At 42.4% G+C, this 143276-nt stretch overlaps 8 protein-coding genes and 1 pseudogene across 17 annotated transcripts in view; 5 read left to right on the forward strand and 4 right to left on the reverse strand.

Annotated features, from left to right (window-relative positions):
- LOC121921071 (zinc finger protein RFP-like) overlaps positions 1 to 427 on the reverse strand; it is a 25440-nt gene extending 25013 nt beyond the window's left edge. Inside the window, exon 1 of the mRNA XM_042448553.1 lies at positions 288 to 427. The gene's annotated coding sequence lies outside the window, so the exon portion shown is untranslated. The remainder of the gene's footprint in view (positions 1 to 287) is intronic.
- Positions 428 to 23796: 23369 nt separating this feature from the next.
- LOC121923850 (zinc finger protein RFP-like) lies at positions 23797 to 34234 on the forward strand. Its single transcript, XM_042454698.1, has 7 exons — positions 23797 to 24228; positions 27263 to 27358; positions 29345 to 29575; positions 31102 to 31124; positions 32992 to 33110; positions 33326 to 33358; positions 33463 to 34234. Exons 1-7 carry the CDS (start codon positions 23797 to 23799, stop codon positions 33465 to 33467), a joined length of 939 nt encoding a protein of 312 aa, XP_042310632.1. The 3' UTR covers positions 33468 to 34234.
- Positions 34235 to 45882: 11648 nt separating this feature from the next.
- Positions 45883 to 63817, forward strand: LOC121921067. Of its 2 annotated transcripts, none has more exons than XM_042448545.1 (6): positions 45883 to 46766; positions 49046 to 49543; positions 55612 to 56119; positions 57687 to 57797; positions 58067 to 58132; positions 59848 to 63817. In XM_042448545.1, exons 2-6 carry the CDS (start codon positions 49148 to 49150, stop codon positions 60393 to 60395), a joined length of 1629 nt encoding a protein of 542 aa, XP_042304479.1. In that variant the 5' UTR covers positions 45883 to 46766; positions 49046 to 49147; the 3' UTR covers positions 60396 to 63817. The 2 variants fall into 2 exon arrangements, with proteins under 2 accessions (XP_042304479.1, XP_042304480.1); XM_042448546.1 differs by having other exon boundaries at positions 49052 to 49543.
- A 4023-nt stretch (positions 63818 to 67840) lies between these two features.
- LOC121921076 (tripartite motif-containing protein 26-like) lies at positions 67841 to 69050 on the forward strand. The gene has a single exon (XM_042448567.1). It carries the CDS (start codon positions 68138 to 68140, stop codon positions 68756 to 68758), a length of 621 nt encoding a protein of 206 aa, XP_042304501.1. The 5' UTR covers positions 67841 to 68137; the 3' UTR covers positions 68759 to 69050.
- A 1764-nt stretch (positions 69051 to 70814) lies between these two features.
- LOC121921064 (tripartite motif-containing protein 5-like) lies at positions 70815 to 77288 on the forward strand. 2 transcript variants are annotated; one of them, XM_042448539.1, is made up of 4 exons: positions 70815 to 70844; positions 71779 to 71862; positions 72808 to 73236; positions 75700 to 77288. In XM_042448539.1, the coding sequence occupies exons 3-4, from the start codon at positions 72817 to 72819 to the stop codon at positions 77188 to 77190; spliced, it is 1911 nt and encodes a 636-aa protein (XP_042304473.1). In that variant the 5' UTR covers positions 70815 to 70844; positions 71779 to 71862; positions 72808 to 72816; the 3' UTR covers positions 77191 to 77288. The 2 variants fall into 2 exon arrangements, with proteins under 2 accessions (XP_042304473.1, XP_042304474.1); XM_042448540.1 differs by lacking the exon at positions 70815 to 70844 and having other exon boundaries at positions 71708 to 71862; positions 72808 to 73089.
- Positions 77289 to 80881: 3593 nt separating this feature from the next.
- On the reverse strand, positions 80882 to 92632 carry LOC121921077 (galectin-1-like). 4 transcript variants are annotated; one of them, XM_042448570.1, is made up of 5 exons: positions 92439 to 92632; positions 90224 to 90610; positions 83839 to 83918; positions 82843 to 83014; positions 80882 to 81113 (listed from the first exon to the last, which is right to left on the reverse strand). In XM_042448570.1, exons 3-5 carry the CDS (start codon positions 83913 to 83915, stop codon positions 80967 to 80969), a joined length of 396 nt encoding a protein of 131 aa, XP_042304504.1. In that variant the 5' UTR covers positions 83916 to 83918; positions 90224 to 90610; positions 92439 to 92632; the 3' UTR covers positions 80882 to 80966. The 4 variants fall into 4 exon arrangements, with proteins under 4 accessions (XP_042304504.1, XP_042304503.1, XP_042304505.1 ...); XM_042448569.1 differs by lacking the exon at positions 92439 to 92632 and adding an exon at positions 92280 to 92335; XM_042448571.1 differs by lacking the exon at positions 92439 to 92632 and having other exon boundaries at positions 90224 to 90918.
- Positions 92633 to 94005: 1373 nt separating this feature from the next.
- LOC121921065 lies at positions 94006 to 105361 on the forward strand (annotated as a pseudogene).
- Positions 105362 to 108942: 3581 nt separating this feature from the next.
- LOC121921075 (butyrophilin subfamily 1 member A1-like) lies at positions 108943 to 118403 on the reverse strand. Of its 2 annotated transcripts, none has more exons than XM_042448566.1 (5): positions 118308 to 118403; positions 116783 to 116919; positions 114441 to 114530; positions 112280 to 112363; positions 108943 to 110432 (listed from the first exon to the last, which is right to left on the reverse strand). In XM_042448566.1, the coding sequence occupies exons 2-5, from the start codon at positions 116862 to 116864 to the stop codon at positions 109909 to 109911; spliced, it is 780 nt and encodes a 259-aa protein (XP_042304500.1). In that variant the 5' UTR covers positions 116865 to 116919; positions 118308 to 118403; the 3' UTR covers positions 108943 to 109908. The 2 variants fall into 2 exon arrangements, with proteins under 2 accessions (XP_042304500.1, XP_042304499.1); XM_042448565.1 differs by having other exon boundaries at positions 116783 to 117148; positions 118308 to 118395.
- A 7315-nt stretch (positions 118404 to 125718) lies between these two features.
- LOC121921062 (serine/arginine repetitive matrix protein 2-like) overlaps positions 125719 to 143276 on the reverse strand; it is a 148693-nt gene continuing 131135 nt past the window's right edge. For 3 of the 4 annotated variants that reach the window (XM_042448537.1, XM_042448535.1, XM_042448536.1), the window contains exons 3-7: positions 139653 to 139779; positions 138625 to 138735; positions 133454 to 133537; positions 130515 to 132773; positions 125719 to 129342 (exon numbers count right to left, since the gene is read on the reverse strand). In XM_042448537.1, coding sequence (XP_042304471.1) covers positions 128906 to 129342; positions 130515 to 132773; positions 133454 to 133537; positions 138625 to 138735; positions 139653 to 139779 — 3018 coding nt within the window. In that variant the 3' untranslated portion in view covers positions 125719 to 128905. Of the gene's footprint in view, positions 129343 to 130514; positions 132774 to 133453; positions 133538 to 138624; positions 138736 to 139652; positions 139780 to 142415; positions 142545 to 143276 lie in introns of those variants that run through there. The other variant, XM_042448538.1, reaches the window with a different exon arrangement.

A 143276-nucleotide genomic window follows, 5' to 3' on the forward strand; every position in this document is an offset into this window, starting at 1 on the left:
TCTCCCTCTTTTACTTCGACTTCTACAGGATGGGGCTGTTGAGCTAAAAATAATTAGAATAGAAAGTTTTACTTTTTTTTGTGCACAACTGTTTCAATTAATAAAATAATGATCATCAGCAGCAGCTCAAGCATAACTGGCACTCCTGGGCTGCTTCCTCCTGGAGAACCACCTGGTGGCTCCAGCGTTCCTTGGCCCGGTTGCAAGCCATGCAAAGGGTGACAGAAGAGCTTGAGGGGCTCCTGGTGCTCATGGCAGACCCTCCAACCTCCCTCTAGACCGTCTACCTGGGTGCAAAGCTCATGGGCAATGTTGGGCTCCATGTTGAACAGTTGGCAGTTGGCCTCGAGGCTCTTCCGGGGCACCTTCTAGCAACGCTGTGGGCAGGAGGTGGCCTCTGGGGCAGCTAGGTTACCCCCCTCCAGGCATCCTTGGAAGAAGTTGTGCCCAAAGCCCAGGGACACTGACGGTTACCAGAAAAAGTAATTGTAGATGGAGCTGGCGGCTTCCTCCTGGAGCCTCTTCCTGGGGCTCTGTGCTGCCATGGCTCTAGTCTAAGGAGTTTATCACACTGTGGCTAATTTTAGCATTAAAGAGAGATTAAAGTGCATTTAAAGGATCCTGCAAATAATAATAATAAAATTTATTTTTATTCCACCCTCCTGCACAATGCAACCGGGGCGGCTTACAACATTAAAACAATCCATAACCCACGACTCCCCCATAAAATACAATTAAACAATTTACAACATAAAACATGGCTTAAAATAATAAAGCAAAAATGGTGAGTAATTGCGTGAATGATTACCACATGCAATTGCGCAAATAAAGTTATACCGGAAATGCAATGTCACTGAAATCCCGGAAGTATAAAAAGATGCGTGTTAATGCTTCTTTGTGACCACTTTAATGGTGGGGTTTGTGTAACGTTGTGTGAAATCATTTCACGTAATTATGGCCTGTTACAGACTGCCAAAAATAAAGCTGCTTCTGGTCTCTTTGGAGGTATGCTGTTTAAATGATGCATGCATCCTAAGAATCCGGAAGCTGCACCAAAGCTGCACTCCAGGAATGGAGTGCGGCTTTGGTGCGACCTCTGGACTCTTAGGACCCATGCATCATTTAAATAGCATACCTCCAAAGAGACTCGAAGCAGCTTTATTTTGGCAGTCTGTAACAGGCCTATGTGACTTTTCTGGGATATTCACGGGATAAACTCCCAATCTTCTTCGTGTGATAAACTCCTTTAAAACTGCACCAAGGAGAAGGAAAGAGGGTGCAAACACCTTCCTTGGGGTTCCTTTTTCCTCTCCTAAAACTCCTCCCTTGCATCTAGGAGGACGCCCTCTTTCTATATTGGCAAAGGGAAAGTAGTAATGTGCCCTGCTTTCTACCACAGGCATGGCTTGAGTTGGGTTTGGAGGCTGAAAAACTGTGACTTGCCCAACGTGGTTTCCCAATTTACAATCAATGGGGTTTTCTGGGCCAGATTTGCTACCCACGACAATTCCCAGAATTCCATAGCATGGCGCTGTGGTGATTGAAGTGGCGTCATACTCAGGGTTGACCAGATGCCCTAACCCTAAAGGAGGCTAAGGCAATGGAAAATGGAGGAGATTATGAAAAGAAGAAAAAACCCACTCATATCAATGTCAAATTATGCTTCTTAGCATGTATTTTTTTAATGTGTTGTAAGCCGCTCTGAGTCCCAGCCCTGGGAGAAGGGCAGGGGATATATATGTATGTATGTATGTATGTATGTATATTCCCAAATATCCTCCTTTTGCAGCATAACTAATAGTGTGTGTGTGTGTGTGTGTGTGTGTGTGTGGTCTTAGTTATGCTGCAAAAGAGGCTATTTGGGAATCTCCTCCTGGGCAGAAGGTTGAAATGGAGGATGGGTCCTGCAAAAGGAGGACCTCTGGTCACCCTGGTTCGAGCTGTTCCCTCAGCCTTCCCCTGAGGCTGAGAGAGTGTGACCTGCCTAGTGGGTTTCCCAATTTAGGGAAGCCCTAAGGCATCATGGGGTTTTCTTGAGCCAGATTTCTTCAGAAGAGGTTTGCCGTTGCCATCCTCTGAGGCTGAGAGAGTGTGACCTCTTGCTCAAGGCCACCCAGCGGGTTTCCATGGCTGAGCAGGAATTTGAACTCTGGCCTCCAGAGTCATAGTCCAACACTCAGACCACAACACCACACTGGGTCCCTTTAAGGTTTTGGTAAGATCCTAAACAGAAATAAAATCCCTTTGAGTTACAAGGGACTGACTCCACAGAAAATATGGCTGCCTGAGGCCTCACCCTTTTGCCATGAGACATTTGATTTTAGGCCATTAATTTAACGACCAACTGACTAACTGCCATACTGGCCTCTCCCAAAACTAAAATGTCTGAGGGAGTCCGTCATTGCAGTATACATACAAAGGTTTTGAAAATTAAAGCACACAAAACCCAAGCGCCGGTGTAACACTCAAGCCAGAGCAAAACCAGGGTGGCTACATGTCCTCCTTTTCCAGGACATGCCCTACATTTCAAGTTCCTTTTGTCCAGGAAGAATTCCACAATGTCCTCCATTTTGAGCATGACCAAGAAGTGTGAATTTACATTTATGTGAGTGTTTTTAGCCTTTGTTTGGGAATGCCCTAAATGTTTCTTGAATATCCTACATTTCACAGTCCCTTGTCCTCCTTTTGAGGTTATGACATCTGGTCACCCAGAGCGAAACCCATGCTTAGGGTGTGTATCCACACAGCAGAGTTAAAGTGGTTTGACACCACATTAACTACCATTACTCTATCCTACAGAATCCTAAGATTAGTAGTTTGGTGAGGTATTCTGCCTTATCTGTCAAAGAATCCTGGTGCCTCACAAACTAAAAATCCCAGGATTATGTAGGATGGAGCCATAGTAGGCGTGTCAAACTGCATTATTTCTGCAGTGCAGATGCACCCAATTTGGTCATTAACTGGTTTAGGGGTGCAACACAAAGCATGTCTCCTCCTTGCAGCACTTTTTGCTGCAATTCCCAAAGGCTTGGGCAAGTTCCTTTTTTAAAAAATTGTGACTCAAAATTCAGTTTTGAGAGTTTGTTTCATTTATATGCTGCCTCTCTCCTCCCCAAGTTGGCTCACAAAAAGAAGCCGCGGCTAAAAGAATCTAACACTGAAATTTACACACGGTAAAAATGTAGTTTATAATCAGTATAGAAATGTTGAAAAACAACACAAAGTTCTTTTTTAAAAATTAAAGCACACACTACAAAATAAAACCCAAATACTGGTGTAACATTTAAGCCAGCAAAATTCATGTTAGGGGTCTTTCCGCACTGCAGAATTAAAGCAGTTTGACACCACTTTAATTGCCATGACTCTATCCCACTGGATCCTGGGATTTGTAGTTTTGTGAGATATTCAGCCTGCTTTGCCAGAGAGCTCTGGTGCTTCCCCAAACTATGGAATCCTGGGAGTTGTAGTTGTACAAGGTCCTTAACCTTCTCCACCAAAGGGTGCCATGCCCTGTTGTTGTTGTTGTTGTTGTTGTTGTTGTTGTGTGCCTTCAAGTCATTTCCAATTTATGGCGACTCTAAGGCAACCATATAGTGAGGTTTTCTCAGCACGTTTCTTCAGAGGCTTTGCCATTGCCATCCTTGGAGGCTGAGAGAGTGTGACTTTGCGCAAGGTCACCTAGTTTGTTTCCATGGCTGAGCCAGGATTCGAACCCTGGTCTCCAACGCTCAAACCACTAAACGAAACTACAAATTCCCACAATACCATAGGATAAAGTCCTGGCAGTTAAACATACTCGGATCTTTCATTGCTGGCTATGTATGTATGATTGTTTCATTGTTTTATTGTTTTACTGATATTTTAATGATATGTTGCCAGTCTTAAATTTTTCCTCTTGTTCTTAGATTGTGCACCCTAGGCAGGCTTTTATTTGTATCTTGCTATTTGCTATACCGTGTAATTTACATGTAGTGCTTTATAAATAATAATAATAATAATAATAATAATAATAATAAATGAAACTGGTCCAAACAACTGCAATCAGGTCTTATTAACTGGGTCTGGTTGCAACAGTTCTCCTGGCTGCAAGCATCTTCATAGACTGAATTCAAAGGGCTGGCTACAAAGTTCTGTTTTGTTCTGGTCCTATTTAAAGAAGATCTTGAGATCTTCCAAGGTTGCCCAGAGGTCCTCCTTTCCCAGGACATAGCCTACATTTCTGTCCTGGAGGAATTTCAAGAAGTCCTCTATCTTGAGCATGATTAAGAAGCATAAATTTACATTTTATAGGGTGTTTTTAGCTTTTATTTTGCATGAGGGAGAACACTGGAGAAGGCCTTCTTGGTGGCTGCCCTCAGGATTTGCAAATCCCTTCCTTTAGAGAGGTTAGGCTAGCCTTCCATTTGCAAATGGGGACTTTGTTCATGTTGTCAGCCTCTGAGGGGTGATTTCTCAGGAGAAATGTGCCTTGCAGAATGTGCTCTACAGCTTATTGTTTCTTTTTTGTCATGTTTTTAACTCTTTTAAATTCTATTCTTACTTTAATTTTATAGGACTTGGGTAGGATGTTAGCTTTTTCACACATTCTCAGCCCCAGAACACCTGTCTTAGGGTCCCCATAAATCAGAAATGGTTGGAAAGCACACAGCAACAACAAAAGCTGCCTTGAACCCAGACAGGGGGAAAGAAGGGATATAAATTAATGCAATAACAGCAATCATAATTTAACTCACTGGTTGACTTTGCTGAGTTTAATGTACGTTACAGGTTTATTATTAAGCATTATTTATAAAGCACTGTAAATTTAGTCAGCGCTACACTTACAATCAGTTAAACATAAAATAAAATAAACCTGCCTAAGGCATACATTCTACTAAAATAAATTAACAAAATACATATTAATACATACAGGATTGTTGTAAGAATAAAATGGGGGTGGAGGAGGGAATTGTATGCTGTATTGATGTCACTGAAAGAAATATACAATGTAAATGCAATAAATAAACAAAACAATAGTAAATCAATGAAGTAATTACAATAAGTAAGTAAATAAACCAAATAAAGCCATTGTTGTTCTGTGCCTCCAAGTCATGTTTGCCCTATGGTGACCCTATGCAAATCTATCATAGGGGTTTCTTGGCAAGTTTCTTCAGAGGGGGTTTGTCATTGCCATTCTCTGAGGCTGAGAGAGTGTGACTTGCCCAAGGACGCCCAGTGGGTTTTTGTGCTCGAATTGAACCCTGATCTCCAGAGTCATAGTCCAATGTCCAAACCATCACACCATGCTGGCTCAATATAGCAATTAGCACTACATTAATAATTTATTAATAAATAACAGGTTTGACTAGTTTAAACCAAATGACTTAAAAATATTCTTGGTTTTCTAAATTGATTATATATAAATATAAATATGACTATTGTTACTATTTTCCGACAACAATGGCTGAATTGTAAAAAATTAACATTAACAGTTTATTGTTAGTTGTTAGACCAGTATCCATGTCAGTTGCTTGTTTTCAATCACTTTATTTTACAGTGCAAGAAATGCCATTCAGAAACAGATCCTCCAATTCACGCTTAACCAAAGCAACTTGTTTTTAAAAAGTACTTTTTAAAGAACAGTTATTGTTTAAGCTGCTGGCCATAACATCTGAACTGCATTTCACTGTTTAATTTTCTGATTTAGTCCTAGATTCGTATAGCCCTACTACACATTAATGCAAAAAACTAGTTAAAAACAAACAAGCAAAACAGTTTAACACACACACACCCCAAATCCCTGGCCTTTGGATTTTTATACAAATTTCCAACCCTGATAAATAATATAATGAATAATAAAATCTATTTCTTGATTGGGGATGGGAGCCACTTTAGTCAGCTACTGACAAGACAAAGTATCCTTGCAACATCTTAAAGGCTTCACAATGTTTATTTGCCTTAGGTTTCCTGAACAGATGTGTTTCTGGGAGTTGCTTCACTGAACCTAACCCAAAGTCAGACAAATCAGCCGAAAGGACTATATAACCCATCATCTTGTTTCCCACAGGAGCCAGTCAGAAGCCTCTGAAAAAACCACAAGCAGGACACAAATGCAACAGAAACAGCACAGACTTGGACTTGCATTCCCAAACATGTTGCCTCTGATTGCTGAAGGTAATATACAGCCATCCATCATGACTAGTAGTATCTATTTTTGGTAGCCACTGATAGCCTTAACCTCCAGCAATTTGTCTATTGTTGTTGCATGCCATCAAATCATTTCCAATTTATGGCAGTCTGAAAGCAATCCTATTTACGGGGTTTTCTTGGCAAGATTTGTTCAGAAGAGGTTTGTCATAGCTTTCCTCTGAGGCTGAGAGAGTGTGACTTGGCCAAGGCCACCTGGAAATTTCAAAGTTTCAGCAAGAATTCAAACTCCGGTTTCCAAAAAAACATCCTGATATCCATAACAATCCATTTGAATTCCACAGCAGGGTGATATGCAAGTGGGCCCTCCACATTCATTGGGGTTAGGGATGCAGAACCCACCGTGAAAGTGGAAAAGGCGCAAATTAAGAAAACGTGATATTTTAACCTGAGAGGACACCTATCTAGGAATTTCTATGTCCTCCAGCACAACTCTATGGTCAACATCTGCCATAGTCATTGAATTGTGCTAGAGGACCAATAAATACCTAGAGAAAGGTTCTCTCTAGGAATTTTTAGGTCTTCCAGCTCAACTTCTGGCAAAACATGGTCACAGAGTCATACTGGAGGACATAGAAATTCATAGAGAGAACATATTAATAAAATCTGCAAATAAACAAATCTGTAAAAGTCAAAGCTGCAAATGTGGAGGGTCAATTTTAATTCCTTTTCTCTCTCCTGACTCTCCACCATCCAATGGGTGACTCTGGGTTTTAGTATTATGTGAGTGATGAAGAAAAGCTTTTCCATATCTATTTGATATGGCCCAGACAGAATTTTTTATTCACCTTGATCATGTCAGATTTTTTCCCTAAGCAAATTCATCTAGTTGCTTGTGATTCATTCATTCATTCATAGTTTTTATACACTACTCTTCTGCCAGAGTGGCTTACAAATAGTTTCTGTCTTGTGCATCTTTCCCAGCTCAATTCTCTCCCTCTCTCCCTCTCTCTCTCTCTACTTGTGTGCCTTCAAGTAACTTCTGACTTATGGTGGCCCTATCACAGGGTTTTCTTGGCATGATTTTTTTTCTAATTTGTTTTTTATTGAGTTTTTACAATAAAACAAAGTTGGTAGAACCATGACAAATTCTTGGCAAGATTTGTTCAGAGAAGGTTTGCCATGCCATTGTCTTCTCCTGAGGCTGAGAGTGTGTGACTTGCTCAAGATCACCCCATGGTTTTCATGGCTGAGCTGGGAATTGAAGCCTGGTCTCCAGAATCATAGTCCAATACTCAAACCACTATGACACTCTGGTTCTTCTTCTTTCTGTACTCTTCCTTTTTTCTGAGTCCAAGCCTGCTTTTCTTACAATATGATCTGCATATAAGTTGAACATGTAGGGTGAGAGCATACAACCTTGCCCAACCTCTTTGCCAACTGGAAACCATCCTGTTTTTCCATGTTCTGTTCTAACAGTTGCCCCTTGTCCTGAGTATAGATTCCTTATGAGGACTACCAGATATGGTCACCCTTCCATGCTGTTAAGTGAACAGATCAAACCTGAACTCTCCCTGTAAGCCAAGAGGATCATAGAATCATAGAGTCATAGAGTTGGAAGAGACCACAAGGGCCATCCAGTCCAACCCCCTGCCATGCAGGAAATCACAATCAAAGCATCCCCGACATGACCATCCAGCCTCTGCTTGAAGACCTCCAAAGAAGGAAACTCCACTACACTCCGGGGGAGTTTGTTCCACTGTCGAACAGCCCTTACTGTCAGGCATTCCTCCTAATGTTGAGGCGGAATCTCTTTTCCTGCAGCTTGCATCCATTGCTCCGGGTCCTAGTCTCTGGAGCAGCAGAAAACAAGCTTTCTCCCTCCTCAATATGACATCCCTTCAAATATTTAAACAGGGCTATCATATCACCTCTTAATCTTCTTTTCTCCAGGCTAAACATCCCCAGCTCCCTAAGTCGTTCCTCATAGGGCATGGTTTCCAGACCCTTCACCATTTTTGTCGTCCTCCTTTGGACACGCTCCAGTTTCTCAATGTCCTTTTTGAATTGTGGTGCCCAGAACTGGACACAATATTCCAGGTGGGGCCTGACCAGAGCCCCTGGTCTAGATCAACTTCCCTTGATCTAGACCAGGGGTAGGCAACCTGCGGCCCGCGGGCCGGATGCGGCCCAGTGAGGCCTTGGGACTGACCCCAGCCTGGTCCTGCCACCGATTGCCGCCGGGGCCTTTGGGGGGCAATTGTCTATAGAAGCCTCAGAAACATGCATTTATATTAACATTTAAAAAAAAAAAACAAATTTTTTCGCGTGTCCTCCATTTTTTTTTTAAAGTGTCTTCCATTTGAAAATTTTGTCCTACATTTGTCCTGGTTTATTTATATATTTAATTTTGTAAAAAAATATTTAATTATTTATTTTTTGGCTTTGGCCCCCCAGTTGTCTGAGGGACAGCAAGCCGGCCCCCGGCTCAAAAAGGTTGCCTACCGCTGATCTAGACACTATACTTCTATTGATGCAGCCTAAAATCACATTGGCCTTGTTAGCTGCCGCATCACATTGTTGACTCATGTTCAACTTATGGTCTACTTGGACTCCTAGATCCTTTTCACATGTAGTTTCATTCAGCCAGGTGTCCTCCATCCTATATCTGTGCTTTTCATTTTTCCGCCCTAAGTGCAGTACCTTACATTTCTCTGTGTTGAATTTCATTTTGTTAGCTATGGCCCAGTTTTCTAGTCTGTTCAGGTCATTTTGAATCTTGATCCTGTCCTCTGGGGTATTAGCTACTCCCCCTAATTTGGTGTCATCTGCAAATTTGATAAGTATTCCCCCAATTTTTTCCTCCAAGTCATTGATAAAGATGTTGAATAGCACTGGGCCCAGGACAGAGCCCTGTGGGACCCCACTGGTCACTTCTCTCCAGGATGAAAAGGAGCCGCTGTTGAGCAGCACCCTTTGGCTTCGGCCAGTCAACCAATTACAAATCCATGTAATAGTTGCCTTGTCTAGCCCACATTTTACAAGCTTGTTTGCAAGAATATGATGGGGAACTTTGTCAAAGACCTTACTGAAATCAAGATATACTATATCCACAGCATTCCTTTGGTCATATAATGAAAAACATGACTCACTAGAAAAAATCATAATGCTTGGTAAAGTATAAGGCAAGAGGCAGTGTGGTATAGTGGTCTGAGTGTTGGACTACAACTCTGGAGACCAGGGTCCGAATCCCCACTCAGCCATGAAACCTATTGTGTGACCTTGGGAAGTCACACTCTCTCAGACTCAAGTGAAGGCAATGCCAAACCTCCCCAGAACAAATCTTGCCAAGAAAACCCCATGATAGGATCTCCATAAATCGAGAAGGGCTTGAAGGCACACAACAACAAGAATGCATAAGGCAATAGGAAAAGAGGAAGACCTCATTCCAGATTAATAGACTCAGTCAAGGAAGCCACAGCCCTGAGTTTGCAAGACCTGAGCAGGGCTGGATCCTGTTAATAACTCAGGGCCCGAACACACAGGCCAAAACAAAGCTGCTTTGGGTCACTTTGAAGATATGCTGTTTAAATGATACACACATCTTAAGAGGCCAGAAGCTTGTCAGTGCCAAGCTCCAGTCCTTAGGACTGGAGCGTGGCTTTGGTGCAGCTTTGGGCCTCTTAAGACGCATGCGTCATTTAAACAGAACGCTTCCAAATTTAAACAGCATACTTTGGGCCCGAAGCAGCTTTATTTTGGCCTGTCTGTTCCGGCACAAAGTGACCTGGAAGAGGTCTCTCATTTGTAGGATCACTATAAGTGGAAATCAACTTGACATCAGTTAGCAACAAAGTAGGCACAGATCTAAACTGAGTCTCCCACACTCTTCCAACAGTTTATAGTTTACAAAGCAGAAAGTGCTACAACACCAGAAAGCTCTTATACTTGAATGATTAGTACTTCCTACTCAGGGCTAGGAAAGGAAACTCAACCCAGATGCTTCCCCTATTAGTTAATTTCAATTTGAATAGACTGTTAAATGGTGTGTTTACCCATAGGCAACTCCCACTGATTCAATAGAGTCTCTATTCTATTTGCTTCTTATGATGCAATTCTGGCTAGGATGTTTGAATGGAAGTGTGTTTGAAATAGTGTTTTCTAAAGCAGAGGAGAAACTTTTCTGAAATTATATTCTTAACATCTTTCTTTTACATTTTATTTTCCTTTGGGTTTTTTCCCCCTCACATGGAATTTTCAAGTATTTCTACAACTTTCAGAGGACTGCCTGATTGTATAAATACAAAGAAATGTCTAGTTTCAGTAATGTGTGTTGTGTGTCTTCATGTTCCAATTTAAATAGTTTTTAAAAATGCAATTAAGTTGTCCTCTTGACAAATTTAGAACAAGTTTCAACACTTAATTGAAATTAAATAATTAGTTCTTCTCACTGATATCATATTACTATATAAAAAAAGATTTGGTCAAGAGGAGATGAGTCAGTATGGTGTAGAGGTTTGAGTGTTGGACTATGACTCTGGAGACTGTGGCTCGGTACATACTGCCAATAAGCAGCATTCCAGGGCCGATTCTAGGGTTAGGGTCTGCGGGGCAACCGCACGGTCCCTAACCCTAGAACATTAATGTCGGCGTAACAATGGTGGTGCCCTGTATACATGGGCACTGGCATTGTTACGTAAGTGCTGCACGCCATCCGCACAACACTTACGTAATGAGTTTGCCAGTGGCGCAGTTGTTACGCTGCCCCTGCAGCTTTAAAAGAACCCACTTTTTGTGGGTTCTTTTTCTGCTGGAGGAAAGTCGTAAAATTTGGCAGCTGCGGCTTTCCTTCGGAGGAAAAACAGGCACTGGAAGGCCACCATTTTTTGGTGATCTGTACTGCGCCTATGACTCCGAATCCCCACTGGCCAGGGAAACCCACCTACTCATTACACTCCTTCCTCCAGCTTGTACCTACTCAAATAATCTGCCAGTTCACTCACTGTATTACACCAAATAAATAAGCTTATGCTAAATAAGATCAGATAGTCTTTAAGATGCCACAAGACTTGTTTCTTTACAGAGGTAAAAATGTCCTGTGAAGCTATTGAGATGGAATTTGCAGATTTGATATTAATCAGTCTCCGGAGCAAAAGAGGCTGAGACTGGATAGATCACAACAGACAATAAAATCCATCTATCAGTCTAGTACCTATGCAGAATGGATTATATCAGGCTGATTGTATAATCTCTTCTTGTTGTTGTGTGCCTTCCGTTGTTTCTGACATATGGTGATCCTACAAATCAACCTTTCATGGGGGTTTCTTGCCAAGATATATGCAGAAAAGGTTTGCCATTGCCTTCCTCTGAAGCTGAGAGAGTGTGACTTACCCAAGGTCACCCAGTAGGCAGAGCAGGGATTTGAGAGAGAGTAGGAATAATTTTCTAAAAATCAATGCAATCAGTGTATTTGACTTGAAAACATTAATATAAGAATGTATCTCAGCACTAATACCCTTCTTTTTCCAAAAGTTTGTTCACACACATTATAACAAAGAATAAATATATAGGCTTTTTTACGTTATTTGAAAACTGGCTCCGCTTAATTTATAGCAACAAATCAACTTTAATAAAACAATTAAGTAACAGACTTTAGCATCACAGAATGCAAACCTTGCAGTACAATCACAGAGTTCAATATCTGCAACCAACAGACAGCCAGTGAAAGTCAAGGAATTGGTAATTATTAATTTAAGTGAAAACTATTCTGCAAACGAGAGATGATTATAATATAATATGACATTGAAATCAATACAAATGGACAAATCAAAGGAGTAACTTAACTGTTGATTCATTCAAGAGTTTGCTGCTGGTTAACTACAATATTAAGCCGTTGTCTTGCTCAGAGTTCTGTAAATATATTGCAAGCCAAGAAGGCCTTTTAAGTTCATCAGAAAAATACAGCTCAGTGCAGAATAACAAAAGTAATTTATATTAGTGTTATTAGCTATTATTTTGTAATGTCCTACCTTTTTCTTGAACATCCTACATTTTGTGGTGCCTTGTCCACCTTCACGGTTAGGACATCTGGTCACCCTGGCTGGTGGGGGCGAAATCATGCTTGAACACATTTTGGTAGATGTTTTTATGCTTCTAGACGGTTCAAAATGTTGCTTTCTTATACAAGGCACACCTGGCTGCGTATTTCACTTCACATGTGCTCATAGTGAGTTTTTAATTTTAAAAAATGTGTTGAAACATAATGTTGTTGTTGTTGAGTTGGTTTCCTGCTTTGTTTTGTTTTTGATGTTACAATGGCTGCTGCCACACTTCAGAATTAAATAGTTTGATATCACTTCAAGACTCCTGGGATCTGTAGTTTGTTGTGGTACCAGAGCTCTCTGACACAGAAGGCTATCTCACAAAACTACAAACCCAGAATTCCATAGCATTGGGCTGCACGGCAGTTAAAGCAATGACAAATGGCATTAATTCTGCAGTGAGAGTGCTGCCACTGCCCAGCTCTTCTTCTGGTATGCCTTCAAATCGTTTCTGATCTATAGTGAGCCTATCATGGGGGTTTCTTGGCAATATTTGTTCAGAGGGGTGTTCATAGAATCATAGAGTGGAAGAGACACCAAGGGCCATCCAGTCCAACCCCTGCCATGCAGGAACTCTCAACCAAAGCATACCCAACAGATAGCCATCCAGCCTCTGTTTAAAATACCTCCAAGGAGGGAGACTCCACTACCCTCTGAGGGAGTGTGTTACACTGTTGAACAGCCCTCACTGTCAAGAAGTTCCTCCTAATGTTGAGGTGGAATCTCTTTTCCTGGAGCTTGCATCCATTGCTCCGGGTCCTGTTCCCTGGAGCAGCAGAAAACAAGCTTTCTCCCTCCTCAATATGACATCCCTTCAAATATTTAAACAGGGCTATCATATCACCTTTTAACCTTCTCTTCTCCAGGCTAAGCATCCCCAGCTCCCTAAGTCATTCCTCATAGGACATGGTTTCCAGACCTTTCACCATTTTAGTTGCCCTTCTTTGGACACGCTCCAGTTTCTCAATATCCTTTTTGAATTGTGGTGCCCAGAACTGGACACAGTATTCCAGGTGAGGCCTGACCAAAGCAGAATACAGTTGCACTATTGCTTCCCTTGATCTAGACATTATAGTTCTATTGATGCAGCCTAAAATTGCATTGGCCTTGTTAGCTGCCGCATTACATTGTTGACTCATGTTCATCTTGTGGTCTACTTGAACTCCCAGATCCCTTTCACATGTAGTCTCATTCAGCCAGGTATCCTCCATCCTGTATCTATGCATTTCATTTTTCTGTCCTAAGTGCAGTACCTTACATTTCTCCTTGTTGGATTTCATTTTGTTAGCTTTGGCCCAGCTTTCTAGTCTATTCATTTTGAATTCTGATCCTGTCCTCTGGGGTATTAGCTTCTCTTCCTAATTTGGGTTTGCATTTGCCTTCTCTGTCAGAGAGCTTTGTTGACACAACAAAGTCCAAATCCCTGGATTCTCTCTTGGCTGACATGGCTCTAAAGTGAGGACTGGTGCAAATATGTTCCTTGGGTTTGTTTTCCTCTTCTAACTTTTCCTGCTCTTGCTCTCCCTTGCAACCAGGATGCTCTTCTTCCCTATTAGCACAAGGAATATGGGGAGGGGGGTTGACACTGCTTTCTGTCAGAGACATGGCAGTCCCCTAAAAATGTCCAAGGTAGAGCATGTGGACCTTTCCTGAGGGTGCATCTGCACTGTAGAAATAATGCAGTTTGGCACCACTTTAAGTGCTGTAGCTCCATCCTACGGAATCCTAGGGTTTGTATTTGGCGGTGGTGGTGGGCATTTAGAGTTCTCAGGGTGCATCTACACTGCATCTACACTGTAGAAATAATGCACTTTGATATCACTTTAAGTGCTGTAGCTTCATCCCATGAAATCTTGGTACAGTATCTGTAGTTTTGGAAGGTCTTTAGCCTTCTCTACCAAAGGATGCTGGTGCCCCACAAAACTACAGCACTTAAAGTAGTGACAGTGTGGGATGGAGCAATGGCAATTAAAGTGATATCAAACTGTATTATTTCTACAGTATAGACGCACCTCTATATACAGTATAGCTATAACCTGACAGTAAAAGTCTGTGTTGCCCTCTTTCTAAGGGTGAGGCTGTGAAAATAAAACATCCAGCTAGACAGAGACTGAGGAGGAAAAAAGAGGGCTGGTTGGGCTTAAGAAGACCTTGTAAAAAGGCTCCTCAGAAGCTTTTTGAAAATGAGACATGCCTGTAATGCAGAGTGTTTAGAGGAGGCTTGTTCTTAAATGGTCAGTTAGGATCCATTAGCATTATTTGAAAAACATGTTCTTGGTGGAAGAGAAAACTGCTAGAACTGGTTTCCAGAACTGGTTTGTCAATATCAACACAGCTTCATGCCTTCCAGCATTTCATACATGAAAATAGGGATTTGTTATTACCTGCCACATATGGCAACCCTACGTTCTCAACCACCCTGTCTGGTTTTTTTGTGCCTCCAAGTCATTTTTGACTTATGGTAACCCTAAGGTGAACCTATTATGTTTCTCTAGAGGGGATTTGCCAATGCCACCCTCTGAGGCTGAGAGAGTGTGACTTGCCCAAAGTGGTTTTGCCAGTTCCTTCCTTTGAAATACATCCACATAAACCCACCGGATGACCTTGGGCAAGTCACAACCTCTCAGTCTCAGAGGATGGCAATGGCAAACCCTGATTGAAAAAACTTGACAAGAAAACCTCATAATAGGTTTGCAGCCAGCATGGTGTAGTGGTTTGAGCATTGGACTGTGACTCTGGAGACTAGAGTTCAAATACTGTCTCGGCCGTGGAAACCCACTGGGCAACCTTGAGCATGTCACACTCTCTCAGCCTCAGAGGATGGAAGTGGCACACCCCCTCTGAAAAGACTTGCCAAGAAAACCCCATGATAGGTTGCCTTTGGGTTGCCATAGTTGGAAGTTGGAAACAGTTGGACATGACTTGAAGGCACACAACAAGAAAAGTTTGTGTTAGGATTGCCATAAATTGGAAATGACTTGAAGGCATACATCAACAAAAGATTGCCATCATAGGGCTCTTTCCTACACTCACCCATCATTCACCAAATGAACATCTTATATCTGTGTGGGGTGGTGTTTCCAATGGTCCAGAAAGCAGGGCCAACACATTCAGTCTGCAGCATGAGTGGGGACTGTGAGGCCCACCAGATGTGGATGCAGCTCCCAGCATCCCTTAGCCCTGGTTATAATAGCAAAGGCTTCTGGGAGGTGCAATGCAACAACATCTAGAGGGCCTCACATTTACCATCCCCAGCAAACTTGAATATTGTTTAAAAGCTTTGTATTGAGATTACAATTTAAAAGAAAACTATTGGGGGCAATGAGTTTTTGGGGAAATAGCTACAGTGTTAAAAGGTTTGTTTGTTTTAAGAAGAGCAAAATCCTTGTCATTTGTTGCAAGTTTTAAAAAGAGTGTTAATGGGGAATATGATTCTATGGGAGGCATTCTGTACATGCTTAGAGGCCCTCTGCTAATCCCCCCCTCCACATATTAAGAAAAGGCTTTTTATCCCCACCTAACACCTATATTAGAAGTCAGCCCTGCCATTCTGGAGCAAGAAAATAAAATTGCCTTTGTTTTTGTTGTTGCTGTGTGCCTTCAAATTGTTTCCAATTTATGGTGACCCAAAGGCAACCTTATCAAGGAGTGTTGTTCGCAAGATTTGGCCAAGATCTTTTGCAATACTTAAAACCAGTGAAGAGATATCAAAATTACATCCTTGATTTTGAATTATGTTCTAAGAGGGGTGTTCAAATGAAAGATTCTTGACAAAACATTTTTATGCTGGAATAATTGCCATGTTGTTCAAAAACTGATTTAAGAATTGGTAAGTTTCAGAACCACCTCTTGGGTATTCCTTGCCTAAGAAAACCCTATGAAATTTGTGGGTTTACCACAAGTTAGCAGGCAGCTTGAAGGGACATAATACACATGTAAGTTTCAAAAGGGTTCTTAAGAAATAAAAGGGCCCGAAGAGACAGGCCAAAATAAAGCTGCTTTGGGCCACTTTGGAAGTGTGCTGTTTAAATGCCGCATGTGTCCAAAGAGGCTGGAAGCCGTGCCAAAGCCACAGTCCAGTTCTAATGACTGGAGCGTAGCTTTGGCACAGCTTCTGTGGTCTTAAGACATGTGTGTCATTAAAACAGCATACCTTCAAGGGCGTGTTACAGACCGCTGAGAAGCAGCGGTCTGGCTCCGCCTCCGCTTGCAGCATCCGGGAACCACAGCCTTTAAACGGCGTGGCTCCCAGACGCTGCAGAGAAGGAGTGCGGAAATTGTGCTCCTTCTCAGGCGCCGCGAATGCCAAAGAGGCGCCGCGAATGCCAAAGGGCGCACTCGCAGCATCACTTCTGGTGCACCACGTGTGGATGCAGAGTGTCCGCTAAGTCAAAATGGCAGCGCCCGTATGAACAGGGCGCCGCCATTTTGTATGGACTGAGTCCATGATAGGGTAAGGGGCATCTAGAAGAGACGCCCCTTTTTCAAACTGTTTGTAACCCGCCTAAGTGATCCAAAGCAGCTTTATTTTGGCATGTCTATTCAGGCCCAAAAGTGTATCAAGTGCATACAGTTGGCCCTCCACCTCCACAGATTCTTTATCTGCGGATTCAACTATCCCCGATTTGAAAATATTTCAAAAATATATCAATTTCAAATAGCAAACCTTGTTTTCCATTTTATATAAGGGACACCATTTTACTCTACCATTGTATGTAACAGGACTTGAGCATCCATGGATTATGGTATCCAGGGATGGTCCTGGAACCAAACCCCAGCAGGTACCAAGAGCCCACTGTATAAATGGATTACAATGTCTGTATGATTAGTAGTAATGTATTGAATATGTTCCCTTGGCCTATCTATTGTCTCTGGAGAGGCTCTAATTAAATGGCAAAAAGGAATTTAGGAAAAGTACACCCTTGTCCTTGTACCTCTTTTCAATGGAAAGATTAATGAATTAATTAATTTGAAAAATTGAGTCAATCTTATTTGTGTGAATATAGGCATTTGCAGCCAGTGGTTTGAGCCTTGGGCATGACCCTGGAGACTAGGGTTCAAATCCCAGCTCAGCCATGGAAACCCACTGGATCTGTCCTGACAGTGGCTTCTCCCATTATTCCTTTATGAAAATGCAAGGATTTAGTGTGATAGTGTGAGAGAGCCAGCATGATGTAGTGGTTTGAGTGTTGGACTATGACCCTGGAGACCAGGGTACAAATCCCAACTCAGCCATGGAAATCCACTGGGTGACCTTGGGCAAGTCACACTCTTTCAGCCTCAGAGGATGGCAATGGCAAACCCCTCTCTGAAGAAATCTGGCCCAAGAAAACCCCATGATACCTTAGGGTTGCCTTAACTTGGGAATCCCACTGGGCAAATCACACTCTCTCAGCCTCAGGGGAAGGCGAAGAGAACAGGTTGAACCTTTTCCAGGACCTATCCTCCATTTCAACCTTCTGTCCAGGAGGAGATTCCATGATTGCTCATGGCAATACCATGAAGGCTTATGGCAAGCCTTAGGATTGTCATAAATTGGAAATTACTTGGACAACAACAAAAGGCATTAGAGGACAGGGAGTCCTGGAGATGTCTTATTCATAGGGTTGCCATGGGTCAGTGATGTCTGGAGGGCAGTTAACAACAACAACAACAACAAAACAACAAATGCATTCATGATTCCTTTATGCTATCTAAATCCAGGTGTTAGTAAAAGAAGAATAGACCTGTTAAATTGTAAATCAAACATACGTAAATCTAAATGCATGTAAGGAAGTATACTATAGTCTATGAAAGCTCATGCTGCCAACTTCTTTCTTTCAGTGAGTCTCAAAGGTGCTATAAGATCTCTCCACATATGTAAATCTTATTAATTCAGCTGGCCTGCTCCAGATGGGATTAACAGCTACGCCCAAAAAGTGTAGGCTGCAAATCAGTTCAAATGATGTGGGGCTGTGGACCATGAAGGCTAAAGCTCAGATGTTCCTGTTTTCCCTTAGAGTGCCACAAGGTTCTTTCTTTTTGACTTCTTGTGTGCTTCCATGTTCCCTAAGGGAAAATACAGTTGTCCCTCCACATTTGCTGCTTTGACTTTAGCATATTTGATTATTTGTGGTTTTGCTTAATATGTATTCTCTAGGAATCTCTAAATCCTCTAGTGCAACTCTGCTGGAAGTTGACCATTTGTGCTGGAGAACCTAGAGGTTTCTAGATAAAACACTTCTCTAGGCATTTGCAGGTCCTCCAACATGATCCTATGGTCAGTTTCTGGCAGATAATGACTTTGAGTTGCACTATAGGACCTAGAAATTCCTAGAGTGGTTTTCTCTCAGGTAAACAGAATAGCGCTTTGTAGTTTTTTCACATTCACAGGGGTCCTTCAAGCCTAATCCCAGTGGAGGGGCCACTGTAAATAACCTTTTGCATATGTGAATGGTATGTTCTCTGTAGTCCAGAGAACAGGGCCAATACAAATCATGCATATATTTCTTAAGCATTAGGAGAGATAAGGGAGCCAGCATGGTGTAGTGGTTTGAGCAGTGAACCAGGACTCTGGAGACCAGGGTTCAAATACCAGCTCAGCCTTCTAAGCCCACTGGGTGACCATGGTTAAGTCATAATCTCTCATCCTCAGAGGACAGCAATGGTAAACCCCTTCTGAAGAAAGTTGTCAAGAAAACCCCATGATAGGCTGAACATAGGTCACGACCTAAAGGCAATGTGAAGTTGAAGGCTTTAACGGCTGCACTCCATAGTTTTTTTTTGGTGGGATTTTGGGGCTATGTGGCCATGCTCTGGAAGAAACATCAGGAATAAACTCTTCCAGAACATGGCCACATAGCCCAAAACCCCCACAAAAGTCATACAACAACAGCAAAGAAGAGATAAACTCCATATAGGCTGCATCTGCATTGCAGAATTATTGCAGTTTTGTTTTGTTTTGTTTTTTGTACACCACTTTAACTGCTGTGACTCAAGGCTATGAAATTCTGGGGGTTGTAATTTGTGAGATAGTTTAAAATATGGCAGCCAGGTTGATTGCTGGTACATCTAGGTGTGCATGTATCACACCAGTATTAAAATCACACAAATGGCTGCCAGTTAGTTTCTGGGCAAAGTGCAAAGTGTTGGTTATTACCTTTAAAACCCTACTTAGTTTGTGTCCAGGTTACCTACAGGATCACCTCCTCCCATATAATCCACAGTGTACACTCAGGTTCTCTGGGGGACATTAACTTCAGTAGTTTCCAAAGTTTGGTCCTCCAGATGTTTTGGACGTCCAGCTCCCAAAAGCGCCAGCCAGCTTGATGAACAGTCTGGAATTCTGGGATCTGAAATCCAAAACATCAGGAGGACCAAACCTTGGAAACTACTGAAGTTAATCTCCCCCATAGTTTCAGAATATGTGGAGGACCAAAGTTTGGGGCCCACTGATTTACTTCAGCCAACCAAGACTAGAATGGCAACAGTCACCAGAGGACATTTTCGTCGGCCGCCCCCAGACTGTGGAACAACCTGCTGCTTGTACAGCTAAATATACTGTCTGAATTTAAAGCAGTATTAAAGTCCTATCTCTTCTAGCAAGCTTACCCTGTCAGTTTTAAACTATGAATTTTAAACTGGAATATTTTAAATGTTATGTTGGCTTATTTTAAAGTGCCCTATGTTTATGTGTTTTAACTAGATGTATTTATATGGTCTTTGGCCTTTTAATCTATGTTATACCCTGCCTCAAACTTTGGGGACACGCGAGTAAAAAAATATATTATATTATTTAACCTTCTCTGTCAGAGAGCTCTGGTGCTACAACAAAATTCAAAGTATTCCATAGGATGGAGCTAGGAAAGATTTTAAAATGTTTTTATCTGAGAACAGCCTTGGGTTTTAAATAAATAAATAAATAAATAAATAACTGATAAAGCATTATGTAGTGCAGATGCAGCCATACAGGTTGTTAGCAACAAAAGCTTGTTCATGAAATCCCTGGGCAAATCACATGTTCTCAGCCTCAGGGGAAATAAATGGCAAACCTCCTCTGAAGAAATCTTGCCAAGAAAACCCCATGATAGGGTCTCCTACTTGAGGGCACAAAACAACATCAACATATTGAAGGGCAATTCACACCACACAAGTCACTGCACTATGGTTCCATTTTAACTGCTGTAGCTGCATACTATGGAATCCTAGGATTTGTAGTTTGGAGAAGAATTAGAATTCACTGGTTGAGAATTCTAGGTATCCCTCTCTAAATCCTACTATTTCCTAGGATGGAATCATAGCAGATAAATAAAAACATAGTGCTGTAGTCTACAGTAAGAAAGCTCTAGATCAAGGGAAGTGATAGTACCACTCTGTTCTGCTTTGGTAAGCCCCCACCTAGAATATTGTGTCCAGTTCTGGGCACCACAATTCGAAAAAGACATTGTGAAACTGGAACATGTCCAAAGGAGGGCGACTAAAATGGCGAAGGGTCTGGAAACCATGCCCTATGAGGAACGACTTAGGGAGCTGGGGATGTTTAGTCTGGAGAAGAGAAGGTTAAAAGGTGATATGATAGCCCTGTTTAAATATTTGAAGGGATGTCATATTGAGGAGGGAGAAAGCTTGGTTTCTGCTGCTCCAGGGAACAGGGCCCAGAACTATGGATGCAAGCTGCAGGAAAAGAGATTTCACTTCAACATTAGGAAGAACTTCCTGATAGTAAGGGCTGTTCAACAGTGGAACAAACTCCCTCGGAGTGTAGTAGAATCTCCTTCCTTGGAGGTCTTTAAACAGAGGCTGGATGGCCATCTATCAGAGATGCTTTGATTGAAAGTTCCTGCATGGCAGAATGGGGTTGGATTGGATTCCCTTGTGGTCTCTTCCAACTCTATGATTCTATGATTGTAGATTGCTAAGGCTGCATGCAATCTATCCTGTGCACACTAACCATATGGAAGTGACTTTGTGCATATTAGGAGTGTTCATAGTCAAGGCTGGCTGACTGACTGACTGACACACAATGAATGGGATAAGTTATTTTCTCTAAAGACAGCTGTCCTGATGATCCACTTGGAGATTTCAGATCACAGCATAAATTAAAATAAATAGTAAATCAAGGATATACATGAAATAAACTTAGGCAGTGTTATGTGTCAGAATGTAAAAGTTCCTTTCTGGAAACAAAAATGCCTACTCAAAATGTATGTACTGAGGGCCTTGAGTGTTGTTATCTACTGTTAAAACAACTTTCACTTATTGCAACACCTCCAAGTCACTCAGGGTTATCAATAACCCTGCTGAGGTGTTGCAGATTCAGGGCCCTGGCTTCCTTGATTGAATCTATCAATCTGCAATATAGTCTTCCTCTTTTCCTACTGCCTTCTACCTTACCAAGCATTGTTGTCTTTTATAGTGAATCATGCATTCTAATGATATGGCCTAAATATGACAGTCTCATCTTGGCTTCTAAGGAGGGATCAGGCTTGATTTTGCTCTAGCAACCATTTATTGGCCTTTTTAGCAGTCCATGGTATCCTTAGTACTCTTGTCCAGCAACACATTTCAAATGAATTGTTTTTCTTCCCATCAGCTTTATTAATTGTCCAGCTTTATGATGGCATGGACAATCCAAAAAATATGATGGCACGGACAATCCAAACTTTAATACAGTAGTCCCTCCACATTTGCTAGTCTTAGACACAAAGGACTCCCGTGCGTGTGAAAAAAGCGCACATTAAAATAAACACTATTCTTTTTGCCTGAGAGAACCCTTCTCTAAGAATCTCCAGGTTCTCCAGTGCAACTCTGTGGTCAACATCTGCCAGACGTTGATCATAGAATCATGCTGGAGGGCCTACAAATGCCTGGACAAATGTTTTCTCTAGGCACTTCTAGATTCTCCGGTACAACTCTATGGTTAACGTCTGGCAGAGTTTTGCTGGAGGACCTAGAGATTCATAGAAAGAATATATTAATCAAACCCATAAATAATCAAATCTGCAAAAGTCAAAACCACAAATGTGGAGATCTAACTGTATTCAATTATATAGCTTTACATTTCCTTCATAGTTCCCCATCCTATTCTTCTGATTTCTTCACTGAAGTCCTATTTTCATTAATGACTAGTCAAAGTATGGAAAATCTTTAATTATTTCAATGTCTTCATTGTCTACTTTAAAGTTATGTAAATCTTCCAACTATGGTAATTACTTTTGTTTTCTTAGCACTCAGCTGTAAACCTGCCCTTGCACTTTTGCCTTGAATTTCTTAAATATTTCTTCCAAGTCTATATCCCGCTAGAAGTATGATGTTGTGAGCTAGTGTGGGATAGTAGTTTGAGTGCTGGACTATGACTCTGGAGACCAGGGTTCAAATCTCGTCTAGGAAACCCACTGGGTGATCTTGGGGAAGTCACACTCTCTCAGCCTCAAGAGGATAGCAAATGGCAAAACCCCCTCTCAACAAATCTTGCCAAGAAGGGAAATGTCTTTTCTCCCTCAATAATAATAATATATATTGTTGTGCAAAAGGATATTGCAGCAGCTTTGAGACTAACTGTGAGAAATAAATTGTAGCATAAGCTTTCCAATACTTGGTCTTTTTGTTTAGACAGGCGTTTAAAACAGAAAGTTTTAAAAGAACGTCCTGGGGTGGTTTAAATATGTATGCTTTTAAATGCTTGTATCTTTTTTAATTGTATTCTATTTTAAACAGATTATCAATTTTAATATTGCAATAGTTTAATTCAATTTGAATTGTCACTTTTGTTACGTTTTTAATTGTACTCTGTTTTTAGACTGTAAGCCGCTTTGGGTCCCAATTCTGGGAGAACAGTGGGATACAAATTAATATAATAAATAAAGAATAAATAAATATTTCCTCAGATGCAAGAAACTTCCTAAAATATTTCCTCAGATGCATCTGGGGAAGCAGACCAACTCTGCAAAACATTTCTTTCCCCCAGTTAGTCTCAAAGCTGCTATAATATTCCTTTGCACAATAATATCTATTGTGATTCCAGAGGGGAAAAGACATTTCCTCTTTTCCTATTGTCGGGATTGAAATCCAATTCAGAGGAAGACACAGGAGCCTAAGGGTAGAGCAACCTAGAAGATAATCCCTTCATTTCAATTGACCATGCAGGCCCAGAGGAAGAGAACCCCATAGTCTAAAAGGGCTACTTCTCCTTTTTATGGATCAAGATAAATCATACTCCCATCTTGCTACACCTTTTAAGCCTAACAATGGCCTTTATCATTGCTCCCATTAGAGACATTTTTGGGAAGGAGGGGAATAAAGACTATATAAAGGAGTTCTGTAGCCTCTTGGAGCCTATCTCAGGAGCAAGACATTTCTCAGCTTTTGGAGACTTTTGCAGACTTCTTTTCTCTCTCTCTCTCTAGAGAAGACAGTGGGCCTTTCCTTCTTGTCCTTTTTGGGCCTTCATAATACTCTTGAGAGGCAAATCCTTTCCCTGAAAGCTAAAGGGAAAGAGCCAGAGACTATTGACCCCTTTCTTGCTTCCTTCCTTCTCTCTTTTTTTAATTCTTATTACCTTTTCTTGCCCTTTGGCTTTGAGGTGTCCCCCATGGCTTTTGTCCTGTTGTCCCAGAAGAAGCTGAAAGGGGAGACCACTTGCTCGGTTTGTCTGGACTATTTCACCACCCCAGTCACCCTGGACTGTGGGCACAACCTCTGCCAGGGCTGCCTGGAGCAGTGTTGGGGGGTCCCTGGCACCACAGAGAAACCCACCACCTGCCCACAGTGCCGCCAGACAGTCTGGCGAAGGCACCAGAAGCCCAACTGGCAACTGGGCAACTTAGCCGGGCTGGCCAAAGAGGCTACCATAGTGGAGAAGCATGGAGGAGAAGAAAGTGCTACCATGTGCCAAAGTCACCCTGGGGAACCCCTGCTCGAGATCTTCTGCCAAGAGGACCAAGTCCCACTCTGCCTGGCCTGCCTCAGGGCCCATCGGGGCCACGAGATCATCCCCCTCCAGGAGACTGCCCAGGAAGCCAAGGTGAGGCTCCTTAGCCATCTCTGCCAAGGAGTGCTGGTGCCCCATAAAGTTACACATCCCAGGATTCTGGAGGATGGGCACAAGGGTCCCAAACACACTGCAGAAATAATCCAGTTTGACACTGCTTTAACTGCCCTGGCTCAATGCTAGGGAATTTTGGCAATTCGTTGTAGGTTTGGGAGACATTTAGCCCTCTCTGTCAGAACTACAATTCCCAAGATTCCCTAGCACTGAGTTAAGGTAACTTAAGCAGTCCACAAACTGGATTATTTCTGCAGTGTGTTTCATACGCCTGTGGTGAAAGTGGTGTCTAATTGCAAATTGCATTTCTGGGTAAGGTGCAAATTGTTGGTTATTACTTTTCAAGCCCTACATGGTTTGAGTCCAGGTTACATATAGGATCTCCTTCTCCCATGTAATCTGCCCCATACATTCAGGTCCTCTTGCGGGCATTTTCTCCAGTCAGCCAAGACTAAGTTGGGAACTGTTAACCAGAGGACTTTTTCTTTAGCCACCCCTAAACTGTAGAATGACCTTCCAGAAGAGATTCAACAGCAGAATACACAGTCTGAACTTAAAGAGCATTAAAGGCCAGTCTCTTCCAGCAGGCTTGTCCACATGATTCTTAAATTGTGAATTTTAAATATGGATGTGTATATCTTTTGTCCTTTTAAATTCATGTGTGTTTTACCTGATGTCTTTATAATTGTTTTTGTTCCCCATCTGGGTCCATGGGGAGAGGCATGTAAGAAATAATAAATAACAATTATTATATTATGCATCTACATTGTAGGAATAAGGCAGTTTAACACTGCTTTAACTGCTTTACTGCTGTTCCTCCACAAAGCTGCAGATCCAGGATTGTGTAGGATGGAGCCATGGCTGATAGTGGTGTGAAAGTGCATTATTGTTCATCTACACTGTAGGAATAAGGCAGCTTGGCCTTAAGTGCTGTAGCTCCATCCTATGAAACCCTGGGATCTGTAGTTTTTACAAGGCCCTTAGCCTTATCTGCCCAAGTGGGTTGGTGTCTCACAAAGCTATGCACCCCAGGACAAGGATCCATGTTAATTAAAGTGGCATCAAACTGTGTTATTATTCTGCCATCTACAGGAATAAGGCAGTATGGCACCTCTTTTAAGTGCTGCAGCTCCATCCTATGAATCCTGGGATTTGTACTTTTACAATGTTAGCCTTCTCTGTCAAGGAGTGCTGGTGCCTCACAAAGCTACAAATCCTAGGATTCTATAGGATGGAGCCGTGGCAGTCAAAGTGGCATCAAACTGCATTATTAATAAGGCAGTTTGGCTGGCACTACTTTTAAGTGCTGCATTTCCATTTTATGAACTGTGGGATTTGTAGTTTTACAAGGCCCCTTGCCTTCTCAGCCCTAGAGGGATGGTGAGCTACAAAATGCACAGTTCTGGAGAAAGGAGCCATAGCAGTTAAAGAGATGTGAAATTGTTATTTTTGAGAGAGGAGATAGGGGTGTGTGATCTTCCAATGTCGTCCCCTGGCCTTCCACAATTGTGCAAATCCCTAATTTAGCAGAAATAGAAGTGTCATTTTAAAATGACACTTCAGTATACTTGCAGTATCAATTCTTGTTGACCAAATGTAGTTTTCTGGTTGTGTGCCTTCAGGTCATAAGTCTTAACTTATGGTAAACCTAAGGCAAACCTAACATGGGGTTTTTCTGGGGCTGATTTGTCCAAGGTCACCCAGTGGGTTTCATGGCTGAGCAAGGAATCGAACCCTAGTCTCCAGAGTAATCCAACACTCAAACCACTATGCCATGCTGCCTCTTTAAAGTAGTTTTGTTGCAGTGTGCCTTCAAGTCTTTTTCAACTTACCATGACCAACATCACTGGGTTTTCTTGGCATGTTTCTTAAAAGGGTGTTTGCCACTGCCATCCTCTGAGGCTGAGAGTGTGTGACTTCCCAGGGTCACCCAGTGGGTTTCCATGGCCAAATCAGAATTCGAATCCTGGTCTTCAGAGTCAATAGTCCAAAGCTCAAACCACTACAACATGGTCATAATGTAGTTTTAGGTTAAAATACTTTAGGCACTGAATATGGGCCGTTTTCCATAGGCCTCTTCTTATGGCTGATCCTTCTCTAGAAGCCCTGAGTTTTAATTATTGTTAGGACACGGATGGAATAGGGAGAGAGCCATTCAAAGGGAAGGTGCCAATTGACAAGGGTTGCCTAATTGTCCACTAAAACCCGGGACAAAATGTAGGACAAATCTAGACCAAACTGTAGGACAACTGCAGGACAAAACTCAGCCCAAAATGTAGGACATTTAAGATTTTCTTAAATGTCCTACATTGGGGCTGACATTCTGGTTTGTCCTGCAGTTGTCCTACAGTTTGGTCTAGATTTTGTCCTACATTTTGTCCCAGGTTTTAGTGGACAATTATGGCAACTCGCCATCCCCCAGTAAAAATTTTCCTTCATTCCCCAAATTTCTAGGATTGCAGTAATTTAAATCTAGAAATAGTTTAGGCATCTGAAGAAAAAGGGCAGGCAAAGTTATCAAGGGAATGCAAACACAATAAAAAAGTTGTGGGTGTGAATTATTTTCAGTGTCTAGAAATTTAATGGGGAGACAGAATTCTTAGTAGGGCAAATACTTCAAACCCCCCCCCCCAAAAAAAAACACCTTGGCACAACATAACAAGTACAGGAGAATTTAATAATCTGTTTAGTCTGCTTGTATGGTGTTGTGTGCCTTCAAACTGTACCTGATTTATGGCAACCCTATGACCAACCTATCACAGGGTTTCTTTGGCAGAATTTATTCAGAGGGGGTTTCCCATTGCCTTCACCTGAGGCTGAGAGTGTGTGACTATCACACTCCAAAATGAAAGGTCTGTCTCGCTTCCCACTCACTCCTGTTCTCCCAAAAGTTCTACAATTTCCACTATTTGTACTGTTCAAATGGTCTGCATGTTGCCCTCTTAGTGACTCTAATCTAATATTCATTAAACTTCCCAAAGTGCCACCAAGTGAACTTCTGTGTTTTCTACAGGAGAAGATCTTTTGCTGCATGGAGGAGCTTATGAAGAGGAGGGAGAAAATCTCAATGCTTGAAATATGCACACTAAATGAGAGCGAACAGTTGCTTGTAAGTGCTACATTTCCAGAACATGAACACATATTTTGATAAGCTTGCTGTTTATTGTCAGTTGTTTGGGGGGGGAGGAGCACATTAGATAAGCTAATTAATTGTGCTCATTTACAGGAGGTATAACAATACATATAGGTGGGTGGAAATGCAAGGTGACTAGATATCCTAACTGTAAAATATAAGATATTAAAGAAAAATGTAGGACAAAACAAAAGATAAAAACATTAATAAAAATTCATGCTTCTTAATCATGTTCAAAATGGAAGAGATTTTGGAATTCCTCTTAGATAGAAGGTTGAAATGTAGGACATGTCCTGGGGAATGAGGGCATCTGGTCACCCTTGGAAGTGGCACATTTGCAGTACAGTCATAGAACAGGGGTAGGTAAAATAGTATAGTGTTCAAAGATAGGCAGTTACCTTTAAATTTTGGAAGGAATGTCATATAGAAGATGGAGAAATTTATTTTTCGCTGCTTCAGAGAAGAGAACCTGATCCAGTGGATTCAAATTACAGGAAAAGAGGTTCCACTGAATCATGAGCTGTTTTGTTTTGTTTGACTGCAATTGCTGTTTAATTGTGGAACAGACAGCTTCAAAAGGTAGTGGATTTTCTTTCTTGGGAGGACTTTAAATTGAAGTTGGATGTCCATCTTCAAGAGTACTTTAGTTGTATGTCTTCCTTTATGGCAAGGGGTTGGATTAAATGGTCCTTATGCTTCCTTCCAACTCTCGGAATCTATGATCCTATGATTCCACTTTAATTGCTTGACAATAACCTGTGGAATCCTGAGATTTGCAGTTTAGGGATGGACATTTAGATTTTTTTTAGTCTCTAGCATCTCTCCAAACTACAAAGCATGGGGTTTCATAGGATCCAGTCAGTCATTGCACTTAAAGTGGAATCCATGTGTGATAATGGTAGTATTGCCAGATGCCCCTTATTATAAGGGATGTTCTTTATTTTAAAGTCAGAAAACTTGTCCCTTACAGGCCTGACAGGTGTCCTTCAGTATAAGGCATGTCTCCTATCTAAAGGATGGAGAGCTTTTCCTTTCATATAGGTTGAATTTTGGATATCAGCCCTCCATAAAAACAAAAATATGGGTATCCTGGTAATTTGTGAATACACCTCTCCCTCCATATTCCCTGGGGTTAGGGGCACAGGACCCCAATGAATGTGGAAAAAGCACAAATAACAAAAACACTGTTTTTACCTGAGAGAACACCTCTCTAGGAATCTCTAGGTCCTCCAGTGCAACTCTGGTCAACACTTGACCATAGAATTGCGTTGGAGGAGCTACAAAAATACCTAGTGGAGTGTTCCCTCTAGGAATCTCTAGGTCCTTCAGTGCGACCTTTGGTTAAGGTTGACCATAGAGTTGTGCTGGAGGATCTAGATATTTGTAAAAAGAACATATGAATAAAATCATGACTAATCAAATCTGCAAAAGCCAAAGCCGCAAATGTGGAGGGACGAGTGTATATATTAATTTTACAGAATACCTGGCTAAATTAACTGAAATCAATATGTTTATTTTGGTAAATACAAACATAGTGGTTGTCACACTTACTGATTGTCAACCCTATGTTACAAATTTTGGCTGCCCCTAAGGTGACACTATCTGGCATTGGCAGTATTTGTTCAGACAGGGTTCCTCAGAGGCTGAGAGTGTGAAACGTGCCCAAGTTGAGGATTCAAACCCTGGTCTGTACAATCCTAATCCAATACCCAGAGCACTACACCATGCTAGTTTTGCACATGGAACAAGCTAAAGCCTGCAAATTTCCTTGTTACAGATCAAATTTGAAAAACTCAGGGTTATATCTGTTATATTCTAATGCTCTGGTGCAAAGGCCAGTTTGAAGAATACTGTATATATTCATGTATAAGTGCAGAAAGTTTAGTAAAAAAACTGACCCCAAAAACCTAGGTAATCTAATCCATGGATCGATGTAATCCTCTTTCCATTCCCTTACTGTAGCAGCAAACAAAAACGGCAAAGCAAAGGACAGCAGACCAGTTAAAGAATCTACGCCATTTTCTACGAAAACTTGAGAGACAGCTACAAGACCAGGCGGCAGAAGTGGAGAAAGAGATTGTAACCAGAAGGGATGCGAAACTGGGCAAACTCTCTGAGGAGCGCGCCTCTCTCAACAGCACCATCTCAGAACTGGCAAAGAAGAGTCAACAAACAGAGAGCAAACTTGTGCAAGTAAGAGTGTGGCAAAAGCAGCCCAGTCTCCTCTCTGGGCCAAGGTTGGATGTAACTTTTTGTGTATGTAAGCAAAGGGAAGGGTCTCAGCTTGTGGTGGAAGCCAGGGTATCAAGGCTTGATTCTTCTCACTACATCATACCTGTAGGATTGCCTCCTCCAATATAATCTTCCTGGACGCTCGGGTCCTCTGGAGGACAATTATTCCAAAGCCCTACATCATGGTTTGGGTCCAGGTTACCTACAGGATCACCACCCATGGAATCCGCCATGTATGTTCAAGTCCCCGGCAGACATTTACTCCAGTCCATAGCCTGTGGAATGATCTGCCAGAAGAGATTCAACAGCTGAATAATGTGAGATATAGTTTCTTAAGTACCAAAGTACCAAATCAAATTTAATCAGTACAAAACAAGTGAAGCAACAACATCCAATTTTTTAATTACAGTCTTACAAGAAAGTGTGTCCTAGGCAAGTAGGCACACCCAAACTTCTGTCGGCATTTTTCCACCCCTGTGACTTTATTGGCTGAAGTCATCAAAATATACAACAGATTATGAATGCCTAAAATGAATAAATTATCTCCACCCCTGTTTACACCTCCCACCTACTCAAATTCCAAATCCCCTCACCATATTTACAGATCTCTTCTTAGGATATGCCTTTGGCTTGATTTTTAGCAAAAGTGAAATCTATGCAACTAACCAAAGCGTGAACTGTGATTTCATCCCAAAGTCTCATTAACTATTCATTCTCTTTTCCAGTGGGGCTCTGAGCCCTGAGGTCCAAAAACTTATTTTACAGGATGTGTGCATGTGTGGTGTGTATTTTAAAAACCACTTCTGTCTTTTTAAATTAGAGGTCCTTCTAAAGGTGAAACACTTAATTATATTTCTATTAGCTTCTCATATATATAGAATATATATATTCTTACAGAAGATGCTCCCAGTCCCTTCCCTTGTTTCCCCATAAGATGAATTTAGCTTTCCCCCAATACTATAGATTTACCCTACCCTCGGACTAATCACTTCCTCCAATACATTTTATCTGTAGAACTACAGTATGGGATTAATTTTATGGGTTACCTGGAGAACTTGATGCCATGGACTGAGGACCCTTTGCTCTGTAGGGTGCTTCCCAAACTCTGTCCCCAGCCTTCCCTGGCAAAAGCGATTTGATTCCTCAGCTGTTGATTCAGCTGGAACCCCCCTCACCAAAAAAACCCAATAAATATTTTGAGTTACTTTGCAGTGGTTGCAAACTCTCCTTCTTTGGATGAGAATCCCACATGCACTCATCATGCTGGCCAGAGCATTATGGGAGGTGTTGCCCAAAAGTGTAATGTTTCCAATCTCTGTTCTTTGGTTCATTGATTCTGAAGTCAGGTATGCACACAAGGATGTTGCTCAGTCCTTTGTTGCATTAAAGTGGCTCAACTGGCATACTATTGTCATTGCATCAAAAAGATTTTCTGATCACTGTAGCAAGCACTCAATTTCCTTCCCTCTCTCTTTCCCTATCCCTAGGATGTTGGAACTCTTTTACAGAGGTAAGTGGATCCTGGTTACTTTTTCCTTTACGATGCTTAGAGAAAGTCTGGAAGTGTCTGTTATGCTGGAGTCCCATCATTCACTGCTAAATATTTGGATACTCATTTATTATTTGTTCTTGTTGTTGTGTGCCTTCAAGTTGTCTCTAATTTACGACAACCCTAAGGCAAACTTATCATGTTTTTTTTGTGGCAAGATTTGTTCAGAGGAGATTTGCTATTGCCTTCCTTGAGGCTGAGAGCATGTGACTTGCCCAAGATGGGTTTGATGGCCAAGCTGGGAATTGAACCCTGGTCTCCAGTCATAGTCCAACACTCAAATCAGCACACCATGCTGGCTCTCAAATATATTATTATTTAAATTTTATTACAATATTTATAGCTTGCCCTCTATCAAAAGATCTTAGGGCGGCATAGAAATTGAACCAATATCAACACGTGAAAACAATTTTAAACAATAAAAATAATTTAAGTAGGCTAAAAACATATTAATGAGTTGAAAGATATTAAAACAAGTTTTAAAACCCTATGGACAGCAAAGGCTTTAATAAATAGCTGTGTACAGTATTTGTTTGGTGCCTTCATGAAACCAACAATGGTGCCAATCAAATTTCTAATTGGAATTTGTCCCACTATGTACTTGAATTTTCTTCTCAGAAAGTTACTTTTTAAAAGCTGGTTGCAGCTTACAGGCCCAAATTATAGTTAAAACTTTAAAACAGAAACTCTTTTATTTCTTGTTTTATAAAAGTAACTAATCTAGACATTTGAATATACTAGCCAATATAGTGCAAAAGGCATTCTTCTGTCTAGCCCATTTTTGTATCTACACTCACAAAATAGCACAAGCTAGCACTTTAACTATATAATATTCTACCTCCACCATTTAGTGTGGCCCCATCTCCATCACTATAAAATTAATTTACACATTACAACTGTACCACAAAAGCAGTGACATTATCTGCCATTAAGATGCAGTTGTAAAGTAATGTTGTTGTTCTTTAGTCCTTGAAATACATGGAATTAATTATTGGTAATCATTACATTTTTTTCGCAACTAATTTCACCAATTATTTTCTCATTCCCAATAGAATAATCTGAAAAAATAAAGAAGTGTTAGTCCTTAATAGAGTGAAACTACTGAACTCAAAGGGATTTAAGTTGGCTCTGTGACTAACATGTCCCAATAATTTCAATAGATCTACTTTAGATAGGCCTGACATTAGATTCAACCCCAAAATGTCATCTCTTGCATCATTTATTTTCAAAATCCCTTATTCTTACCATCCTTATTTTATACTATTCTCACTTGTTATGAGTCTACCATCTAATCTGCTGCTTACTTTGTCTTTATTGTATACTAGTTAATATTATTTTAGATATAATAATAATAATAATAATAATAATAATAATAATAAATATAATTACGGTATTTATACCCTGCCCTTCAGCCCTAAAGGCTCTCGGAGCAGCTTACAATTATTATTATTATTATTATTAATTAGATATTTCCCTGCCCTCAGGCTTACAGTCTAAAATATATTTTAATCTAGATATTTTAATCATGTAATGTTGTTTTAGATTGTATGCTGCTTGGCCCTGATTTGACCCTTAGTGTGTAAAGCGCTGTGCAAACTTTACATGTGCAAATGTTAATAATAATAATAATAATAATAATAATAATAATAATAATAATAGCATCCCAAATATTTCTCTCTGCAAAGGCTATAGCATTCATTTACTAGCAATCAACTGGAGCGCACCTACCATGTTTAAAAAAGATGTGTCTATTTGATTTAATATTATGGAGAAGAAGAGGATTTCCCCCAAAATTGTTGAAGGATTAACATTGGTTTCTCTCCATCAGGTGTGAAAACACTGCGGTTGCTACAGATCCCTTGACTTTTCCTGTGGAGTTGAAGTGGAGGAACTGGGACTTATTTGATTTCGTTCCCTTTCTGGAAAACGTCACAACTAAATTCAAAGGTAATGAGAAATAGCTGCAAATTCCATTTGTTTTTTCTATATGCGGGCATTGGAAGGCAGTTAATAAGCATAAATCATCACTTTCTGTCATTTTCCTGGTTCCATTATGAACCCAGTAAGATTATCCCCTTCTCTTCCATTGATGTATTGCTTTGTTTCATAACAGGACTTGTTATGTTGGCACATTCTTACCTGTTTTCCCTTTTCTTCCTCAGACACTCTAATATCTGGACTCCATCTGAAGAAAGGTAAAATGCAGGATCTCATGAAAAAAGACCAAATTTGAAGGAAGGGTGGGAGTAGGATGGGGGGGAAAGATTTTGTCAGAAAATGACATGTTTGTTTTTTGCAGGATAAGTGTGACTCCAAAGTTTGCTATGGCTTATGCATATAACATAGTATGATCATGCACCTGTAGTGCAGTGGCAACATTTTGATGTGCAAGCCCTCACTCCAAGGAGAGACAAAAATGCAAGTAGTTGTGTCGATCCACATCTATATACGTGTATACACACAGACACACACACATCATAGTATGTGGCTGGGAAAATCCTTTTCCCTTCCAGAATTGCAGGTAAGCTCAGAGGGAACAGGGGAGTTTGAGTGGGAAGGAAAGCGATTTATCTTATCGTTTTGGCTAATCCTACAGTCCCAGTCCTTCATCCCTGTGATTGCTGACTTCACTGCAAGCCTGGTATGTAACAACAGGATCCCTAGTAGCAGAAAATGCTTCTGATGGTGGGAGTTTGGGAGGGGAACTACATCTTGCCTGCTGCCTTTCCTCCTCTAGACATGTAAGCCTAAGCTGAACATTTTGGGATGAAGACAGATGTATACTTCTTCATAGTAATCAAAACAGGCATGTGTGATGTAATCCATCTGAGAACACAACAAGAGACTTTGGTGCATTGAACCAAAGTCTCCAGTAGTCCAACATTATGTTTCCATATTGGCCAACCAGTTGAAATCTACAAGCAGGACATGTGGCCACTAACATCTGCCCATTCAAATTCCCTAGCAACTGGTATTCAGGGGTAGATTTGACAGCTTACTTAACACATACATATTTTTGGAAATCAAATGTTGGATCAAGTATTTGTCTACTTTCTTCCCTCATGACCTCAGAGTGCTAAGTATATGTTTTATATAGATATAGATATGTATATATAATATAAAGATAAATATATAAAATACCATAGTTTTTGGCTTACAAGATGACTTTTATATTTATATTTATATATATAAAAATGTCAATGTGTGTATAAAATAGAAGTATTTTGTTTAAACGTGAGTACAAGATATTTGTATCTGTGTATAAACTCTGTATGTATAAAATAGCATGTCTGTCTTTCTCCACCTGTACATTTCTTCTTGTTGTTCTTAACTTGCCCTTGAGTCTGCCTCAACTCATGTCAACCCTGCTATCCTCCACCGCTCTGCTCAGGTCCTGTGGCCTCCTTGACTGAGTCTATCCTTCTGGTATGCGGTCCTTCTCTTTCTACTGCCCTCCACCTTTCCTAGCATGCTTGTCTTTTCTCATGAGTCATCTTTTTTCATGATGTGGCCAAAATATGACGGCCTCAATTTAGTCAGCTTGGCTTCCAAGGAGATTTCAAGCTTGATATGCTCTAGGAGCTATTTGTCTATCTTTTTGGTCATCCATGGTATCTTTAGCACTCTTCTCCAGCACCATATTTCAAGTTAATTACACACATCCTTCCACATTCGCTGGGGTTAGGGGTGAAGGGATCCCATGAATGTGGAAAAACTGCAAATAACAAAAACACTGTTTTTATGTGAGAATACCTCTTTGGGAATCTCTAGGTCCTCCAGTGCAACTCTGTGGTCAACATCTGCCAGACATTCACCATAGAATTGTGCTGGAGGAGTTACAAATGTCTAGAGAAGTGTTATCTCTAGGAATCTCTAGGTGCTTCAGTGTGATTTTTGGGTAAATTGACCAATGTATTCCTAAAGAGAAAATATTAATAAATTCCATGAATAATCAAAGCTGCAAATGTGGAGGGAAGAGTGTAATTTTCTTTCTATCTGCTTTCTTCATTGTACCTTTGTCATATCCATACACGCTGGTGGAAAATATCATGGCTTGGGTGATTCTCACTTTGGTATTCAGTTTAATATCATTGCGCTTGTCACAGTTCTTTCATCGCTGCACTTCCCATTCCTAGTCTTCTTCTGATTTCTTGACTGCAATCCCTGTTTTGATCAATGGCTGATCCAAGGTATGGAGAAAACTTCACTGTTTCAATCAACTTTTTTACCATTTTGAATAAGTTTCTCCTTGTTACCTTGTTAAATAAGGTTGTCATTCCGGTTGTGTAGCAGTTGTGTATGAAATGGTTTGCTGTGCTGTATTTCTTATCTTTTCTTACTAATTATGTTTTAAACACTTTATTCAACTGTTTTAACCATGGATTTTATTTAACTGTTTTAACAATGAGTTTTTTAACAATACTTTTAATAATAATACTAAAAATAATTCTTACCCACCTCTCTCCATCGGTTGAGGCAGATAACAACAAATCAACAATGAACATAAATTAAAACAAATTAAAACATGAAACAGTTTAAAAGGGCAAATAAGGCATACATATTTTAAACAGTCCACAATTAAAATTAATCATCTAATTTCACAATTTAAAAATCACCTCTCAGCTTCTTCCCTCCTTACTTTCTCATGTAACACAGCCTAATGACTGATTTATTGGTATCTTTTTGGCTTTGCATCGTCTAATGCTCTTTGAAATGTAGAATGTAAATTTTATAATAAATAAAAGCATGGTATTTTTATGAAAAGTCTCTCCTCCCCCCCAGCAACATTTTATGAAACTTTCAAAAATAAATTAGTCCCCATCCCATCTATCATAACACTCTACTCCTTAATCAATTTAGATTTATAAAGCATGAATTATACAATCTATTTCAAATATACAGAAATTTGAAAAAAGTAGTAATCATGAGAAAAGGAAAATTAAATATTTAGGTATTAATTGTAAAATAAGTATCCCATTTTGAGAGAAAGGTAGAATATAAGTACAATTAACGAAGTAACTAAATAAAAATAAACATAGTACACAATGAGATAGATATATATTCCATTATTGTCTTCAAAATATAATCTTGTCTTGACTTCTGCTCAAAATGGTACAATGACTTGGTGTGACTATTAAAGGTCCTCAACATCTTTCCCCCTAATGTTTTACAAGCTCAGGATGGGACTTCTAATGTTATTTTTGTTGAAGAATGTGTAGTAAAATCAGAAAACTAGCAAGTAGTCCTCTAATCACCAAAGGAGTCCATGAGAGATCTGCTGGTTTTAGAAGGAATATGAATCTTCTGCTGCATTTAGGTCTGGAGAAAGGTGAACATGAGAAACTGAATGCCCCACCTGATTCTTCTTTTTTTGCCTTTTCTGACTCAACAGCCACCATCACTCTGGATCCGAACACTGCAAATCCCCAGCTCGTCCTGTCCGAGGACCTTAAGGGTGCCTATGCCGGAGAGGACATTCAAGATCTGCCTAATCACCCTGACAGATTTGACACATTGCCATATGTGTTAGGACGTGAGAGATTTAAAACCGGCAGGCATTTCTGGGATGTGCATGTGGGAGGTGAAGGAGACTGGTCTGTGGGGCTAGCCAGGCAGTCAGTAAGGCGAAAGGGTGCCAATGATGCCAATGGATGCACTCCTGAGGCAGGAATCTGGGATGTAGGGAAGTGGGGTAGAACGTACTGTTCTGCCCACTCTTTTCTTAACCCTCTGCCTCGGGGTGCGGTGCTGAAGAGGATCCGGGTGTGCCTGAACTGCACTGGGGAGCAGCTAACTTTCCATGATGCTGACACAGGAACCCTCCTCTGTGCATATTCAGCAGTCCCATTCTCTGAGGACACCCTTCTCCCTTACTTTTCGTTGGCAGAAAAAGCCCACGTGGCAGTCTGTCCTTAAGGCTGTCACGTGTAGGTTTGCCACACGCCCTGGCATGCCCCCTGCAATTGCCCTTCCATTAATTTAATGGAGGCCAGATTTGATCATTATGGCTTGGCTACAATTTTGGGATACCCTGTAAAGGGGAGCACCCCTGTAATGACCCTGCAAGGGCTCTCAGCCTAGGTTCTAGGAAGAGTTAACACAGGGAAGATGGTTCATGCTGGCCAGTGGGAGGTATGGAAATGGAAAGACGAAACTCCCATTTGGTTCTGTGAGCCAAGAGAAGCTTCTGTGGGGGTTAGGAAAGAAAGACCTGTAGTGTAAGCAGGTGCTAATTGCTTTGGACTGAGCAAGGGAAAAGTTCTGAGAAGGATAATAGGAAGACAGGTAGGTTAATGGGTTAGGTTCCTAAGTCTTTGGAAAAGGGAATGGACTACACTGTTGGCAACAGGAGGAGTTGGACATTTTTAAAATATATATAGAAACGCTTTACCTGTGGTTATTTATTTATTTACTTATTTACCTTTTTAGCAACCGGGGGAGGGGGATAATTGAAAAATCTGTTTTTTAAACTATTGGACTTTCTTGTTATATATTACAGTTTTTTACCATGTAATTTCCCTATTTATTTATTTATTTATTAAAGCATTCACTTTTCTTAATTGCCTGATTGATTTCTTAAGGGAGAGTGAAGGGGAAGCTCTGGTCACATTCCTCTATGGCCAGGACTACCAGAAACCCAACAAATGTTTGTATTCCCAATAGACATGAGAGAGAGGGGGAGGATGTTGAGGTCTGACACCCTCCGAAACCCGAGGAGGATTAAATATCAAAAGTAGGGCTTGGTGGCAGCACCAAGCCCAAATACTAATACAGCCAACATAACTCTGGATCCGAACACTGTGAATCCCCAGCTTGTCCTGTCTGAGGACCTTAAGGGTGCCTATGCCGGAGAGGACGTTCAAGATCTGCCTAATCACCCTGACAGATTTGACACATTGCCATATGTGTTAGGACGTGAGAGATTTACAACCGGCAGGCATTTCTGGGATGTGCATGTGGGAGGTGAAGGGGACTGGTCTGTGGGGCTAGCCAGGCAGTCAGTAAGGAGAAAGGGTGCCAATGATGCCAGTGAATGTACTCCTGAGGCAGGGATCTGGGATGTAGCGAAGTGGGGTAGAACGTACTGTTCTGCCTACTCTTTTCTTAACCCCAAATACTAAATAACACATTGAATGGATAATCTGGCCAAGTGCAAAAAGAGCAGGCCTTGTAAAGCAGAAAGCATGCCTGTTGTCCTTTCTCCCATTTCAGAGGGTAGCTCAATTCCTATAACAAATAACATTTCTACCCAATCCTGTTTCTTTATATATCCTCTCTAGCCTTCACTAGGGCTTTGCACGAGCCAAAAGACCCATCCCCTCCACTAGTTCTGGCATCAACCTGTTTGGATGATACATTTCCAAAACCCTTGATTCTGGTGCAAGCTGCCTGTGTAGCATATGGCCTATGCTGCACCAGAACTAGGATAAAGCAAGTTTACAAGTGATTTTCTGCTGTTCCCATTCCATGCCATGATGGCTTTGTGCATGTATGTCCTACCAGGCCACCCAACATATCTGCTGGTAGCTCATTGTGAGGACAGAATGAAGGACCCAGCATGTCACCATTACTGGGCACCTCATTCTTACCTCTGAAGTGAAGGAACCTGCTTTTACCAGGCAGTATTCCTTAACAGACAGTGGCCCATTCATAGCCTTAGAACTGTTATCTGCTGTTCTAAGCCAGGAATGAGCAAAGTTGTCGGGACTGCAAATCTCAGTAACGGGAATAGCAATCAAATAATATTACATTGGAACATTAAATATTTTTGTGACCAATTATTATGTGTGTGTGCCTATGACCCACAGTAACATTTTAACAATATAAATACAACTAACATTTTTAATATTATAAATGTAACATTATCACTACAGCAAAAAACAACAACAACAAAACAACCTTATAACTGAATGACAACCATAATGTCTTTTATATCTATAATGCTTGTGCCAATGTCTGTATATGACTATAGCACCATCCTTCCATCAGTGACTATGTTTGTGGAAGTCTTGTAAACAGTCTTTTAACCAATAATCATTGGTTAAAGCATCCACAGAGGTAAATGACTCAAGGAGTGGTACAATGGATCAAGTGGAAATCAATAAATCCTCCTATTGTAAAAGTCTTTCAAGTAGCACATAAACCAAAACAGCATGCTGAAGCATCCAAAAGCAGCAAGGTGAGCAGCTTGCTAGTGGAACATTGCAGTTAGTCAAGTAGATGTTTGTGGTTGTTGTTTCATGGCTGAGCAAGAAATCGAATCCTGGTCTCCAGAGTCACAGTCCAACACTTAAACCACTATGCTACGCTGGTTCTCTTAATGGAGTACAGTAGTAAATCATTGGTGAAGTAGTTCTTCCCCAGGTAGTTATTGAACTGTTTCATTCTCATGGATGACTTCCGCAGTTCATGGCAAAAGCATTCAACATTCTGTTTAAACAATAACACCACACAATCATAAGAAATCATGCTAATACCTATGACCAAATCAACATCTGTAATTCCATTTGCTTACCAATAAGGTGCTATTGCTCTGATGTTTTTCTCCCTTGTAGAACACTTACAGATAGTTCAGGTAACATTACAAAAACTAGGAAGGTTTTATATTCCTGTCCTAATTGCTAATCAGGGTTCAGGCTCTAGGCACATGTAGGCAATCATACTTCAAATTTTAAAGCTAGTCCTCCTTAAAGTGAAATGACTCCCCTCACTGACTTTTCTATAGGAAATGCTGATACTGGACATTTGTATTCAAACCATAGTTGTTTTTTTAAAACGGATCCAAAAGGCCTCATGATGAAGCAGCCATAAGTGATTATCTCTGTGTGTGTTGTGGCACTACATCTGACACACATGCGCACACGCACGCAAACACACAAAGATAATCTGATAGTACCCAAGGTGATGCAATGTTCCCCTAAAGTTGAATTCAAAGTTTTATTTCGGATTCTACTCGTGTTCACTAGTTCTTACCCATACCTCTCTCCAATTTTGACCCACATACAGTAGATGACAAGGGCATATAGTTACATATATCACATTGGCCATCTGACAGCTTGAGTAATTTCTTAGTTTAATAGACTTATTCAAAGTTGAATGTTGAAATGTCTTTATTGTAAGTGACTGAGCACAACATTTATACCTGCCACAGCAGAAGTGGCCACTAAGAGTAGGAACCAATTTTGTAATATGTTGAAATTGCTGTGTACTAAAAGATCTTTCAGGAGCCAATGTGGCATAGCAGTTTGAGTGCTGGACTAAGACTCTGGAGACCAGGGGCCAAATCCCAATTTGGACATGTAAATCCACTGGGTGACCATGGGCAAGTCACACTTTCTTAACCCCAGGATAGAGTCACCATAAGTCAGAAAAGACTTGACGGCACATAACAACAAAAGTTCATTTAAGCTAGAGGTCCTATGCTGAGCTGTAATCAGGAGTTGCAAACATCCTGGTATCCCACTCAAAATATGCCAGTATTTCAAACTAATCTTCCTAATTCAATGTACTGTACTGTATAAGGGGCCAAATGATTATTTCCTTATTATTGTTGTTAAATGGAATGAATAAACCAATCCTGGATCTTAAAAGGGCTCTATGAAAACTAAAAGACTGTGTGATCATTTGTCTGGGATATCCCCTTTTAGTTAGTTTGGTATCCAATAATCTTGAGCTTGTCTGTGAGCTTGTGATAAGTTCTGATCTACAAATGTTGACCATTAACAAATCATGATACCCAAAAATGGAATTTTTCAATTACTAAACTGAGTGGCAAACTTGGTGTGTAGGTAAAAACCATTTATCCACTCCATGCGGGAAGGGAAGGCAAGGAAGCCCCATTCCATTAGTAACACAAAAATATACTTTTTGATATACTTTTTTGTGTTGGTAATAGAATACCTTCTGAACTGACAACAACACAACTCTAGACAAAATGTCGGCCTGTGACTAACATTGTTACCCTTCCCCTGTAAGGTTTTTAAAGACCTTTATATAATGTACATTTTGGTTGGTCCAATAAAGGTATCACTGATTCGTGGCTTTGGGGTGTTATTATGCTTTGCTACGTGGCCAAAACAGCAACACCTGGATGTAATTTCTATGAGTGTAAGGGTTGCCAGGTGAAATAAAATGCACAACCAGGCAATAACCAACAGCTACTGAAATTCCTTTTTACACAGCCATTAAATGGATGGAAGCCCTGCTCCTAGCAACCTTAATGAGTATATCCTCACTAAACAGTTATAGCACTTTGATCCCCTTTTCACTTATTAAACAAAGTATCTTTATTATAATTTATACCATATACATGGTAACCCACAATACAACACAATGTGTTTAACATGCTTAAAAGCATGCAAGCGAACAAAATTTTATTATATACTACTGCTTCTTTGTGATCTCTGTGTATCTCACAATTGGCTTTACTTGAGAATAGAAAACTATTTTAACTGACAATTGCAACAACTTGATAAAATGTAGGCCTGTGGTCATATTTTTTTTTCCTGCTATATGATTTTGAACATTTTTGCCTGATGCAAATGCTACATTTTGGGGCCAGAAGAGGCAGTCCCATCTAATTCTGTTTATCCTCTTTCCTCTCCCCACAGCAGCCAATGTGACTCAAACACAGCTCATCCCCAGCTTGCCCTGTCTTGCTCAGCCATCCTGAAAGATTTGACCCATGGCCTTGCATGTAGGGATGTGAGGGATTCACAACAGATATTTCTGGGAGGTCTTTGCAAAAGGTGTGAGAGAATGGTCCATGAGGGGTGGCAAGAAAGTTGAAAAGGCAAGTTCCCCTTAAGCCCAAAGGAAGGGATCTGGGAAAGAGGTAAGTGGACTGGAGGGTGCCATGCCTCAGACTCCCTTGTTGACACTCCTTTGGCTCAGAGGGAGATCATGAGGATCTGAGTGTTCTCAGTGGCCATCATCTTCCCCTGCCTTTACATGATGGAAAATGACCACCTGACACTCTCTTCTTCAGGCCTGGGGAATTAGACATATGTGCTATGATCATCCTAAACTAGGAGGGATTACACCATAGAAATAATGCTGTTTGACACCGCTTTAACTGCCATGGCTCCATCCTACAGAATCCTGGGATTTTTATTTTTGTGAGGCACCAGCATTCTTTGGCAGAGGAAGCTAAAGATCTTGTAAAACTACAAGTCCTAAGATGCCATAGGATAGAGCTACAGCACTTAAAGCGGTGTACACTTGTCCCTCCACATTTGCTGCTTTGGATTTTGCAGATTTGTTTATTCATGGATTTTATTAATATGTTATCTCTAGGAATATCTAGGTTTTCCAGCACAACTCTAAGGTCAATGTTAACCTAAAGTCACACTGAAGGACCTAGAGATTCCTAGACAGAACACTCCACTAGGCCTTTGTAGCTCCTCCGGCACAATTCTATGGTCAATGTCTGGAGGACCTAGAGATTCCTAGAGAGGTGTCCTCTCAGGTAAAAACATAGTGTTTTTGTTATTTGTGGTTTTCCCCACATTCATCAGGGTCCTGTGCCCCTAAACCCAGCGAAGATGGAGGGACGAGTGTATTATTTCTACAGTACAGATGCACCACTTGCCCACTGTCCTGGATGTGACTACCCAAACTGTCTTCTCAGTTGCATTTCAGTTTAAGTACAGCTGTCAGTCTACAAGAATTTTATATACCCAAAATTAAACCCAGGTTCTCTTTGGTAACTGTGGGCCGGAACAGACAGCCCAAAATAAAGCTGCTTTGGGTCACTTTGGAGGTAAGCTGTTTAAATGAAACACGCATCTTAAGAGGCAGAAGCTGCACCAATGAGAGAGAGAGAGAGAGAGAGAGAGAGAGCATAGTCTAGTGGTTTGAATGCTGGACTACAACTCTGGAAACCAGGGTTTAATTCCCAGTTTGACCATGAAACCTACTGCGTGATCTTAGGCAAGAAGTCACACTCTCTCAGCCTATGGGGAAGGCAATGACAAATCTCTTCTGAACATATCTTGCCAGGAAAACCCCATGGTAGGGTTGCTTTAGGGTTGCCATAAATTGGAAACAACTTGAACGCACACAACAACACCAAGAACAAGCATAAAAAAAGGTTTGTGTGCATTGAACCATCAGAAAGCAAAGGTGTAACTGTCAAACCCTGTATTGTATTTGAACCTTAGATTCGAACCTTGGTCTCCATGGTCAAACTGTTACACAACCAGGGTGACCAGACATCCTCCTTTTCCAGAACATGTCCTACATTTCAGCCTTCTGTCCAGAAGGAATTCCAAAACGTCCTCCATTTTGAGCATCACTAAGAAGCAGGAATTTATATTTGCATGTTTTTAGCTTTTACTGTACTTTGTTATGTCTTACATTTTTCTTGAGTGCCCTACACTTTGCAACGCCTTGTTCGCCTTTGCATTTATGACACCTGTTCACCCTGAGCGGCCCAACAAACTACACATTCCAGAATTCTACAGCATGGCACCACCGCTGTCAAAGTGGTATCAAACCGGATTATTTTTGCAGGGCGGTTGCAGCCTCAATCTAGGATGACTAGAGATACTCCTAACCACAACAAAGGATAAGCAAAGCACCACAAAACGGAGGACATTAAAGAAAAATGTAGGCAGAAGCAGAGTGGGAGATCTAGATTCCCCTCCTTCCCCAAGTACGCCTTAAGATGTATTTATTTAGAAGGTGAAGGGGTGGCGGTTTCTTCGTGGGAGCTCCTTCCTAGGCAAAAGGGGGAAACGAGACACCCGGGCTGCCTCTGCACTGCAGAAATAATCCGGTTTGACACCACTTTAACTACCATAGCTCCATGCGATGGAATTACAATTTTAAAGAACATCATTAAAGACCAGTCTCTTCTGCTAGGCTTATCCAGACAATTTTTTGGATTGTGATTTAGCTTTAATATGTGTATACTGTACAGTACATTCCCCTTTTAAAAAAACTGATGCGTATTTTAACTGATGTGTCTGTTAATTGTGGTTTGTGGGAAGAAGTTATTGTTATGGTAACTGTGGTAAGAAACAATAACAACAGCAATTCCATAACAATTACTATTATTATATACCATAACAACTATTTATTATTATTATTATTATTATTATTATTATTATTATTATTATTATTACTATATAGTGCCATTGATGTACATGGTGCAGTGTTACATGGTAACTGTGGTAAGCAACAATAACAACTACTATTATTATTTACAATAACAAATATTACTTACAATAGCTATTATTATTATTATTATTATTATTATTATTATTATTTAGTGCTGTTGATGTACATGGTGCTTTACGACAGAATAAAACACTTAGAACTTTACCAATAAATACAAAAATACAGTGCTAAAAATGCAGCAGTAAAATACAATAGAAATCCTGGGAATTGTAGTTTCTTGTGGCCCCAGAGCTGTTTTTCTGACATAGAGGGCTCACAGAACTACAGTTCCCAGGATTCTCCTAGCACTGAGCCAGGGGCAGTTAAAGCGGTCTCAAACTGGGTTGTTTCTGCAGTGTGGATGCATTGTTTGCATTATGAAAAGGGAGGCGGGGAGGGAGGAGAAGGAGATACAAGGCAGCGCCCCTCTTTGTTGCAACTGTTCCGTCTACAGGAGACATTTATCACGGAATAATAATAATAATAATAATAATAATAATAAATGATTTATCACTAGGAATCCGGGCGGATTACAACAGTAAAAATGCATTAAAAATATATTTCCCCCAGCAATTGTTAACCCTGGCCTATGTTTGCTCCGAATTGGTGCAAAGCCTAATAAGAACAGCTTTAATAATAATAATAATAATAATAATAATAGGATTTATTTATATGCTGCCCAGTCACTGGGAATCCGGGCGGCTTACAACAGAGGGGATAATATAATAGATAATAGTCAATAAAAAAATACTTTTGCGCCATTCTTTATTAATCAACCTACATGTGTGTCTATATATTTATGTATATGTGTATATATGTGTGTGTGTATGTATATATATATATATAGGCTGTCTATATATTTATGTGTATTTGTGTGTGTATATATATATATATATATATATATACACACACAGCCTATACACACACACACACACACACACATATATATATATATATATACATGCATATGTGTGTGTATATATAGATTAGCATGTGTGTGTACATATGTGTATGTGTATATAGCTGTGTATCTGTATATATGTGTGTGTGTGTGTGTAAAATACTATCATCATCATCATCATCATCATCATCATTTCTTGCTCACTTCTCCCTATGGAAGGGAGACAAAACAAAATGGACGCCATCGATTCAAAACACACGATTAGGCATTAACAGAGAGAAGAGTGATGATGGTCACATAACGCGAACGGCGAACAACGACGACGCTGTGACTGCGGCGCCTGAGGGAGGGAGGGAAGGGGCGCGTCACGTGACTTTCTTTTCCAAATCATCATCATCATAACAATGTGCAATAAAATGGCGGCTGCCTCTCTTGTGTAACGCTCCCGTCTTTTGTGTGTGTGTGAAGTGTTTTATAATCCCCTTCCTTCTCTCTGTGTGACACACACTGTGCTTATCATTATTATTAAGGAGGCCTGGTGGAGCTGTGTATGCCCGCTTCCTGCCTCCTTTCAGACGAAGCGCCCTTAAGGCGGGATGGCTCTGGATAGGGAGCGCTTCCAGGTCTGGAAGCAGCACTATAGGGCCCCTGTCTCTTGGTCCTCCTCCTCCTCCTCCTCAGTCAGGGCTCCATTTGGCAGGCTGCCTTTGAGAGGGAAAGAGACAGAGACCTCTGAGGCTGAGGAGGAGGAGGAGGCTGGCCATCCCTACCCCTGGAAGAAGAGAGAGAGATACATATAGATATAGATATACTGTATGTGGTAAGAAGGAGAAGGAGGAGAGCAGCAATGCAGGAACACAGCAGCAGCGACAAAGGAAGAAGAGGGAGGAGGGTTCAGCTTCAGAGAAAATGGCGACTGGGGGAATAAAATGAGGCAGGACGTTTGCACAATAAAAATAGGTCTGTCTGGAAGGAGCTCAGGGCACAGAGGGAAAGGTCTTTGAGGAAAGAAGCAGCTCTTCTGTGTTATTCCTTTAAAATGTAGATCATTTTGGTTTGGGAAGGAGGTTATTTGTCTTGGGAAACAAGGAGAAAGAGTGGGATTGAAAAAATATGAAGCAGGACGTTTGCACAATAAAAAGTATGTCTGTCTGGAAGCAGCTCTGGATATAGCAAAATATCTTTGAGGAAAGAAGCAGCTCTTGTGTATTATTCTTTAAAATAGATATCACTGGTTTGGATTATTTGGTTTTGGGAACGGGAAAGGAGAGAGTGATATCAAAAAATATGAAGCAGGACGTTTGCACAATAAAATATGTCCGTCTGGAAAGAGCGCTGGGCACAAAAATAAAACAGAATTGAGGAAAGAAGCAGCCCTTGTTTCTTATTCTTTTAAAAATGTAATAACTGGGTTGGAGTATTTAGTTTAGGGATGGGAAAAGGGGGGTGCTATGAATAAAAAAGGGGCAGGACGTTTGCACAATAAAAATGTCTGTCTGGAAGGACCTCTGTCCACAAATGGGGAAACATTGAGCAAAAAGGCAAGTGCCATTTCTTATTCTTTGAAAGGGGCTCTCACTCTGGTTTGTATGTTTTGGTTTAGGGATGGGGAAGAAGAGGGTGGTATCTATGGAGGGAAACAATAATGAGGCAGGATGTTTGCACAATAAAAAATGTCAGTCTGGAAGGAGCTCTGGGCACAGAGGAAAACCTCTTTCAGGAAAGAAGCAGCTCTTGATGCTTCTTTTTTCCCCCCCAAAATAAATCACTTGGTTGGATTTTTGGATTTTCTTGGGATGGGAAAGAAGAAGGTGGTGTGGAAAAAAATGTGGCAGGAGGTTTGCAGAGTAAAATATGTCCATCTGGAAGGAGCTCTGTGAACAGGAGGGAAATACTTGAGACAATAAAAAGGCAAGTCCTATTTCTTATTCTTTAAAAAGGACCAACCTGGCTTGGATTGTTTGGTTTGAGGATGGCAAAGGAGAGAGGTATGTATGGGGAAAAATAATGAGGCAGGATGTTTGCACAATATAAAATGGCCGTCTGGAAGCCCCTCTGTGCCCAGAGAGAGAAACATCACTGAGAAAAGAAAAAGGTCCTGTTTCTTATTTGTTTTTTAAAAATCACTTTTTTGGAGGGGGATTTGATCTGGGGATGGGAAAGGAAAGGGACTGTGGGGAAAATAATGAGGCAGGACGTTTGCACAATAAAAATAGCTGTATGGACAAAGGAAAAAAAGCATAATTGAGGAAAGGAGATGCTCTTGTTTATTATCCTTTACAAATATATCACTCTGGCTTGGATTCTTTTGGCTTGGGGAGGGGAAGGAAAAATGATGCAGGACGTTTGCACAATAAAAAAATGTCCATCTGGAGGGAGGTCTGCACAGAAAAAAAAATATCCATGAGAAAATAGGAAGCTCTTTTTGCTTATTTTGTAAAAAAATTACTCTGGGTTGGATTTTTAGTTTGGAAATGGGAAAGGAGAGAGCGCTATGGAAAAATAATGAGGCTGGACGTTTGCACAATAAAAATCTCCGTCTGGAAGGAGCTATGCAAACAGAGAAAACATGGTTCAGGAAAGAAGGAGCTCCTGTTTTTTGTTTTTAATTTGGCTTGGGGATGGGAAGGAGAGGGTACCTCTTCTTTGTTAAAAACATACATGGCTTGGATTTTTAGCTTGGGGATAGGTACTGTGGGGGGAAATGAGGCAGGGTGTTTGCATGGTAAAAGTCTCCATCTGGAAGAATCTCTGCATAGAAAAGCCTATCATTTCTCTTGTTAAAAATATCACTTTGACTCAGATTTTCATCTTGGGATTGGGAAGGAGAGGGGAGCCTTGACAGCCCCCATACGGGTTGCCTTCAGCTGTGAGGCAAAAGCTGCCACCCCCTGCCCAGTTACCAAGGAGAAGGCCTATACAGTATAAAATTGCCAGAGATTGAGAAACTTTGGGATTACACTTCCCAGAATCCACAGCCATTATGGCATTTGGCTGGGGATGGCCTAAGAAAGTTAGGTTTCCCAAATGGTAAGCTGGACCATTGTTGATGAGACTGCAAGGTTGTTTTGGATGTAACTGATGAACCTTTCTTGAGGGCCTTCTGCAGTAAATTTGCTTGTTTTCGGTAAATGAAATGTTTACTTGAGTGTGGTTAAATTGGCTCATCCAGGCAGGACTGTCGAAACCTTGGGAATTCTGCATGCAAATGTATGGGATCTCTCTCTCTCTCTCTTACTTAAATCCACGCACACACAGCCACTGAGTGCCATGAAGATAGGTAAACTTGTACTTTCCAGTTATACTGGAGTACAGTCCCTTAAATGCTTTATAATTAGATGGAGCTTATAGGAGATGTGCGGATTCTTCACTGTGGTTTTTAAATTGTAAGCATTAGCCAAGAGAGCACCAACAGAACACCAGCAAGCAAGTCTGTTGCTTCAGCTGGATATGACAATGGAGGCAGCAAAAATAGACAAGGACGGCCGTTTGGGTTTTATGCTGAGCTCAGTGATAAAACCTGATAAAAGGTGTATGGGGGGATGTTGGTACCAGGTTGTTTCCCACATTCTGAAGTACACTCTGTATCCACAAGGAATTTTTTTTTTAAGTCATTTGATTTAAAAAAAAAGCTGGTTTAAACCACCCAACCCTGGGGGCTATACACCTATCATTTACTCTCCTGAAAACCTGGGAACACTTGTCTGAGACAAGGCACCATCTCTGTAGAATTGAACCGGTACAAACACACTCATGTTGTTGATAATGGTGTGCAAGCGATGTCACAATTAGTGTGGTCCTGACTTTGTCGTCTTTTCAATTGCAGGTCAACACATGTCTCACCCTCCGCTGAAGCTGTTCCAAGAAAGGAAACAACTAGCCACCATTTGAAACTAGAGAAAAAATTAAGGCTGTAGTTCTCATGCTTCAAGGAGAGGTCGCCATGGCATCTGGGGTTCCTGTCAAGGAGCTGAGTCGGGAAGCCACTTGTCTCATTTGCTTAGAGTACTTCAAAGACACGGTCATAATTGAAGCTTGTGGGCACCATTTCTGCAAAGCTTGCCTCACTCGATACAATGGGGAATGCAGTACGAAGGCTACCTGCCCACAGTGCAGTGGAAGAATTCAGCAAAGCAACTTCAAGCTAAGCTGGCAGCTGTCAAATATAAATGTTGTTAAACTTGAGGAGGCAGAGAAAACAGATGGGATGGTTGTGTGCAAAGAGGAGGAGATTCCCATTGCCTTGGGGTATGACAGGCCGAGGGAGTTTCCGGATCTTGGCGAGTTTCCTATGGATGAGACCTCCCAAGAGCTTAAGGTAAGAGCACTGTATATTCCATACAGTTATTCTCACCATATTCTAGTGAGCAATCTTCCTCCAGTCAAGTATTTTCCAAATATACTGGAGTACAGTTCTTCTGAGATACTGAACTGTCAGTACTAATCAAGAAATGTGTGCATGGATGACCTCCTCTGCCCTAGTACCTAGACAATGATAGGCAGGGTGGGTCTATACTGAAAATACTCCGGATTGCTCCTGGAGTATTTCTGGTCGCTGGAGTTGTCCAAATTCTCGCTCCCTCCCCTTAACGTCTGCACCTGATGACTCTGGAGTAGTTTTCCTCGTGTGCTCCCCGCACTGGCGCATGAGTTACTCACTCTGAGATTGAAACACGTGGTCACTAGCTGGGGGGGGGGGAAGAAAGGAAAGGGGGGGGGGGGGGGGGGGGAGGGAAGGGGGGGGGGGGGGGGGGGGGGGGGGGGGGGGGGGGGGGGGGGGGGGGGGGGGGGGGGGGGGGGGGGGGGGGGGGGGGGGAGGGGAATGGGGGGGGGGGGGGGGGGAGGGGGGGGCACCTTGTGGTGACCTCAGAGGAAGTGACTTATTTTATTTGTTGTGGCAGTGGTGCCATGCTGCACAGCAGGATGCTGTGTAAACAACTGCAAAGCTTGCCTCACTCGATATCATTCATTGAAGTTCTGGATTTTTCTGGAAGATCCAAAGCAAAAGGTAAGTTAATTCAAACTGGTTTTAGGGAGGAATGGCCTGGATTTGATGTAGAACTGACCTTCCCTTGTAAGACAGTCCACAATAGAACCAGGGCTTTGGCCCTGCCCTTGAGGACAAGTCATGGCGAGGCCAAGGGGAAACAGGTTTATGGCCGTATAGACATACCTACATGGTGTAGTGGCTTATGCATTGGCCTGTGACTTTGGACACATAGTTTGAATCCCAGCTCAGCTATGGAAACTTGCTGGGTGACCTGGGCAAGTCACACTCCCTCAGACTCAGGATGGCAGGGGCAAACCCCCTCTGAAGATGTAAGATAATGATTGAGTTCTGGCGCAAACCCAGAGCTGAAGAACCAAGAACCAAGGAATGTGCTTTAAACATAGCTAAATGACCAAACAAGATGGGCCGCGCAGGCATGATGTGACGAAGGTATTTGGCAACCGAGGCAAGGAAAGTCTGAAAACTTGGAAGCTGAAGCGGGGTGCCGTCCAGGTGTGACGAACTATGACCGGGAAGAACTTTATCTCCTGAGTTCGCCATATGAGGAACTGACAGGACAATGGAGGACTTTGAACAGAACGGTGTGCTTTGAACACGGATTGATCTGAACAACCTGTCTGTCCTCCCAAAAGAAGAAGTTGAGTAAGGGCTGCAATATTGCAAGACTTCAGCACCAAAAGCCGAGAGAAGAAAAAGTATAAAGACCCTGCTTTCATCTTCATTTGTTGGACCAACCGCGGCAACGGTGTCATCCCAGCCTTCGAGAACAACGATCAGTGTTCGGTGAAAGGAAAGTGTGTGTGAGTATGTGTATGAATGGTGTGAGTGAAAGAGCTCTTGATAATCAATGTTGTGTTTTACTTGTGTGATTCAATAATGTTACATGTATGGTGTTTAACCAAATTTGGTGTCTCAATGTCTTTCTCAGCCTGCTGTGAATGGTCCACGGAGGGAGAGGTTCTCATCACACGCTCTCAGGATAAACAGGTTGCCCTTACAATCTTGGCATAACAAAGAAACTTGCCAAGAGAACCCCATGATAGTTTTGCCTTATGGTTGCCATAATCAGAAAGACGTGTGCACACAACAAAATATCCTGTAGATTCATGAACTTATATACCTACCAAAGGAAACCTATGGGGTATGCCTTAAGGCTGTTGTGTTTTAATGATTAATGTTAATGCATTTTCATCTTCTGTAACCTGTAGTACCATCTTAATTCACTAGATGGAAGACGGCTTTAAGTGGGGAAGAGAACTGCAATCAAGAGTAAGCGTTTTCATTTTGCAATTAGGCAGCTGCGCTTATGCAAGAGATATTAGTGGATGAACAATAGGTAGGTGCTTTCTGCACCGCATTGGGACGTCCCCGCGTACCCATTTAAAAAAGGGGCGTCTCTTATAGACGCCCCTGGGCCTAGTACGGACTCCGTCCGTACAAGATGGCGCCGGCCTTCACATGGCCGGCTCCTCTTTGAGTATCGGACGCTGAGCGTCCGTACGCGTCGCGCGCTTGTGACGTGCGAGCGCGCCCCTGGGCCTCGCTACGTCGCAAACGCGACAGAAAAAGAAGTCCATTTTGGAGCTTCTTTTTCGGTCCGCGCGGGAGTCGGGCCTTGTGAAGGTCCGGCTCCCCCTCACTACTGCGGCGGCGCAGACCGCGCAAAGCGGCGGTCTGTACACCCTCGAGGGTGACTACCTTTGCCTAGTGAAAGAAGAGGACGGGTGGGTGAAGAAGGAAGAGCCCAGATTATTACCTGAAGTGTAAAGCGAAAAAAGACCAGGAAGGGGTGACAGTTTAGGATTAACATAGGTAAGCCCTAAAAAGTTGGTTACTCTCTGTTAGCATGATTGATAGAATATGAAGATACAATGTTGTAATAGCAAAGTACAAAACCACTATAAATATGGACCCTTTAAATTCATAGGCAAAGTATGTTACATGAACAGAAGAAGGGGGTTGCTGTCATATAATTATAGCAACAATGCCTCTAGATTGTTTCTCATTGAAAGCAGTTGAAAAGACTTCTTCCTCTTGCATGTCTTCTAGAACCTGGTATTTGGTACAAAATGAAAGTTTAAGAGATGTCTAAAATATTCTTGCAAGTTCAGCCTAGATATTCAACAGTTTTAAAAACCACCACAACAGTTTAAATGTCTGTTATAAATCAGCATGAATATCTTAAACAAGAGGAGGTGCCCAATGATCTATCAGTTCCCAGAAACAGTGAGTATACAATAAATGGGTACACTGCAACTAATGATCAGCTAAAAGACAGAAACTTGAAGTTACTGATTTCATTGTAGAAATCACCAGAAGTAGTGAATTCTCCAAGACAAAAATCAGAAAGCATTTAGGCTTGATGTTCATAAAGCATCAGTGGGTTAGAAATAGAGGTGAAGGACATTCTGTCAGGTTTGGGAGAATCAGGCCAGGAGAGGTTACTTTTTAAAGCATTGTGACAAGAGTGGCTAGGCAGATCCTAGGGTCAAAACTCGCTACAGAAATAATCCAGTTTGAGACAGCTGTAACTAACTGTCTGGCTCAATGCGATGGAATCCTGGGAACTGTAGATTTGGTGAGACATTTAACCTTCTCTGCAAGAGCTCTAGTGCCACAAAACTACAGTTCCCAGGATTCCGGGCACTGAGCCAGGATAGTTAAGAAGTCTCTAACTGAATTATTTCTGCAGTGTGTTTGGGCCCAAAGAGTTGGAAGAGACTACAGGGTCATCCAGTCCGAACTCATCTGCCATGGAGGAAGACACAATGAAAGCACCCCCAACAGAAGCCATCCAGCCTGTTAAAAACCTCTAAAGAAGGACGCCACCATTCCTCCAGGCAGTGTCTTCCACTTGTTGAAAACCTACTGGCCTGTACTGTCGGCGGATACACACCGCCATTTAGTACATATAGGATACGTATGGTTGGAAGGGGCGTTGCTTCCGCACCCCTAACCCTAGTACGTATCCTATACGTACAAGATGGCGGCGCCCCTTCTACTGGGCGCCGCCATCTTTAGTACTGGACGCACCACACGTCCAGACGTGTCCGGCGCTATGATGTCGCGAGTCGCGCCAGGCGCCTTGCGACTCCATGGTGGCGCCGCAAAAAGAAGCTCGAAAATGGACTCTTTTTTTCTGCTCCTGGCGGGGAGCCGCGCGGTTTGGCTGCTGCGGCTCCTGCGGAGCAACAGCGCGACGGGGGACCGCCCAAAGCGGCGTTGTATCCCGCCACAGACGCCAAGATAAAGCTGCTTCGAGTCTCTTTGGAGTATGCTGTTTTAAATGATGTGCATTCTAAGATCCGAAGCCTGCACCAAAGCGCACTCAGTCTTAGGAATGGAGTGGTGTGGCATGACCTCCGACTCTTAATCCCATGACATTAAAAGCATACTCCAAAGAGCTCGAAGCATTTTATTTTGGCAGTCTGTAACAGCCACTGTCATGAAGTTTTGTTCATGTCTAGTTTTTCTGGAGTTCAAAACAGCTTTCCCTCCCACCCACAACATGATATTCCATTCAATATTAAACACGGTATCATGTCTTCCTTAACCTTCTCTTTCCAGCCTAAACATACCCAGCTCCCTAGCCTCTCCTCATAGGGCATGGTTTCGAGACTTCAGGGCAGCTAATCAAGTCACAGAAGCCAGAAGGGGCCTGTGGAGGATCAGAAAGTAATAAAAGTAGAAGTAGTGTCTGAGGAAATTCAGATAAGAGACAGACCCGATTTATGGGCCTTTTTTGCCACCCTGTCACTGCTAGGGGTTCGCGTCATACCGGCCTCACCCTAGCACGTGACTGGGGGGCGTCAAAATGGGGCACCTGTACATATGGGCGCCGCCATTTTACGTGATGGACGCGTACGTCTGCACTTCCCGCACCTTTGTGATGCTGCACAGTATGCCATTGGCGCCTTGCGGCGTCACAACCGTGCCGCAGAAAGCATCTGCTTTTTGCGTGTTCTTTTTCTGTGCGAGGGAGCTGTGCAGTTTGTCTTCTGTGGCTCCCTCGCACAGCAAACCAGGGCAGCTGGAGACCCACCTTTTGTTGGGGGTCTATATCCTGCCAGAGTTAACGGAGATCCCACAGAGAGAGGTTTAAGTGTGAGATCCTAGCAGGCCCTTAAGAGGAATGTTGTTGTGTGTGGTGGTGATGTGATACAAGACTCGAGAAGGTGTATCTGAAGGGGAACTATTTGTTACATATTGGCTATGAGCTGACACTATATTAACTAAGTATTATTGAGTTGGAAAATAAATACGACACTTATACCGTTATTTGTTTTCATATAAGCACTAAGACAATCTGTGTGCTTATTATTCAGAAGCGGCTACCATTACACTAACCTATTTAGATCTGGAGTAAGCCGTTGGGGTTCTTGAGACCTCTGACACAAAAGTGGGTGTCTGACAAGGTTAAGTAGAAGAAAGTGTTGAGGAAAGGACAGGGGCAGAGCTTTCTTTCAAGGTGAAACTGAGAGCCACTCTAAGAAGGGTCTATCCCTGACTGTCACAGGCATACTTAACTAAGGGCCGGTACACATTGGCGGCGAAATGCCACCCCTATTTGCTGCGCAGTGTTGCTGCAGCAATCAAACCGCAGGGCAAAAATGCGCAGCAAAAAAGAAGCTGCCTAAGAGCGGAAGGGGTGCTGCCATGACACCACTTCCTGCCACGATATCTAGTCACTGTACGGCAGCATTGTCATCATGGCGGCCCCCATGTGGACGGGAGGCTGCCATGATGCCAGTGTCCATACAGACTAAGGTTCCAGAGCGTGCGGTTGCTGTACACTCCTGAACCCTGGAATTGGCACCACCACGCTGCTTCCTGCCCGTGTGTGCCAACTAAATATGTAAAGGGATCTTGTAACACCTTTAATACTAACTGAAAGAAAGACATCGGTAGCATGAGCTTTTGTAGACGTGAGCCTACTTCCTCAGATACATGTAGCCTCATGTCCATGAAAGCTCATGCTACCAACTTCCTTCTTTCATTGAAGTTTCAAAGATGCTACAAGATCTCTTTGCGTACTGATTTTCCAGACTAACATGGCTATGTCTTTGAATTATACTTAATTAAGAGCTGATACAGCATTCTGGTCTATATTTTTATTCTCTGTATGATGTGAACTTTTAGCTATATGTGTTTCGGCGAATCGGACTGAACATGGTGGAAAACGACATTTGGAGGCAAAATTAATTACTTATTTATCGGTTTTATACCTCACCATTTTTCCATCCATTAAACTACCCCTGTGAGGTGTGATTCAACCTTCTTTTGACCTGACATCTGCTCAGTATAATTGCCACATCCATGTTTGTATTATTATCATTGCATTTGATTTCAATACCTCCCCCCTCTTGTTTTAATAGATGATTGAAAATGGAATGGGAGCCACCATAAGCCGCAAGGGCCGTGGAATTTCGTGGCGGCACAAAGAAACCTTGGATCTCCTGGACATTTGGGGGGAGCAGAAAATCCAGGACCAGCTCCGCAGCAGCCACCGAAATATCGATTTCTTCGAGTACATTGCCCAGGAGATGGCAGTTCGAGGTCATCGCCGTACTGCCATAGAATGCCGTTCCAAGACCAAAGTAATGCGACTGGAATATAAACGTGTGATTGATCACAATTCCAGGCCAGGAAGCAATAAAGTGACCTGCCCTTTTTACAAGCAGCTGCACCGCATCCTTCGCGGGGATGCCAGTGTAACACCCAAGCGGGTTTCACGAAGCCTAAATCCCAAACATCAACCAAATCAGGGGGTTATACCAGATCCCCCCACTCTAGAGGAGCACTTCTTACCTGAAGAGCTCAGCATTATTAACATTGGAGAATATTTCAAAGACGAAAGCACTGGAAGGTTACTGGAAAGCACAGGTAAGCATGACTGTGGCTGACTTTGAAGTAATTGTCCTGTTGTGTAATTCTAATAGTTCACTGTAACCGTATTAAGAAAAAATGATTGAGTGGGATTGTTTTTGAGAGCCTAGTTTCATGGGTTTCATGCCATTTATGGAGAAAGTTCCAATAAGTACCAGTGATTTAGACTTGAGTTGATTGACCCATACTCAAGTCCTAGGAAAAGCTTTAGAAGACTTCTCCGGTGTATAGTGGGGACAGGCTGCTGAGTAGACCTCAAACCCCTGTCTCAAGCCCAGACCTCAGGGCATGTTTCTCGGAGGGGGATGGCAAATAGTGATAGCAATAACACTTATATTTTTATATCGTTTTAAGTGCTAAGACTTTCTAATCAGTTTACAATGTGTATGCCAATTGCCCCAACAAGCTGGGTACTCATTTTACTAACCTACAAAAGGATGGAAGGCCAAGTCAACCTTGGAACCCTGGGATTGAACTCACAACATTTTGGCTGCTTTACCAGCATTTAACCACTATGCCACCAGGGTTCCAGATGCATTAGGCAATGGGCTTAAGGCAGGGCTTGAGGTCTACTCAACAGCCTTTCCCTGATGTGCATTGAAGGAGCCTTCTAAAACTTTTCAAAAGCTTTAGAAGGATCTTTATGCCTCAACAACCCCCCCCCCCGCTTTATTTCTGTTAAAGTTGGCTCCCAGATTTGAGACCTAACAAGACTTGTCTTGAAAGTATCTTGTAACGATTTGAGACTTGGAGTAAAAAACTTGAATACATCACTGATAAGAACAGAATTAAATGTTGGTCTTTAACCAGTATTACTGTATATACTTGACTGTAAGTAAAGGACAGGTTTGGGGCCCAGAATTATGGATTTTGATGTGACCTGTGGATAAGTCGATGATAAAACTTCGGAACATGTTAAAAAGGAATGCTAAAAAAATGTTTAAAAAATGAAGCAAGGGAACATTATGAAAAAGAATGTACAAAATTACAACAGGTATAACTGCTTGTGCTTACGCTAAAGGCTGGGTGTTATGAAGAGGGAACGATGGTAAAAGGTAGCTGTGCAATATGGGCAGAGAGACAACCAGTTGTGGGCAGGGCTAAGAAAATGCACACATATCAGAAAGAATGAAAAGGAAAAGCAAAGGAAATTAGCAGTGATTATAGCCTTTAATTTTGAGTTGGTGCTTCTTTTAGGTGTTCCCAGGACAGACCAAGCTCTCACCTTCCATAACTCTACTTAGAGAAGGGGGTGGAACCTTTTTGGTAAGAGTTACAGTACTTATATTGACCCATGGATAAGTCAACCCAGGATTTTTGGGTCAATGTTTGGACTGAAATTTCTAGACTTCTACCAAATAACAATTTTAATTCATTATTGTACAGTAATTAGTGCCAATTCTACCTTGGTATTTGGGTGCAAAATAGAGCTTCAGAACTCCCACTGAAGATTTTTAGCTTACACAAGGGATGATTCAGGCTTTGGGGAGATTGATGGTTGGTATGACAGTTCATTTTAATTTAGGCTGGATGCTTCTGGCTATGTGCTTGATTTTTTCTTCAGAAAATACAAGAGATGGAATTATGTCTGTTAATGGCACTGAGGAGGAAATGGTGGATGCAGGTGATAACAATGTTGTACAGACTGAGGAAGAAGGCAGCAATGGAGTCAGTGGTAAGAGTTCAATCACTAGCTATTGTACTGAAGGGTGAATTGAGGAGGGTCTTGCTTTGCAGTGGATTGTCAAAAAAATCACAACATTCCATGTGCTAATGTTATTGTGATTCTTTAATTTGTTTTACTTTGTTGTGCAATGCATTTTTCTTCTGTAGTGGATGAGCAGCTCAAATTTATGACATTTCTCTTGTTCAAAATGGAATTGTTTGGCCCATTTTAATTTATCCTAAATCTCTTCCTTTGTTTTCCTCTGAATTTTGTCTCAGGAAAAGAGATGGAATCTCAGAGGCCACAAGTAAGCCCTGAGCCTCAGGAACTACCAAACAATGTGGGTATGTATTATGTGTGAATAATTTATCTCACTCTCTGTAACATTATTGATATTCAAGAACAGGACCTTCCTAACTCCTTGAAACAGGACTCAATACAGATAGCTTTGTGCTTCACCTTTTCTACCTCCTGGCCCTTTACCACAGACATGGAATAAAAAAATTAGTAAACAACTTTGGTCCAAAACATACTGCAGAAATAATCCAGTTTGAGACAGCTTTAACTGCCTTGGCTCAGTGCTAGGGAATCCTGGGAATTATGGCACAGAGCTCTCTGACAGAAGGCTAAATGTCTCACCAAAGTACAGTTCCCAGGATTTCCTAGCATTGAGCCACGGCAGTTAAGGTAGTCTCAAAATGGATTATTTCTGCAGTGTGTTTTACATCTCTATTAGTGCAGTAACAAAAATTGAATACTATTGTGAAATTAGATTTTCCTGTTGCAATTTCAGAGTTAAATGTGTGTAGGTGAGCATAACAAGCTGGAAGACATTTTTTTTTTTTTTTGCCTGTTTATGGCCGCAGTACTGCATCAGGAGAACTAGCTACTCCCACTCAGTTGCCTCACTCCATTTTACTCAACTGCAGGCAGCCCCCTGAGCCTGGCCATTTCTTGATTGGTGAAGAGAGGAGCAGCATTCAAACATTTAGCTGTTTGCCTACAGGTGGACACACATAGAATAATAGACCTGGAAGAGAATCTCAAGGGCCACGGTCCAGTCTCCTTCTGTCAAGAATATGAAATCAAAGCATCCCCAACAGATGGCCACCCAGGCTCTGTTTAAAAACCTCCAAAGATGGAGACTCCACCACACTAGAAGGCAGTGTCTTCCACTGTCAAGAAATCCTTTCAAATGTTTAGGTGGAACCTCTTTTCCTATAGTTTGAACCCGTTGTGCCAAGTCCTATTTTCTGGAGATGCAGAAAGTAAATTTGCTCCATCTTCAGTATGATATCCTTTGAAATATTTAAATAGAGCTATCATGTCACCTATTAACCTTCTCTTTTCCAGGCTAAACATATCCAACTCTTTAAGCTTCTTCTCATAGGGCATTGTTTCTCCTCATAGACCTTTCACCATTTTGATTGCCCTCCTCTGGGCACAACGGGGACAGGGAGAGGCATTTGCAGAAACATCCAGGAGTCCACTGGAGATCCCTGCAGATGATGCCATTACTCTGTCCAGTTGTAGAGAAATAGCTGGACGCTTTTCTGTTTCTTCAGCTCTCCACTGATCATGAAATAACTTGAATTGGAGCTAAGAAAAAAAGATGAGGTGGGAGGGCGGTTAGTTGTGCAATTGGTAAAGAATTTCATCCTCTGCAGCAGCCAAATAACAGTGAGTTGCTGTGGCTTAAGTGCAAGTTATGCCATCATAATTAACCAACAGAATGCCAGCCTATGTGCCTTGCATCAAGAGTTCATGGGGCCTTTGAAGTTGAAAGACTTCATGAACTTCTTCGCCAGGTTTCAGAAGGCAGGACCTCCCCTCTCACACCCACTTTTTCTCCACACCCAAATTGATTTACAAGGAGAGTGTGGTTGGTCAAGTTTGCTAGGTTTTGGCCCCTCCAGAGTTGCTTTAGGTCTGGGATGGGATCTTTCTTTTCACAAGTGGAAGTGAATAGAAGAAGGATGTTGGAATGAGGGGCTGTACCAGGGAGGCAGGGACTGCACTTTGACCACTCCTGCCCTATGTAATTGTTTTTATTTTGCAGAACCTCCTGCCACCAGTTCAAAGCCAACACCACCTCCTCCGGCCCGGCTATCTTTGTTGAGGAACAAGAAGAAGCGGGAAAGGGCCGAGAACATGTTTAATCTCTTTCTGGAGCAAGCCAGAGAAGACTCCACCAAAGAGCAAGAGGAGATGGTGCGTGACAGAGTGATGTTGGCAAGATTTTTGAGGGCCTTTGAACAAGATGCTGCAGATAGCAGAGAGGAGAGGAGACAGTGCTTGGAGGCTCTGCGTGCAAACTGTGAAGTCCTGCAAGGCATCGTCAGTGGCTTGAACAAGCTGACCGATGCTATTGCCAGCCAACAACTGGCTGGCCCGGGAAACCAGTCGGCATCTCGGCACCCACTGCTTTCTGCCACGCATAAGGAGAATTTGCCGCTCAGTCCCACTCTGGTAGTACGGAGTAGTTTGCCGCAAGAAGCATTGCCATCCCACCCTACCAGTTCTACCAGTACTGTACCAAAAAGTGTCCCCCGTAAGCCTCCACCTGTGACTCATGTTCCGCCTCGTGTTATGTGTAATCTTGGGTAACAGATGGGAGGGAAAACGTCTCCTTTGTACTCTTTTAAAAAGTACTGAAATGTAGGCTGGGATAAGAAGCTGAAGAAAAGGAAAGACTTTTGACAGCTGAGTTTTAATATAGCAGGGGCCTGGGATCATAAGAGAACTACTTCTAGGAGTGGTAGCCTTTGCAAAGAAACAGTTCTGAAGCATAAGCGTGCCCATGGTGCTAGGACACAAATCCCATTTCACTTAAAATTGTCTCCTCTCTTTGCATGCACTGACTATCAATGATTCTCAGTAGATCCTTCTCTGTTGCTATTGTTGCAGTAAAGAGGACCAACATAATAAGGGATGATAGTTCTGAAGGTGGAAGACAAAATGTGTTGTCCTCCTGAGTGATGCTGGAATTTGCCTCCCATCACCCTAAGCAAACACAGTGATGAGAAATAATGGAAGCTGCAGTCCAGCATCCAGAAGTAAACAAGTTAACCTAATTCCTGTTCTAAATGCCCCCTCACACTCCCAGAAGCAGCTCCCATGATGATCACCGGTCATTCTCCCCTGTGCACTGTATGTAAGTGACTGATTATGTATCTCATACACACATACATACTATGTTTGACAAAGGTATACAAATTGCAAGAAAGACAATTCCCACTAAAATTCCTCATGGTAATAGCTACTTGCCAGTGGAATGAGCTACCTCAGGAAGTGGTTAACTATCCTTCATGGGGTGTTTCCATGCTGGTTAGGAAGGCATCTGTTAAATGCTTTAGCTATGAATTTCCTGAGCTGGAAGAACTTTGGGCCTGATGGCCCTTTGGTGTCCTTGGCAACCAGTGATATCATTTAACTGGTTCACAACTGGTTGTTAAAATTGTTAGAAGACTCCAAGGCTTAGAGAAGTTTAAAAGGGGAGCCAAGTGAAGTAGAGGAAGAGGAAGAGATAAGTGGATACAGGGGATACAGAGAGGTTAGAGCATAAGAGGGAGGGAAAGACAATTCTCTGGAGACATGGAGAAGACCTAGGGATGGGGACTGTTTTTTAATTATTTTGAATGGCACTGCTGCTTACAGCTCTACAATTCCAGGCTTCTATGGAAGTGGGTAGGATTTAGCCTTCTAAATGTTGGGTCCATTAGGACTATTTTCACAACTATGGTTGTGATATCCTTCTGGAAGCTTTTCCATAAAGAGAATTAAAATTGAGAATTTGCAGGGCTGTTGTGGTACTCCACCTAATGTTGGACCCACAGTTCCCATCTTTCCTGTCTATTGGTCATGTTAGCTTAAGCAGATGGGAACAGGAATCCACCCACATTGGGGAGGGGGATGGTGGTTACAGGTTCCCCACCCTGCCATGTAGTGTTCTTCCTTAAAAATTGTGGCTTCATGAATGGAGGTACCAAAAAAGGATGATTTTTCCAGAAAAGACCAATTGCATCTGTAGCATATAGTAAGGTTTTGTGGACCACGTAAGGGTCCACAGCAAAAAGAGTAGAGCATAGGTGGGCAACATGTATGTGGCTATTGGACATACACTTGGACCACCATTATTGTTTCATTCCTTGCCGCTGGCAGCATAACAGTAATGAAGCTTTTCTTGTCTTGTTCTGCCAAAGATATATGCCATGACTGGCTTTCACCAACCTGGTACTCTGGCTGCGTTGGACTACAGTCATCAATCATCCCCGGTGTGGGTGATAGGAATTGCTGTCTTAACAGATTTAGAGTGAGCTGTGTGGTAGACGACTATTAATTTGTGGCAGTGGGCCAACTTCATAATGAAGGTGATCTTCAAATTGAGGTGTCCCCTTTCCAGTAAGGTTTCATGAGCCACTTCTGCATAGAATAAGGAATCACCTGCACATAAGTGATGGTTGTCATGTGAGTGCCAGGAAAAAAGCACCTACTTCCATGAATTGACCCTGGCCAGAAGTAACTTTCATGTCAGTAAATAAGCAAATGTAATCAGTTATCTGTTGAAGCAGGATGGAGTAAACATTCTGGCAAGCCTGCCCACTAAAGAACACTTAATAAGATGTGTACTATCCACAACTTAACACTGTGCATCTGATGAACTGCACCTAGGGCCAAAACAGATGGCCCAGTAAAGCAAGTTCTGGGCAGCGTGGTGTTTAGACACTGAATGCCCCCAAGACATCTTGAAGCTGCCCAGCTGTTTAGATGTGGGTGGCTTCAAGATGCTCTGGTGGCATGGCGTTTATACACTGCATGCTGCCAGAGTGCCTTGCAGCTGGCTTCAAGATGTTGCGGGGCGGTAAAAGCTGGCTTTTTGCCAGCTGAGAAAGGAGCAGATCTTTGCCACTCCTTTTTTGGACAGTTTCAAAGCGGATTGGGGCTGTGATGTGTGCTTGCTGTGGCCCCAATCCGGCTTTGGTGGTGAGTTGAAGCCACCCCTTTGGAGTGGTTTGTTTCACCCCTTAGTCTATGAAGGCTTATTCTACCAACTTCTTTCTCAGTCTCAAAGGTGCTACAAGATCTATTTGAACAACGGCTCAGTAAGGAAACCATGGTTGAGAGCAGAGAGAAGAGAATTAGTTAATAGTAACTTAGGGAATACCATGGTTGTGTCCCCAGGTGAAAGGCATTTCATAGGTAAATATGCAAGATTGAACTGGCTTTCCCAATTAAATCTGATGCTAGGAACTACTTTTCAAAATTCACAGTAAGTGCTACAATGGCAGACAGAGGGTTATTGTTTTGTAACCAAAAATTGCAACATTTTTCTTTATATTTTAATTTTGAAACCTACTTTTTGATAGTGATCCAAGTGAAATATCCAGTGTACATGTAGATGGAAAGCAACAAAGCCCAGATCTAGCTTTATCTCTCAACTCCAAACATGGGGCTTTGTGGTAATGTTGCAGATGAGGATGACACTGTAGAGTTATAGCTAAACATTGCCGTAGTATAAGGTGTTCAGACCTGATAGTTCTGTGTCTCTGAAGTCAGAGGATCTTCACAGTTTTGAACAAGATGTCTCTTTGTCTGAACTTGTCATTCTTTTGGAGTATGACATATTCCTAGAAATAATTATAGGAGCGTAAGACCCATCAGCAGTCTGGTATTATGGCTGTGTGGCTGGTAAGAGTATATAGCACTTAAGACGTTAACACCAAGCATCTAAATAACTGAAACGGAGCATTTGGAACATTGTGGGAGGACCAAGAGTTTGTCCTAGTTTAGTGCACTAGTGCTCTGAAAACTAGTTTGAGGGAATCGATTCTGTATTAGTAATAACAACTCTAGATACTAAAACAACCATGTATTACTTATTTGTTGATCCTGCCTACTTTTTCTCTCATTTCTCTTTGGTTGACGTTTAGATTGTAGGAGGCAGAGACCTGTACACTTCATATTCTGTAATGTGCCACACGCCCTGATGGCGTGATGATAATATTAAATAAATACTGCAAATGAACATACATCAGAATTCTGTTGATCCCGTTGTGATCTCTGTGGGCACGGCTGCATCCATAGGGTGCCCATTGTTCATTTCTCCAACTCTGCTTATCTGGACACACTCACCCGAGCCAACAGTTGCAATAGGGCTGCTGTAAGAGGGCCTCAAGCTGCCTGCTTGGGTGAGGATGTGAGCCAAGGTGAGAAGGTGGCTCAAGAGATGGGTGGTGAGATTGAGCAAAAGGGGCAACATGGGATAGTGGAAGAAGGTGGGAATGAAGAGGTTGTGGGGGTAAAAGGAAAAAAATATCTGGTTGGTTGTGTGCCTTCAAGCTGTTTCTGACTTAGCGCAACCCTAGGAGGCAAATCTGTCATGGGGTTTTCTTGACAAGATTTGTCTAGAGGTTTGCCATGGCCTTTCCCTGAAGCTGAGAGCATGTAAGATGCCCAAGATCACCCAACAGTTTTCAGGGCTGAGCTGGGAATTGAACCCTGTTCTCCAGAGTCATAGTCCAATGCTCAAACCACTACGCCAAGTTGAGGCACTGGGAAAAACAGGGAACGTAAAAACGGGAAAAACAGGAAACTGAAAAAAAGGCCAGGGGGGAAAAAAAACAAAGTTTGGAGATACTGGATTGTCAGAATGAAAACAGGGCTGCTGTTCCTTTAATGATTGTGTAGAAGTGGGGAATGCCATCATGTGTTGCTTTTACACTAAAGGGCCCACAGTTTGTATAATTTGGGCCTCCAAGTACCCCTTTCAAAGTAGTATCACAAAGGTCCCCTAAGAGTGTTAAGTGTATTTTCTCAGAAAGTAAGTACAAAGAGAGACTATCATTTTATGACTCCGTGGTTCCCACAACAACCATTTTGTGACTGCATCCACATTCAACCTTCTGTGACTACTGAATATACTCAGTACTTGGGCTGTGGGGGCGTTTTTTTGGGAGGGTGATGGTGGTGGATAAAGTATAGTCTTTGGTGTTTTTTAAAATGTGAAAATGGGGGTGAAATGTGAAAATGCTGATACCTATTTCTTTGCCCCAGTGGTCCTGGTTTGACTTCATATGTGTGGCAACTTGGGCTGGCTATTAGAAAGACAGGTATATACTGAATGTCATTCTGCAAGTGTCTCCTTCTCTAAAGCTGCATGCAGTGGATGTTTCTTTGAGGGGAGTATTTCAAAAATGAGAAGCCATGAATAGAAAAAGATACTGTCGTTATATAGACTAGGTAACACTGATCCTAATTCTGTAGGGAAGTTGAAGCTGAAGCAACAAGTTTCTTGTTACTGTTGTCTTAGGCCACTTTCACCTTACACAAAGGTCTGTGATGCCACTGTTCACTGCCATAGCTACATCCCCTGGAATCCTGGGATTTGTAGTTTGGTGAGGCAGTAGGACGTTGGTTCCCAAACTTTTGGGTCTCCAGATATTTTGTACTTCAACACCCAGAATTCCTGACTGTTGATCAATCTGGCTAAGGCTCTGGCAGCTGAAGTCCAAATCACCTGGAGGACCAAAGTTTGGGAACTGCCGCAGTAGGGCTTTTTGGGCAAAGAATTCTAAATATCTCATAAAATTACAAATCCCAAGACTCCATAGGATGGAGCCATAGTAGTTAGGGTTGCCAGGTTGGATCTGGGACAGGGTTTGTGTAACTTTGTTCCTGGACAGATTGTGGACTAGGACAAGGTACCATACGGTTCCATCAAGCCAAACAAAGGTAGCTGCTCTTTCTTAACCTGTCGGGTCAAACTTTCATCCCTTACAACATGACTGTAGCCTCCTCAGTGGAGAATGGTGGGGAAGGGGCACAGAGGAGCTCTTTTTCTTCTAATGGTTGCATGAGTTTGATGGAATCAAATGCCACAAACACATGGGCTTTATTAATGTCTAGTATGACTTAACTGGAAAGTTACACGTTTAAGATAGCAATATTTTGAACTGACAGATCCCAGTTTAATGTCAATGAAGTCTGTAAACTAGGGAAGCCCTAAAAGAACAGGGGAAGTGCCTGGTGTGGTATTTTAAATCAAAGTGCGGATAGGAAAATGTCTGAAAAAGAAAAGAATTAATAAAGTTAGAATATTAAAGAAATACATCAGGGTTATTGTGTGTACCTCTGGTGATTGCTTTGGCAACAGCAACATTGTGGTATGTTATACCACACAGCTGCTGCCACACTGCAGAAATAAAACTGTTTGATACCATTTCATGGCTCAGTGCTAGTTTGATTTGTAGTTTGGTGGAAGAAAGGTAGTGTTGTTTAGTGGTTTCAGTGTTGGATTATGATTCTTGAGACCACATTTTGATTCCCCACTTAACCATGGAAACCCTCTGGTTGACCTTGGGCAAATCAAGTCTCTCAGCCTTAAGAGAAGGCAATGATAAACTTCTTCTGAACAAATATTTCCTAGGAAACCCCATGATTGCCTAAGTCAGAAATGACTTGGAAGGCGCACAACATATATGCATGGGGCACCAGAGCACTCTTGACAGGGAAGGCTAAATATCTCACAACACCACAAATCCCAGAATTCCATAGCTTTGAGTCATGGCAGTTATAGTGTAAAGTTTGACATGGCAGTCTCAAACTGCATTAATTCTGCAGTGTAGATGCAGCCATAGAGGACTGTGATTCATTCTCAACCCCTGCAGCATCACTCACCTCACTGCCTGATCTTTCACATAAAGGATACAAGACCGAATTGGAATGTGAGACTCCTGTAGTATTTAAATAGTTAATGATCAGCAATTTGGTCAGCATTCTGAAGTTCATACAGAAAACCTGGATGCCTCACCACAGCAGCTGGTGCCTAAGGGGACTGGTAGGTTGGAGGGTCTGGTCACCTGAAGCGGTGTTAACTGCAGTATATACTTGACTAGAATCTTATATATAAATTGAGGGCCAAAATCATGGATTTTGATATGACCCATGGATAAGTTGAGGGCAAAACCTAGGCTCTAAAAGATGAAGCAAACAAAGGATCTAAACTTGCAGCAATTTCCAAACTTTGTTCCAGGTGTTTTGGACTTCAGTTCCCAGAAGCCCTAGACAGCTTTGACAGCAGTCAGAAACTGGGAGCTGAAATCCAAAACATGGAAGACCGAAGTTTGGGAAACACTGAAAGGAAAGCAATGCCAAAGAACATAAAAAATTACAGCAGGCATAACTGTGTTCATACTAAAGGCAGGTTGGATGAGAGAGTAGAGGGGGATCAGTGCTTCCAGGACAGACTTTGCTTTTCACTGCAGGATGGTTCCTTTTTTAATAAAGGTGAAAGTACATACTTAAATTGACCTGTGGATAAGTCGACTCTTGGGGTCCATTTTATGACTAACATTTCTAAACTTATACATGAGTGTATACAGCACATATAGTTTGTGAAGGTACATCCTTTATAAGGTCCAAGTACATCTTGCATTCAAGAGTTAGGTAGGCGGTGCCTCATCTGCCTAAACAGTAGAATCTCTCCTGGCCATATTCGTCATGTTTAGATGGACCCATGCAACGCAACTGGGTGCACTTTAATATAATTGTATTGGAGTTGAAAAATAGCTCTGTTCCTACACCAGACCTTTAGTGGGTGACTTCCAAGTTTTCATCCCTGCTGACTCCAGAGGATTGTGTTGCATTAAGTTCCCAAGTACAGTCAGCTTTCCCTATCCATGGATATTTTTATCCTCAGATTGAATCATCCATGGATTAAAAATATTTCTGAAATATATAAATTCCAAAAAACAAACCCTGTTTTTGCCATTTTATATAAAGGAAACTATTCTACTGTGCCACTTATTTTAATGAGACTTGAGCATCCATGGATTTTGGTATCCACGGGGGGTTCTGGTACCAAACCACAGCAGATACCAAGGGCCCACTGTATCTTTAAAAACCTAATATTCCTTATTATCCTTGATATTTATCTTATGTTCAGACTCCTTTTTATCTCTTTCACAAACTGGTCCAACTGTCAACCTTAACAGACATATTCCAAAGTTCTATCTCTTCCTCTCCCATTCAGAAGAAAAAGAATATTCAGAGAAATGGACACAGACACCTTACAGATGTCAGAAAGATTATTTTCTTCCATCAAAGCCTGTGTACAATGTGAAATTTCCAAGGGGCTCTCTTCCATGTCCCACACAATTTCTATCTGACTCGGGGAGGTACGTTCTTTCCCCTTTGGTGGGTTTACTGGCCAGATTCGGGCAAAGCTTGTGGAGCAAATAAAAAACGTGGAGCCTCCTCTTGACCCACCCACCATCCAGCCTCTTTCCTCTTTCTCTTTCTGTCCTGTGGCGAACGTGACTCTGGATCCAGACACGGCACATCCCAACCTCATGCTGTCTGATGATCTCAAGAGGGTGAGATGGGGAAGCAGGAAGCAGGACTTGTTCGATAACCCTGAGAGATTTGACTGGGAGCCCTTTGTGCTGGGCCATGAACGATTCTCTTCCGGAAGACATTGGTGGGTGGTGGAGGTGGAGGAGATGGAAAGTGGACCATCGGCAATGGAGACCACGCAAGAGTCGGTCAGGAGGAAGATTGAGACGGGCTTAAATCCAGAAGAAGGAAGGGACAGGGAGACAGAAGAGAAGATGGCTGCAAAGTGGGCAATGTGGGCAGTGGGAGTTGCCAGAGAGTCTGTCGTAAGGAAAGGAAAAGTCAACCTTAATCCGAATGGGGGAATTTGGGCTCTGGGGAAGGCCCCGCTGGACTCTCTGAGGACCCCACTCTCCTCTTATCAGGTCACGGCTTTCACTTCCCCAGAGAGGACCCCTGTGGGCCTGAGACATGAGATCCAGAAGATCCAGGTATCCCTGGACTATGAAAAAGGCCATGTGGAATTTTTTGATGCTGACACGAATGACTCCATTGCCACTTTCTCTCCAGCCTCCTTCTCCGGGGAGAGGATCCGTCCCTTTTTCTGGGTGTATTGGGGCGTGAGGTTGAGTTGTTGAACCTGAAAAAAGTCTTGGTGACTGTCTCTTCCTTCCACCATCATGAGAAAGAAAAAGGATCTGTTATGTAAGCAGCTTCCCCAAACTTGGCACCCTTCATGCTGCTGGACTATCATCTCCTCCCCAAAGCAGGAGGACTGTATTGTGTGGGGATAGTGAGAACTAAAATCCAATATATCTGGAGGGTACACAGTTGAAGAAAACAAGTTTTTAGCTTCATGAGAGGCAACATCCAAACTGTGATTTCTGAACTAGGCTATCAGACCCTGCAAAGAAGAAACGTGACAGAAAATAATAAATATGGAATCTTAAATAAACAGGTCCCAAGGTTTCTGTTCATTTCAGTACATTTCATTTTTGAAAAGATCTTAATGTTGGGCCACTTACAGATAAATCGGTGTGCGATCTGAATCAATGGATCAATTCAACAGCGGAGCATGGTTCCCACTACATTTGCTCCGGTCGCATTCCCCCCCCTCCAAAATAACCCACTTGTGGTTCTCATTCACCAAGGGTCTTGTGCCTCTAACCCTAGCGATTATGGAGGGACAAGCGTACTGTACATTAATGTGTGAATGAAAATATGCACACTAAATAAAACAAACATCTTTATTCATATACTATGTCAATTGGCGGTTTGTGCAATGTCTGTGTGTAGATGTAAAGAGGGGTCCTAAGAATAAAAGGTTCTGAGGTATCAGTGATGTAGATGATGCACCCTATGTTCCTTTCTCATCTTTAATAAACGTTTTAAGAGTTATAGTGCTATGATGCATTAGTGAAATGGCACCTTTGCACTATGGCTATCCTTGCTGAACTGGACAAATACTTGAACAAAACTTAAGAAATTATATGCTCTATTACTGGTTCCCAAACGCTGCAGCCAGCAACTCTAATGGCTGTGCTTGGAAGTCTAGGGCATTTTGAGAGGCATCCCACCTTATCATACCCTAACTCCCATTTTCCAAGGCTGTCAATAGAAACAAAGGCCTGGAGTTCTGGGATGTGTGTGTGGGAGAAAGATATGGGATGAAATGTGGCATAGTGGTTTGATTGTTGGACTATGACTCTGGAGACCAGGGTTCAGTTCCCAGCGTGGCCATGAAAACCCACTGGGTGACCTTGGGCAAGTCACACTCTCTCAGCCTCAGTCAAAAATCCACCAAACAGTGATACCTTTATTTGCTAGCCACAATACACAATATACATGGCTTAGTTTCAAAGCTCCACTGGCTTAGCTTTTTATGGGTTTTTCGGGCTACATGGACATGTTCCAGAAGAGTTTATTCCTGACGTTTCGCTGGCCTCTGTGACTGGCATGGAAGTGAGTGGGATATATATACACACACACACACAGTCTGTGTGAGCCTTGAGATCCCACCTAAACATTGGAAGGAACCACCTGGCAGCAAGAGCTGTTTGACAGTGGAAGACAGTCCCTGGGAGGATGGTGGAGGTCTTTAAACAGAGGCTGGATGGCCATCTGTCTGGGATGCTTCGATTGTGATTTCCTGCATGGCAGAATGGGGTTGGACTGGATGGCCCTTGGGGGCCCCTTCCAACTCTACGATTCTGATTCAAACATAGAGAAAACAGAGCGACAGGCCGCATCTGCAGTGCATACACAATCCGGTTTGGTACTGCTTTAACTGCCGGGGGCTCAGCGCTCTATGGAATCCTGGGAAATGCAGCTTGACTGGGGTTGGCTATAGCCAACTACAATTCCCAGAATTCCATATAGCACTGGCAGTTAGATAGGGATCAAGCCGGATTGTGAATGGACTCTTTTGTTCTTTTTTGGTGATGCTCAATACAGAGGCCATTTTGGAAGCAGAAGGCTGAAAATGTAGGACGCGTCCGGGAAAAAGAGGACGTCCAGTGAGTCTGCCACTCCCACCTTGGAGATGGCGACTGAATGGAGACACTTTCCCGCGCTTCTGCTACCGTTTCTCTTCCCCATTGGCTGAGAAAGTGAAGAGCTGCTTTCTCCCAGCCAATCAGAGAGGGGAGCTGGACCACTTTGGAACGTTGAGCCTCCTTCTGAGGCTGCTCTTTCCCTCTGGATCTGAGGCCCTTAAAGCAGCAGGTAATGGCTCTGCTCAGCTTTTATGGGGTTCTTCATGCAAGTCTCCTTGGGAGGCAGTAAGGCTTTTAAGGGCTGCAGCTCCATCCTGTGCAGCTCTGGGATCTGTAGGTTTTTTGGGGGGGGGCATTTAGGGTTCTCAGGATGCATCTACACTGCAGGAAATAATGCAGTTTGATACCATTTTAAGTGCTGTAGCTCCATCCTATGGAACTCAGGGATTTGTAGGGTTTTTATTGGGGGGGTTTAGGCTGTTTTATTAGAAGATGTAAATCATATCAAAGCCTAATAACTTTGGATTGTTAATGTTAGAAAGCATTAAAACATGGTCGATCAAGCTTTCTAATACAGAAAATAATGTTTCATAGTATTGGTCTAATAAGCAGGATTCACTTTTTTCATTAAAACGTTGGTGCAAATGTTTTAAAGGACAACAAAAGCAACTGGTTTAAACAACAACAACAACAACAACAACAAAACACAGGTTAAACCAAACCAAACCCTGAATTTTTTGGTTTGTTTTTGTTGAACCTTGCAAACAAGTTAGATTAGGTAAGACAAGGTTGCAGGCAACCTGGGTCCAAAACATGTTGCAGACCTAGGCTAAGGCTGTTTAATAATAATAATAATAATAATAATAATAATAAATGTGTTCAGTCTGGCGTTTGGTTCAGGCTGCAGTTAGCCTTAATGAGTGTAGGGCTCATTCAGCCTGTTAGAGAATGGGTCAAAGAAAGTGCATCCTTGCCATGCGTAGGATGGTGTGGGGGGGGGGAGAAGCAATGGCATTCCAGAGATAAGAGGTTCCCAGATTGTCCTGGGACCTGAAGATTGGATAAACAACTTGCTCAGTTGGCCTGGGAGCATCTCCCCCCTTTTCCTTGGGCCCCAGGCTCTGCAGGGTTGATGTTGACGTAGTAGCTTGCTGTGCTTTTAGGAAAAGAGAACCACATATAAGACGCCTGCGCACAAAGGAGCATTGCCTTGCAGAGCCACACACGCAGGACTGGCCCTTGTGCATGTAAGTTTTTGTCTTTGTTTATGCTAGTTTGCTTGAGACCATGGTTTATTTTTTTTTTTACCCTACTTTCTTAAACAGCTTTCTCGAACTCAGGACTGAGGTCCAAAACACACTGCAGAAATAATCCAGTTTGAGACCGCTTTAACTGCCCTGACTCAATGCTGGGTAATTCTGAGAACTGTAGTTTTGTGAGACATTTAGCCCTTTCTGTCAGAGAGCTCTGGTGCCACAATAAACTACAATTCCCAGGATTCCCCTAGCACTGAGCCAGGCAGTTAAAGTGATCTCAAACTGAACGATTTCTGCAATGTGTTTTGGACCTAAGTGATCATTTCGCCAGCTTCCTACCCAGAACCTTACAGTGCATCTCGAGTGTCGGGCTGCGGGTGCTACATTCAACAGCCAAAGCTGGGCTGTGAGTGTTACTTTCGGCCCTCCGCATCTGTGGCTTTTACTTTTGCAGATTTGATTATTTGTGGTTTTGCTTAATATCTTCTCTCTAGGAAATTCTTAAGACCTCCAGCGCAATTCTGCCAGAAGTTGACCAGAGTTGTGCTGGAGTTCCTAGGGAAAACACTTCTCTAGGCATTTGTAGGTCCTCCAGCATGATCCTATGATCAACTTCTGCACTGGAGGACCTGCAGATTTCTAGAGAGATGTCCTCTCAGGTAAAAAGAATAATGTTTTGTTTGTCCACATTCATGGGGATCCTTCAACCCTAACTCCAGTGAATGTGCAGGGACCACTGTACATAATAATAATTGTTTACCCTTCTCTCCCCATGGATCGAGGCAGGGAACAACAACAATTAACAGATACACTACATCAGTTAAAATACACATCGATTTAAAAGAAATGTGTACAATTTAAAAGGCTGGGATATATGTGTATTAAGATGACTCATATTTAAGATTCACAATTTAAAAATCCCTTTACCCTTTGCAGGAGAGAGCCATGGCATCTGGGAAAACCTTGGAGCTGCTTTGCCAAGGAGTGACATGCCCTGTGTGCCAAGACTACTTCAATGCCCCAGTGATTCTCAACTGCGGGCACAACGTCTGCCGAGGCTGCCTCACCCAGCAGCATCAAAGCAGGTTTGGCAACACCGCTTGCTGCCCTCAGTGCCGCAAAAGGGATGAGCAGAAGAGCTTCAGGCCCAACTGGCAGCTGGCCAAAATGGTGGAGCTGGTCAAGGAACTCCAGGGTGGAGAGAGAACTAAACAGCAGGTATGCACGATACACCAGGAGCCCATGGAGTTCTTCTGCAAGGAGGACCAGGTCCCCATCTGTGGGGTGTGCAGGAGGTCGAAAGAGCACCGAGACCACAACGTCTACTCCAGGGAGGAGGAGGAAACGGCTACCAAGGAGTTTAAGGTAGGAACACCTTGGCTGCATCCACACTGCAGAACAAATTAGGTTTGACACCATTTCAACTGCTGTAGCTCAGTGCTGTGGGAACTGTAGTTTGCTGTGGCACCAGAGCACTTGGACAGAGAAGGGTAAATGTCTCATGAAACTACACTTCTCAGAATTCCATAGTATTGAGCCATGACAGTCAAAGTGGTGTCAAACCGGATTATTTCTGCAGTGCGGATGCAACCCTAGTGGTGGTGGCACAGGGAGAGTTCTTTAAAGCATCATTTCTATTCTGTTCGTCAGCCAAAAAACCTGTCCAATCTGGGAAAAATGACTTTTCAGGGCAACCATTCCCAGAAGTCCCCAGCCAGTGTCACCAATGGCCATGTTGGTGGGTGGTATTCTGGGAAGTGTAACCCAAAAATAACTTTTCTGTTCTCTATAAGAACTTTACATTATTTGGCTGGAATTCTATTGGGGGGCGTTGTGTGCCTTTAGAGTTTGTTTTTTTTAAAAAAAGAAATTCATGTTTATATAATGGTAGAATTTAAAGATATAGCCATGTTGGTTAGTTAACACTCTGAAAGAAAGATGTTGGTAGCATGAGCTTTTGTAGACTTGAGCCTATTTTCTCACGCATCTGAGGAACTTACATACCATTTATATAAGATTTATTTCATCTGTCCCAAGTGTTACCATGCAATTATCAGTTTCTACATTTCACATGCTACATTTCATAATATAATCATTTACTAACTAAATTGGAACTAATTTCGAAAATCACAGAATCGTAGAGTTGGAAGAGACCACAAAGGCCATCCAGTCCAACCCCTGCCATGCAGGAAATCACAATCAAAGTATCCCCGACAGATGGCCATCCAGCCTCCGTTTGAAGACCTCCAAGGAAGGAGACTCCACTACACTCTGAGGAAGGAGTGTGTTCCACTGTCGAACAGCCCTTACTGTCAGGAAGTTCCTCCTAATGTTGAGGTAGAATCTCTTTTCCTGGAGCTTGCATCCATTGTTCCGTGTTCTAGTCTCTGGAGCAGCAACAAACACAAGCTGCTCCCTCCTCACATGACTCCCTCAACATATTAAACGGGCTATCATATCACCTCTTAACCTTCTCTTCTCTAGGCTAAATCCCCAGCTCCTTAAATTGTTCCTCATAGGGCATGGTTTCAGACCTTTCAAAATCCTCATCTGTCTGTCTGTCTGTCTGTCTATCTATCTATCTATCTATCTATCTGGTCCCCCCCAGGAACAGTCTAATGATTTATTATACCTTTCCTTTAGCTTTCATGTGGAATATTGCTTCTGTCTCTTTTATTGTTGTTGTGTGCCTTGAAGTCTTTTCTGACTTATGGCAATCCTAAGGCCATGAGGTTTTCTTAGCAAGGTTTGTTCTGAAGAGGTTTACCGTTGCCTTCCTCTGAGGCTGAGAGCATGCGACTTGCCCAAGGTCACCCAGTGGGTTTCATGACCAAGCAGGAATTGAATCCTGGTTTCCAGATTCATACTCCAACAGCCTAACCACTGTGCCATCCTGTCCCTCCTTTATATTCTCAGTCAGTATTCTCCAGGGGGTTGGACTGGATGGGCCTTGCAGTCTCTTCCAACGCTGTGATTCCAATTTCTTAACTAAAACCCTTTCCTTCAGTCATTTCTGACTTATGGCAACCCTAGGGCAAACCTATCACAGACTTTTCTTGTCAAGATTTGTTCAGAGGGGGTTTGCCTTTGCCTTCCTCTGTGGGTGAGAGAGTGTGACTTGCCCAAGGTCACTCAGTGGGTTTCCATGGCCGAGTGGGGATTCAATCCCCGGTCTCTATAGTTGTAATCCAGTGCTCAAGACACTACGCCATGCTGGCTGATGCACATAAGGATGTCCTTTCACAGGTGCTGCAGGGGTTATTATCCCCTTCTTCCCAATGCAGCACCTAAAGTCCACTCATCCCTTACTGTAAATTCCCTGAAACTGCTCTCTGCACAGTTATTTCATCCTTTGTGCCGATCAGGCAGGATCGGAGAAGGACGGCTATTTTACTGTAGCCACTGGGATAAAGAAGAGCATGAAAGTTCAACAATGGGTACAACAAGAACAAGCAAAGATTGTTCGATATATAATCCCAAATATTTAAATATAGTGCAAATATTAAATATTTAAAAGTGGGGAATTGGGGAGAGAAGGTAGAAATTCAGTATGAGGTTATAGGTCAGCTCTGGGCATTCTTCCATGCACCCCAAATTTCTTGTTGGTGTGCCTTCAAGTCATTTCTGGCTTATGGAGACCCACAGAGTTTTCTGAGTCTGAGAGTGTGTAACTTACCCAAGGTCACCCAGTGGGTTTTCATGGCTGAGTGAGGAATTGTAGATTTGCAGACTTGTAGTCCAACACACAAACCACTGCACCCCCTTGCCTCTCTGCATCCCAAGTACCACTGATCAAGAGCAGTTGTTTATTTTTACGTTGTCTTTTAGGCCAACTGCCATAAGACTGGAACCCATTCCAAAGCCATCCAGTACTTAAAGATGAAGAAGACAGAATTAGTGGAACTTTGCCAGGAGAAGGGGCTTGACAGGGAAGGCCTCAGTGTGGATGAACTGAGGATTATCCTCATCCAAGAAGCCAGCCAGCCAGAAACAGACACAGTGAAGCTGAATGCCAAGGGGACCCAGGGTCATGAGCCAGAACTGGAAGCCCAAAGAAATGGCGAGTGGAAAGAAAGGAGGCAATTTACAGTGCTAAGGAAGAGACAAAATGACCTGCTCACAGCTCAGGCTGAACAGCGGAAGAGTGAGTTGGAACGCATGTACCTTAAGGAGAAACAAGCAGATAAACCCATTCCATGGGTCTTCCCTCCTTTTTCCTCGGGGCAAAACCCGTTGCTCTTCCTTGCCGCCTTTGAGAGGACTAGCAAGCAGTGGAATATGTCTTTTGAGGACTCTATGAAATACCTAGTTGGCTTGATCAGAGGGAAGTTGGCCGAAGTGTATCATGCTATGCCCAAACAGAAGCCTGTCACTCTTCAGGCTTTCAAAGAGGCTGTGTTCAAACAGTTTATCTTCAATCCTGATCACTTCTATGAGAAATTCTGGGCCTTGAAACCCCAGCCTGGAGTGTCCTGGCTAGAATTTGGGGCAAAACTAGAGGAAACGTTGAACTGGTGGCTAGATACTGCCAAGGCTGATGACCGGGAAAAGGTGATCCACTTGATGGTGTTGAACCAGTTCTGTTCCCATCTCCCTAGTGATATACAGCACTCTGTTAAAGCAAAAGCCCCAAAGAACGTCTCAGAGGCAGCTGAAATCGCAGACCAACTGATGCTCAGTCAAGAAGACTCGGGAAGGAGAACTCCTCACCTGGGGAGAGAACAGGGCAGAGCATTTCCAACAAGTGAAGCAGCTGAAGGTCCTAAGAGAACAGAAATAGGCTCGCCTTCAGTTGAGCACCGGTTGAGCCTTAATGTGACCAATTCAGATCAGTTTAAGAAGAGACCCTGCCACAGCTGTGGGAAAATGGGGCACTTGAAAACTAGTTGCCCTTCTTCTCCCAAGCATATATATAGAATAACCGCATGCCATGTCAAAGGGGAGGAGTGGAGCCCCACCAGGCCCTATATGGAACCCGTCTTGCTTGGGAACCAGCTAGCCATAGCGCTGGTGAGCACGGGGTCACAGTTCTCCCTGGTCCGTGCTGATTTAGTGTCACCCTATGATATTGTCCCTGGGGAGTCTGTGGAAATAACGACCCATGGCACACATTCCTCCCTTCCAGTAGCGAGTCTGCAACTGAACTGGAAGGACATAGAGGAACTTGTGGATTTTGGTGTGGCTGAGAAGCTGTTTGTGCCTGTTCTCATAGGGATGGACATTCTGCATGAGAACTTCAATTCCTTCTCTTTCTCCCAAGGACGCTTCACAGTCCTGTCTACCAAGAAGGGCAACAAGCAACCTAAAGCCTCCAATTGATGGAAACCTTCCTGGTAGAAGCCTCAGGAAGATATGACTATGATCCTGCAAAAGAAGATGTATCTATGGGCCCGAACAGACAGGCCAAAATAAAGCTGCTTCAGGTCACTTTGAGGTATGCTGTTTAAATGATACACGTACCTTAAGAGGCCAGAAGCTGGGCCAAAGCTGCCCTCCAGTCCTTAGGACTGGAGCGTGGCTTTGGCGTGGCTTCTGGCTTCTTAGGATGCATGCATCATTTAAACAGCATACCTCTAAAGTGACCCAAAGCAGCTTTATTTTGGCCTGTCTGTTCAGGTCCTAAGAAAGTCTCCTGTCCAACTCTTCCAACCTACTTTTCTCCCCAAGCTGTTCCGTTTCCCAGTTGTTAGAGAGCAGAAGGAGCTGAAGACAAATGTCCAACTATTTTTGTATAAGTGAACATAAGGCAACAGGGTCCCATAGGGATCTCCAAGGGGCCTCTCGAGGTCTCTGTAGACGATATTGTTCTCCCTTCAGCTATAGGGAAATAGATAGACTCTTGTCTGCTGCCTACCTGCCACCACCATTCTTCATTGACTGGGAAATGGCCTGGATTAGAGAGAATGAAGCTGTGAAAAGATGTTTTGTTTTTTGTTAGTAGAATTTTCTAACCTCTGCAATTACCAATGAATAAATAAATAAAATAAGTTATGTCATTCTAATTCATCAACAAAGGATAGCAACCTATATTGTCTCCCATGGACAACTTTGCTCTGACAATAGTTTAACCTTAAAAGAGAGCAACAAAGGAATTTCTTAAACCAGAGAATATTTTGCATGCAGACTTTTCACCCAAAATAACCCCTTTCCCTCTACATTTATATCCAAAAAATGCTTTTTTTGGTTGTATTTCCTTTTTTTTTTTTACTCTTTTCTATGTCTATCAACATAATTCAGCTTGAAATCATTTAACAAGAATAATGTAGAAATCAATTTCCTTTTACAGCTGCTAAGATGAAACAAACAAGTTACATTTGAATAAAAGGAATTACTTCTTTTGTGATAAAACTAACTTTTTCATTTACTTTTGTAGTTACTGGGAGGAGGGGCTATATTAAGTCATATTATTTTTTTAATATTTGCTTTTATTGTTACTGATAGTTTAATTACATTTTAATTATGTTACGTTTGCATTTTTAAAAATCTGTTTTGTATCTGCTTTAATTTGTAATCCCACACAACTGTGAAACTGACTACTGCAAATACTAATGTAATAAATAACAGTGGCATTGATACCTATTTTCCTTTCCAAGCCAATAACTTGTAAGTAACTAAAACTTTAGTGACTTTCAAAAGTCAACAATGTTAGTTATTTTTGAATAAGAAAAACTTTGAAGAGTGGAAAAGTTACTTCTTAAATCAGGGACCTCTTGAGTTGCAATTAAATGTTTTGTATGCCAGGTTACATCTCTTCATCCTTTTGACCCACAGAAGTTACACTGTGGGTCTTTTCACAGAGATTACATTGTGGGTCTTTTATTCTGGGTCTTTCTCTTCTGAGCCAGGCCTGGAGAATCTGGAAATGTGCATGTAATCCAACAACTGCCCCCCAAATTATTATTTTATTCCTCAAAAAAACTCAACAGAACATCTTCACAAGCAATGTGCATATATTGGGGCAGCGAACAACATTAAAATGATATTGTAATAGTTGGACAAACTATAAACATGCTTAGTATACGGTATTAGAGAATAAGAATAGGAAATACTTTGTAGAATAGGTTAATGTAGCTCTTCTTTTTAGCCTTCATTCCAGCTTTGTATCTTTTGTTTTGCCATGCGCTGAGACATTTCCCCAACCATCTTGCTCATGCATACGACACATTTTCTGAAAATGTTTTCTTTTAAATGCATAATTCTTGTCAGCTTGGATATTGTATTTAAAAGGACAGCGAAGAGAGATTTCTGTTAAACCAAATTATGTACCTTGAATAGATATGATCCCGCAAGACAGTACATCCTATTCCTTTGGAAAATCACTTACTTTATTTCATGTAAAGAATCATATTAAGTTTCTGTATCACTGAAGGCAATAAAATTCATCTTATAAACACCTGAATGATCAGTGTTCTGGGTCATCTGTGAGCATCATTTAGAAGCCTGTCTGGTCAAGGACAAACATCAAGTACATTTAAGTAAATGTGCTGTATAAACTCTGGAACCAAAATAACTTACACATTTGTTTATTGCAGGCTCTGCAGCATTCAGAAGGCGAACTTTCAAGGGCTGAGCCTTTGTTTCCAGAAGGTTGTTATCTGCATTGCCTCCTCCCACTAGAAATTCCAGTTACACAAGTGCACCACAAACACACAAGTCCGTGGTTTCTCTGTGCAAATGTGAATACTCCTCCCACTTCAGCATACCACAGATAACACCCCTCACATTGTTTGCATTCACACAGGACGGGAAAAGGAGGTAGTAGAAGGGAGACCCATCTTACATCAGGGGTTGCTTCTACCTTTTAAAATGTTAAAACGTCAGCCCACATTTAAGAAGAGGTGAATATAACTCGGCCTAATGTTACTGCAGTCAGGACTACCTTCTATTTCACCTCCTCCCTGTGGCTTTAGGATCCACGTGAGAGATGTTTCCTTTGTTGAAGAATAGCCAAATCCATTGATAGAGCGTGCATGCTTTTTGCCTACAGAGTGACCTAGGATCACTTCCAAGTACAGGCCAAGTCTCCCTTATCTGAAATGTTTTGGCTTTTGGATTTGTTCAGATTTTGGAATATTTGCATACTGATGATAAGGTATCTTTGAAATGGTACCCAAAGCGAAACATGTAGTTATTTATGTTTTTGATACACCTTATACACACAGGTGTATAATTTTTAATAATTATGTGCATGAAACATAGGTTTGTGAACACAGGACCATCAGAAAGCAAAGGGGTCGCTATCACAGCCACCCATGTGGACAATTTTAGATTTTGGAGGATTTCAGGATTCTGGATAAGGGAGTTTTGGCCTGTATAACATACCCACCAGCTCTCTTGATTTGGCAGGTACAGTCTCAATATTTGGTTTTCCACTTTTCTAGCTGCTTTTAAAATGTCCGAGTTTCTCTCTCCCACTTTCCATGCTTTTCTGCAGAAATAATCCAGTTTGAGAATGCTTTAACTGCCCTGGCTCAGTGCTAAGGAATCCTGGGAACTGTAGTTTATTATGGCACCAGAGCTCTCTGACACAGAAGATAAATGTCTCACAAAGCTCTAGTTACCAGAATTCCCTTGTATTGAGCCAGGCCAGCTAAAGCGGCTCCGCAGTGTTTTTTGGACTTAAGCCTTCAGCTTACTTCAGTTGACACAAACTACGTTCAATGTACAGAACTAGTTTGTATTCCATTAATTCAGCAGGGAGGAGAGGAGGGGTAGCTTCTTGCCCTTTCGAGGAGGCACAAGCAAAAGCAAACTGCTGCAATCTTTCCTAGCTTTTGTGTTTTTTCCTCATAAACTTTTTCCATCTTGTCTATTCGTTCATATTGCTTAGCCAAGTCTTTCAGATTTTATATGTAATGTGTTGAAGGGTATGCCTGTGTGGCAGATTAGCCATAATTCAGTAACAGAGCACATGCATATGTGTATGTGTGTGAGTGTTGCTACCTTGGTTGCTATCATGGCTCCATACACATAGCACTGAAGGTTTAGCAACATGACACCGACAGCTGTCTAGTAACATGTTTGTATTTATTTCCAGTTCTTTACAGTTCTTCCTGTCAGGAACTGACATATGAAAAAGGAAGTCCAACTACAATTCAGTCGAACTTGACGGATCTGATGCTGATGTCTCCCTCCACTGCAAAGTATTCTGCTGATTCAAACCCCAGCCGATTGGGGATCTTGATCTCATGGCCTTCATCTATCTTCACGGTCACCTCCTCAGCATTAAAGTGGACACAGATCTGATGATGAGAGAACCAGGAAATTAAGCTGTTGTTGTTATGGCAACCACAGGGCAAACCTCTCATAGGGTTTTCTGGAGCTGAGAGTGTGTGACTCATCCAGAGTCATCCAGTGGGTTTCCCTGGCCAAGTGGGGAATTGAATACTGGTCTCTCATAGTCCAGCACTCAAACCACTACACAATGCTGGCTATCCTTTGCTAGAAAGCTGCAGTTTAAGTACTTTCATCACCTAGAGCAACATTTCCTAAACTTTGGTCCTCCAGACATTTTGGACTTCAATTGCCAGAAGCCCTAGCCAACATTGTCAACAGTCAGGAATTCTGAAAGGTGAAGTCCAAAACATCTGGGAAACCAAAGTCTGGGGATCATTGACTTAGGGGGATCATACAAAGATGTAGAAACCATTATTCTTACAATTCATTCCTCAGACAACATGGCAAGGGGTTGGACTGCATGACCCTCGCAATCTCTTCCAACTCTACAATTCCATGTCTTTAGTGTATTATCCCATGGCATGCTAACTGATGAGATCCATCCCTGAGATTGTTGCTCTTTTTGTTCCTGAAGGGAGGAGTTGTCATCCCTTCTTCCCTAGAAACTAAGGTTTTGTAAGGGGACACTAAGGATCACTGGCCACTCTGAAAAACTTCCAACAACAATCCCCAAGGAAGTCACAGCAGATGTAGTGCAGGAGTGGGGCTTATGTAGCCTTTCTAGATGATCTAGATGTCCCAACATTCCTCGTCATTGGTTCTATTGGCTACAGGGATGTTTGGAATTGTACTGCCACAAAATCTGGAGGGTTACATGATTCCACCTCATGTTGTAATGGATTTTTAGTGTAGAGTTGCCTCTGCCATTGCGCAGATGGGATTTGGAGTCCTTGTTAGGATCATAGCCAAATGTTAACAGCTGCTCAATACAGACAAAGAGACCATTTGCATTTGTGATCTTGTAGCATATACTTTTTGCCTTAGCTTGGCAGTCTGAGGCTGGAAAAAGATCTGAAGGCTGAGAGCAGACTAGGGATGTGAATTTTTCTCTGTTGCTAATGTGCTTGCATAGTTCCATAGCTATTAGGAGGAGATGGGTCATCCCTGCGCACTTGCATTTTTCTTTTTGCTTCTTTCTACACGATGTACTTCTCGGGAAGCCATCTTTCATTGGCCTTGCCCTGGAGGGGGTACCACCCAATCCAGTGGACCTATTTAGGTAGAATTCGGTCACTAGCCAGGGATGATCTAAGTAGAATTAGTTTTTTAGGCTCCAGATTCTGCCACTACCTGTGAGAGAATGCTGCTCTCCATTAGCAAAAGGACAGCATACCTCCAAAGTGATCCAAAGCAGCTTTATTTTGGTCTGTCTGTATGAGGCACCAAAAGAACTTTTGGGGAGGCCTGGAACTACACCCAAAGAACTTTTGGCACCAAAAGAACTTTTGGGGAGCCCTGGAACTACACCCAGTTCTGGTACAAGACATAGTCTTATCACACGAGAAAAGAAAGTGGGAGAGTAGTGGCTTTCTTTGTGCCTCTCTGCATGTCATTGTAACACTTCCTGAGACCCAGGAAGGTCAGAAGAAGCATGAGGACATTTTATGCCTATGGTATTCTTTGAGTTATAAGGTAGGGACTAAGGAGGATGTCTTTCCAAAGAGTCATCCAAACTTAGGAGAGAGCACTACCCCTTCTTTTGGTTACTTCTGTGCTTCCAATTCTCTGACTCACCTTAGTCTGTTCTCCACATTCAAAGGGGAAGATGGGTTCCCGCAGCTCCGAACCCCACTCTCCGCTCATCTTGGAGTTACACACGATGGTCTGGACATCTCCATGACTCTCGAAACGAGGGTTGAAGTGAAGAATCAGATTCGAACTGTCTTGGCCCAAGTTCAGGGCAAAACTGGCAAAGGGAGGGGCAACATCTGACACAAGAAGCAATGCACATTTTGCACTCCAATGTAATAAGTCGGTGGAGTCTAGGCCTAGCCTCTTCATTACAGCTCACCCACAAAGACTGAACAAAAATAGTTCTATATTAGTCCATTTGGAGTTCAGGAAAGTTACTTTTTTGGGCTAAAAGTCCCCTGAGGTTTAGCACAGCTATCACTGGGAGATTCTGGGAGCTGTAATTCCAAAAAAAGTAAGTTGAAGACCTAGTCCTATGCTAAACACCACTAACCACAATTAAATTCCAAAGTATGCTGTTGACCTAACAACTTTGCATTGTTGAATTTATGTTATATAGCTTGGCTTTCCCCCATCCTGAAGCAGGAGGGGAAAAATAGAGCAAAGATGGAAGAAATAAACCATTGTTCTTATAGTCATTTGTGACCAATTTATGGCTAAGCCAAAAAACCCCAAACCCCATAGCTAACTTAAACCACTGTTCAATGTGATTCACACCTAGCATGTGAAGTACTTTATCTGCTGGAGTAAAGGACCACCATTTGCTAGGGACAATACTGCACCTGGAGACAAAACATCTGAGCAGAGCGCAAGTGATTTCAAGGGAATTTACAATCTCCTTTTTCACAAATAGAAACAGAGTGTTTGGTTTGAAATTAAGATCCCACATGTACATCTTCAAATCAGTTATGTAAGACAGAGCATAACTGATGCAGGGTCCTAGCCTGACAACCTAGCAACTCAAAACCGGAAAAGAAGTGGATCAGCCTTAAAGCCAGTCCAAAGGCAGACGTTTCTGAATATAACATCAATACAAACCTCTTTGCATATGGTGCAACTTTCCCCTTCACTTTGATGCAATCTCCAGGCTTGATCGACAAGTGGGAAAGAGCCATTTGCTGGGGAAGAACAAGCACCAAAATAAATAAATAAATATTGGAGTCTACTTTGTCTCTAGCAATGTTTTTTAAAAAGTAAGTTTCCCGAACTTTAATAATAAGTCATCATCATCATCATCATCATCATTTCTTTCCCACCTCTCTTCAAGGCCCTAAGAAACCAGGGTTCAAATCCTTGCTCACTCCTGAAAACCCATCCAGTGATCTTTGGCAAGTCACACTCTTTCATCTCGTCTGCAATGGCAAGCAACCTCTGAACAAATCTTTTCCCCCCAAAACCTATGGTGTTGCCATTTGAAGGCACAGAACAATAATGGAGGGGGGAATAAGAGTGTACTAAGGTGAGATCAGCAGAAGAGGCCTAAAGGGCTCCCAATATTACATTTTAATATTTTAAATGTTTAATGTTTTAAACTGTATACATTGTTTAACTATTTTTTTAAAAACCTTTATATTGCTGCTTTTCAACATTTTTGTATCACTTCTAGTTTGCATTGTTTTGACATCTGTTGTTAGCTGCCTTGAGTCCCTACGTTGGGAGAAAGGTGGGGTACCGTATAAGGAAGGAAGGAAGTAGTTTTAACCAGATCTGGCCCTGCTTAGTTTCTGAATCCAGATGAGATCAGCTGTGTTCTGTAGTGTGTAGTGACTCACCTGGAATCTATAATGTCATAAATAAAGCTCATTGCTGATTATCCCTGAGAGGTTAATGAGTAAAAGAAGGAGGCAAGATCCTTTGTTTGGGTTTCTCTGCTACAACCTGTTAGGATTTCTTTCCTAGCCCCAAGAAGCTCCCCTTTTAGGAATGCCTTTATCAGTTTGGTCTTTGGAACTATTGTTGCAACTCGTAGTTCTTAGATTATGTCACCAAGCCTCCTGAAGGCCAGATCAGATTAATTGTTCAAGTCCTGCTACTCGACTCCCTCAAGCAACACTGGTGTGGTTTACTGACTTTTGGCAGATAACACCAGCTGCTTCTGGCCTAAAGTTTCCATAAACCCTCCCTTTCCCAGGCATGTCCTCTTTTTCAGAGCTAACGTTTTAAAATGTGCAGCATTTTCAGAGAATGCATTCTCTGAAGATGCCAGCCACAGATGCTGGTGAAATGTCAGGGGGAAAAAAACTCTTCTAGAACATGGCCTCATACCCCGAAAAACCCACCAAAAACTATGGCAGCCGGCAGTGAAAGCCTTCAACTTCACATTAGTTTCAGATTGCTTTAATTGCCCTGGCTCAATGCTAGGGGATTCTGAGATCTGTAGTTTTGTGAGCCATTTAGCCTTCTCCATCAGAGAGCTCTGGTGCCACAAGAAACTACTATCCCCAGGATTCCTGAGCATTGAGCCAGGGCAGTGGAAGCGGCCTCAAACTGGATTATTTCTGCATTGCGCTTGGAACCAGTCTCCACAATGTCACAAAATGTCTTTGCATACTGATATTCCAGACTAGCATAGCTATCTTTCTGAAATAAACAGTTAGTTCCCCCTCAAGATCAAGCCAGCTTGCACGCAATATTCAAAAATTCAAGGGTTTTGAAAATTACATTGACTCCAATTAAAAAAAGAAAACCTACATTGACCCCCCGCCCAACAGAATACAGCTGAACACAAAAAAATTAAAACAAAATACTATTATTTTGGGATTATCCAACTTGTACTCCCTTCTATCTAACACTAAAATGTGCAACAAGCTACCCCACCTAATCATGACATTAAAACAAAGCAACTAATAAATTAAGTTAATTAAATGTTGCATAGGTCTACTCCTCAGCCCATCCTAATACTATACAGGCAACTCACAGTCTCCATTGTGGAAGTGACTCTCAATTGTAGGCAGGCACAAAAAGGTCTTGTTTGCTCTATCTGAGCTTTAAAGAGTGGCCAAAGGCGCTGCCTCCTTCCAGCCAATGAGGCACAAACCAAGAAATCACAGCAAAAGCAACTGGCCAGTAAAAGCTAGGGCCATGTCTCAGTTCATTCAATAATTTCTGCCCTAGTCTTGGCCAGCGCTTGCAAGGAATATGTTACAAAGAGTATAGTTTGTTAGTAATTCTTTGTGTAGATGCAACCACACTGCAGAAATAATCCAGGTCAATGTCACTTTTAACTCCCGTGGCTCAATGTTTGGCTTCAGAGCTCTCTGACAGGGAAGGCTAAATTTCTCACAAACCTACCATTCCCAGAATTCCACAGCACTGAGCCATGGCAGTTAAAGTGGTGTCAAACTGGATTATTTCTGCAGTGTGGATGCAATGTCATCCGATCCGAAATGCTTGGTGTTTTCGATTTGTTTTCCCCCCTCCGGTTTTGGAATATTTGCACATACATGATGAGATCACTTGAAGATGGGACCTGCATCTTTAAATAATGTAATAAAAATATAGCAATAATCTAAATACAGAATTCATTTATATTTTGGATAAACATTACACACATGGCTTGTGGGTAATTTTTTACATAATATTTTTAATATTTTTGTGCAGGAAATGTGTGCGTTTGTGTATTGAACCATCCGAAAGCAAAGGCGTCACTGATTCGGCAACCCATGTGGACAGCTTTGGATTTTGGAATATTTCAGATTTCAGAATTCTGGATAAGAGATACTATTATTATCATTATCATTATCATCATCATTATTATTATTAAGTTTTATTTATAAAGCGATGTAAATTTACACAGCACTGCACAACATACAAGCAATTAAAATAGATAAAATAAAATAAACCTGCCTATGACGTACTCAACCTGTAACTACATTGTACTGCAGTTTCAAATTCTTGGGGATGCAATTGCTCATTTACAAATGTTACTGTACCTTTTAGTTACTTTTATAGTTACTATAGTTGTTGCTGTTGTTGTGTGCCTCCAAGCTATTTTTGATTTATGGTCAAAATAGCTTGGATGCACACAACAACAACAGCAACTATAACTGTAGTAACTATAAAAGTAACCTTAAGGCAAACCTATCATGAGGTTTTCTTGGCATTTTTCTTCAGAGGGAGTTCTCAGTGTTGTGTTGAATTAAGATAGCTGCATGCTTCTCAGAAGTAACTAAAAGATACTCATTAGCTACTTTCAGGAAACAGGTGATTAATTAATTATTTTTTAAAATTGTATCAAAAACTAACAAAACATGGCATGATAACTGTAACTAATTACTTTTAACATTAACTGCCCCACTCCTATCACAGCCGATCAGGGAAGAGATGGGCATAATCCATTTATACAGTGGGTCCTTCTTATACATGGATTTTTTATACACGGATTCAAGCATCCACGGTTTGAAAATGTTCAAAAAAAGTATAAATTTCAAATATCAAACCTTGATTTTCCCAATTTTTCAGGTGTTACTGTAATTTTTGTTACTTTTGTAGTTAATAATAGTTATAGCACAGCATGGGACTGTGCTACGAAATGATTTGTTTATGGTATCACTGATGGATTTTTGTTTGCATTCCTTAAATGCTTACCCAGAAGTAACTCAATGGGGTTTATTCCCAAGTAAATGTATATACAGCCAGCATGGTGTACTGCTGTGAGCATTGGAGTCCTAGGGGAACATCTACACTGTAGAAATAATGCAGTTTGGCACCACTTTAATTGCCACGGCTCCATCATATAGACTCCTGGGATCTGTAGTTCTGTGAGGAACCAGCACTCTTTGGCAGAGAAGGCTAAAAACTTTGTAAAATTACAAATCCCAGGATTTAATAGGATGGAGCTGCATCACTTAAAGTGGTGTCAAATTGCATTATTTCTACAGTGTAGACACACCCCGGGACTCTGGGAGACTAAGGGTGTATCCACACTGTAGAAATAAAGCTGTATGACACCATTTTAACTGCTGCGACTCTATCCTACAAAATCCTAGGATTTGTCATTTGGTGACAGGTCAGGCTGAATACCTCACGAAACTACAAATCACAGGATGGAGTCATGACTGTTAAAGTGGTGTTGAAGTGCTTTATTTCTACAATGTGGGTCCATCGTTGGCTTCAAATATCCCCTCAGCTCTGGAAACCCACTGGGTGGCCTTTGGCAAGTCATGCTCTCTCAGCCTAAGAGGAATGAAGTGGCAAACCTACTCTGAAATAAATCTTTCCAAGAAAACCCTATGATTCGGTTGCCAATAGTTGGAGTGAATGGGAAGGCGCACAACAACAAATGTATATAAGACTACCATTGGTCTTCCATATTTGTGGCTTTGACTTTTGTGGATTTGATTATTCATGGATGTGATTAATGTGTTTTCTCTAGGAATCTCTAGGTCTTCCAGCATGACCTATGGTCAACTTATGCCAGAAGTCACATTGGGGGACCTAGCAATAACCCTTCCCTAGGAATTTGTAGGTCCTCCAGTGCAATGCTATGGTCATCATCCAGATGTTGATCAAAGATTTGTGCTGGAGGACCTAGAGATTCCTAGAGAATTGTTTTCTCAAGTAAAATAAATAAAATTTAAAAATAGTGTTGTCTTTTTTCCTTTGCGATCTTCCCACTTTCATGGGAGTCCTGCACCTCTAAACCCAGCAAATGCGGAGGGACCACTGCACAGCCTTAAGCACTGTCAGCTTTCATTAGATCTTCATTGAGCTGTAGTACAGCACTCAATCCTGCTAGCATTTATATGGAGCGATGAGTAGTAAATTGGATGGCCATGCGCTACTTCGCGGATCGGACACAGCATGCCTCTGAATACCATGTGCTGGGAAATGAAAGGAAGAGAGTGTTCTTGAACCCATGACCCACATATAATCCACATATACATGAGCAATGGGCTTCCCAAGGTTGGCCAGTGTGGGATCAGGATGCTGGACAAGGGCTAGACAGGCCCTTGGTTTTGTCCAGGAAGACTCAGCTTGAAATTTTATGTTTATTCATCACTATTGTCAAACTTCAACTCCAGGATTCTTTGGGGAAATCAATCACAGCTAAAGTGGCATTAATCCAGCAACTACGCAAAGCCTTGTTCTGAAGGCACTTAAAAACATTTTAATCATCATTATTATGTAATCTGTTGTATAGTTATGCCCTCTGTGAATTCATCTTGCAAAACCCATCTGCATGACTTTGGAATTGAAATGAGTTCCCACCTGTGTCTTTGCTAATTATAATCAGACGTTTTTAAAATAAGAAAGCAATGCTTAAAATTTCCAGTACTTTGCCTGTATGAACCTGTTTTGACAGGTACTGTGAGCCAGCTATTATTTTCCACTGCTTTCCAAAACATGCTTCTAAATCACACTGGGAAAAGTTAATTACTATGATTGTAGTAATTGGTGTCGTCTCTCATCACCTTGTTCTCTAAATTCTGGTTTGGAGCATACAAGAATTCTTTATTCCTAGAGGAATAAAGCACAAGCCATAATGAAGCGATGGAAGCGGCTGAAATTAATGAGGCAACAAAAGTGTTTTACATGGCAAGGTGTGTCAGATGTTTAATACTTACTTGTTACCTTTCTGCTAGTTGCCGTGGCATTTGCTCATCAGGAGCACAGGGAATAGCGAATAAATTAGTATTATTATATAAAATACAGTGAGCCTTTGGTATCCACTGGGATTTGGTTCCAGGACGCTCCACTGATACCAAAATCTATGGATGCTCAAGTCCCATTAAATGCAATAGTAAAGTAGTGTCTCTTACTGTATATACTCGACTATAATGCATAAGTCGAGGACAAGTTTTCGGGCCAAAATTATGGATTTTGCTATGACCCGTGGATAGGTCAAGGGTAAAACCTAGGGGCATGTAGCAAAGGATCTAAAGGATGAAGCAAAACAAAACAATGTCAAAGAACTTACAAAATTCCAGCAGACATAACTCTTTGTACTCATCCTTAAGGCTGGATGGAAGAGAGAGTAGAGGGGGTCAGTGCTTCCAGGACAGTTTATATTCTTGCTTTTCACCAGAGGATGGTTCCTTCTTTTAAATAAGAGTTAAGATACACTACTTACATTGACCCGACTCAGTTTTTTGGGGTCAATTTTTTGACCTAAATTTCTAGACTTAGACATGAGTATATACAGTACTGTATATAAAATGGCAACATCAAGGTTTGCTTTTTGGATTTAAAAAATATTTTCAATCTGTGGATGCTTTAATCTATGGATTAAAAAATCTATGGATATGGAGAGTTAACTGCAACTGATTTCTAGAGAGCGATGAGACTCAACCCGGGTGGCTCAGTGGCCCAATGGAATACTAAGGGCCCATCCATACTATGCAGTTATAATGCTATGACACCACTTTAAGCAATTTTAACCCACTGCCAATTTTAAAAAGGCTTAAAGCACAAAACATCTTACCTTTATCTGGGTAGAGAAATGCAGGGCTGTCAAGTTGAAGTCAGGATCATATGGAATCTTGGATAGTGTCAGAATCCATAGAAATTTTGACTGTGATGTCAAAATAAAAACTTAGGGGTGAAATAGACCACCCTGAAGGACCGGTCTGCTGCCACCTCTTTGAGCGCTTGATCAGGGCCACAGCAACTGCATGCCATGGCCCCAATCCAATGTTTTCCTGGGCCACTTCTTTTGCTACTTCTTTTTGGCCTAGAAAAAGGGTGCCTTTATCGCCGCCACACAACTCTTCCCCATTTCTTCAGCGCAGCGCAGGCACATGGACACAAATCCTCACATCCTGTTCTCCTTGAGGCCTGCTGTCTTTCAAGCAGTAGCCATATCAGTCTGCTGCAGAAAAACAACAAAAATTTCAAGATTAAAAAGGGAAGTTGTTTTATATACATGTGTCTGTGAGCATATCCCACTTTAGCCAGTGCATAAAGTGTCGGCATGGCTTGCAGCTTAGAAAAGTGACATCTGTATCTATCAACTTGCCCTCAATTTTACCTAGGTTTTATCATGAGTTTGATGATTTTCTGATCCTTGCGTATTAAAGGAAAGCATCCCTGCATGTGAATGCAGCACCAATATTTTACTGACGGCATTTACAACGTTTCTACAGGTTGAGTTCCCCTTATCCAGAATCCCCAAATCCAAAATATTCAAAAGTATTTGTCCACATGGGTGGCTGAGATAATTATTTAAAATATTGTGTACAAAATTACCTTTAGGCTATAAGGTGTATATGAAACATAAATGAATTTAATGTTTAGATCTGGGGTCCCATCTCCAAGATATTTTGTTATGTATATGCAAATATTTGGAAAAAACAAAACAAAAACAAATCCAAAACACTTCTAGTCCAAGCATTTTGGATAAGGCAGACTCAACCTGTATATAATATGATTCAGCAGTGGATACCACATTACCCATAAAGATTAACAGGCGGCGAATGTGCTGTTCCAGCATAAAGAAGGAACATGGAGAGTCTTAGAGTATAGCTTGTTTTAGGAGAACCAAACTCATAGAAGATCCCAGAAGAACTTTATTTGTCACACCTGACAGGTGAAATATATTATTCTTGCTTGTTTTTTGGTGACTTTGTTCATGAGGTTAATAGATTTCCATTACTTGTGTGCTAAAATCATAGGTCTGTGTACAGAAATATTTTAATAATGACTTTGGCTATATATGTGCATCTACCAAATGTGAATTGGCTTGAACAAAGCATTTATTCAGCCTCATGTAGATTATAGAACGATTCACACATGCCAGGGTCCTGGTCCTAGTCCAACCTCCAAACCATTACACTGGCTCTCACATTAATGCATCTTTGGGTTGTGGGCCTTTGAGTTGTTCCTGACTTTGAGTCATAGTGCTTTGAGTGTTGCACTATAGAGGCCAGGATTTGATTCCCTTCCAGCCATGAAATCCATTGGATGACCTTGGGCAAGTTACACTCTCTCAATTTCAGAAGAAGGCAATGGCAAACCACCTCTGAACAAATCGTGCCACAATAACCCCATGATAGTTTCACCTTACAGCCCCCATATGTCAGAAATTAAAGACATGCAACATCTTTATCAATGACTTGGATAAAATAACAGGGGGCTTGCTAACCAAATTTGCAGATCACACCAAATTAGGAGTAGCTAATAAACCAGAGGACAGGATCAAAATTCAAAATGACCTTAAATAGATTAGAAAGCTGGGCCAAAGCTAACAGAATGAACTTCAACATGGAGGGAGCAAGCTTGTTTTCTGCTGCTCCAGAGAACAGCATCCAGAACAATAGACGCTCCAGGAAAAGAGATTCCACCTCAACATTAGGAGGAACTTCCTGACAGTAAGGGCTGTTCGACAGTGGAGTGGAGTCTCCTTCCTTGGAGGTCTTTAAGCAGAGGCTGGATGGCCATCTGTCACAAGGACTGTTTTGATTGTGATTTCCTGCATGGCAGAATGAGGTTGGGCTGGATGGCCCTTGGGGTCTACTCTAGGATTCTATAAACACACTCACACAAGGCAACCCTTTCATGGGGCTTTCTTGGCAAGATTTGTTCAGAGGAGGTTTGCCTTTGCCTTCCTCTGAGGCTGAGAGAGTGTGGCTTCTTGCCCTGGGTTTCCATGGCTGAGCAGGGATTCTCCAGAGTAGCAGTCTAACTCTCAAGCCCCTTACAATAGGCTGACCCTGGGGTGGGCTGTGTGTTCTAATCCTGCTCCAAGGAAGAAGGCAAAAAAGGGCAGATGTGGGGCAGGGAGGGCCCTTCATCTCTCCTTGCCCCTCCAAAGCCCAACCCTAGGGCTTCCTGCCAGCCAGCCTGGCCTCTCTTTCCCCCTCCAGCAGCCACTCTCTCTTCTAGCCCCAGCTCAGCCAATCTGGAAGAGTAGAATAAACATTTCCAGAGGTTCCTTCCGCTTCCGGAGTGGAGGAGAGGGAGAGCGGAAGGGGCTCTTCCCTGAGATTATTATTATTAGGCACCCTCCCCCTCCCCTTCAAAAACAACACAACTTTTCTTTTTTATGTATTCTTTTTATTCATTCATTCGCTGTAACATATACTGTAATAACACAAATTACATATACTATGTACATATAGTTTATATATACATGCACACACATATATAATACATATAATATGCATATAATTTATATATACATAGATACACACATATACTGTATTATATATATACACACACACATATTTAATACATATAATGTACATGTTATATATACATACACATACATGTAATACATATAATATACATTTAATTTATATGTACACATACATATGTACATATACATATACAGTACATATAATTTATACACACACATATATAGACACACACACATATAATGCATATACATATATATATATATATATATATATATATATAAAATTTATATGTATACATATATATAACTATATAATACAATATACATATAATTTATTTACACACACACACACACACACATATATATAGACACATGCATATATAATGCATATAATATACATATAATCTATATACACATCCACACAAACATATATATATATATATATATGTAACATATATACACATTTATATATACAGACACACATATACATATAATAAAATATGCATATACTTTATATATGTATACACACACACATATATATTTATATATTATACATATAATATACATATAATTTATGGAACAGAGATGGAAAATACAAACACAAAGAATAAAAACTTGGTTGTGGTTGTTGTTGTGTCCCTTCAAGCCATTTCCGATTTATGGCAACCCTAAGGTGAACCTATTCATGGGGTTTTTTGCAATGGCCTTCCCCTGAGGAGGCTGAGAGAGTGTGACTTGTACATAGTCACCCATTGGTTTCCATGGCTGAGACAGGATTCGGACCCTGGTCTCCAGAGTGCATAGTCCAACACTTAAACCATCACACCTCACTGGCTCTATATTATTGAACATGAATGTATTATGTGTATGTATAAAAACCACCAAAAGCAAGTTGCCACTAACAAATGATCTAACTACTCTCTTGGGTAATTGTAGTTAGTTTGTTTCTTGAAACAACAGCAGTGAGCTCTTGCAAAATGTAAGCAGATGGATGGGCTTTAGAGTGGCTGCAGCCTGAGTGTTCAGAGCAAGAAGCACAGCATATTCTGCAGCCTCCTCCTCCCTGGGAAGAGTTAAAGGGACCGCGTTTCTGCTCCTAGAGAGGTCTGTCTAGGAAGCGGAAGGGAGGACAGCCCTCCCCAAATTAGACATTTCCTGCTGTCTCTCCCCCCCCCCCCCCCCCCGCAGAAGGAAATCCCGGGCTGCTTTTCCATCAGTGGCTGCGGGGGATTATTGTTTGGTGAGTCCAAATCCCGGTTGGACTCCATGAAGTGGGGCTGGAGCTGGGGGAGATTGCAAGCAGAAGGAGGAGGGGTATGAGCACAACCCCCAATGGGACCAACATGAGACCCCCAGGACCCCCATGAACCCCCCAGGATCCCCATGAGAACCCCCAAGCCCCAGTGAGACCCCCCTAGGACCCCAATGAACCCTCCAGGATCCCCATGATTCCCCCAGGACCCCCACGATTCCCCCAGGATCCACTTAGGATCTCCTTGAGCCCCCCCCCCAGGTTACCATTGAACCCCCCCAGGATCCCCATGAGTCCCCCAGAGCACCTTTAAGCTCTCCCAGGACCCCCATGAGCCCCCAGAGTACCTTTGAGCCCCCCAGGATCCCCTTGAGTCCCTAGGATCTTTTCAAATCCACCCGGATCCTCATGAGCCCCCAGGATCCCCTCGAGCCTCACATGACCCCCCTCAAGCTCCCCAGGATCCCCAAGAACCTTACCAGGTGCCATTGAGCCCTTCTGAGTGTTCTGCCCCCCCATACACTTTTGAGACCCCCAGCACTCCCTTATGCAACTTGGGTCCAGGCTCTTTGAAGGAACATATCTCCCTCTACAAGCCCCCTAGAATATTGAGGTCATTGGGAGAGACCCTTCTCTCTGTCTGACCACCCCCTAGGTGCGTTTGGTGAGAGCAAGAGACAGGGCCTTTTCAGTGGCTGCTCCCAAGCTCAGGAGCTCCCTCCCTCCCTAAGGAGGCCAGGATGGCGCCATCACTGCTGACAGGGATGCTGTTTTGTTTTTTAAGTTTTAAACTTTAAATGTTAATAATGTAATGTTTTTAATTCTTTGAATTAATGTTTTAACTTGGACTGTTTTAGATTTGTTAGCCACCTTGAGTCTGTACTGGGATGAAGGCAGGATATAAATAAACATAAGCATAGTAATGATGATGATGATGATGATGATAATAATAATAGAGCCCCCCATAACTCCCCCCCAGCACTTCCATAAATCCCCAGGATGCCCTTGACACCCCCCCCAAAGACCACCCTTTCCCAGGGCTTTCTCAACAAGATTTTATTCCTTTTGTCGTTGCTTTCCTCCGAGGCTGAGAAACTTGCCCACGGTCACCCATTTCAACCATCAAACCACATTGATTTTACAAAGTCAAGAGCCCTTTCCCCTCCATGGAGGGGGAAATACAACAGTAATAGACATTAAAAAAAATAGGTGCCCTTTCATGACGCCCACTTTGGATTCAGAGACATAGATGTGTTAGTCTGGATCCCAGTATGTTAGTCAAGATCCCAGTATGCAAAGGGATCTTGTAGCACTTGTGCAAAATAAGTTGTAGCATGAGTTTAGGTAGATGCAACAGGAGGCAGCTAGAGGAGTCACACTGGAATAGTACCTCTTTAAGAGCTCGTCTGATAAACACCTTGGTCTGCTTCCTCAGATGCATCTCCACTGTGGATGCTTGAAACGGGTGTCAGCCTACTTATCTGTAGAATAAGTTATTTAAGAAGAGGTGGCTGGTCTTGTTATGTGGCTTCAGGTCAACTCCAACTTATGGGGACCCTCTCCTAGGCTCTCTTGGTAAGATTATTGTCCTTCCTTTCCTCTGAGGCTGACAGAGTGGGACTTGCCCGAGGCCATCCAGTGGGTTTCCATGACTGAGCAGGGATTTGAACCTTGGTGTCCCAGTGTCCTCCTTCAACCTAAACCACACTGGATCCATTTCGGACCCGCCTCCCACAAAAACAGAGACTCACATAGACTTGAATGGGGTGCATGCCTGCAAGCGCAGGGTGTGTGCTGCAGGGGTGCACCCCATTGAAAATAACAGAGGTCACCCGTCCGTGAATATTCAAGACCATGGACCTAAAGTCCATGAGAAAGGAGGGGTGACTGTATATATAAAATACATGAATTATTATTATTGGTTGGTTGGTGATATAGAATTTGTTGTTTTTGTGTGCCTTCTCTAACCTATGGCAACCCCATTGTGGGGCTTTCTTGGCAAGATTTGTTTGGAGAATTGTTTGGGTTTGCCTTTGCTTCTAAGGCTGAGAGAGTGTGATTTGCCCAAGGCCACTCACTGGATTTCTATAGTAGAGTGGGGATTCAGACTCCTAGTCTCTTCATAGTCCAGTGCGCAACCCACTACACCATGATGGTTTCCACTCAGAAGCTACCCAGAACCAAACTGAATTGACCTGGAAGACCCGCTAGTGAGTGTGCATAATGGGAAAGATCACACATAGTCGTGAATGGGAATGGAAGAAATTGGACCTTCCATAGAAAGGATGCCTTTGGCCTCATTATGGGGAATAAGTGGCATTGTGAAGGAAATGTTTTTTGCAGAAATGTCATAGCATACTTCCTCAGCCCTGACAAACCAAGTGTGGTAGTTTCCTCAGTTTGGCTCATACAGCAAGAAATACTCATTTATTTCCTCAGATTGCCGCAGAAAAATAGTGTGCATGTTTTTTTAGGGGGAATCTGTAATTCACATGTTGTTGCGTGCCTTCAAGTCCTTTCTAAACCTATGGTGAACGTAAGAACTAAGAACCTAAAATCTCTTATCAGGGATTTTTCTTAGCAAGATTTGTTCAAAGGGGGTTTACCATTGCCTTCCTCTGAGGCTGAGAGAGTTTGACTTGCCCTAGGTCACCCAGTGGAGTGTGGATTCAAACTCTGGTCTCCAGAGTTATGGTCCAGTGCTCAAACCACTACACCACACTAGCTAATCCAATACTATCTAGTTATATATGACTACAGTTGATGTGTATATGACTGCTGAATTTGGTTGGTTTAGTTAGTTGGAAGTATAGAGGTCACTGCCAGGAGAAGCTGCAAAGTGTTTTCCATAAACATCTGAAGTTTATTGCATCATTCCCAACCCATCTGTTGTGGCTGTTGATAGGGACTGCATGTGGCATATGTTCTGCTCATCTGCATTATTTAAATATAACCAAAAAAATAGTTCTCTTTCATGCTCATGCACAGAGACACATGTTTTTATCACAAACTCAAGGTGGGAAGAAGCTGAGTGAGAGGAGGGATGAAAAATGAAAGTTTTGTTCCTCACATTTCGAGGGCTTTGTATATCAAATCAAGGCTAATCTGCGATGATAAGGCAAGAAAGAGAGGAGATGTTTTTTAAAGATAAGAGAAACAGGACAGAAAACATGTTTACAGAATAAAAGCATCCCGTTCTTCTTTCACTTTCTCACAGGTAGAGGCAACATATTGGTGGCACGTTCTAGATCCTTTTTGAAGCAGAAAGAAATACTATGAAGCCTGCTCAGGTAAGGGAGGCATCTTTGAGAACGTTGCAAGGAACAACTTTAATTTTTTACTTTCCGGTTAACTGCTGCCTTTACTTTGCTTGAAGCCGTCAAAGCTGTCCACTAGGAAATGATTGGATGGATTTCACTTGTAATTTGTTTGAACATTTGACTGCCTAGGGAAGCACCCAAATGTCTCATCCTAGCCTCTTTTTTAAATTTAGGCTAACATGGGCTTTTGCAGATTGTTTTAAGAAGAATGAGTTCTTAATGAGTCCTCGGGTTTTGCTGGTTGTTGTCATCTCTGCACCCACTCATTATTATTATTATTATTATTAAACTTTATTTATGAAGTGCTGTAGATGTACACAGGTCTACAAAAAGCCTACTCTTTTTGTAGGCTGCTTCTAGGTATTCCTTGGATTTGAAGTAGAGTTCTTGTTATGTTTTTTTAAAACTAGGGCATGGTTTGAAGAGCTGCTATAATTTGAAGGGAATTTTTTCCTTTGAAATATTTAATTTCTTTTTTCAGTTACAGTGCAAAAATGCCATTTCTTAAATCCACTATAGCAGTTCAGTTTTTAAAAAGTGGTGGCCCACAAGCAGGACCTTTCCCATAAAGCGGCTGTGCCTTTAATGTGCTCTTGGTGGCCTTAGCCCAACTAGAGGCATGAAGGTATTAGTAAAATAATAATAATAATAATAATAATAATAATAATAATAATGCTTATTTATAACACCCTTTTCACTGAAGAGCGTAATACCAAACAGATTCAATCCAAAGCAGAGACAGTAAAACTTAACACTATAAATATACATGAAATCTCCCATATCCCACCTGCTACTTCCCATCTTCGCAACATCACACACAACAGCAAGAACAACAAAAACAACAAAGAACAACTATGATGACAGTGTAATCATGGGACTCATTTACCAGACTCATCTGCCTTTGCCCCAGGATGAATCCCACAATGGATGCAGTGGAGCCGAAAACTGATGAGAGATGAGATGAGAGGAACGTGTAATGTTCCCAGTAAGGACATCTTGAGAATCCCACTTGTAGTATTTTAATTTGGCAATCTGTTTATGGGCAAGTTAGATTAGGTTAGACAAGGTGTAGGCAACTTGGTAACCTATCGATATTTTGTATAATACTCCCCATAATGCCAGCCACTGGCCATATTGGCTCGGGAAATATGATGGGTCCCCCTCCCCAAATATCTGGCAGGTACTGTTGTTGTTGTTGTTGTTGTTATGTGCCTTCACATCATTTCCAACTTATGGCATCCCTAAGGCAAACCTTGTCACACTGTGGGTCCATGTGGATGATATAGTATCCAAACAGGACTTCTGGATACTCCCAAGTATAATGGAAGCTGCGGCAAAGATTTATTTACAGAGGAAGGCAGGAGACAAAAACAATACACATCACTTACAGAGCACATGGAACAAACTGAAAGCAAAACTCTCAACTCTCAATAACCATCTCACACAGAGAGAGCTGGATTTGTTACCATTTTACACTCTCATGGGCCCTAGCTAGGCTGCTGTATAAACATAGCCTTTTTCTGTCCAGGTGCTGCCAATACACATTTACTGTCTGGCTTCCAGACTTCTTTGTCCAAGGCCATGATCACCCCATGTCCAGGTATAGATACACACACAACGTGGCTCTGCAGTTCTGCAGGAACAACACAATCAACACGTATGGTACGTGTGACAAACCTTTCATGGGGTTTTCTTGGCAAGTTTTATTCAGAGGGGGTTTTGCCATTCCCATCCTCTGAGACTCAGAGAGTCTGACTTGCCCAGGGCAATCCACTGGGTTTGCATGGCCAAGAATCATAGTCAAAGACTCAAACTGGCTTTCATTGGTGCTAGTAGAGTCTGAAACAAAAATCTGAGATGGGAGGAGTGGCCCAGTGTATAACAGTACACCCGACAAAGCATTGTCTGCTGCCTGTTTGAAAATCTATATATCAGGCAATAATAAGAACTCACAGGAATATTCAGAAGCAGAGGTCAGAAGTAAAGGATTTTAATTAATGATTTTCATGATGATAGGTTTTCACCATTCTGTTCTGGACTTTTCTAAGACTGAGAAGGGTAATCTATCTATAATGTGATGAGAATGTGTATCTTTTTTTCGTTTCAGATCTCAGTGTCCTTTGAGGAGGTAGCTGTGTATTTCACTGAAGAAGAATGGGTCCTGCTGTCTCCACGTCAGAAGGCACTGTACAGGGAAGTCATGCTGGAGAATTATGATATGGTGGCATCTCTGGGTAAGGCTCTCTTTCCCACCTCAATATGCATACCGTGACTATTCTGGTGACTCTCTTGGAGGAGGACATATAGGTTCAAGCTGAGCATGAATGTGAACTCTTGCGTGTGCGTGTGGCATGTTGGATATAACATGTGCAGTCAGGAGAAAAACTATGCAAGTGGATAACTGACAACATGGGGAGCAATGTGGCATACCATGCTTTGGAGTGGAACAGAAGTACTTCACAGCTGAAGCATGCAAAAAGAAAGTAGCTTCAAGTCTGAGGATTCTATTCTGGGAAACTGAGATAGGCTACCCAGCTTGGTCATGCAAACCCACTGGGTTGCCCTTGGGCAAGTCACACTCTCTCAACCTCAGAGGAGGGCAATGGCAAACTCTGTCTGAAGAAACTTGCCAAGAAAACCCTGCAACAGGTTTGCCTTATGGTTGCCATAAGTTGGAAACGACTTGAAAGCATACAACAGCAATAAGCTTGGAATCCCTCAAAACCAGAAGTATCCATTGTTCTTCTTCTGTCCCCCTACAAGAATATTCTCTGTTGCTTCAGCCTGGCCTGATTGCCTGGTTCAAAGAAAGGGAAAATCAATTTGTTGAGGAGACATGGGCAGGAGTGTGCTTTAACTGATCCTGGCGCTACCTCAGTTTTCTGAGTTGTCAGACGGATTGCTACAGACTTGCTTCCTCCTTCTCAGGACAATTTGAGATGTGGAATTTGGAAGTAATCTTTGAAAATAAGTTTTTGTTTTCACTTCCTTGCATCCTGAGTGTTGCTCTGTCAGGCTATGTTATGGTAGAGATCTGATACCTTTATCTTTAGGATAAAAATATCAGTGTTTGGAGTGCAGGAGAGGAATGAATGCAAGGAAAAGCAGGCTGGACTCACGTGGAGTGCTCTTTCTGGGGCTGTCCTTGAAGAGTGGCTATTGCAGCTCATACAGATGGTTGTTGAGTTGTTACTGTCAGGAAACTGCAGTTAGGGTCGCATTGCCTTTTTACGTCCACTGGCTCCTGATTTGTTTCCCAGCTCAGATCCAAGTGTTAATTAGCACTCTTAAAACCATAGAATCATAGAGTTGGAAGAGACCACAAGGGCCATCCAGTCCAACCTCCTACATAGAGAGATTGGGTTACCCCCTGGCCCTCTGCCTTCAGGAGAAAAATTCCAGAGCTTTACCATCTGCCTTTTGATCTGGAAGAAGACAACCCTTTAGCAGTGTCTGGATTTACTTTCTTGCTGTGAAAAAATTTGGGGAATTCATTGTACACAAATTTATTCTATTGTTATCTCCAGTCAGAAGTCAGAGGATATTTGAGGATTGTTGTTTTTGTTGTTGTGTGCCTTCAAATCAAATCGCTTTCCATGGCCAAATGGTGATTCAAACCTTGGTCTTCCAGTGTCATAGTACAATATTCAAACCATGCACCATTGGCTTTAATATTTGAGAAATGAAATTTAAATACCTAGCTTTGAGGTGCCCTGTAGAACTATGCTTTTCAGTCCGGAAGCTTCCATCTTAGTACACATAACAGATTTGAGTGTGCCTTACATACTTGGTGGGAAGCCAGTAATAGTAAGAATTGCACTTGGACCTACTCATGTTGCTTTTGTCCCACCTATTCTGTTTCTTTCCAAAATAGGGAAAAATGTCTGGGTGTTCTTCTGACTTCCAGTTCTAATTAGCTGCATGCCTAACAAATTACGGATGGACTTAAGCATATTTTCTATATGATTGGAAGTAAATGTCAATTCAGTCAGTAGAATCTCATTAGTAGTACGATCGATCAACCGCTCCACACAAGCATTTCACAGAATCTCCTGTCACATTCAACTTTCATATTCTGTTATTCTCCATGTTACTTAATTGGGTTTATTGAATTATTTCAAAGTTTCTTGGCTTTTGCGTTTGTATGATGTTGTATTTTCTTTCTCCGTTTCAGCAGAGGATATGAAGAACACAGCAGATTACAGGGAAGGACATCAAATATGGAGGGGAAAGGCTAAATGTCCAATCATGGAAGAAAATAATTCAGCTCAAGAGAAAATGAAGAAACAGAAAAGAGGTCGACAAATCAAGACCAAAAACAAATGCAGAGTTTTTCGCAATGCAGACTTGTCTAAAATTCGAAACCATGAAAAAAAGCAAAAAGGAGAGAAAAGGAATGAGTGCCTTGTATGTGGGAAAAGGTTTGCTCATAGATCAGTCCTTGATAACCATATGAAAACCCATACTGGGGAGAAACCATTTCCCTGCCTGGAGTGTGGAAAGAGCTTCATTCAGAGTGGGAAGCTTATCAGACATCAAATAATTCACACTGGGGAGAAACCATTTAAATGCCTGCATTGTGGAAAGAGTTTCCTACGAAGGGAAACACTCAATTCACACCAGAGAACTCATTCTGGGGAGAAACCATTTAAATGCCTGGAGTGTGGAAAGAGCTTTACTGAGAATGGAAAACTTACTGTACACCGAAGAACTCACACTGGAGAGAGACCATATAAGTGTCGGGAATGTGGAAAGTGCTTTATTGATAGTGGGACACTTACCAAACATCAACGAATTCACACTGGGGAGAAACCCTTTAAGTGTCTGGAGTGTGGAAAGAGCTTCAGCCAGAGAGAAGGCTTTACTACACACCAAACTATTCACACTGGGGAAAAACCATTTAAATGCTTGGAGTGTGGAAAGAGCTTCAGATTAAATGGAAGCCTTACCTCTCACCAAAGAATTCACACTGGAGAGAGACCATTTAAGTGTCTGGAGTGTGGGAAAAGTTTTACTCAGAGTGGGACACTTACCATACACCAGAGAATTCACACTGGAGAGATACCATTTCAGTGCCAAGAGTGTGGACTGACTTTCAGACAGAAAGAGATGCTTACATCACATCAGAATACTCATGTAAATGCTGGAGAGAAACCATCTAGTGTGAATGCTGGGGGGAAACCTTTTAAATGCCTTGAGTGTGAAAAGAGCTTCCAGCAATGGAATCAGTTTTATTCTCATCAGAGAATTCACACTGGGGAGAAACCATTTGCGTGTGCGGAGTGTGGAAAGTGCTTTAGGAAGAATGAATTCCTTACTGTACACCAAAAAATTCACACAGGGGAGAAGCCATTTAAATGTCTGGAGTGTGGGAAAAGTTTCCGGCAAAAGGCACATTACAACTCCCATCAAAGAACTCACTCTGGGGAAAAAACCATTTACGTGTCTGCAGTGTGGGAAGAGCTTCCTGGAGGAGAAATCCCTTGTTTTTCATCAAAGATTTCATACCTTGGAGAAACCATTTCAGTGTCTGGAGTGTGGGAAGAGCTTCAATGTAAGTGGGGCACTTACTAAACATCAGAGAATGCATACGAGGGAAAAACCTTTCAAATGCCTTGACTGTGGTAGAAGCTTCACTTGGAGGAATAAGCTTATTTCACATCAGAGAGTTCACACAGGGGAGAAACCCTTTAAATGCCTGCAATGTGGAAAGAACTTTCGGAGAAAGGATAAACTTAACATACATCAAAGAATTCACACTGGAGAGAAACCTTTTAAATGCCTGGAGTGTGGGAAGAGCTTCAGGCAGAGTGGAACTCTTATCTCCCATCAAAAAATCCACACAGGTTAAAAAATGTTAAGCTGATTGAACTGAGGCTTATCATACTCTGGGAATTCAATAGGCCCTTGGTGTCCCATGGGATTTGGTTCCAGGATCCCCCGTGGAAACCAAAATTCATGGGTGCTCATGTCCCATTAAACACAATGGTGTATCGAAATGGGGTCCCTTCCATAAAATAGCAAAATCAAGATTTCCTTTTTGGAATTTATATCTTTTTGGAATATTTTCAAACTGTGGATGGCTGAATCCACAGAGAAAGAAACTGTCGATATGAAGGGCTGACTGTAATGTGAAGTGACAGGACTCACTGGAAAAGAGGAAAATGCTCAGTAAAGCTGAAGACAATAGCAAAAGAAGAAGGCCACATTATAGCTGGATTAATTCACTCAAGGAAACCAAGGCCCCGAGTTTAAAAGACCTGAATGAGACTGTTAATAGCAGGGTCTTTGGGTCGTCTCCCCTTCACTGGGTTGCTGTACATCTATGCCAGCTTGATGGCACACAACAGCTACAATAAGAAAACCTGGCTTTTCCAGACAACAGCAACAAGTGCTGGGTGGAGTGGGAAGAATCGGTACCAGAGCAGCTGAATTAAATATGGATAGTATACCTTTTATTTAATGAGATTGGTTTGAAAATATATCAACAGCTGATCTGTCTTTCAGATTTCTACTCTTTTTACAAGCTTAGAACATGTGGCATGCTCAGAAGATAATACCAATTATGTAATATGTGGAAACATAACCATTGATAGAATAATAAATAGCCTGCAACTCTGTACAGTATAACAGACTGTCTACAGACAGAACAAATATGAAAAATGCTCAGTCAAAGGAGAAACCATTGAAGAGAGGAATTAGTCTACAAAATTCATTTCAGTATATATAGAGTATGATATAATTGTATTTTGTTGTATCATTGTATACATCTAATTTTATTTCTGTTGTTTGATACTCATTTTCCAGTGCTGTAAATTACACAGAGGTGTTTTCCATCCTAACCTAGAAAGGCCTGGAAGTTTTGCTGAGATGAATTCTGTTACATGGGAAGCAAATGGCAAAGGTGATTTCTGAACTATTGCAAGGCAAAAAATTCTTGAATCTGCACACCCTGGCCATTAATAGGATGGGTGAAAAATAGCATCATTTTTTGTGAATTTACAGTACATGCAACTCCTACCTGGATAGTGGCTACGTTGTACTGTTGACTGGAAAATGATGGGTTCAGGTTTCACAAGGGCACTGTGCATTTACTGTATCTACACACTGGCCAATCTTTGAGATTCCTTGTTAAAGGACCCCATAGATTTAGATAGAAAGTAGCACATCAGACACCAAATACCCAGTTGGTCCAAATTCAACATTGTGATTTTGGGGGGGGGGGGGTGATTGAACTGGATTAAAAGAAAGAGCACAGAGTAATCTGTTGGAAAAGTTGTCTCAGGAAGAGATAATAAGTAGAATCAGCCGGGATTATTAGCCCTGTTCTGTGCTAAACATATAACATGAAATTGGTACCCTGTATTGTAAAAGCTAAGATTCTCTGGAGTAATGATGATGTAGAAAATACAACTAGCTCTTAACATTGACTGTAGGAGATGTATTTGATATTTCGGCTAGTGACGTGCAGTGGAACAATGCTGAGCTTATAGCTATGTTATACTTTAGAAACTCATGGTTAGGTTAAAAAATAGAAAACTTGCATGTATTGCCTTATGGAACCCAATCCGAAATAATGTAGGAGGGGAAAAAAAGCCAGATTTGAAAAGTATTATCATCAGTCTGCACATCAGAGAGAAGAATTACCTCACCGCTCTTCCAGAGAACAGAGGGCTATAGCTGTTCCCATCTTCCACTTACTGTGGCCTCTCTACCAAGAATTGTTGGCTGCTGGCTGAGAAGAGAAGCTACATCTTTCCAGGACTAGGTTCTAGACTCCCCAGGGATAGCCAGCAATAGCATTTACATTTCTATAGCACTTCATAGTGAACTCTGTTTAAATATTTGAAGGGATGTCATATTGAGGAGGGAGCAAGCTTCTTTTCTGCTGCTCCAGAGAACAGGACCTGGAGCAATGGATGCAAACTATAGCAAAAGAGATTCCACCTCAACATTAGGAGAAACTTCCTGACAGTAAGGGCTCTTCGACAGTGGAACACACTCCTTCATCAGAGTGTAGTGGAGTCTCCTTCTTTGGAAGACTTTAAACAGAGGCTGGATGGCCATCTGTCCCAGGGGATGCTTTGATAGAGAGTTCCTGCGTGGCAGGGGGTTGGACTGGATGGCCCTTGTGGTCTCTTCCAACTCTACGATTCTATGATTCTATGAACTCGGTACTCTCTAAGTGATTTATAATGTGTAAACCAATTGCACACAACAAACTGGGAACTCATTTTACCTACGAAAGAATTGAAAACTGAGTCAACCTTGGAGCCCTGGGATCAAATGCACAATCTTGTGGCTTCTGGTTTCACAATTCTGCAGCGTTGTGGCGGCAGTACTGGCATTTAACCACTGTGCCACCAGGGCTCCTGGTGTGGAACCAGCAGTTGCGGAACCAGCATTGCTGTCCCTTGCTCCCCTGCCGGAAAGGTGATAATTGGGACGGCTTGAGGAAGCCAGCACATCAGGGAGAAAAAGCGCCGCCGCCACCACCCTCCAGAGAAGAGAGGAGGGCTCTAAACATTATCAATATTATTGCTGCTGAGTTGTGCCTGAGGTTGCTGGGATGGGGAGTGGCTGGTGGAACTTTGGGGATTTTGTGTGTATTTATAGTGTTATGTTTTATTGTTCTTGCTTTTCATTGTATATGTTTGATGTTCCACCCTTAAGTGGAAATAACGTTATAATTATAATAATAATTATCATCATCATCATCATTCTTAGAACTGTATTTTGTAAAAATCCAGACTTCTCAGTTATAATGCAGTGCATTGAAAATACTGAGATACTGTACTACCAAATGACTGCAATGTTTATAAATGCCTATATATTGATTCACCAACAGGTAAACTATGAGTTGCAATGCCTCAGTATTGTATAAGTAGATCTTCCTGTCCATGTTTATGTATTGCAAGTCCTATGTGCGTTAATTCTGAGAGTTATCTCTGGTAAGAAATAATATGACTAGGTTATGAAATGTCTATAGAAATAACAAACCAAGACTGAGATGTCCATGATCCTCCACAAGGAGTTTGTAAGTGGAAAAGCTAATGGTTCTACTTAATAAATATATACAGTTATCCCTCCATATTTGCTGCTTTGATATTTGCGGATTTGATTATTCACGGATTTTATTAATTTGTTCTCTCTAGGAATATCTAGGTCCTCCAGTGCAACTCTATGGTCAACTTTAACTAAAAGTTGGACTGAAGGACCTCTACTAGGCCTTTGTAGCTCCTCCAGCACCGTTCTATGGTCAGTGTAGGTTGGACATTGACCACAGAGTTGCACTGAAAGACCTAGAGATTCCTAGAGAGGTATCCTCTCAGGTAAAAACATGGTGTTTTTGTTATTTGCGGTTTTTCAATATTCACAGGGGGCTTGTGTCCCTAACTCTAGCGAATATGGAGGGATGACTGTAGAAGATTATAAAGCTGGAAGGTTTATCCTCCTATTATATACATTTCCTTGAAGTCCAGAGGTTAAGATTCTTAATGGAAATGTTGATGGAGAAGATAAGGTTAAGAGGTGATATGATAGCCTTGTTTAAATATTTGAAGGGATGTCATATTGAGGAGGGAGCAAGCTTGTTTTCTGAAGCTCCAGAGACTAGAACCCGGAGCAATGGATACAAGCTCCAGGAAATGGATGCAAGCTATAGGAAAAGAGATTCCACCTCAACATTAGGAAGAACTTCCTGACAGAAAGGGCTGTTTGACAGTGGAACAAACTCCCTCGGAGTGTAGTGAAGTCTCCTTTTTTGGAGGTCTTTAAGCAGAGGTTGGATGGCCACCTTTCAGGGATGCTTTAATTGTGATTTCCTGCAGGGGGTTGGACTGGGTGGCCCTTGTAGTCTCTTCCAACTCTATGATTCTATGTTGATTTACCTACTAGATAATACTATTGTTTACAACTTCGGAAGCTTAAGAGATGAGCAGCAGAAAATACGTTTGTTTAAAGGACACTATTCTCAAATCCTCTATGATATTTTAAGCTTAACCCCCCCCCCAAAGTCCTACTATTCAGACTAGTAGGAGTCCCCCCCCCCCCCACATTGGTCACACTGGGAGAGGGACGATGATTGGAAGGAAGAGGAGAAAGCAAAAAGGCAGATTCTGTGTTGAGGTAGAGGGGAGGACAGAGAAGTGTTCGTGAACAATTACACTATTTGCTCAAACAGTGTGTTATGACTGGGGTGAGACCCCCAGAGGGGGCATCTTCTTAAATCACCAGAACTCTCTTTGGCTCAGCTATATTTTAGCCATAATCTAATTCTTGAGCGGAGGAGACCCCAGGTCCCTTTCATACTAACACAGTTATAGTGATACGATTCCACTTGAACTATCATGGCAACATCCTATGCAATCATGAGGTTTGTAGTGTAGGGAGGGGTATTTTGAACTCTTAGTCAGAGAATTCTAGTGCTTTGCTAAATTACAAATTCCAGGATTCCACAGAATGTTAATTCTGTTAACAATGATAACAATGTTAACAATGTTAAGCCATTAAAATTGAATCGTAGCTCTATATTTGTGTAGTTCAAAAGGATCCCAGGTTTAAATCCCCATTTAGGTACAAAGCTAACTAGGGGTGGGTTTACACTGGCCAGAATACTCCAGGCTGCTCCCATGGTATTCTGGCACAAACGCTGTCCTGAATTTCTTCTGCTACCTGGGTACACAGTATTGACACTGTTTGGCTGTTTACATGTGCATCCAGTTATGCTGCCTGCCACTGCTGGCACAGTCACTCCCTCTGAGGTGGAAAAGAAGGTACTCAGCATCAGTAAGATGGCTGGATGCCTTGTTGTGATTTTAGAGTCTGCGTAAACAGCTGCCTGACATTGCTCTCGACTTTTGTGGAAGATCTGGAGCAAATGGTGAGTTTTTAAAATTTGCTTTAATGCATTGATAGCCTGTATTCGCTATGATACTGCCATTTCATCAGGAAGACAGTCCCCAGTCGAACTGGCCCTTTGGCCCTGTGTTGTGAAGACAGAGCAATGCAAGGGTGGGGAGAAACCAGTTCATTTGGTCCATAGAGACATAACTTCTCTGTGTATGTTGTGTGCCTTCAAGTTGTTTCTGACTTACGGGGACCCTATCATGGGGTTTTCTGGGCAAGATTTGTTCAGAGGGGGTTTGCCATTGCCTTCCCTTGGGGGTGAGAGTGTGTGATTTGCTCAATATCTACCAGTGGGTTTCACTGCTGAGCAGAAATCAAACCCTGGTCTCCAGAGTTGTAGTCCAATGTTCAAACCACTATGCCATGACATATCCTAAGTAGTCTTTATTTGTTACATTTCTGTCCTGTCTTTTGGCCAGTTTGCATTTCCTCCAGTGTAGTAGTAGTAGTACTAGTACTAGTAGGAATGATGGTAATAATAATAGAATAATTTTATTTCTTTCTGGCCTCTCACGGCTCAAGGCAGGTTACAACATAGTTAAAAACACAAATCATTGCATAAAATACACATTAAGCTGCATCTCTACACAATATTTATATTACAGTACATAGGACAATAATTAAATATAAAATCGATGTTTAAAATTCATGATTAAAAACTGCCTGGATATGAAACTAACATTTAAAAAAATGCCTCACATGCCACCTTGAGATGATTTGCAAGAAGAGACAATGTGTATTCATGATTAAAAAAAAGTAATTAAGTGTATTTATTTATAATCCACCTTTCTCCCAACATCAGACTTACAAAAAAGTTAAAATCAGATTTGAATCTGAACAGCACAAGACTATTTTAAAAAATGCTTTGGGGTAGAACAAAGCATTCATAGGATATGATATTTCCCTGTTCCAGTAGTTCACATTCCTAACCGCCCACTCCTGACTTGTGGGAAAAGACATTGTAGGACTAGAAACAAGACTACTTGGCTGAGTTAATTTCTGGAGTCAGAATATCATCATGGCCAAAGCCACCTTGTAATAATTAAGAAGGAAATACAGTGGGCCCTTGGTATCCATTGGGGTTTGGTTCCAGGACCCCAGTAGATACCAAAATCTGTGGTAGCTCAAGCCCTGTTATATACAAAGGCATAGTAAAATGGTGTCCCTTAGATAAAATAACACCATCAAGGTTTGGGTTTGGGAATTTATATATTTTTGAATATTTTCAAGCCGTGGATAGTTGAATCCACAGATAAAGAATAAAGACTATACATTGTTATTGCCCCTCTCATTCTTGGCCTCTATTATTATAAAAGTTGTGCTGATGCTTTTCTATACTGTTGAGGCAAGTATAGCCTTCTGAATGCTTTTGGACTGTATCCTCTATAATCCCCCGCCACTGACAAGGCTGACTAGAGTTGATGGGAGTTGATCGCCAAAACTATGAAGAGATACACAGTTGTCCACCCCACTTGTATGTGGAGAGATACTGCATGAATACTCACAATATTCCACTCTAGACACAGGACTACTTTGGAGCCAATTCTCATGTCTCAGGGATGTAGTACAAGTTCAGTTCCCTCCCACACCCGGAACCAGGGATAAACCGTTTCCCCAGAAAAAGCCACTCCAGAGAAAGTGTAAATTGAAACCTTGGTTTCAATGTTGAAAAATTCCACCTTCCCATCGGCATAGTCCAAAAAGACACGAATCCACCGTGGTCTCTTGTCAAAGTGAAGTGGGGTATGTGTTGGGGAGGTGAAAGCCACATAATTGCCCAATCCCCAGTATTCCCCCATGCCCCAGATGCCTGCCTTGGGGCTAAATTCTGGTAACCCTTTTCTTTCCACAGACTTTTTGGCGACCCCTACAGCCCATTCCCCCTTGCCCTTCACTTCAACCTGCCAGCAATGTCTTCCTGAGACAAAACCGTTTTGGCCTAGCACCCAAACACGTTGTTCAAATCGCTGTGTATTGTTGGGAAGACTCTGCTCCTTCTCACCCCATTTCACACTTTTCTGATCCTTAGAGATGACAAGCCGTCGATGGGCAGTGTCAGGATCCAAAGTCACGCGGGCTACAGGAGAAAAAGAGGGTTTTGTTTATATCCTGCATGTCCTCCATTGAGCTCAAAGTGTCATATATCACTCTCCTCTTTCTTACCTGACCCTCTCTCTACAACAGTGGTCCCCAAATGTTTTTTGGGCTACCAACCAATTTCCTCTTAGGTAACAACCATATTACCTTCATATTATTTCTTAATATTAGGTCTACTGTTCGACTGCAAGTTCAAAGTAACCCATCTTGGTCGCTGCTCCCTTTGCACCTGGTCACCTCAAGAGCAGCAACTGAGCAACTGTCTGGGCAGCAACTGAGATGCTACTTGGGTTTACAGCAAAGGCCTCCATAGGTGAGAGGTTTCTCAGTTGCTGCTTGACTGGCTGTTCGGTCACTGCTTCCAGTCACCCTGGGGGCAACAACCAAGCAGCTGGCTGAGCAGTAACCAAGACACTTCTTGCCCATGTCAGGCTTGCAACAAAGGCTGGTGTAGCTGAGATGCTTGGTTATTGTTCCCTTTGCCCTGGTTCCTCTGGGACCAGCAACTGAGCAACTGGCTGAGCAGTGACCAAGAAGACTCTCGCCCGTGCTGGCCTTGTGGCAAAGGCCAGTGTGGACAAGAGGCTTATTAGTCACTGCTCGACCAGCTTCTTGGGGAGCAGTAACATCCACTTTGAAAATCGCTGCTCTACAGCCATGTAAAGTAGGCCAAGTTGAGATGGTGTTGTGAGGGGACAAACAGGACAGGGCTGCTGCACTTTCATAGTTGCATAGAAGAAGGAATTTCTGCTGGTGTTGCATGTCATGCAAGCTCAGCCTGCTGAAATCCCCTCTTCTGCACAGCCATTAGCCCTGTCCAGTTTTTCAACTGGTAACTTTAAAAGAGTATGGCTTACATGCAGTCATCTAGTGAATTTGGCTTGAACTGATGATTGAATTGCCAGGCCAATACTCTCACCCAGAGCCTGGCAGTGCTACCACATCACTAATGTAGACTTCGATGTGAAAGTTTCTGACCCAAGATAGGAGTGACAACCCATCACCCTTCTGAGTAATCCTCGCCAATCTTTTGTTTTGTCCTTTTAAAGATTAGTGGTTCTCTTTTCTGACACAACTGTTTTTGTTCCTTCTGTAGTGTTGCCTCTTTTGGACTACAACTCTCATCAGCTCCAACCAGCATTGCCAAAAGTGTAAGATGATGGGGTGTTGTAGTCCAACAGCACATGTATGACTATAGATTTCTTACAATGGATCTAAGCTCTAACTGTCCAGATCTGGCAGGGACAATCCCAATTAATCCTCTTGTTGTCCCAATTTTTCAATTGCTTTTAAAGAGTCCCAGTTTCTCTCTCCTCGTCCTCTTACACCCCCCCCCTCTGTTATTAGCTTACTTCAGTTGCTACAAACTGAGTTCAAAATGCAAAAGCAATTTGCAATCAGCCAGCAAAGAGTTGGCAGAATCTTGCCCTTCCCTCTCAGCTCAGGCAAAAGCAAACTGCTGTGTCCCCTCCTAGCTTATGTGTTCTCCCTCATTAACAAGTTTGCCATTTTGGCTTCACTCAGATGTTGCTTGGCTGGTCACACATGTCCTGGATTTTATTTGTGAAATGTTGGCGGGATGAAAGTCTTGTTTTCAGGCCCAAGTGTCTTGAAAACCAGCATTCCTGGACCTGGACCCAAGGTAAACAATATTTCTCACTCTCATGAGCAAATAACTTGTGTAGGTTGCTCTGCCGTTCCATTTTTACAATGTTGCTCTGCTCTACTTTGAGGTCTGATTAAACTTATCTGTAAAAGTTGCTTTTAGAGGACTGAATTCAGTCCTTAAATTCAAGAAGCTTACAAACAGAAGGAGTTTAAAATTACCTGTTGGATTGCCTGGGATCCATTCACATGAGTTAGATAGAGTCGCTGGGCAGGAACCATCCGTTACGTTTCCCACCTGGAAAACTTTCCAAAAATATTCAGATTAGCATGTGGAAAAACTAAAGCACATAGGGTTAAAAGTACTAGGTTGCAACTTGGAGATCTTTACACAACAATACTATAGGATGTGAGCAACTGGCAATTATTAGTTTCCAATGTGCTAGGGAACAACATGAAATTTGTGCCCATTGAGTACTGTTGTTTCTTTCTTTCCTGTAAATTTGCCAGGGACTTTAGCAGCCAATGGTTCAGGGACTGACATTGGTCCAGGGCTGACCACTTTGAGTAGTGCTACTTTAGAGAATGTTTCTCCAGTGAAGCATTCTCCCAATGTGTTGGACTACAACTCCTAACATGCCCAGATGGCATAGCCTTCTTGTTGTGCCAAACTGGAGAGGAGACTGCAAAAAGAAGAGAGGGAGAATTTAAGAGATAAACCTGCTTCTGCTGTGTGTGTATGAATGTGTTTTAAATAGATGTACTCCTTACTTTGCAGACTGTGAAAACTTGGGATGATTCCGTTTTGCTGAAGAAAGGGCTATTGCTTTACATTTTCCCACGGATAATGCCACACTTTGTTTCCTTCTACATTATTATTGATAGTATTCCCAAAACTGCCCCACTGGAAGTGTTCACAGTGAATACAGCACAAAACCTGGCAAACATAATAAATAATGCTAATCAAGAAATAGCAAAAGCCTATTGTAAAAATGAACCAGACAGCTAAGATGCATCTTCACTGTCGAATTAATGCAGTTTGACACCACTTTAACAGCCGTGACTCAATGTTCTGGAATTCTGGGATTTGTAGCTTTGTGAGATATTTGTGGCATAGTGGTTTGAGTGTTGGGCTATAAATCTGGAGACCAGGGTTCAATCCTTGTCAGCTATTAAACCTACTGGGTGCTTTTGGGAATGTCACATGCTCTCAGCCTCAGAGGATGGCAATGGCTAACCTCTTCTGAACAATTGTTACCAAGAAAACCTCATGATAGGTTTGCCTTAGGATTGTTCAAGTATCCTCAGCTCTCTTCTCCAGCACCACATCTCAAATGAATTAATTTTCTTCCTATTTTGTTTCTTAACTGTCCAGCTCTCACATCCATACATGGTAATAGTGAAAACAATGGTTTGTATGAGTCTAACTTTTGTGCTGAGTTGTATATCTTTGCATTTTCGGATTTTTTCATAGCTGCCCTCCCAATTCTTAAATCTTCTGATTTCCTGGCTGCAGCCTCTGTTCTTATCAATATTTGATCCCAAGTATGATAATTCTTTTACTGTTTTATTTTCCATATCTGTTGAAATATGTTGGTTAGCACTAGAGTTGACTCTGTCAATTGCAGCAGTTCAATTGGGATATCATCTGTTCCTGGAGAGCTTTTTTGCTATTTCTTTTATTGCAGCTTCTACATTGCTTTTTAGAATTTAGGGTTCATCTTCATATGGTTCTTCGTTCCATGTGTCCTTCATGTTGTCATCTCTTTGATTTAATTGTTCTTCGTATTGCATCCAATTTCTTTTCAGTCCTTGCTGGTCTTGAATTATGTTATTTTTATTGTCATAGAGTGTCCTGGTCCTTGGCTGAACTTTGCTTTGATTTCCTGAATCTTGTGGAAGAGGTCTCTTGTTCTTCCCTTTTTGTTGTTGTCTTCTATTTGTCTGCATTGGTCATTGTACTAGTTTTCATTATCTTTACACATTAACCATTGTACTGTTGCATTCATGGTTCTTAATTTATTATTATACTTTTTCTTTTATTTTTCTTCTTTCATAGTTCCATGTTATCCTTTATCACTCTTTCAGCTGATATTAAAATATTTGATGTTCTCTCCCACTTTCCCCCTTTGTCATCACCTTACTTCAATTGCTGTAATTTGAAAAGAGGAGGGTGGGCAGAATCTTGCCCTTTCCAGTAGGCTCAAGCAAAAGCAAACTGCTGCAGCAGAAGGAGGAAACTGTGACATTTTAAAAGAAGCTGAAAAGTGCGATGACAGAGGATTAGTGAGGATTTTCCTGCACAGTTGAGAAAGTTGCATGATATGATGTTGGGAAAGGATGTTGCAACCTGACAACATATAAGAATACAATAGAAACCTACCTAGTAGGGTGGCAATTAGAGCCACATTCAGAGCAACGCTTCCTATCAAGAACACAGCCATTGTAGCTTTCCAGCATTTTGAAGAGGAACCTGTACAAAGTAAATTTATATTGTAAATATAATTTTAAATTGAGATGAGAGTGATTGTTTCAGACTAGTGCAGACTACACTTGTTGATTTGATTTATATTCACCCTTTCTCCCTATGCAGGATCCAAGAGCAGCCATTACATCCACAAACCATCACCCATTTGCTAGCAAATTTGAACAATGTTAAGTACAGCCAGCAACCATTCCTAGTGGAAAAAACAGTGCTACTATAAGAAGACCAAAACCACAAATGTTTGTGACATAAAGGTAGGCATGACACATTTCCAAAACAAGTTCCCTATATTGCACATAATGGAAGGCTTGAGACATTTCAAAATCAGGTTCCATATATTGTTGGATAATTGTACTAACTTCCTCATTGCAGGGTTCAGCATGACAATGTTGCTTTAAATATATATCAGATCAGCTTCTGGATTCAACATTTCTAAGGGCCATTCCAGTGAACATCAGACTGAATGCTGTTTTGAGTCAAGCAAGCGGGGTCTACAACAAAACATTGCAGCATAGAGTGCTCCTGATAACCAGCAGGCCATGACATTTTTCAGAATATACCATTGTATCCACTTTGGAAAATGCCTTCTGTACAGAGGCAGTGGTCTGACTATGGAGGAGCAGGGGGTGACGACCGCACCAGGTGACACCCAAAGAGGGGGTGACACACTGCTCCCCAAGCATCTGACTTTGGGCAGAAATGGGCTGTAGTGTTCACCTATGTCCCTTTAAAATGCTGAAGAGATGATGTGAGTGGGGTGAGACTCAATGGGAAGAAAAAAAGGAAAGGCCCCAGTTTTTGAAAAATTAAATTTTTTAATTTTTAATTAAAATTAAATTTATAATTAAAAAAAATCTTTTAAAACATCACATTTCCCCAAATGTTCACTTTAACCACATGGATCTATGTACGCTCATCCCTCTACATTTGGTGGGTTTAGGGGCACAAGACCCCAGTGAGTGCGGAAAATCCACAAATAACAAAAACACCATGTTTTACCTGAGAGAACACCTCTCTAGGAAGCTCTATGTCCTCCAGTACAACTCTGTGGTCAATATCTGCTAGGCATTCACCATAGAATTGTGCTGGAGGAACTACAAATGCCTAGCGGAAAGTGTTCTCTCTAGGAATCTCTAGGTACTTCAGTGCGACATTTGGTTAACGTTGGTCATAGAGTTGCACTGGAGGAGCTAGGTATTTCTAGAGAGAATAATCAAATCCACAAATGTCAAAGCCACAAATGTGGAGGCACGAGTGCATATGTAAATACATTTCTTCTATGTGTTTGATATTGTAATGTAAAGGTCTAATTTTAATTTTGCTAGTTGCTTATATCACAGCTATGACCATTACATTCAATGATATATGATAATTATGAATTATGAGTAAATTGGTACCAAAAACATTACTAAGGATTCTGTATAGGTGTGGGTTATGGGAGGAAGTCAACGGGAGAGGGGTGGCACCATGCGTTACTGCACGGGGTGACACCAACCCTAGTGACGCTACTGCACAGACAGTGCCACAACTCAAAAGCCCCTCTCTCTTGTAGCCAACTGGCTTTGCCCCTTTGGCAGGGGCAACAGAGTACCAGGCTGGTGGGTGAATGGTATGATTATAGTAAAGCATGGACAAAGTATATTTTTTGATTACGACTGAGAACTCAGGGAACAATATTGGCTGGGATTTATAGAATCATAAAGTCTTAGTTTGAAGGGGCCACAAGGTTCATCTAGTGCAACCCCCCTGGCAGGCTGGAATACAGAACAAAGGTACTCCTGAAAGATACGCATCCAACCTCTGCTGAAAGACCATCAAAAAGAAGGAAATCCCACCATCCTTTAAGGTAGTCTATTCCACGGTTGCACAGCTCTGATAGTGAAGACATTCTTCTCAATGTTTAGGTGGAATCTCTTTTCTTTTAATTTGAATCTGTTGATTCCCAAACTTTGGTTTTGGACTTCAGCTCTCAGAAGCCCTAGCCAGCTTGGCCAACTGTCAAGAATTTTGAAACCTGAAGTCCAAAACATCTGGAAGACCAAAGTTTGGAAATCAATGCTCTGGTCTCTGGAGCAGGAAAAAACAAGCTTGCTCCATCTTCTACATGCCATCCCTTCCGATATTAAAACATGGCTATCATGACACCTCTTCAGCTTCTCTAAACTAAACATAACCAACTCTCTAAATTGCTCCTCATAACAGCCACCGAAAGCTAACAGCAACTCAAAGTCTAACCATACCTTCTGTCTTTGGTGGAACGGGCACAATATACAAGTCCCTTCTTCCAGGTTCTATCGACATATATCCTTCTTCGTCCTCCATTTCCCAAGATCTTTCTTGAGGATGGTTTTCAAACAAATCTAGAAAGCAGCAGCCTCTGCAGGGGAGAGGATTCTTGAAAGTAAGACTCTCAGTCTTTGGAAGGGAAATTTAACTCAGCCCACAGACTAGTATTACGTAAAGAATAGTGAAAGGGACAACTCATGAGCCTTTCTCAGTTACTGTGTCGTCTGAAGTCACCCACATGTTTAGCAATGCGTCCTTCCTCTCTTAGGTTTGTGCTTGGATCACTGGAACAGGGAACACAATGACATGCCACAGATCTGCTAAACAGAAGCAGAACCAAACCACAAGGACATTAAACTCCTAGAAGAACAATGATACAGCCAGCCCTCCATAGTTATAAATTCAACTATCTGCAGCTTGAATACACACACACACACACACACATTTTTTGCCATTTTATATAAGGGACACAATTTTACTGTGCCATTGTATACAATGGGACTTGAGCATTCAAAGATGTTGGTATCCACAAGGGATCCTGCAATCAAACCCCAGAGGATACCAAGGGTCCACTACACCTCCCTTTTAAAATATTTTTTCATGAAACAGTTTCATACTTGTACACGCAGAAACCACCTAAACTCTATTATTATAATTATAATCATAATTATTGTTATGAATAGCCCATCTTTTCCCGAGTTTGGAACTAAAGAAGGCTTACAACAGTTACAACATAGTTGAAAATTAACAGCATACAAAAGTTAAAATGCCATTAAACCACTGTAAAATTTGAAGCCAGTTAAATGAAAACTGCAGCAACAATTAGTTGTGTCTGTTTTCTCTGAGGACATCTGAAATAGGTCCTTTATGCTGAATGCCTCAGAAGAATAGACACCGAAGAAGGGGGGGATACTATATTCAGATACTGGCATTAACTTGTTAAAATGTGCAGTGATTTTGTCATATATTTCAGCTGTATTTTATAGACATTAAAATATCTAGAATTAATCCTATTCTGACCAGGAAATGTAATTGCTTATATGTTGTTGTTTCAAGTTGTTTCCAAAAGTGTCTGCAAGCCTAAGGTGACCCTACATGAGGTTTCCAGGGCTGAGAGTTTGGGGCTCACAAGTGAACCCTGATCTCCAGGGTTGTGATCAATCCACTACACCATACTGGCTTCAGTGGCTGATATATTGTTTAATAAACTGAAATGACAGAGGCAGTGTGTCCTTTACCGGTACTTTAGCTGGCAGTGAACAGGGAGTAGGAGGTCAAAACCTGAATTTTATATTTAATTATTACCCATGTATTGTGATATAAATAGGTGTAGAGATGCAGCTTAATATTTTTATTTATTATAAGGATTGTTTTTTAATTATGTTGTAACCTGCCTCTAGCCAGGAGAGAGGCAGGTAGAAATAAAATTATCATTATATTATTAAAGCAAAATGCCAGCAGGGAGCAGGCAAAACTTACAGACTTGGAAGACTAATCCGATAGTATTAAGCCAGAGGGGAGATGCAAAACTGTAGTCCAAATTTCCTTCCAGGGTTCTAGTATCCTGAGTCCAACCTTATTTGTCAGCAAGAAACACAACAGCAGCACGACTATCCAAAACAGGTTGCCGACCACACGGAAGTGAAGCAGCTGGCTCCTTTTAAGCCTTTTGGCCTCCAGCGGAGACAGGCATCTCAGGAATCCCGGGTGTATCATCTTTACAACAGGTCCTGGGACTGGTATGGTAAGTTGTCTCTTCCTCTTCGGGGTCCTGGGAATTCCCCAGCCCAGAGCTCCCCTGAACCCCCGACACCCCAAGTCTGTCTTTGCATCAGACTCAGAATCCCTCTTGTCACAGGGCAGGCCATGACAGGTGAGGATATTCCAGTTGCTATGAGTGAATGGGGAAGAAATGAGTATGCACACCACTAAAATTATTATCTGTTGGTCAAAGAGGGACATCAATACATCAATGTCTTAAATGGCCAAGATACTGTATATTCAAGTATAAGTCAACCTCGAGGGCAGGTTTGGGGGTGGAAAGTATGGATTTTACCCTTGGATAGGTCAAGGGTAAAACTGGGGGGGGGGGCATATAGCAAAGGATCTAAAGGATGAAGCAAAGCAAAACAATGTCAAAGAACTCACAAAATTCCAGTAGATATAGTCTTTGTACTCACCCTTAAGGCTGGATGGAAGAGAGAGTAGAGGGGGTCAGTGCTTCCAGGACAGATATATTCTTGCCTTTCACCAGGGGATGGTTCCTTCTTTAAATAAGAGTTAAGATACCGCACTTAAATTGACCCATGGATAAGTGACTCAGGTTTTTTGGTCAATTTTTAGAACTAAGTTTCTAACTGTATACATGAGTAATACAGTAGTTCCTTTTGTCCTCAAGCTTTGTATTATTTTAGCAGAGTCATCAATCACAGATTAACTAAATTTTAGATTGTATTTTTAATCTATTTTTGCTGACACAATAAGGGACCATAAGCACAAATACATGGTTTCCTATGCTGTTATCACTTGTAAGACTGTGTGACCAAGGAATAGAAATCAGCTAATGCAGACCCTGTTCACACTATGGAAATAACCCGGTGTGAACCAGGTTGTTGTGATGTCCAGACTGGCCTCAAATGCATCCAGCACCATTTGTGTGGAGAGAAGGTTGAAAATCCCACTTAACCCAGTGCATTTGATACAAGGTCCCTTCCACATGCTTTTTTTAAAGTGCCAGTGACCGGATCTTCGGTAGCGTAAATACACTACTGAATCGATCCAGATCATGCTGCAACAATACAGAAATGGCACCATTTCCTCTCTAGTAGTTGCAAGTGTGAATGGGAAGGTGGTTTAAATTGCCTCAGAGAGCTTCGGGGACGTAAAATGTAGTACCCCCGTAGTGAGAACACTAATCCGATATTGCATCACACAGAGATCCAGATCTCCTTGATACAAAAAACTAAGTCTGAATGTCCCCACAGTAGACTGCTGCCATACGGCAGTTTGACACCACTTTAAACTGTCATGGCTTCATCCTATGGAATCCTGGGATTTGTAGTTTGTTGTGGCACCAGAGCTCTCTGACAGAGAAGGCTAAATGTCTCACAAAAATACAGATCCCAGGATTCCATGACATTGAGCCATAGCTATTAAAGTGGAGTTAAACTGCATTAATTGTGCAGTATAGATTCAGCCATAGAGATATACTGGGCCCTTGGTATCTACTGGGAGTTGGTTCCAAGACCCCTCATGGATACCATAATCTGTGGATGCTCCATTAAGTACAATGGCATAGTGAAATGGTGTCCGTTATATAAAATGACAAAATCAAGGTTTGCTTTTGAAATTTATATTATTTTTCAATATTTTCAAGCTGTGGATGCTTGAATCCATAGATAAAAGATCTATGGATATAGAGGGCCAACTTATACATGGATGGTGGAGGAAAACTTGGGACCTTGTGTTAAACTGTCCATAATGAAGTACCCCATGGAGAGAAGGAGACACCTTTTTGAAACTTGACTACCATTTATTGAGTACATAAATGACAAGAAAGGAGAGTGTGGGCCAATTGGACCACATTGGAGATACTGGAGAGATTTACTGGATGCTGTGTCATCAAAGAGATGTAAAGTCTGATTGGTATTCCTGCTTAAAAAGACAGAGAACAGGAAACTAATGGCCATTTGCACTGTACAAACTATGCCATTGATGGATAGTAATTAAACATCTGTATGTGTTTTGTTAATAAAGCTTTTTTAAAAAACTTTCTCTTACCTGTCTCTTGAACTTCTCTATTTGGTGTGGATGGGAAGCCCTTTCAACATTTTGTTAGCATGAATTATTGGCGTTGCCAACCGACGCATGGAAACTGGCTGCCTGATCTCATCCTATGCTTGCATTACACCACAGAAGTCAGCATGTGATGCTTTTGACCGTATCGCCACTGGCTGATGTCTGGTCTGGAATAGACCAATTTGCTGTTTAAGGAACGGACTGAAAAGCTGACAGTGTTAATTCCCATTTTAAAGACCAAACTGAAGACATCACCTTGCTACTAATTAATTAATCTTTTTAAACAATAGTTTTAAAAGGACATGCCCTCCAACATTTCACAAATGAAAACTGGGGTGTGTGTCACCCATACAACAAAGCAACCACTAATCTCTAGAAAGAACATTTCTTTCTTCACTTCTTGTCTTCATTCCTTTCATTTCAGAAAGCAAAAAGAAATGACATAGGTCTCTAAGTCACAAACAATAGGTAGCCAGGGGACAAAGGTAAGGAAGAATAATATGGTAAGGCACCAGGTCACTTGCCAGATTTGTGAGGCTTAAATGTACAGTCTATAATAGTGGGTTGTTTTTTTTTGCTAGAAACATGCATTTCCTTTATTCATATATATACATACAACTCTCCCACTTCATATAATCCAGTTTGAGACTGCTTTAACTGCCCTGGCTCATTGCTACAGAATCCTGGGAATAGTAGTTTAATGTGGCACCAGAGCTCTCTGACAGAAAAGGCTAAATGTCTCACAAAACTACAATTCCCAGAATTCCCTAGCAATGAACCAGAGAAGTTAAAGTGGTCTCAAAGTGGATTATTCCTGCAGTGTGTTTTGGACCTTAGTTAATTAAAAGATAAATATTATTTTAAAACAAATATTACGTACGAGTTGATTAGCTACATCCAAAATCAAATTTCTATCCAAACTGGCAAATTATTTTTTCAGTTGATTGCCACTCTTTAATGATCTTTCATGAAAATAACCATCTCCCAAACAGAGTCGACTAAAAAATCTGAATGTTTATTTCCAAACTCAAAACATTTTATGCAGTTCTAGAGAGAGAGCATATAAAATTGATTTTGATCTGGATTTCTGTTGAGCAAGATTCTTGTCTACAGCTGGGCAGTTTTATAGTACCCTAAAATAAGAAAGTAAAGTAAAACTAAGAAAACTAATACTTTAATAAAGTTGAATAATGTTAGCCCTCTTGTCTATAATAAACCATGGCTATGTGGCCATGTTCTAGCAGAGTTTCTTTCTGACGTTTTTTCGCCAGCATCTGTGGCTGGCATCTTCAGAGAAAATCTTTGTTATTAAGTGCTTATAAACTGCCATTCTGCTGGGAATGAATACTTCTGCTCACTTTTGCCCAGCTTCCCAACAAAATAAAGGATAAGCTTTTTCTAAAGTGTTGCTGTCCTCACTATTATCCTGATGGGGATGACAGCTATGTTGAGAGAGATGGTGGCATCTGTGAAGGAGTAGTAGGGCATAGGCTGCTCAGAACCACTAGATTATGTCTGCCTACCCTCACCACTATTGTGTCCTTGACCCTGGGGGGGGAATGGTCTTTATCACACACAGGTTTTTGCAGCTCCGATCCAACGCCACTGCGGGTCCAATGATGTGAATTCATGTGATAACAAGATGTATTTATTATCACACGTGATTCCTTTCTATGGGGGAGTCGCTCCAAGACGCTTCCACAGTCAATCCAAATTGACTCCTCATTTTGGTGAATTCGGCAACAAGCGAATTCACAGTAATTGCTTCCAAGCTCACTTCGATTTCACTCCGAAATGGTCTGGTGTGGAATGCAACTTTGCTTCTGCTCAGGTACACCACCGCAAACCATCCAGGTTGTAAATTTCCCATGATGCGGCACTGCAATTTCCCTCCCCCCCCCCATTTCCTTCTGGTGGTCCTTCCGCTTTCAGGGCAACCGGGGGGGGGGGGAGCAATCACTCCATTGTTGCTGAGGTAAAGCTGAAACCTTTTGTGGGGGTTGCGTGCATGTTAAACATTTTCATGTTTTAATGTTAAGACGTTATAATGTGAACTGGGCAGGACCCTTTTTTTACCTTGAGCCCCCCACACCTCCCGGTCTGCACTGATGGGGGGGTCCCTAAGGTTTTCTTCCATGTCCTATTCCTATTCCCCTGCCTCGCACGCACATCCGGGCCACTACGTTGGAGGAGGAGATGTGTTTCTAGGGCAACTCATTTTTTTGGAATATATATATATATATATATATATATATATGTATGTGTGTGAATGTGAATATACAGATATGTGTATGTATGTATATATATATGTGTGTGTGTGTATAATAAACATACATATACATACCTAAACGCATGGGTACATCTGCATAGGCATTCACATACTGTATATGTGCATACACACACACACATATACACATACATGCATGCACATATACAGTATAAATGAACATGCGTGTATGTGCATCTACACACACATCTGTGTTTTCCATGTCTCTCTGTCTATATATGTCTGTGTGTATATATATATGCATGCAAATGTCTATACGTGTTTGTTGGTATACATGGATGTATGCATTCTTATGTTTGTCAATATATATGTGTACACACACATATATACAGTGCTACCTCGGGTTACGAAATTAATTCGTTCCGCCGTTCCGTTCGTAACCCGATAATTTCGCAACCCGAAAAGGCTTTCCGTTAGCGCTGGAAAGCCGCTAGCCGTGCTTTGCGTTTGAATTTCGCGCCAAAATAAATTTCGTAACCCGAAAAAAATATCGTAACCCGGAACAGTTTTTTCCAATCTAACTTTTTCGTACCCCGGAAATTTCGTAACGCGATCATTTCGTATCCCGGGGCACCACTGTACACACATGCACACATACATACATATGCTGCCATATCCATATGTGTGCTTAGTTATGTTTGCATGTATACAAGCATGTGTTTCTCTGCAAGATACCATTATCTCTCTGTATACACGCATATATATATGTACAAGTATATATGTATGTATGTGCATTTATGAGATTTGATTTTGACTACAATTACACACACATATTCATAGCTATACACTAATACAAAACTGACTATATGTGCGTATATATATATCCGTCTGCTTTCATGTATGTGCATTGTCTTGGGTTTGCGGGTTTTTTTGTTTGTATATATCTGGATCTTTGCATGCGAATATGTATACATGCATGTTGCTATGACTAGAAATTGTGGCTATAACAAAAAACATACATGCTTTGATGTGACTGGTATGTACATATAAATGTTTATATATATATACACACACACACACACACCCCTTTACGTATATGTATGTGTGTTTATTGAGATGTTGCTTGCTTGTATCCGCGTGCACATGCATGGATGTCTGCATGCATACTTATACTGATTTGTGTGTATGTGCATTTTCTTTTCTGTATGGTTGCCCAGAACGCATGTACACATATATGTACATGCTCACATTTTTTGCCGTTCTTCCAAACTCCACAAGGACATTTCAATTTTTATGCAGGTTGATATTTCTTTGCCTGCATTTCTTTTCACTGCAGCATGCCATGAGACTATGTTGGTGGGGCCAACTTTTGCAACACTGTAGCATCAGATGTTGAGACTCCAGCAATTTGCAGGACTTGATTTGCGGAATTCTTCGCCTTGCTATCTTGGTTTCCAAGTTGGATGTGTACTTCCAAACATGCCCGCCACCACTTCCTCCCGTCTCTCGTCCCTGAAGCCAGTTCTCCAAAATCCCAGGACACAAGCTATGAATAGCTTATTTTTATTTTTCTTTACAAATCAGAAGGTAAAAAACACAAGGATAAAATAAACTACAATCGGCACCTGTTACATGACAGCTGCTGGAGGGGGGCAAGCACTCTCATGCACACGTACACACACAGATACACACACAGCAATAAAAAAAGGAGAGCAAAAAAGACCAAGTTAATTACACCCCCTGACTGTTACTGCACAGCATGCAGGGGGAAGGGTTGGTGGAACAGCTTCACAGATGTGTGCATGTGTGCGCGCGTGCACACACACACACATGGTGATACACATAAAATAAAAATACCTGCTGGCTATTCCTTCACAGCTAGCAGGGGGGGGGTGCATTCTCTCTCTCTCTCTCTCTCACACCCACACCCACACCCACATCATTGTGGGGAGTGCCACACACGGAAGCGGTTGATCCACATTTCGTGCTGGTCTTGGATGTAGTGGAGTTGAGCAATGTCCTGCTCCAGAGCGTCAATACGCTGCAGCACTGTAATGGCAAGAGAAAGTATTTAGATTTCGCTTGTTGTTTCTTGTTCCCAACCACCCTTAAATTTTGTTAAGGTGGAGGGAACTTACCTTCCTGGCTAAGCCCCTTAAGCTGTGCGAAGCTGGCCTCCAGGTGAGTGATGCAGGCAACCATTCCTGCTTGCTCCTGGCCCGCAGCCTCTGGTTCTACTGCAGGGCCTGCTTGAGGCGGGGTCTCTTCTGCAGCATCACCTAGAACAACGAACATTCAAATATATATATATATGCACACACGCACACGCACACACAATCTACATCTGTACACAAATGTGTATAGCCTTATCTCCATCTTTGCATCCATATATCCACACATATATCCACATATGCTTCTCTGCTGATTCTCTCTGTGTACATATACAGATGTATATGCACAAACACACATGCACACATGCATCTGTTGTTGTGCATGTATATATGTGAAGGCATCTCTATGTGCACTCAAACTTATACCTTTATGAGGCTACATATATATGTAATGTTTCAAGTCTATGCACATAGATTTTGCATACAACTCATCTTTGCACCCATAGATATCTGTCAGAACATGTGCACGCACATGTATTGATATATATATATATATATATATATATATGGAGAGAGAGAGATGCAAGCACATGTACACATATATGTCGGATCATATAATCGCAGATGACCACTCGAAGAAATACTGTTACAGATAAGCAACCTGTCCTCCTTCTTCGTGGTCTCTGCGAATCATACAAATGAGTTAAGACTGACAAGCTTAGGTAAGGGGCAGAGGGAGTGTCCTGAAACCAAGTAAGGTTCAAACAGAGTGTGTTTATTTTCCAAAATAAAACTCCTTGGAACCAGGAACTGTGTCAGTCATTGTTTGGTTCCTCAATAATAGCACTAACCTGTGCCGGGTAAGGCACATCAACAATAAATAAGGTCATGCAAGGCCTTAGTAAACCATTAGAAGCACATGAAGCACACTGAATCATAAACATGTCAAGAATATACATGGAGTACAGAGCAATCATGGCAAGAATACACATGGAATGCAGAGCAATCAATAGAATGTTATAGAAAGGCCAGTCTTGGCACAAACACTTCCCTGAATACATGAAGAACATTAACTGTAAAACATGTCAAGAAAACATGGAATGCAGTTGTCAGGCTCCTGTTTTCAGGTCCCTCTTCCAACAAGAGACTGTTCTTTGAAAGTAACAGCTTTATTGAAAAAAGTGATACATACAACAGAAGTGACTTTTTTGTCAGGAATGAAGATGTATAGTAACATATGGTTTATATAGCCCCACAAAGCAAACCCACCCCATAAAGCAATAAAGTAAATTAATTGGATGATTCTTTCCCGCGCAGTCAGGAATCTCCCCCCCAATGATGTAATGTCCTCCAGTCTGGGATCTTTGGCAAACTCTCAAAACAATTAAGTTCCCACACGGCATTATCTCCTCATTGCACCTGTGATTTTGAAGCATATACATTCCCCACAACTAGACTAAGTAATAATGAACCTTAACAGCCTATAAGTATAATCAAGCATAACTATATATCCCATCATCCCACAACCCAACATATATAGCAGCATCTAAAATATAATAGCAGCATATTAAAGTACAATGAATATATTACCATAACACCATATAAGCAATAGCAATAGGCCCTTCATGTTTCAGTTCCCCCTCCCATCACACAGACCTGTCTCTGGCTGGCAGGGTAACTCCCTAGCATTCCAATCCTAACAAGCAAGCACAGAGTCTAACAGTCAGTCTACCACTTTCTAGTATATTCCATTATTAACCCAATACACATTAAACCCACTAATAATATTTAAACAAAACCCTAAACTTATAACCCTCATGACAGAAACCCCAAATGAATAAATGAATGCAGGGGATTTCTGACAGCAGTGCACTTAACGTAAACCTGAAACTAACACTGCTCTTCCAAAGGCAGCATCCTGTTTGGCCCTTGTGTCCAGCCTATAGTGTTTAATAAAAGTCATTGACTGAGACCAAACAGCAGCTTTACAGACATCCTCCAGAGAGACCCCAGTCAAGAATGCAGAGGATGCTGCTACTGCCCTAGTTGCATGGGACCGAGCCCTGGCCGGGAGAGGTCTGCCCAAGACTTCATAGCAGAGGTGGATGGTACTGGCCACCCATTTAGAAAACCTCTGTGCAGACACAGGCAGTCCCTTCTTCGGCTCTGAGTAGCATTGGAAAAGTCTCTCGGAGCGGCTCGAACCTGCAGTTCTGTCCAAATTGAAGGCCAGAGCCCTCTGAACGTCCAAGGTGTGTAGACTGTGTTCGACCTCTGTGGTTGCGTTTGAGGCCAGGGTAGGCAATACAATGTCCTGACACATATGAAAAGCAGATACCTCCTTAGGCAAGAAGGTGATGTCAGTACGGAGGACAACCTTGTCCTTATGGAATCTAAGGAAAGGCTGGTCCCTTCTTAAGGCACAGAGTTCACCCACATGGCAGGCAGAGGTGATGGCCACAAGGAAAGCAGTCTTCCAAATCAATAGTCTCAAGTCCGATGTGGCCATGGGCTCAAAGGGCTTGGATTGTAAGGCACATAACACCGCATCCAGGCTCCAAGCCGGGGTCGGAACCGAGGCTGGGGGATGGAGATTACCACAGCCTCTCAGGAAACTCTTAACAAAACGGTCCCTGAAAAAAGAAGGTTTGCCCTCAAACTGGGAGTGAGAACAAATAGCAGAAAGATAGCACTTAATAGAGGCACAGTCCCACGTCCATAAGCAGCATCAAAAACTCCAGCACCATCCGAGTCATCACCTGCATCGGGGAGAGGTCTCCTTCTGCAAGAAAGGACAGGAACATCCTCCACTTGGAAGCACAGGACCTCTGGGTCGAAGGCTTCAAAGCAGCAAGGATCACCATCTGCACCGAGTTGGGCAGCAAGGCTAGGGACGAAGCCTCCAAGCCACCAATGGTAGACTCTCGATGTCCGGATGCCAGACCCAGCCCTGCTGGATTGTGAGCAGGTCGGGACGGAACTTGAGGTGAAGGAAGTCTCTCCCGGAGAGGTGGAGAAGGGACGGGAACCACGGCTGTCTTAGCCACCAAGGGGTGATGAGGATTGCATCCGAGTGGTTTATTGTCATCTTGGACACCACTCTGATGATCATTGGGAATGGTGGGAAGGCGTAGAGCATTTCCCCTGACCAGATGAAACCAAACGCATCTCGGAGGGAGTTCTTGTTGTGCGCCCAGGAGCAGAACTGGGGACAGTGGCTGTTGCGGGTGGTCACAAAAAGGTCGGTCTGAGGGGTTTCCCATCAGTCAAAGAGATCGCTGACCGCCTCTGGGTGAAGCCTACACTCGTGGCAGACAGCTGAAGATCTGCTGAGCTGGTCCGCCAACTCATTCTCCTCTCCCGGCAAATAGATCGCTTGGAGGAGAATCCCTCTCGGGATGCACCAGTCCCAAATCTGTAGGGTGATGTTCAGCAAAGTCCTGGATTTGGTGCCTCCTTGCTTGTTGATATAATACATGACGGTCGTATTGTCCGCCCTTAAGAGGACCACCTTGTTGGTGACACTGGATTCAAATGCTCTCAAAGCCTTTTCCACAGCAAGCATCTCGAAAGCAATGATGTGGAGACCTTGTTCCTCCGGAGACCACTTGTCCTTTACTAACAGATTGAGCAAGTGGGCGCCCCAGCCCTCTAAGGACGCATCCGTCATCAGGGTTAATGGCAGCTGAGGCTGGTTGAAAAGCATGCCGACGCAGACGTTGCGGGAGTCTAGCCACCAATGCAGGGAACAGGCCACAGGTCTCGGAACGGTGAGCCATTTGGACGGAGAGTCTTCCACTGGATCAAAGACTGACAGGAACCATGACTGGAAAGGATGGAAGTGAAGCCTTGCCCACAGGGTTACAAATGTTGTTGAAGCCATGTGGCCTAGGTCTACCTGGACGTCTCTGGCCCTCACTATTCTGTGGGCTAAGCAGGCCCTAATGGCTGACGAAAGAGTCTGGAAGCGGTCCCGAGGGAGATAGGCGATGCATTCTTCGGAGTCGGGAACGGCGCTGATGAATTTGGCCTGCCTGGATGGGGTGAAGCAAGACTTCTCCCGGTTGACGATAAGTCTGAGGGATGCCAGCAGAGTCAATGCGAAGTCGACTGCTTCCCACAACTCCTCCTCTGAGGCGGCCACAAAGAGCCAATCGTTTAGGTAAGGGAATACTCTGTAGCCCTTCTGATGCAGATATGCCACGACTGGAGCCATACACTTGGTGAAGACCCTCAGGGCTGTGGCAATGCCGAAGGGAAGAACGTTGTAATGGTAAGCGTCGGAGCCGAAGGCGAAGGCGAGGAATCATCTGTAGGAGTTCCGAATTCTTATGTGGAAATAGGCATCCTTCAGGTCGACCGTCACGAACCAGAGTCCCTGGTGAAGCAAAGGCAGAATAGAAGCCAGGGTTACCATATGGAACTGATGATATTCAAGGAAGTAGTTCAGGGCTCTTAAGTCTAAGATGGGCCTGATTCCCTCCGCCAGCTTTAGGTACTGTAAAGTATCTAGAAAAGAAGGCCCTAGGGCAGGGGTTCCCAACCTGGGGGGTGCCAGGTTGGGAATCCCCCTGTCTCCCCCTCCCCTTTTCTCTGTGGGTGCCGGCGCTAGTGCAGGCACCGCACGCGAAAAAGGGGAGGGGGGCGGGGGTCCCTCCTCCTCTTTCCCTCCTTTCCCACGGCTGCCAGATAACCGCGGGGAGGAAAGGAAGGGGCGGGGGTCCTTCCTCCTCCCCTCCCTTCTCGCGGCAGCCAGACAGCCGTGGGGAGGAAGGGAAGTGACGGGGGTCCCTCCTCCTTCCCTTCCCGTGGCTGCCAGACAGCCGCGGGGAGGAAAGGAAGGGGCGGGGGCTGCCTCCTCCTCCTTCCCTCCCTTCCCACAGATGCCAGCCAGCCGCGGGGAGGAAGGGACGATGGGGGCTGCCTCCTCCTCTTCTCCCCGCGGCTGCCAGGCAACCACAGGGAGAAGGGGAACAGGACTGCAAGCCCCAGAGGCCCTAATTGGTTGGGAGGCTGGGACTCCTGGCCGCAAAGCCTGCTGGGGCTTGTAGGCGGCCGGAAGCCCCGCCCCTTCCTGACCTCCCAGCCTATCAGGGGGCCACAGGTGGGACTTTCGTATCCACTGGGGGTCGCGGACTAACCAAGGTTGGGAAACACTGCCCTAGGGAATGTCTCAGGCTCCTTTGGCAAGCAGGGTGCGCACTTCATCAAGAAGGGTGTCTGAGGGGACAGTGGAAAGGAAAGCTCCAGTTGGAGGGAGCACTTCGAACCCAAGGGCATAACCCCTATGGACAATATTCAAAACCCACGTGTCGGTGGTGATAGAGGCCCAGGTGTTGCAGAAAGGTCTCAAAATAGAAAGGAAGGAAGGAGCGGAGGGGACGAAGCACGCAGGAGCCCTTCAAGACTTCTTCTTACTCTGGTCAGTGTCCTGCCGGCGAGACTTCCAATACCGGGCAAGGATGTTGCACTGGCCAGAGGAGGAGGAAGACTGGGAGGGATACCTTTGCTGGAATGGACAGTCCTGATGGTAAGGCCTCTGGGACTGACCTTGTGACTGCCAAGGGCGATGTCTCTTCCTGAACGGTGAGATGGAAGTAGAGGACATGCCGTGTTTCTGTGGTGTGGCCTTCATCCTGTATTTCCTGTTCAGGCGCTTGTCAGTTTCAGCATGAAACAGGCCCGAATCGTCCATTGGCATATCCTCTATGGCCGACCTCACGTTGGGGTGTAGATTGGAGCCCCGGAGCCACGCATGACGTCGGAGTGCCACTGATGCTGCCATGGCCCTGGCGGAGCAATCAGCCACATTCCTCGAGGTGGCAATCAGCCAGCTGCCTATTGAATGCACCTCGTCCCTAATCTCGATGAGCCTCCGTTGAACGTCGTCAGGCACGTCAGGTATTACCAATGAAATTCCCTCCATCAAAATTTGGAGGTATGCACCCATGCAAGCATTGTAATTTATGGCTTTCACTGCCAGAGCCGAAGCAGAATATGCCTTCTTGGCAAGGCCATCAATTTTCTTCGCCTCTCGGTCAGCAGGCGAGGTGGCTTGCTTGTGGGTGAAGGTCTGTTGGGCCCCTTCTACTATGGCTGAGTTCTGCTTAGGGTGGGTGGTCAGCCACGCACAATGGGAGGACGAAATTCGATAGAGGGACTCGATCTTACGAGAGGAGCCCACTAGGGATGCCGGTGAATCCCATGATCGTTTGATGATGTTCTCGAGAGACGGAAGGAGCGGGATCGACGGTGGTGTTGGGACCCGGCCATAAACCTGCCGCTCTACAGGGTCCTTTGCCCCTTCTTCGGGATAGGACAAATCAATATCCAACGCGGTCGCCATCTTAATTATGAGCTCAGTAAAGGAGCGTACATCATCCATTGGAGATGATGGTTCCGGGTGGTGCAACTCCTGGGGCGATCCTTGCGGGGACATTTTGGCATCCGAAAGCTCTTCGGAGGACTGAATGATCTCTGGTTCTGAGTCCGAATCCAATTGAATGAGCTGCTGCTCAGGGTGTTGGGCTGGAATGGAAGTCAGTTCCGAAGTCGGTTGTTTTGACGCCCGATGTGTTGGGGTCGAAGGGGGAGGCCTGGATACCGTCGCCGAAGGCCTACGTCTATCAGGTAGCTTCAGGCGGTCACAAAGCATAGAGGTGAAACGTTGCAATGCCAGCTCCCTTGACACGGAAATATAATAACAGTCTGTCTCAGAGTTGTAAAAGAGGTTGGAATCGTCTTGGATGGCTTCCTCATGGGAAGAACGTGGAACAGGAGTCGGCAATCTGTGCCAGGAAGACCTGGAGCCCTCATCTTCTGAATGTAGAAAGGGGACAGTAGTCATCCGTGAAAATCTGGAGGAAGAGTCGGTACCAGAGCGATGGTGTAAAGACAATGCAGGGTCGCCCCTCTTCTCCCCTGCAGGGGGCTTCTTGCTACTGGAAGCATGCCCATCCTTCTTGGACCCTGTTCTTGGTTCCAAAGGTGTCTCTACTGCCTTGGACTTCTTAGGCAGGGGTGACCCGGATGCGACTTCCAGCTGATATCTCTTCTTAGAGGACTTGGAGTGACCCTCTGATGTCGAGGAAGGCTTCAAGGTCGACCCCGACGACTTAGGCTTGTCCATGGACTTAGAGCTATCCTTCTTGTCTTTCTTGCCGGACGAGGACTTTGACACTGAGGTTTTGGTCAAAGAGGGCTTGGGGGGCTTGGAGGCGCTCTTGGAGGCCTTGGAGGGGTCTCTGGAGGTGGAGGCAGTCTTAAGGGCCAGAAACTCGGACCCAACAGCCTTGGAAGGCTTGGAGATGGAACCCTCGGAGGCAGCCGCCTCAGTACGAGCAGGTGTCAACTTTGAAGAGGAACCCTCAGTCCCCGATGATTTATGGGGGTGCTTGGAGGGTTTTGTGGTGGCACTGGGTCTATTGTGACCGCGGACCACATGGCTGGCAGCGCTGGGTTCATCAGAACCATAGGCCACAACTACAACCGGTGCGGACACCACACTGGAAGGGCTGCCGTGGGCAGAAGTTGCAGAGGCCAAAGAAGAAACTACGGGAGCCGAAGCAGGTCGGGGGTCCCCCTCCTGGGACTTGATCACCCCTTGGGTAATGGCAGACGTAAGTCGAGACTCATGATTTGTCCTGGCCTGTGAAGTCATCGATCTACACAGTGGACAGGCCTTGGCGTCATGCTCTTTTGCAAGACACAGCAAGCAAGTAGAATGCGGGTCTTGAACTGGAACCTTGCCTCCACTCACGTCGCAGTTCTTGAAAGGAGCCGGAGACATGCCAACCAATATCGACAAAACTGATAGGGAGAAGCGATAAGTGAAGTCAAAAACAAGCCAAAAGTCCAACAGTACATGGGGGTGATAGAGAAGATGAGGTCAAAACTGTCCGAGCTCAAAAATACCAGTGATTCAATGGAAAAAGCAAGCGAAGTTCCCTAGAGCAGCCAACGCAGTGGAAAAAAGGAACTGGGGAAAGAGCAGGAACGCAGGGGCTTTATAATGGGTGGGCGGGGTTACCACAAAAAAGTTTCTATGTTGCAAAGTTAACTTTGCCCAGTGATTCTAGAAGTTTCCGAACAGCACTGCAAGCGCAATGAAACCCATTTGTATGATTCGCAGAGACCACGAAGATACACACACACACACACACACACACACACACACACACACTGTATTTTCTGGCGTATAAGACTACTTTTTAATCCAGGAAAATCTTCTCAAAAGTCAGGGATCGTTTTATACACTGGGTTTCATCTTATAGGGTGGGTGCTGAAACTTCCGAGCCAGACTGGAGAATCTGTGGGCTTTGTATATAATCCAGTCCAAGCAGGCTTTGTATACAACAAGTTTTCCTGCTAAGTACCTGCATGTCATAAGTATTTGAAATAAAATCACCATATTGAAATCAAATCTGACACTTTTTTGATTTTTATTTAAGCAATTATATGTTTATATATATTTATATCCATAAGCATACCTTCTGGGTGATGAGGTGGACTGCCCTCTTCCTTCTGATGAGATTGATTGTTGAGGGGCGACCTGGGATGCCTCCCCCGGCATGCTGTGTAGAGGAAGAGGAGACACAAGTGCAGAAATGAGCTCAGGTGCCTGAAGGCAACTCATAACAATCCAGTACAGGTAATGTGAACAAGAATGCGACACTCATTGGCTGCAGAATTCCGGTCCATTCTCAGACTACCCGCAAGCATCCAAAGATGCCACATCTACTCAAAATATTGAGGTTTGCTGTGTGGGGAGGGGCAGTCGCCATGCGCGTGCATGGCGTAGCAAAAAGAGATGTGCATGAACTTGACCTTTGAGGCCACCTGGATTAGGGAGCGCTCAAATCCCTGCCTCTGGAGCTTCCTGGCCAGACTTGAATATATTGCCTTGTTGGGGTGGGATGTGGACCCCATGATGACATCGAGGTCCACATCTCCCTCCAAGCAGTGGAAGAGGTACTGGACCTCCCATCAGTTCACAGGTCCTCCCTCTGGGCATTATGGAGAGGAAAGGCCCAAAACTCTCAAAGGCCCAAAAACACATGGTTTGAGAAGTTTTGATCTTGCCCAGTTAAACTTTTTGCTGGCCAGCAGATGGCACTCTAGGAAGTGTTTGCACATGCACGCTGGACTGCTGGCTTACTTGCTGTTCATGCAATAGAGGAATAGCCATTCTGCATGTCGCTTGCAAAGAGAAAGGAGATTGGGACCGTTTACCTTCTATATTTCATGTTATTGCGTGAAAATACAAAGCAGGTCTGGCATCCGCCTTTGGAAAAGGAAGTGGAGGGGGCACAAGACAACAGAACACACAGGTGGTTCTCTCTGCTTTTCACGTTTTAGTGTGAATATAAGAATTTACCTCTGGAAACGGTAAAGGGAAATAAATAGGGACCTGGGGAACCCCTGGGGATTACACTGTTGCTTGTTTTGCTGCATGAGGACTCCTTCCCAAGGACATTTATAGTCTGCAAAGTCTGCATCCTAGGAAGTCCGGCAGACAGGGGGGAAAAAGGCACCATTAATGGGGTTCCCCCCCAAATTTTCACTTTATAACATGAAAGTAATTTCAGTGCTGAAAAGGACGTTATTCATGTGATCACATTAACGCTCCGCTTTGGGTTTTTTCTGAACTTGCTTTTCTTTTGCTGCCCAAACTCTAATAAGCCTCCCAGAGCAGCGACAAGAAAAGGAAGCAGGGAAGAGGAATTTTGTGAGAACATTCTGAAATTTTGTGAGAACATTCTGAAATTTTGGATTTGCTGTATTGGGGGGATGAGGAGATTTCAGTGATTTCAGTTCCTGTGCTATGTCAAATGCTCAGTTCATAGGATCATAGAAACATAATTTGGTGAATTATAGTTATTGTCGCCTTATAATCTCAAGTCCATGACTTTTATACAGGCACGTTTGCATCCATTTCTTTCAGATGGCCAGTGCCTGGCCCCAAGACAAAAGGGAATGCTGTTATATATCAGTGACCTTTCTATCCCAAATGTTCTCCAATCAGTCGAAGGAATAAAAAAATTCCTGCCCTCTATCTCCATCTCTATTTCCCCTTCTATCTTTACAACTAAACATTGAAGTGGGTCTGGCTCTGGACTAACACTTTTATGGACTTGAACCTGTATCCATCAGATCCTATAATTCTTGCAGTGCCTGTTTTCCATTTGTAACTGTTTTAGATTAGTTACACTGCAGAAACGTTTTGGTCCTCAGGATTTTAGATTTTGATACTTTACAAGTGGTTGTTTGAGATCTGGTAACCATCCTACAATTCCATTCTTACACTGGGTAAAATACTGTGATCCTTTCTCTGATTTGCTCACCAATTTCTATTATTTAGCTTTTGTCCATCTTTTTGGTCCATTCTGATCATTTTGATTTTTGTTCCTGTACCCTGGAGAATTACCTATTTCTTATGATTTGGTATCATATGCAAATTTGATAAGGATGCTCTCTATTCTGTCATCCATGTCTTACATATTTATTCATATAGTGCGCCTATTTTTTACATGGGGGATCCGTTCCAGACCCCCTGCATAAAAAAGCAGGTATGCTCAAGCACCATTGAAAATAATGGGGCTAGTGCATGTGTGGCAGCAGTGCAGTGGTGGTGACAGCGCGGGCGTGCCATGGGAGCATGCCCCATAAATCTTAATGAGATGCGCTGGCCTTTGTGCTCCACGCGTGGCTTTCAACATATGCTGAAAGCTGCGGGCGCACAGTATTAGTCTCTTCTTTCCCTGTTACCTAGGAGAGGAAGAGGTTTTCCTGGAGCTATACACCGTCTTGGAGGAGGAGCTTGTTCCTGTGGACATGCTGGGCATCCAGGAACCAGAGGAGCAACACAACAGTGGAGAAGGTGTGGTGAAATGTTCTTCTGAAATATAAACACTAGCTCCCTATTTCTTTCCCAATTATGTATACAGGATGTGCAATAGGAAGATTAAAAAAAGGACCATCGAGGTGAACCCACTCCAAGGCTTGAAACCCACTGTACACTTGCTAGAGTTTACATGTTTTGAAGTGATATTAAGAATTTAAATTGTGTATACTAAATACTAGAGATAGGAAAAAATCTCCATGGGTCAAAATGCAAAAGATCTCTGCACATTACCTCTCCTTCCACATTATGCTTTTAAGTCATTTCACTGTGAAAAGCGAGTGTACAAGGGAGGACCAGCAGTATGGCCACATGGAAGGCGACATTCACATCACTATATAGTGAATAGGCATCACTATCTTGTAGCTTGTCTGCTCGGCTCTGTTAGTGGGCCCTGCATCAGTTAATGAAACCTATGTCACGGGGTGGGGTGGAACACCACCCATCCTCTATAAGGTGGTTTTGGGACATCCCCAGCTTAAGGTTTAGATAGCCAGAAACACAGATAGAGCAATGCAAGCCCAAGGTCGGTGAATGGACAATGGGAGAGATAGAAAGTAGGCAGTAATAGATAGGCAAGTACTTAGAGATAGAGAGAAAGGCATGTGGCTAGATAGCGAGAGAGTTGACAGAGAATAAATGTGTACAGGAGTGATAGAGAAATGTTAGTGCTAGGTTACAGAAAGAGAGAAAAATGCTGGATATATGATCTTCCTTTTTTTAAAAGAACAACATGTATGTGCTCTTTAAAAGAAAAGTTGTGCTAAGAACACACAAGAAAAACAACTTACCAGCTTCTGGTCTAATACCGAGCTGTAAAGTAACCTCCTCACAGAGAAATAGAATGTGCAACACTTAGGGTGCCAGAAAGACACATATACATGTAAAAGGGATCTGTGAGTCCTTGTATACCAGAAGTTGAACATGAGTCAATAGTGTCATTTGTCAAGCTCCAATTTCTCAACATCCTTTGTTGAAATAAGGAGCCCACAACTGGACACAGAATTCCAGGCAAGGCCTGACCAAAGCACAATTCATGGTACTATCACCCCCCCCCCCACTTTATGTACAGATAATAAATCTATGGATGCGGCTTTTAAGTGCATAGTTTTTTTTCCCTGCCTGGAGAAGAGATGGGCAAAGTGTTGATCAGGTAGATAGAGATGTCAGACATATAGACAGGCCGCTGAAGACATATTTGGGATGATTGGTACACTCTGTATTGGGATGACATCATATTTTATCAGCACTGAGGTATGTTATCCCTGAGAGCTCTGGGACTCAAACAGTACCTAAGAACATGGCCCAGCTGTGAGTTAATTGTCAGCTTTTTCCCCTATAAAGACTGTTTCAGGGAGTATGTTTCCTCTCCACCTCCATCTCAGTATACCACTACCAGTTAAAATGGTGTAACCCTCTGTCTTCTCCTTATTAATTTTCTTGCAGGAGACATTTGCCCTGGATCTTGGGCCTCCTTGGACTGTGATTATAACCTGTGGTGCCACAGGCCAGGAGCAGGGCTAGGATGGCATCCCATCTCCATGGGCACATACCCCTTATACGTAGTATGACTTTGATTTCCCACAGGACACCATTTCTCCTAAGGGATTAATACATTGTTTTACAAATGCTGACAGTGCTTATTACAAAGGGACACACAGACATAGATGTTGGAGAATAAGGCCAGATATAAAATGTGAAGAAGTGACAAAGGCAATTATGGGTCACTCGCAGTCTGATAACTAGGGAATTGTTTACAGCTGGGTCAGGACATGTGATGTATCTGTGCTGGAAAGCAGTGGAAAACACTCATCATGTGCCAGAAAGCACTGGGAAGCATTGAAACACTGTTGTAAATATGCATGGTCATCTTGATTGGGGGACAAGAATAAAGGTGACACAGCAGGAAAAGGCAGGACTTGATGGCAGCATGGCGAAAGACAATATAAAGCCCAAGCATCATTGTACAGTGTAGGTTTTTGGTTGGTTGGTTGGTTGGTGGTGGATGTGTAGCTTTGGAGATTTCAAATCTGTATTTATTGCAACTGAAAGATTAAAGAGCCTCTTTATAGATAAGCTTGCTTAAGCATGCTTTTATCAGCATCAGAGGGAAGGTGGAGATTCCTGAACAGTCAGACAGTCCAAGTCACTTGGCGATTACCTCCTGAGTGCTTTTGACAAAAGGCTATGCACTCACATTCCAACAACAGATGTATCTATGTTAGAGAGGCAGGGAACCTCTCTGCAAATTTGATAAGTATGCCCCCAATTCTGTAATCCAAGTCATTGATAAAGATGTTGAATAACACTGGCCCCAGGACAGAACCCTATAGGAACCCACTGGTCACTTCTTTCCAGGATGAAAAGAAGCCATTGTTGAGCACCCTTTAGGTTCGGCCGGACAACCAATTACAAATCCATCTAACAGTTACCTTGTCTAGACCACATTTTACAAGCTTGCAGAGATTATATTTGCTATTGCACCTTAAGCAGGGAAATGTCTTAAGCCTACCAATCTTGCAGACAGATGCTCCCAAAGAGAAATCAGCATCAGAATGATGCCTTTTCATAGCAAAACAAATCAAATAACAACTAAGTTTGAGGAGACTTTTGTAGAACAGCTATGAGGTATAATATGTGCAGGGCAATACCACCTTCTGAAGGAAGGAATTGAAACATAAAAGGTGATCACAACATTTTGAAAAAAGATGGATCAGAGTTCCTAACAGCCTTTTGTGAGGTGGCTCACAAATCTCTCACCTGAGTAGGTGCTGGAGTTTTCCATTCCATCCAAGTCCTGCAAATCTTGTACCCATGGCTCTATCCCTTCTTCTAGCTGCATGATCAGTTCAGGTTTGGGAACTGGAATGTCTTCATAGGAAAGAAGAGAACAAAGAATAATAAGATATGTAGTCAATTTGCTAAATTCATTCTATGCACCTCCAAGAAAATCAAAGGTATGAAGGGAGAGAAAGCCCTACAAATTTCTTTCAGAACATGATAGGTCATCCAAATCTGTCAGGAGTGGGAATACAGAATAATTCTCACACATTGAGGAAAAAGACAGACATTAACACACACAATGTAAAACTATTTCCTGCCAAACTGCAGATGGTGGGTTAGGTGATATGAAAGATGAACACTGTTCCAGAGAAATGTGATAATCCTCCCCTTTCCCAACACTGCACTCCATACCCAAACAGACACATGACTTGAGGAATCATGAAAGAAGTCCCTAAAGAGCGGGTACAATGAGTGAGGGCCAAAGGGAGAGGCGGTACAAGACTGGATGGAAAATAATTTCTCCAATTCAACCCCACAATTTTCCACTTTATCCATGAAAAGGGGAAGATGTATGAGGGATCATTCCCTCAGATTTCCTGCCCTAAGATTTCTTCGATCACAGACAATGGTTATGAGAAAGTATTCAGGACAGTGGATCATGATATTTTTGGCAAGACTAAAAAGAAACTTACTGATGAAATCAACACATTATTAAACAATAATGAACATATAATACAACAAAATGTATACCTACAACTCCAACATCATCATTTTCTTTCTTTCTCCTGTATGTTTTTGCCTGATCAAGAAGGCAGTGGAAAGTCACCTAAAGCTTGCCTCATATATTTTGTGCATTTGTGTTGGCAAATAAAGGTATTGCTGTTTTGTCGATTTTGTACATGATTGTACAATAACGAACATTGTAATTTCTAAAAAAACAAATATGGACAGGCGGACACCAAGAGTTCAGAAAGCTACCAAATGGATAAGCCAGGCTTTTTTACCCAAAGCAGAAACATTTGCATAGTTCTCCATCATGACCTCTTTGTACAACGCTCTCTGATCTGGGCCCAGCAAGGCTCCCTGGCCCTTCGTGAAATACACAGCCACATCTTCAAAACTCACTGGCCGCTGTAAGAAAAGAAAGAGGACATCTTAGCCTCGAGAATGATAGATATACATCCGCCCCACACCCACAGATTCATAGCCCTCTGCAATCTGACACATCATATTTTACTCTGGCAAAACTAAAAAGAAACCCACAGGAAAGTGAGATTATCCCGTTCACTTCGTTTTCAAGTGAATCGCTTTTAGACTACAGATTAAGTACGCAGGTATTAGAATTTATAAGAAACAATGATCCTACTGTGATTCAGCCTGAACTGCTCTTTTGGAATCTTTTTCTGTGATTAAGGAGATCGACCAATAGCGAGCCACAGTTTTTCCACAGAGCCCTACTACTAGCAGAGGACCGCTTCAGGTGACCCACATGCGAGAAAAGAGGTTTGCCCTGTGAGGGGCATGGCTTCTGCAGCTGGACTAGCGAGGTGGAAAAGAGAAGACGTAGGGGGGCCCAAGCATCCCAACACTAGGTTGGGGATGTTGAGCCCTCCTGAAAAATCTGGAAAATATACAACACCAAGATTTCTATGTTGTTGAGCATACTTAATATCAACTGGAAGAGTACTAAATGATCAATCACTTAAAAAAAAACCAATCACCTTATTTATTATCCCACTCTTTTCCACAGGGAACTGGGATGCCAAATGGCCAAGATAGCTTAATATTAACACGTTATCCTTTTAGCACTCCTAGGAATAATAAAGACTTTGTTGTTGCTGCTGCGTGCTTTCATTTCCATCTTACGGCAACCCTAAAACCCTATCATGGTGTTTCTTGGCAAGATTTATTTAGGGGAGTTCTTTGCATTCCTCTGAGACTGAGAGAGTGTGACTTGCCTCAAGATCACCTAGTGTTTTTCAACAGCCAAGGGGAACAAACTCTGGTCTCTGGAGTCGGTCCAATGCTCCAACCATGCACAATGCTGGCTCCTACCATTTATCCTATGACATGTACTTCAGAGTACGTTACACTAACTATATGATGAACACATCTAAGTAGATACTGTGCTATAATAGACTTCATATTTACGATATTTATGGATAGGAAAAGAAATTGTCGTCTTCTGCACAGTAGGCAAAATAATTTTAGCAATCTGCCAGCCAATGGTGAAATCTGCCCCAACTCTGCCACCATCTTAACAACTATTCTAGGATTGTTCAAGAGACATGTTCTTGTATATCTTGCAACATGGAGGAGAAGACAAAATTTCCATCCTTTGTCTTGGGCTCACCCATCTATCGATCTGGCAGGCCGCTCCTCTATAGCAACTTGTGATGTTAGGCTTTTGTTAAATGTTGTGTTTACTGGAGAAATCATGGTATGTTATATAGTACAGGTAATATGGTAAATATCTGTGGGAGGAGATGACATATGGGATGTTGGGAGTGACGTAGTGAAGCAGATGTTGGAAGGGATGCTTAAAACGTGAGGTGGAAATTGGAGCGTCAGAGCTGAGAGATAGGAGGGTCAAAGTGAGGAATATATGGAGAGATGTGAGATTGTTCATTAGGGTCTGACAGGTTTTAGAGGTTTTACGTTAAGTCATTTTTAAGTGTATTGAACTTGTTTTTAAAAAATTAATTTTGTATTACACACTTGTGCCTCTGAGAACACTACCAAAAAGTTACTGGAATGCTTGAGTTCGACACCCAGTGCCTCTGGGTGGCAGAAGTTATTCAAAGACAGTGGTGTCCCAGGGTGAGATTCTAATGATAAGGTCCCACATGGCCATGAGGGTATTTAGAGATGCCCTATTTCATGCCATTGTGGTGGGACAGGACGGTGGTCTCATATTTGGTGGGACAGATGGAAATCCCACACAGAGCTCACTGACACAAGCTACTACACAAACTGTTAGACCATTCATGAGAGGTAGTCAAAGAAAAACACTGAAATGGGACCATGAGTATTGGATCTGCAGATCAAAGAAGGGGGGAGATCTATAGCTGCCATGCTGGTTTGTAGGCTTGCTATACCAGATGGAGCTTTTATTCTGATTTGATGCCATTGTGGTGGGATAGGAGGAGATCCTCACATTTGGTGGGACAGGTGGAAGTCCTCACACATCTCGCAGAATGCAATTTGTGTTGATCATCACTGATAGTCTGTGAGACCGTTCATGGCAGGTAAGTTCAGAAAACATAATGAATGGACTGTGTGAGTATTGGATGCTGCAGATCAAGAAGAAAGGAGGAGGATCTATAACTTGTTGTGCCTGGTTTGTAGGCTTGCTAGACCAGATAGAGCTTTATTTTGATCCAAGAGAAGGAAGGAAGGAAGGGGAAAAGGAAAGGAAAACAGAAGGCAGGCAGGCAGGCAGGGAAAGGAAGGTGCAATTTGGCGCTTCAGACTGCCAAACTAAAGCTGCTTTGGTTCTCTTTGGAAGTATGCTATTTAAATGATGCATGGGTCCTAAGAGTCCAGAGGTCACACCAAAGCCACACTCCATTCTGAGCATTCAGAATGTAGCTTTGGTGCAGCTTCCAGATTCTTAGGAGCATGCCATCATTTAAACAGTGTTACCTCCCAAGAGACCCGAAGCAGCTTTATTTTGGCAGTCTGTAACTAGGCTTTGTTTCCTTTCACAAGTTCTGCCTCTTATCCATCCTATCTACCTCCTTATAAGCCTCTGGAGGACTTCCTACCTGGCTTGGCTCTGCTCCAGCCTGTTTTCTTATCCTGGAAGAACGACACAATTTTGGCATAGACTCAGACACTGTTCTTCTCTGTCTGTAGGAAAACGAAGAGAGAAATATTTCAGAAAATACCCAAAACCCTAGGGCAGAGAAACCGTTGCTTTTCCCTCGATTGTCATAATAGGAGGGACACATGTTTGTAGTGTGATAATATGATTTAAATATTATTTTAATCATTGCACTAACATTGAATAAACCTAGGGGAGTTAGATAAATAACACAACAACCACATTTATTTATATCCCCACTTTTTACCCAAAACTGGGGACTCAGGGCATCTTATAATATTAAAATCCAGTTATTTAAATAAAACAACTTAAAAGAATCCTAATCAGGTTATTGTGAAAGCAATCATTCTTTCCTTGTTTTTCAGATGCAGAAAATTACTGTGAATTGTTGTTTGTATTGTCCTTGGCCTTGCATTGGAGGCGGAGACGCCACTATCCACAATGCTGCAGCTTTTTCGAAAGCTCACCGCCAAACGAATCTTGCAGAGAAACGACAACGCAGAAAGAACTGCAACCCGGAAACATCACACAGGGACTTTCCGCTGTGCTTTCTGCAAACCGGACCTGTTTATCATGGATTGGCCTTTTTAGTCAGCAATGCGCTTGTACAAAGCGCGGGATGAGTCCTTCCTGAATCTTCGTTCCACGAAGCACAAGCCAGAGAGCGAGAGAGACAAAAATAAAAGGAGGAGAAGAAGAGACAATAACCCGCAAGATCTCAACACCTAATCTCTAGGAAAAGCTGCTTTACGCTGAGTCCAACCACTGGTCCAAAAGCATGGATTAAGCTGTAGTGGGCTAT

Source organism: Sceloporus undulatus, chromosome 2 (assembly GCF_019175285.1).
Source record: "Sceloporus undulatus isolate JIND9_A2432 ecotype Alabama chromosome 2, SceUnd_v1.1, whole genome shotgun sequence".
Classification (NCBI taxonomy): domain Eukaryota; kingdom Metazoa; phylum Chordata; class Lepidosauria; order Squamata; family Phrynosomatidae; genus Sceloporus; species Sceloporus undulatus.

What these genes read in the sequence shown, in the direction of transcription:
- LOC121921064 (XM_042448539.1), top strand. Translation starts at nt 72,817, where the DNA reads ATGGCATCTGGGAAAACCTTGGAGCTGCTTTGCCAAGGAGTGACATGC. An exon ending in CGGCTACCAAGGAGTTTAAG is followed by an intron (nt 73,237 to 75,699) that starts GTAGGAACACCT and finishes GTTGTCTTTTAG; the next exon opens with GCCAACTGCCATAAGACTGG.
- LOC121921067 (XM_042448545.1), top strand. Translation starts at nt 49,148, where the DNA reads ATGCTTCAAGGAGAGGTCGCCATGGCATCTGGGGTTCCTGTCAAGGAG. An exon ending in AGACCTCCCAAGAGCTTAAG is followed by an intron (nt 49,544 to 55,611) that starts GTAAGAGCACTG and finishes TTGTTTTAATAG; the next exon opens with ATGATTGAAAATGGAATGGG. An exon ending in AGGCAGCAATGGAGTCAGTG is followed by an intron (nt 57,798 to 58,066) that starts GTAAGAGTTCAA and finishes ATTTTGTCTCAG; the next exon opens with GAAAAGAGATGGAATCTCAG.
- LOC121921075 (XM_042448566.1), bottom strand. Translation starts at nt 116,864, where the DNA reads ATGGAGGACGAAGAAGGATATATGTCGATAGAACCTGGAAGAAGGGAC. An exon ending in CGTTCCACCAAAGACAGAAG is followed by an intron (nt 114,531 to 116,782) that starts GTATGGTTAGAC and finishes TACTTTGTACAG; the next exon opens with GTTCCTCTTCAAAATGCTGG. An exon ending in TCTAATTGCCACCCTACTAG is followed by an intron (nt 112,364 to 114,440) that starts GTAGGTTTCTAT and finishes ATTTTTGGAAAG; the next exon opens with TTTTCCAGGTGGGAAACGTA.
- LOC121921076 (XM_042448567.1), top strand. Translation starts at nt 68,138, where the DNA reads ATGCTGTCTGATGATCTCAAGAGGGTGAGATGGGGAAGCAGGAAGCAG.
- LOC121921077 (XM_042448568.1), bottom strand. An exon ending in GTTGCACCATATGCAAAGAG is followed by an intron (nt 83,015 to 83,838) that starts GTTTGTATTGAT and finishes TCCCTTTGCCAG; the next exon opens with TTTTGCCCTGAACTTGGGCC. An exon ending in AATGTGGAGAACAGACTAAG is followed by an intron (nt 81,114 to 82,842) that starts GTGAGTCAGAGA and finishes TCTCATCATCAG; the next exon opens with ATCTGTGTCCACTTTAATGC.
- LOC121923850 (XM_042454698.1), top strand. Translation starts at nt 23,797, where the DNA reads ATGGCTTTTGTCCTGTTGTCCCAGAAGAAGCTGAAAGGGGAGACCACT. An exon ending in ATGAGAGCGAACAGTTGCTT is followed by an intron (nt 27,359 to 29,344) that starts GTAAGTGCTACA and finishes CCCTTACTGTAG; the next exon opens with CAGCAAACAAAAACGGCAAA. An exon ending in GTTGGAACTCTTTTACAGAG is followed by an intron (nt 31,125 to 32,991) that starts GTAAGTGGATCC and finishes TCTCTCCATCAG; the next exon opens with GTGTGAAAACACTGCGGTTG.